At 52.4% G+C, this 126,978-nt stretch overlaps 7 protein-coding genes across 10 annotated transcripts; 6 read left to right on the top strand and 1 right to left on the bottom strand.

Annotated features, from left to right (window-relative positions):
* Nucleotides 1-4,614: 4,614 nt before the first annotated feature.
* On the top strand, nucleotides 4,615-27,778 carry CABP1 (calcium binding protein 1). 3 transcript variants are annotated; one of them, XM_054392690.1, is made up of 7 exons: nucleotides 15,644-15,688; nucleotides 19,792-19,968; nucleotides 23,485-23,515; nucleotides 24,178-24,321; nucleotides 25,510-25,619; nucleotides 25,994-26,141; nucleotides 27,753-27,778. In XM_054392690.1, exons 1-7 carry the CDS (start codon nucleotides 15,644-15,646, stop codon nucleotides 27,776-27,778), a joined length of 681 nt encoding a protein of 226 aa, XP_054248665.1. The 3 variants fall into 3 exon arrangements, with proteins under 3 accessions (XP_054248664.1, XP_054248665.1, XP_054248666.1); XM_054392689.1 differs by lacking the exons at nucleotides 15,644-15,688; nucleotides 19,792-19,968 and adding an exon at nucleotides 4,615-5,202; XM_054392691.1 differs by lacking the exon at nucleotides 19,792-19,968.
* Nucleotides 27,779-34,233: 6,455 nt separating this feature from the next.
* MLEC (malectin) lies at nucleotides 34,234-41,306 on the top strand. Its single transcript, XM_054392801.1, has 5 exons — nucleotides 34,234-34,438; nucleotides 38,215-38,393; nucleotides 39,722-39,898; nucleotides 40,016-40,073; nucleotides 41,045-41,306. Exons 1-5 carry the CDS (start codon nucleotides 34,234-34,236, stop codon nucleotides 41,272-41,274), a joined length of 849 nt encoding a protein of 282 aa, XP_054248776.1. The 3' UTR covers nucleotides 41,275-41,306.
* A 7,067-nt stretch (nucleotides 41,307-48,373) lies between these two features.
* Nucleotides 48,374-51,218, top strand: UNC119B (unc-119 lipid binding chaperone B). Its single transcript, XM_054392509.1, has 5 exons — nucleotides 48,374-48,569; nucleotides 49,125-49,238; nucleotides 49,710-49,821; nucleotides 50,073-50,245; nucleotides 51,106-51,218. Exons 1-5 carry the CDS (start codon nucleotides 48,374-48,376, stop codon nucleotides 51,216-51,218), a joined length of 708 nt encoding a protein of 235 aa, XP_054248484.1.
* Nucleotides 51,219-55,341: 4,123 nt separating this feature from the next.
* ACADS (acyl-CoA dehydrogenase short chain) lies at nucleotides 55,342-61,781 on the top strand. Its single transcript, XM_054392888.1, has 10 exons — nucleotides 55,342-55,384; nucleotides 55,745-55,908; nucleotides 57,242-57,391; nucleotides 57,554-57,665; nucleotides 58,044-58,195; nucleotides 58,443-58,613; nucleotides 59,278-59,415; nucleotides 59,647-59,742; nucleotides 60,050-60,106; nucleotides 60,562-61,781. The coding sequence occupies exons 1-10, from the start codon at nucleotides 55,342-55,344 to the stop codon at nucleotides 60,712-60,714; spliced, it is 1,236 nt and encodes a 411-aa protein (XP_054248863.1). The 3' UTR covers nucleotides 60,715-61,781.
* A 720-nt stretch (nucleotides 61,782-62,501) lies between these two features.
* ESS2 (ess-2 splicing factor homolog) lies at nucleotides 62,502-69,304 on the top strand. Its single transcript, XM_054392666.1, has 10 exons — nucleotides 62,502-62,651; nucleotides 62,990-63,158; nucleotides 63,369-63,464; nucleotides 63,987-64,153; nucleotides 65,381-65,498; nucleotides 65,853-65,986; nucleotides 66,121-66,223; nucleotides 67,011-67,120; nucleotides 68,027-68,142; nucleotides 68,675-69,304. Exons 1-10 carry the CDS (start codon nucleotides 62,502-62,504, stop codon nucleotides 68,958-68,960), a joined length of 1,449 nt encoding a protein of 482 aa, XP_054248641.1. The 3' UTR covers nucleotides 68,961-69,304.
* Nucleotides 69,305-69,829: 525 nt separating this feature from the next.
* Nucleotides 69,830-70,798, bottom strand: TSSK2 (testis specific serine kinase 2). The gene has a single exon (XM_054392890.1). The coding sequence runs from the start codon at nucleotides 70,796-70,798 to the stop codon at nucleotides 69,830-69,832; it is 969 nt and encodes a 322-aa protein (XP_054248865.1).
* A 4,115-nt stretch (nucleotides 70,799-74,913) lies between these two features.
* DGCR2 (DiGeorge syndrome critical region gene 2) lies at nucleotides 74,914-118,917 on the top strand. Of its 2 annotated transcripts, none has more exons than XM_054392545.1 (10): nucleotides 74,914-74,992; nucleotides 96,681-96,803; nucleotides 106,001-106,126; nucleotides 106,988-107,207; nucleotides 108,180-108,256; nucleotides 110,373-110,549; nucleotides 112,376-112,579; nucleotides 115,747-115,899; nucleotides 116,958-117,194; nucleotides 118,217-118,917. In XM_054392545.1, exons 1-10 carry the CDS (start codon nucleotides 74,914-74,916, stop codon nucleotides 118,456-118,458), a joined length of 1,638 nt encoding a protein of 545 aa, XP_054248520.1. In that variant the 3' UTR covers nucleotides 118,459-118,917. The 2 variants fall into 2 exon arrangements, with proteins under 2 accessions (XP_054248520.1, XP_054248521.1); XM_054392546.1 differs by having other exon boundaries at nucleotides 106,997-107,207.
* The last annotated feature ends 8,061 nt before the right edge of the window (nucleotides 118,918-126,978 follow it).

A 126,978-nucleotide genomic window follows, 5' to 3' on the forward strand; every position in this document is an offset into this window, starting at 1 on the left:
AAGTATTAAATGTTCCTAGTCAGGGGGGAGAAAAAAAGAAAAGCAGGCTTTTCACCTGATAATGGAGGATCCTCTTAAATGCAGCTGAAGAGTCCACCTGTTTGTGGAAGCAGCCATAATCCTGCAGTGCAGATCATGCTGCAGAAGGAGATCACTCCATCACGCGCTTTTCTGCGACTTCAGAACATCTGCATGGGCTGCTGAAGGGCTTTGCTCTTCTCCAGGAGAGCTCAGGTCATCTGAAAGGGGAAACTTATGAAGTGATTTGATTTTTTCCTTCCAATATTCATCGCTGCTCTCGATGCAAGGTGGAGGCAAGCCAACCAAATGAGCATCCCTTTGCTGTTTACTCTTTGGCACATTATCACTTTTATGCCTTGAGACTGTGTCAAGCAGAAAGAGGACCACTGCCACTGCTAGAACAACAGCAGCTTTGCTTCAGTGATTTTTCAGAGTCCTTTTTTCCTAGAACTCAGATCTCCACTTTAATGTGCTTCCTGCCTTGTGGTTCACCTCCAGCTGCACAGTGCCCTCTACACAGATGTGCCTGTGAAGTCGATTGTGGTTTGGCAACGGAGATGTCTGATACAGATGACATTTGCCAACCCTGGGCACTAAAACTGCAAAGCTGAGCCAGCCATATCAGCTTAATTAATTGCATCCCCCCTGTGTGAACTGGAGGGCTGGGACTCAAAAGGGGTGTGTGGGAGGGAGGACAGGTGAGGAGGCATTCCAGGAAAATGGCTTTTGTTACATGCCTGGAGTAGGGAAGGTTGAATCTCTTCTCAGGACTCTGGCTGAAGTCAGGCCATGCAGGCTAGCTCAGTTTGCTCAGCCATACCTGTCCCACTGAGGAGCAGTTTCCCTTGCAGCTTCTCTCATATTATTCGGTTTAATGAGCTAAGAATGCATTGGGGCATCATCCTATGCCAAGGGTGGTCTCCTGCTCTGACAGGCCTCTGACATGCCAACAACATGGAGAGTCAAGCTGAGATCCCTGTCCTCACAGAGCATCACTCTGAAAACATCTGTTGCTTCTCTTTGGGAACACTTTCCCTCTCCCACACCAATGCCTGCTCTTGCCTGTTTTTCCCACTGCCAGCTCCATGGACACAGTCTGGCCCTCAGGCAAGCCCTGCATGTTTACATTCTATTGTACAGGGAGCTTCACCTTTGTCCCTGAATATTTCTTCTGCCTCTTATCTCTCTGTCATCTTGCTTTTCTCCAGCTGCGTTTTCCCCACAGCTCATCTGTTTCTCTCATGGACTGTTGGCTTTGTTCCATTGCCCCTTATCCTCAGGTTTTCCCACTCCTGCAGGCCCATCACAGGCTGGTGCTGTGGCCTTTTCCCCAGCAGTGCTGTCTGACCATAGAAAGCAGTGGCTTTAATCCATCTCCCAGTCTCATCCTGACAAACACAAAGGGAAATTCTCCCTTTGCCATCAGGATGCAAGCACCCAGGGTGGATTTGAGCAGGGGGATTACAGCCAGAACAATAATGCCTTTATAATGCTGTTGGGATTATTCCTCTCCTGGGGAGTAAAACTTGAAGAGCAGTACCAAGTCTTCAAGCAAACAGAATCTTCAGCTGTCAGTGCTTTTGCTTCCTCTGCAGGCAGACAGGATACAATATGCCAGAAGACCGATTCTTGGCATCTTTATGACTTGTGTTCTTGCAAAGCAGGTGAGAGAAATAATAAAGACTAAGAAACTAGTACCAAGAGAAAGGTTGCAAATCATCATGGACACTTTGGGCTTTCCCATCAACAGCTTGCTGCAATGGATTTTATTTCATGGGCAGTGCTCGCCCATTTCACTCTCAAATTCCTTTTCTAGGCCATGGTCTTTAACTGAGACTGAAATACAGCCTTTAGAGTTCAGGCAAAGAAGCCCCTGTTTGAGCAGTATTCTCATTTTGGTGTTTTTTTTTTTTTCTATACAAGTGAAGCCACAAAGAATTACTGAACCCTTCCCCCCAAATGCTCATGCTTTTGGTAGCACTTTTAAGGAAAGACAGGATTTCACACTTGCAGGCAGTGCTGCATTTGTCACTGCATGCTGGAATTGGATCCACCTCCCCTGCTGGCCCCAGGCTCCTCACTTGTTCCAGAATCCCCCTGCTCTGGGGAGGGAAGTGCAGCTGCCCTCCGGCTTGGCCTCTGGCTGCAGCACATGGGTGCTGTTAGCTGCGCTCTGCCTCTGGAAGCAACAGGCATGCACATTACATAACGTAATCTTCATGTCTTGAGGATTCAGCCTGATCTTCTTTGTGCTGCTAGATGGAAGAGGAGCCATGCTCTCTCTGGAGAGATGTCACTGTGCATCTCACTGCTCAGCCCTGTGGAATTACCAAGAGCTGTGATGGCTCTCTCCAGAGCTGGGCACTGTGCTTCCTGGCACTTGGCTCCAGAATAGCTGCCTCTTTAGTATGCAGTGGATGCTGCAGAGCCACTGCCATCTAAGATTAATTTGTCTAGAAAAAGATACACATGAAGAACCTCCAGAATGATTTGTGAGGAGGATGTGCTCCAGATTCTGTGAGCAGCCGAGGTTTTTTCCCAGCTGAAACCCAAACAGGGGTGTTGCAGACAGTCAGGTTTCTGGTTTGTGCTCTTTCTCTGTCCCATTTCATAGTTTTCCAGCTGATGCTGCTGTTTTGTTGCTCAGTTCTGTAGCATGGCCCCTGTCTGCATTGTTACTGCCTCTGTTAGTCAAGCTGTTTCATGCCCTGATCCCTGAAGTGCTCTCCAAAGTGATGAATCGCACCTGCACTAGTGCATCCCTCCTCGCTAATGAGGCATCTGCTCCAAATTCTGCAACACTCGGTTGATGGTGGCAAGGAGCCACCTGTAAACAACAGTGTCACCACAGTCCTCAGGAACGGCTCAACAGGTGCAGCTCCATAAATGGAAGCTTCTCTAGAAGCAGTGTTCCATGCTGACAGAATGCACTTGCCAGCACACACAAAGACTCAGAAAGCGTCATTTCAGCCTCTGGCTGCCTCGGAGCTTCCGAGTGAGGGACCCTGTAAAAGCCATGGCTCCAGCAATGCAGCCCTATAAAGCCAGGGCTTGTGTTCATCCAGCACTGCTGATACCAGACAGGAGCAGCCTGTTCTGAAAACAGAAAACCAAGAGGTATCTTGAATGACACTGCAGGTATGAGTGGGAAATTTTTGCTCAACAAACATCCCCACCACAAACCCCTTCAACAGCCTGTTTGTCACCATGACAGCTGCTGCCAGGCATGCAAAGCAAGGGCAGGGGGACCAGCCTCTCCTTTCTGTCACCATGAGGAGGGACGAGGAGCACCTTGTGCAGGAGTTGCTCAGGGCTGCTGCACATCTGGTGCTGACAGCACAGCTGAGGGGACAGAGCACACCGAACGGGAGCTGCAGTCTAATTTTCTTTTCACCCACCTAGCGTGGGTCCAGTGGTGGGGGCAGAGCAGCACAGCATGCCAGGGGCCCCAGGCCACAGAGGAGCTGCACTGGGCTGCTGCAGAGGAGGCTATGTCATCACATAGTAACTGCTGTGCATGTGCCAGTGAGAGCAGAGCTAGCATGAGTAAGCTTATTATGCGATAATCACACCTTCATCTTCCTGGGTACATAAACTGCTGAGGTATCCAAGTCTGGCAGTGAGGCACAATCACTGTCTGAAGATGAGCAAGAAGGAGTCAGGTCCTTTCCTCACTGGGAACATATGTCTGATTTGACACCATTATCTTTTACTGTTTTGAAACAGATCATTATTGAACCACCTGTTGCCACTTAATTACCTGTACTTGATTACAAAGACGTAATCTGCTTTTGAGGTACAAACTCCTTCATTTTTATGTCCCTACATGATGTGCCCTACATGATGTGACCATTTCAGAGGCTGGATCAAAGCTTCCCCTGGGGGCTGCATCCGGCAGCGGCCGAGCACCCAGACACCTCTCCTGAACTTCGTGAAACCTGGTATTGGGATCGATCCTTTCGGTTCTAACGACCGGGCTGATCGGTGCTGACCTGCGGGGCTGGCATCCGCCGTGGTCCCGTTGCGGCAGGCTGCGCAGCCGGGCGCTCGGTGCTCTCCCGTGGGCCGCAGCCCCCGTGGCGTGCTGGCTGCCGCTGCCGGGACGGAAGGGACAGGCGCGGGTAGGGGGGTCGCCCCGCGGAACAAGGACCTCCCCGTCCCGCCTCTGCCCCCGGAGGCACTAAGCTCCTACCCTGGGAGATGCGGAAGCCTCGGGGGTCGCTCTTCCCCCCCGCCTCTCGCGCTGCCGGGGTCCGTGCTCCCGCGGCTGCCAGGCCCTGCCTGCCCGCCCGCGGCGCTGCGGGAGCGCCGCCCGCCGCCGCCCGCACCCCCTCGGCGGTGGCTCAGGCCGACCCCCGGCGGGAGGAGGCCACTGCTCACCTGGAGACGCGGGGGGGGCACCCCGGCGCGGAGCTGGTGCCTGTCAGCCTCCGCCGGAGCGCCCCTTCCGCGGCCTTTGTCTGCGCTGTCACATGGGCCGCGGTGCGGGATTTAAGCGGGTCTCCGCAGGACATGCCGTGAGCGGCGCGCCGCAGTCCTGCCCGCAGCGGCAGCGCTCCGCCCGGCCGGGGATGCGGCTCTAGCAGCCCCGCGATGAGCTGCCCTTCCATGGCGAAGAGCGAGTCCCGCACTTCGCTGCTGAAGGCGGCGGGGAGCCGGAGGGCGGCGGGCGCCCAGCCCCGCGGCAGCCGCGCCCGGGACGGCAAGGGGCAGGCGGGGAGGGACCAGAGCCAGGAACCGCTCCCCGGGGAGCCCAGTGCCCGCAGGCCGCTTTGCCACCCGGGTGCCCGGGAGGACGGAGCGAGGGGCGCGTGGAAGCTGTCACATGGACGAGCGGAGAGCCAGCCGGAGTCGGCGGAAGGAGGTCCAAGGAGAGGCAGCGGCAAGGAACCGGTGCGGACATCCAGGCACCACCACCACCTCCCACCGCACGCCAGCCACAGTCACCCCCAGGACCAGCATCAGCTCTCAGACAGGGATGGGGAGGAGGCAGAGGAGGACTTTTTCTTCAGTCACAGGCAGGGGTCCAGCAGAGAGTCCCTAAAGCTCTCGGAGGGCGCTTCACCTCTGTCCAAATCCAGCAGCAAGTACTCCACCAAATCCAGCGGCAGCGAGCGGTCGGTGGAAGCGGACCCCCTCCTCCAGCAGCTGCACCCCATGCTCAGCTCTGTCTTTGGACAGGTAAGGGGCCACGAACCCCTAGCCCTCTCCCTCCCCTCCGTCCCTGCCTAACCTCCGTTACCCCTCCTCCTGCCAGCTCACGGAGGCCGGGCTCCTCGATCCGGAGCCCCCTGGGGCAGCCCGCAGCTGTAAATGCACTGCTTCGTGCCCAAACTTCTCCCAGTGCCGCCGCACCCCCGGGGCGCTGCGGGTCGGCACCGAGGAGGGCCAGGCACCGCGGAGCGGGCGCGGGTCAGGGGTGGCTGCGGCCCCCGGCTGCCCGCCCGACCCGCCGGGCGCCGCGGAGGCGCTTTCGGAGGTGCTGACGTGGGAAGGGCCGGTGCTTTCCCTGCCGCCGGGGGAAGTTGTGCCTCTGTTCTGGGAGAGTCAGCGAAGCGGATTTTTAAAATCTATTTACTTATTAGATTCCATCTCTCTGGCTCCCCGCCTTGCTTTGCTATATTTGTTTACATCTCCTTATGGTACAGTTCTGTACAATCAGCATATGAATCATTTCTGATGGCGGAAGCTGTCGGGAGAAGGTAGTGGGGAGAACGACAAAAAAAATCCTGACCCAATTCCGAAGCCTTTCCAGTCACTATGTTAGGATGGAACAGATGCTTTTGGTGTTTGCAGGCTCTTTTGGTACAAAGCTGTTGCTTTTAGCTGCTTCTGGTATTGAAATTACCCAACAGGGCCACCGTCTAAAAATGAAAAGGCAGAGGGAGGCTGGTTTGGAATTTTCTTTTAGAGCCATTTAGGGATGTTACTGGGAGATGTAATCTCCTGGAAGATTAATGTAATTGCAGTCTCCCAGAAGCACAATTATAGGTGTGAGCCAGTAGCCTGGGTGGCTAAGTTCCAGCCCTGGAAGTGATCAATTAAACCAGAATTATCATTTGTAGGCTTTGTTGTCCTTGGCTCCTTTTCTGGTTTTGGTTTGGTTTGGTTTTTCTCTCTCTTTTTTTTTTTTTTTAAGGCAGGTTTGAGGGGCTTTGCAGGGTGACCATTCAAATCAAGATTATGAAGAGAAGGAAAGGAATTTTTGTAACTGGGTGGAAGGAGGTGATACCCCTGTAATCTGTTTAATTTGGTGTCAGGAGGTGTTGTCTACTTGTGTTCATCTCGACTTCTCCAGAGAACGCACAAAACGCTTCTGTTCTCCTTAGCAGTTTGCATGCTCGCTGACAGTTTGCTCTTTAAGAATGGTATGGTTGTGTTTAACTCAGACCAAGTATGGCCCCATGCCAATGGGGCACCAGAAGTTTAGGTTATAAGTCTGTACCAGCAATAAGGCAGGGCCTGCTGTGTGACTTGGTGCTCAACCAGATTACAAAAATCAATATTCCAGCACCAGGGTTTGAAATCCATGGGCTCAGCTCTGACTTGTGCTGTCCTTCTAGTTCTGATGAAGTGAAGAGGTATGTGCAAACAGATTTTAAATCTATGGAGCTGTATGTCCTCAAAGCATCAGAAATACCAACAAATCCATACCAGGGCTCCCACTCCCAGAGAGCTCTCTAGTTTTGAACTCCATCCTTACTTGAGCAGCAGCATTGTTATCTTACTGCTCCACTGCTTGCCTTCCAGCATTGCACAGCACTTCTGAAAGCTGTAAACTTAGCAAAAATCTGTTTGCAGTACTGAACGATGCCCCTTACAGAAAAGGGGCAGATACAACTCTAATTGCCATCTTTTGAGTGGGAGCACTGCACCAGTGCTTACAAACAAACACCAGCCTCTTACTTTCAGAGCATAAGATCATATATTCCCATTTCTCTCTATTCAGCTCTCACTTGCTTTACTGAGAGAACAACTGTGGTTGAGATTTTAGAACTGGCTCTTAGGAGTGGGCTATGTTAGGGCTGTTGAGGGGAGCTATAGTGTAGGTGACTGAAAGAGCTGGTTACAGGAAGAGGTACCTGAAGATATTTTGTAGTCATATCAAAATCCTGGGATGAAATAAAATACCAAGGATAAGAACTGCGGGAATTCTATCATGGAAAGGAATGATGAAAATTTTGTTTCTGTGAGTGAAGAAACAAATGCTAAGTCTTGTGTCATAATGTGAGTGGTGTTTTGAGACAGGTAAGGAGCCCCAGTTGAAGCCTGGGCTGAAGCAGGGTCATAGGTTTGCAGTGTAAGGCTGCAGGTGCTGTGACACCAGACTGCTCCACGTTGTAACTAGAAGAGAGCAGCAGCTCAGCAGACAATTTAATACCAGAACTTGTTTCCAGCCCACACAGCCCACTGTGAAACAGTTAAAACAGCAATTTTGCAGTACACAGAAGGAGAGGAGCACAGTGATGCAGAGCACCGTGGTCCAGCAGCACCAGTGCATCTTGTCCCAGCTCCACAGATGTGGAACATCGCCACGCTGATGTTCCACACTGGTGCAGTTACATGGTCACAGATGCAGACACTACAGTGCTGCAATCAGATAGGCAGAGAAGATGGCAGGGATGACTCCACAAAGGATGTCGTTATTGCAGTAACAGCAAAAAAGGAGCAGCCCAGAACTACAGGGTTGTGTCTGAGTGAGATGGATTTGTAGCTGTGCCGGAAAAAGAGTGAAAGCAGGAGTGCTGTGTTTATATAACCAGCACAGGGAGAGAGTGCACTGGGGGTGTGTACTCCGGGAGAATGCTAAGATCCTGCCAGGATACACGGTGCAGTGATAGGTCATTAATTAGCTTTATGCTGTGTTGGTGCAGTGACATTCTAGTGTACCAAAGCAGTAGTACTCTTCTAGGGCATGTGACTATTTTGTGCTGGAGTGGTCCAGGAGTTAAGAACTGTAGGGTAGTGTAAGGATGCATGAGCTGGGATGTCACCTCAGTCCTGTGACTTGTTTGCACACTGGGGTGGCGAGGCAGCTGCAGCACAACCTGCTGCTGTGCAGCCTAACAGGGTGAGCATGCAGTCCTGCACAACAGCCTGGAGAGCACTGCCAATGCGGCAGTGTGGTAAGGCAATCCTGTGGCAGAGACGTGATACTGGTGCCATGAAGTAGGAGTTTGGCAGTGCATGGGTGTGACAACTGTGTAGTGTTGTAGCCTGAGAGAAGAGTTTAGCAGTCTAATGATGTAGTAATACAATATTCCAGATGGGAGCTATTCTCTACAGCAGTGCTTATTTGTGGTGTGACATTAGCAAAAGGCTGTGCTCATCTGGCAGCCCCATCCTGTTGCAGCAGGAGGTACCACCACGCTGCAGCTTTGGAGACATGGCAGTGAGGCAGCACCAGGGCAATGCTGCAGGCTGACCTGATGACAGAGTGCAGTGTGAGTATGGACTGGTGACACCATGCATGTGACAGTGGGACAGCAGCCTTGCAAAGTGGCCCTGCAGTGATGGGAGCTCAGTGCAGTGCGGGAGCAGGGCAGTGACTCCTGGGTGTGTAATAATGCAGCAAAGGGCAAAAGGGATGAGAAAGGGGAGCACAGGAAGGATGTTTGGTGTAATTTTGGTGTGGCAGCAGGGTAGTGTTAGAGTGGCCAAGTGGTAAAGGAGCATCGTGGAGCAAAAAGGAGCACACTGCCATTGCTTTGAAAGGGAACAGTGATGGTCCTGCAGTGCCCAGAGTGTGGCCACAGGGCACAGTTCAGCAACAGTGTGGTATTGAGCAGTCACCCATCTGTAAGAGCAGAGGAACAGTGAGCCCTCCACAGCCAGGGTGCTGGCAGCCTGGCAGCAGGACAGTTTATTAATGTGACAACAGCAGCAGCACAGAGACTGGGGCAGCAGTGTGATGGCAGTGTGATTCTCAGGGCAGCAGCACTTTGGTGCAGTGTCAGCTGGTGGCCTAGAGCTGTGTGGGCTCTGTGGCATGTAACCCACCGGTTCTCATCGCTGTGCCACAGTGCTGGCCTAGCTGGCACCTTTAAGAAGAGATTTTTCCAGGCCTTTCCTATGCAATATTAATTTGCAAGTGATCCTGCTATGTGAGACCTGACCATTTGCAAAGCCGTTTAGCTTTCACACCCTGCTTGCCTGTTAAATTTTTCAGTGAAGTGATTCCCCAGCAGTTTCCTGTCAATTGCCGCTGGTAGCATGGGGATCAGAGGGCTCAAACAATGCTGTAGGGCATCATTAAATATTTAGAGGCTGCTGCTGTTAGCACTGTGGCCAAAGGGGCTTTTGTATTTCTATTTGTACAGGGAGTTAAAAGCCTCTCGAATTCCTGTTTTAATGTCAGCGTACACATTATCATTAAAATGTGGAAGGAATTCCTGCATTTCCTGCATCCTTTTCCTTTTCTTGTCCTGCTCCATCTTCCTTTGCTCATCTGCTTTAGTTCTTAACAAGTCTTAACGGACCTGACAACAAACCGAGGTGACAGAAGTGGCCCTGTTTCAGGGTAGGATGTGTCCTGGACTGCCTGTGTGGGAAGCAGGTGTCAAGAACATTCTCCTCTAAATCTGTTGGGAGTGGATAGAGAAAAAGTGCCTTGTCCAGTCTCTTGCTCTCTTGGTTTCTTCATCTGTAGGATGACCTTGTGCCCTCTGGTGGCCTCGTCTTTGGCCGACTGAGTCTTGCTGAAGAGCAGTCGTTGCTCAGGACCAGTCTTGGTGTGCTGCCCGCTGAGAGCCGTGTTGCCCCGGCCAGGCCAGCCGAGGGACAGCGGTTGGTTGATGGCTCAGTGAGGGAAGGTTTCGGCTGTCCCGTGCATTTTCGTGTGACGCTGTGGGATGGCAGAGGTGAAGGTGGAAGGTCTGGGTGTGCAGGTGCTGGCGTGCTGCTGTACGGCAGCTGAAGCAGCGACGTTTCAGGGCTCATGGCAAAGTGAGGGTAGCCGAGAACAGCTACTCCGTTACCGTGCTAATCGGCGCGGGAACTGGGGATGAGCAGCCTTGTTCTGAGCCAAGTGACCGACCGCCGTGGCGATGCCACGCCGGCGTGCAGCCTTAGCTCGCTGCTCTGCGGCAGCACAGTTTAGGAGGCAAATAATCCCCGAAGGAAGGCCGTGTCGTCCGTCGACTCTCCCTCCTCTTTTTATGGCACCTCTGAAGGCTTCTTTCGGCTCCAAAAAGAGCCCTCAAAGGGCGCGAAAAGGGAGGTGCGTCCCCGGGGCCGCAGGTGACACATCCTGTGGTGCGCCCCGACCTGCTGCCGGGCCCGGCCGAGTGTTCGATAAGCTGGGCCCGCCCGGGCTCCCGGGGCATGCCGCAGCCAGCGGCCGTTCATAGTTCTTGTTTCCGTCGTGAGGAACCTCCGGCGGGGCTCCCCGGGACAGTGGACAGTAGCAGCTCCGCCTCGTGCTTCGGTGGTCCCAGACCGTCCCGCCGCACTCAGCCGCGGTCCGGCGCTAGGCGGCCCCAGCGCGCCCCCTGCTGCGGGCGGCGCGGCGCGGCCCGGCCGGCGGCCCCGGTTCAGCGCAGACCCGGCGAGCAACTGGGTACCATGGGTCTGTCCGTGCCGCTGGGGCTTAGCCTCTGGCCGGCCTCGGAGCCGCCTGGTAAGCGTGTCACGGGCGGGGAGAGCCCTGAGGGTCCCATGATGTAGGCGAGAGCCGGTGCGGGCGTCCTGCTGATGGCCAAATGTGTGTTTACAGGGGCCCGGGTGACCGGCGTGGGGCTCGAGTGGCCTCCGTGCTTCCACCCCTACATGCGTGTCCGCAGCCCGTGTCAGTGCACATAACCCAGCATGAGGAGCCTCTGCGTGCGCGTTCTGCCGGCGTGCACGCAGCCGTGCGCTGCAGCCCCTGTCCGTCCCTCTGTGGCTGCCCAAACACTTCTGTAGTGCTGTGCTTAAAACGCCCGGCGTGTGCCTGCATCCCTGCCTGCCCACACCCGCCTCTCCTTTCAGGGTATGTCTTGTGTGGAAAAACGTTGTTCCACTTGGGCACTTCTACTCAGCTCCCCCCTCTCTCAGCTTGGGGGAAAATTTGTCACATTTATTGCTTGTAAAGAGTTTGAGGGATGGGAGCCCCACACACAGGGGCAATGGATAAGCTTCTTGCCTGCAGAGGGTCTGCCAGCAAACATTAAACAAATCTGTTTTAAAAGCATATGGAAAGACATCAAAATCAAGCTAAAAGAACATTCGTTAAATATTCTGCTCATGAAATATACAGCAGCAGGCTCTAATGCACAGAAATACAGAAACCCTCTGGTCTTTGGAGAGAAAGAAATATTTCCATAATAAGTTAATCATGGTTTAAATTAGACCACCGTGCATTCCATACCTATACCACCTTGAGTTTTGTTCCATGCGATGCTGGCTTTGAACAAAGTGTCAGGGGAGGGTTTAGCTATGGCGGCTGGGCTGCAGGTCTCTCAGCTGAATTAGCAGTGGTTCTTTGGGGCATGGCAGCTCCAGTAACTGTTTTTTCCTGACGAGTCCATGAATGGTATCGATTTCCAATAACAAGCAGCTCTATGGTGTGCATCCAGTAAAAGACTCCTAGCCAACTTTGGGCTCCCTTTCAATAATCCTCTGACATTCCTGTGACCTCAGAGAGTGACAGCAGTGCCCAGGAACTTCAGTAATCCTCCAATTTCAATCAGCTGCCTCACTTAGAAATAAAGACAAAGAGCCATTGTAGTTTCTAAGGTTGTATTTAGTTTTGTTAATAGCTCCTTGCAGCAGCAACAGACCATGAACTCAATATTATCTACAAATGAAGTAATTAGCAATATTCTAATATTTCTTCCACCTATTCCTACCCTAGAGTACTTTGCAACCAGCTTTGGAAAGAATATACAGCACCGCTTCATCCCACACAGATTAAATACATTCGCTGCTCCTGGAAGGGAACAGGCAAGGGTGCAGTGTTATGAGAGTGATTTGCAGTTCCCATATTCCTGAGCAGGGAGAGGACTGTGTAAGGGCTGCTTTAAACAGTCTTTGTACTGCCTATGATGGCAAATTGTCACAGCATTTTCTGAGCTGTCAGGCTTGTAGTTGTCTTTTTGTAGCTCCTTGATGATCTTGAAAACAGAGAATGTCCATAACACCTTGTGCTCTGGCCAACACATCTCCCACACACGGACTTGGAAATGGAGCTGGTGCTGGACCAGATCTAGATGAAGGTGTCAGGAGATGGCACATTCCCACCTCACTTCAGCTCATGCAGAACAAAGATAGCTAATTACAACCAAAGCTGTTCCAAACAGAAGTTGACAGTCCAGGCTTTGTTACCTTGAGAGGAATTGAAAATCTCCGTGGTGTTTTTAATAACCTTCCTGTGGTTTATGATTGAGTATGATCCAGTTGCTCTAATGGTAGAGAGTATTATGCACAGCATGAGTCAGCAACACTTTTGTCCTGGAACAGCTGACAGAAAATAAAGTTCCCAAAGTCTCTGCAGAAATATTCCCCTCTGGATCAGGGTCCAGACTGCATCCACCAGTACCTGGTGGTACCTCCTCTTGAGGTGAACCTATACTTGTTTGGAATACAGAACCATCCAAAATTGGGATGTCCCCATGCATGTGCAGCTCTCCCACAGGCATACTGACTCCCCCAGATATAGCCATGCCCACAGAGCAGCACCTACACACAAATGGTTTTGACACTTATTCTCAGCATCCTGTTCTCTTACAGCAGCCTCAGTTACAGCAGCCTCAATTGGAGGAAGGGAGAAAACATGTTCCCTCTAACCTAATCTTCTAATGACCTTTCTGCCAACTACATTTCCCTGCCTGTCTCTAAGCTGCCTGTGTTGGTGATGGGAACACGATCCCAATGTAGAGAGTGATCTTCCTCCTCAGAGGTCAGCAAGGTCTGTCTGATTGATGGTGATGTTCTGCCCAATTGCTCTTAAGAGATTCAGGGTAATAAGGAGACAAGAAAAAATTGCTTGTGATCATATTTCTTGGGCCTCTTGCAGCTCTGCTAGATTTTTTGCAGAGCTGAAAGACTGTGGCTGTGCTGCAAACCTGGTGCAACTGGGCTCCCATTGCCTCTTCCCTTCCTGGACCGGGTTCCCTGTCAAGCCTAGCAGCAGGTCTCAGCCCTCCCACTCTGCCCTGCGGGTTTCTAACAGCAGCCTGCAGCTGCAAGGAAGAAAAGCAGGCAAGCAGGCAAAGGCAGCAGTGCACCGTGGTGGCTGGCTCCAAATGCTCTTGCACAAGGTACTCTTTAGAAGGTGATCATCTCAACTTCAGCCTGTGGCAGTCTGTGGGCTGGGATGGATTCTCCTGGCAGGAGATGCCTTACCCCCTTGCTCTGCTCCCTCTCTGTTGGGGGTACATCAATTGTGGGAGGTTCCTGGCCCCCAGGCTTCCTGTCAGGGAGCCCTTATCGGCAGCAGGGGATGACTCGCTGCTCTCTGCTCCGGAATTGGAGTCCTTTGTCTCAGGAAGGAGCCCAGGCTCTTGCTCACTGTGTAGCTCCAGCTGTCAGGGGACATATTAATGACCAGCACTGTGGCTGAGGGTCGATCAGCCTCCCATTAGCTGCTTTAAGAGGGGAAAGAGAAGTAGAGCTAAAGATGGCAGCCTTGAGAAGAGCTAGGAGTTTCATCCTCCTCCTGCAGAGGAGTCCCCTGCTGCAAGGCTGGGGTCAACAGGAGATAGCCCACCTCAGGAGCAGTTTTGCTTCCCAGCCCACCATGGGTGGGGTCTGCTATGGAGGTCTTTCAGACCCATCCCCTCTGTCCCTCTCTGTCTGCCCTGGGTACAAGGGCTGTCTTCCAGCATCTACTACTGCAGCTTCTTGCTTTGGAGGGCCTGTGGACCTTTGTGCAGTTCCTTCCCAAGCCACGCAGTGAAGAAGGCATTGAGTGGATCCAAGAGGAGGCTGTTCCATTGCCTTTGCCTTTGGGAAGTAGTAAGTACAAGGAAGAGCAAGAAACACCATCCTGCATGGCCATGCACTTCTGGCTGCAACTGATTCCAGAGTAGCTGTTGACTCTTGTCATGGTTGGATTCTCACGCTCATCTTCTTAGGTGGAAGAGGTCTCTGAGCTCTAAAGCAACTGTTGGTCCACCTTGCACTCAGTTTGCCACAGCACCATAAGGGTGGAAGCAGAGAAATTCCTGTTTTGTTGTAGCATTGAGAGTTCATCTGTCTCTGTCCTGCAGCCCTGGAGCAGCTAGGAGAGTGAGTCCTTGGCTCCTGCACAAAAAAGCTTGTGGTGCAAGTACCCAGCCCATGGCTTGGGTCTTTGCAGGGCTTTTGGTTTGGAACCACTTTCACCATAAAGTTGTGAATACCTGAATGTCTATGCACCCGGCAGGGTGCAGGGTCAGTGTCTTCTTGGCCTTCACAGTTCTGAAGCTCATCATGCTGTGGCTCTCTATCATGGTGGAGCTGCAGCTGTCATGGCTTCATAGCTAAGGGTTCATTCACCATCCTCTTCAGATCCCACTGTCTGGCTGTGATAGTGCAATTTTTATGCTATTTAAATCTCTCTTCATTCTGAATGCTCTTGTGCACAGCCTGAGATCAGAGGAGGATGCACTGGGCATTCATGCCTCTTCTTTCAGGGATGATTCTGTTACCACAGCAGGCCTAAAGCCCAGAGTTCAGAGCTGGCTCTAGTTATAGAAGCCTCTTATTTATTGCAGGACTTGGGTGCTGAGAAATGGAATGGATGGAGCTGACATCCAGATTCTTTGCTTCATACTGTCTAGCCTAGGGCTGTTCAGATGAAGGATTAAGGTGTGAGCCCATCTTTGGCAGCCTTGTGCAGGTAAACCACCAGTTGAGTTGCCTCCTGGTCTCAGAAAGCTGCAGAAACTTTGCTGCAAGACTGGCTCAGGGACTCTGCCCTGTGGGTAACAATTACTGGCCTGTGACTGAGAGTGGTGTAGGGTCCCTGGGCTGATACCAACAGGCTTGCTTCTACTGCTGCAAGGAGAGAATGAGGGACTTCTAGGTCTGCTGCTGTTTATAAGCTGAAACAGGTCCCACCCAGATAAATGGTCCATTTCTGCTCCAAAACAAGCTCTGGAGTCTGCTCCAAGCCCCTAAGTGGATTGCCTTCTGCCAGCCCAGCTCTCTGCTGATTGAAAGGCTGAGAGGAGTTAGAAGGGGGGTGGGTAGGGAGGCGATGTTCATGGTCCCAAACTAGCTGGACTGAACTCATCACTGAAATCACTCCTTGCAGTGCCTCTCTGTTTTAATTCTCCCTGAATCAGCCCTCTCCCCTGAGTGAAACAATCTTGCCTGCAGATTGAGGGGGGTGGGAGGGATTTGAACATTAATCTGATGTAGATTATACATCCGCCTCCCTCTCTCTCCCCTTCTCACTCTCCCTCTCTTTCTGTCTGTTTCTCTCCCCTCCCTCTCCTTCCTGCTTCATCTCTTCAAGAAAGTGAACATAAAGTAAAAACACGGAGAGAGAGAGGCAGAGAGAAAAAGCTCCCTGAAGAGGGAAGCCCCAGCAGCCAGTAGCTGTTTGGATTTCCTGGTACTGCCTTTCTTGCTTTGCTCCCAAGGAATACCTTTAATGGGATCAATTGCTTCAGTTCCTTTATAACCAAGTGCACCGGAAGGGCAGACTCAGCATATTATGGGCAACTGTGTGAAGTCTCCACTGAGAAACCTCTCTAAAAAGGTATGTTTCCCGATCCAGAGTGCTGTGCCCTTCCAGCCCTGCCTCCTGGGATGGGGGACGTCATGGGCAGGTGGGAATGGGAGGTGGGAGAGAGACAGGGACAGTATGAAGGGTTCAGTGCTCTTCACCAGGCTCCTGTAAGAGCTGCTGGTGCAGCTGCAGCCATTGGAGCCTGGGATCCTGGGAGCTCTAAGGTGTGAATGGCTGCCAGCCTGTGCATGGCCCTGAGCAGGCTGTGCCTGCTCCCTGTCTGTGGCTGCCCTCCTGCTGGCCTTGTGCATGCTGCACTGGCACACACCCTCTGTGTGGGCACCTTGGCGTGTGCCAGTCTGTATGAGCTGCTGCCTGTGAGCATGTGCTTCTGCTGGGAGGTGCCTGCATGGGCCCAGCCTGCGGCCTTCCTGCAGGGACACAGTCCTGAGGCCTGCCAGCAGCCTGGGCACTCAACGTCTCTATGGACATGTCCCGAGGTGCAGGAGCAGGTCTGCGGTGTGTGCTGTAAGCATGGGGGTCTGTGCACGTCACACACCTGTGTGCCTGCCTGTGTGGAGCTGTGCATGCCCCTGCCAGTGCCTGTGCTCACAGCAGCCTGCGTGTCGTCCCGCAGCCGTCCTTGCCCGTGCACACATCAAGTTTTGTTGGGATGTGTCTGGGCACAGAAGCATTTTCTTTCTCTGTGATCTGTCTCTGTGAGTGGATGCAGTGGGCTCTGGCTGGGTGTTTGTGCCTCATGTGGCACATCAGTATGGCCTGTGTGTCTATGTGCTTGGGCCCAGCCGGACTCCATCTGCGGGCTGCCACCTGTACCTGTTCGGCTTCAACCTGCAGTCTGCTCTGTGCTGGGGTTTTACACTGATCCCAGGATTAATTAGACTGAGGAACAATTCCCGTGTTAGACTGACACGGGAATGATGTGCCCCAGAAACATTCCTTGTTTGACTTGAAGAAGGTCTTGCAGCACTGTGTACCTGTCAGCTGCACGGTTCTCCCTTAGCATTGCTGCAGATCTCATCACTTGCAGAAAGCTGACAAAGTTGTGCTAAGCATCTGAAGTGTTGCAGTGAGGAGGTAGCTCTGTGGAGACCTTGCCAACAGTGACATGCCACTGCCATCAGGATGCTGCACCCCAGAGTCCTTGCCACCTGGGAGGGCTCATCTAGGAGGGAGCTGTTAGGGCGAGGACCTCTGTAGCAAGGAGTCTCTTCTGTGTGGAGATTTGCTTCTGTGCACAGCTTGCTGCTTATCTTGGCTGCTGTGAACAAAGCCAGGAATGGCACAGTGCTGCTGCAGTGGAGCTGGGACACAGATGAGGGAATTCATCACCAAGCAGTTAGACAGTGCTGAGACCAGTCCCTAGGTCACCCTATGTAAGGGTGACCTTCAGGGTGAGACAGAAGTAGCTGAGGTTCATCTAAGTGTTGCACACATATAAATCCAACTGGGTTGCCTGTAGGTCACCTCCAACTTGCAATAAAAGGAGCTGGCTGCAGCTGCGCTCAACACGATCAAAGTGATTGTAATTAAACTCTGACATGTGGCCAGGCTGCTTGAAATCAAAATGGATTCAAGATCTTAGAAGCCACATGACATCAGTCTTTTAGGTAATTTATGCTTTCGTTCCTAAAAGCTGCTTCAAATGATGCGCTTTGTATCTAGTTAGGAGGCCTGGGATGGCAGGACTGAAGAGGGAAGGTTGCAAAGCTGAAGTAGAGAATTTCTCAGACCTTGTTCCAGCTAGCCATGAATTAAGGACCTCAGGCCCTCATCCTGACAGGTCCTGGGGCTCTGCCACTCACAACACACATGGTGCTAATGGAGACTCTGCAGATCAGTCTCAACTCTGTGTCTGCTCTGTGATCCTGGTCTTTTTCTCAGCTTTTACCCTGGGCAAGCTCCTTTTGCTGAAAAGGTAAAGAGGAGGGGCTGTAAGCAACAGATGTAGGAGGAGCCCTTGGGTGACAGACTGGGCTCATGATACAGAGTTTCACCCCCAATTTTGGGACTCGCTCCCAGGCACTGCTGTGCTTCTACTGTGCAGAAGCTTTGGCATGGAGGTCCCTCATTTTTTCAGCCTTCACCATCCCTGTGGCCATCTCTAAATCATTCTGGTCTTTTCCCTCTCCACAATCTGTTGGCCCAACACAGCCAAGGGCCAGACCGAAGCAGGGAGGGTAGTGGCCTGTTTGGGGAAGGGACAGGGAAAGCCTGAGCTCTCCAGTCCTGTCCTTGCATTTTCCTTGTGCACACCACTGTTTCCTCTGCAATGGGCAGTTGATGTTGCTTTGCCCATATCATAGCTCCCTTCCTGGCTCTGCTGGGATGTAGGAGAAAGATGGTGGAGGGAACTTATGGGCATACTTGCAGGAGAAAGCTGGGGGGCTGCTGTTAGATGGGGCCGGGAGTCCCTCTGTTGTCCTGGCACTGCAGTGGGTTGTCTGGTCAGGATCCTTGGAGGCTCCTGGCAGCTGGGTCATCGAACTGACAATCTCTGTCTGCACAGGAAGGTAGTGGGATGACTACTCTGTGGTGCTGCTCTGTGGCTTGGCAATTCACTCTGTTGACTAAAAGGGTCAGCAAATCAGGATTGGGGGCTGCGGGGCCTTTGATCTTTCTTCTGGCTTCACTGGAATTAAACACAGAAGTGAAGTGAGTTATTTTAAGTGATTCATATTATTTGGGGCATTAAACTGAAAAATGTGCCAGGAAATCAAGCTGATAGTTTTGAAAATACATTGTACTCACATCACGAAGCTGTGCAGCTCAGCACAGATGCCTCTGACATTTAGCTGAGCTAGGAATGTGCCATTTGCAGATGGATGCTCATCCTTCAGGTTTTTAAGGACAAGTGTCCTATGTATCAGATTTAGTCAGAGACAGATCTCTTCCTCATCCATGCCTGCCATGAAAATGCTTTTCTGCTTCGTGGTTTCCTTGGGGCTCGAGTTGTTTTTGTTTTGGTTCCTATTATTCACATGCCATTATCCCTGAGCAGGTTGATGTCACAGGCGCAGGAAAAGGCAAGCTGCAGCAGCACATGGGGCACATGGGCACATGGGGACAAGAGGCTCACACCAGTGTGGCACGAGTGTGCGGCTGGTCTCCTGGCCTGCAAAAGCAGCCCAGGCTTTAGGGAAAGGGTTAATGGAGACAGTGACAACGGACAGGGCTTCTCTGATCACCCCTGCTCACACCATCTGTAAAACAAGTGTTCCTCAAGAGGAATCTGATGTGTGATTAATGTTTGTTCTACAAAACCGAGGGTCTTGTGGGTTGCGGTTGCTTTTTATAGCTGCATGGGAATATCAGGGTAAGAGTTTTCTTGCAGAGCCAGGGCAGTGCATTTCTACAAAAGGAAAACAGTGCCTGCTAATAAAACCCAGCGCTGGGTGCTGCTCTGGAGCCCTGTCCCAGCAGGATGTGCGCACATAGGGAAAGGTGCAATGTAGACAGAGACCTGCACCTATGCCTGATCCCCACGGAGGGACTGTCAGTGATTAAATAGGCCCAAAGCAGTCACTGCCGGAGACCCTGAAGCTGCAACTAACTGAGAGGGGTGGGGGAGCGCCAGACTGCGGCCAGTAGAGCCACCTGACGCTGCAAACAGCCTTCTGGTAATGCTACAAAGCGTGCGGTGCTGTGCTGCTGAAAGGTAACGTGGAGGCTGGCACAGTGCCCTTGTGCGGGCTCTGCCCGGCCTCCTGGGGATGTAGCTGTGCCAGCAGCTTTGCCCTGGGCAGGCACACGTCCTGCCGCGTTGCGCTGGGCTGTCCTTTGCAGCTCGTTCAAAGGATGGCTAACGCTGGGGTAGGTGTGGGAGCCCCTTGCGCAGATGTGAGCAGCGCTGAGGGTTTGATGTCATTTCAAAGCAAAATTCCGCTGCTCGGTGTGCTTCTCTCAGCTTTTGAAAGTGAACTCCGGGGCTGGCTGCCTCTGTTCGAGTCCTGGCAGAGCCGCCGGGGGGACGCAGTGCGGAGCAGATGAAGGAAATGTAGCAACAGTGTCTGTGAGAGGTGGTTCGGCAGAGCTTCACAGCAAGGGCTGGGCGCGGCGGGGAGGTAACAGCCTGTGTTGTGTCGTTTGCTTGCTGCTGGCCGGCTGGGAAGATCCGGCATGAGGAGAAGACCAGCTATAAGGCTGTCCAGACGAGCGAGGAGGGGCCGTCGGCCTGCGAGTACCAGGGTCCGCTCATGGTGCTGGCCCAGAACTGCGCCGTCATGCACAACCTGCTGGGGCCGGCATGCATCTTCCTGAGGAAGGGCTTCGCAGAAAACAGGCAGCCTGTACGTAAGTTACACCCAGCCGGGCGAGACACACACACTGCCAGGACGTGAGCCAGGCACATGGAGCTGGATGCCTGCTCCATCCCTGGGGAGCACTGGCACCCCTGGCCCTGGGCCTCGAGTGCTTGAGCTCCAGCTCCCAGTGCAGGCACAACCACAGGCAAATGTGAGGATGAGACCTGGAGGATATGCAGGGATGTCCCTGCGCCTAAACGACAGGAAAGGAGGATTTAAAATAGGCAGCTGCGGAAGGTAGATCCAGGCCCATGCTCAAGTAGTCGTAAGAACACAGGAGAGGGACTTAGTACTTTAGGACTTAGAGAATCATGTGGAGTAGGGAGGAGTCCAGTGTTCAAAGCTGTTACTCCAGTAAGACATCCACTTCTCATTCCCAGAGGCTCAGATTAGCAACTAAGGCCTAAACAGACAGATGCAAACTGGGGCATCCGCCTGGGGAACAAGCTGCCCCACAGAGATGTCCGTATCTGCCACCAGCTCATGGGGAGCACACTGGTGCTAGCAGACATGAGCATGCATCTGCCCCCGAACAATCAGCCAGTTTCTTGCACACTGCCTAACCCAGCCTGGCACTGCAGCAGTGCCAGCCAGATAACCCAGAGCACAGCAGCCTGTCCTTGCCTTTCCAGAGTGCCAGACTCCCCCTGTGCTGTTCTCCACACACCACTGAGCAGAAGCTGAAGCACAGCCATCCACTCAGTCACACCTAGCTGTAAGTGCACTTTGAAGTGCATCTGATGTGTGCATTTATACACAGACACCACAGGGGTGTTTGTGAATTCAGATTGTGCACCTGGACAGGTTCAACATAGAGCAAGATACAGCCCAGCTTTGTGTCTGCAGGAAACAAAACTTGTGCACACAAACTCAATTCCTAGGGTAAGGTGAATTCAGAGACATACCCAAGGACATGATCAGCCCTCTGCTGGCTATGTGACAGTGACTATGGGCAGTCCTACATTCACCCAGTGCATTCCATAGCCTTGTGGTGAAACAAAGCTCACCCCAGTTACCTTAGGGTCAGCCTCCCTGGTGTACTGATGTGGTTATCTGCAGTACTAAGAAACACCAAGACTTTCATTTCTGAAACCTCTTTTTCAGCCAACAATCCCAACAAAGAGCAATTACTCATCAAAGGGCTTTTATTCTTCCTAACCTGCAGCCACTAAGTGATCAGAGGTTCCTTGTGCCAGTTCACTGCCCCAAACATGTTGTTCTCAGACAGGCACAGCTGCTGGCATGCACAGAGCTACCTGTCACAGGAGATGGGTCCAGCTCCCTAGTGGAAGGCTCACAGCCGGGCAGGTGTCCATCCTGCTTAGGATGTGGCAACTCACAGTAAGTACCCTAAAAAGTCTCTAAGATGGGATTAGTGATGTCTCCAGCTGCCCTCATGTAGAATAAGTGCATCTGATAAAGACTCTAACCCAACAGGATTTGTTGTGCATAGAACAGAAATAAGTGAGGGTAAGGCAGTTGGGTGTAATGGATTCTGCAGGTCACTCTCTGCACATCCAGGATCCAAACTCTCAGAATAGTTTTATTCTTCTTTCCATATGTTCTCCAAAAAGCTTTAGAGTTGTTCAGTCCATTTCTTCCCAAGCAATTCTCTTCCCTTATCATTTTAGGGGATCTTCTTTCAGATTTAAACCAGAAAACCTCTTCATGACATTAGTTACTGCTTGAGTCAGAGTTCTGGATGGACATGAGCCCCCCCTCCTCTGGCACTCTGTGGCTCCCTGGTGGTGCAGCCTGCACAGACATGCTCAGAGCCTGCAGAGGCAGCTGCCTGGGTGTGCCAGAGCAGGGCTGTGTGGAAGCCCCTGTGTCTGACATGCGCCAGTCATGTCGGGTGGGGTGAGCAAGGAGGAGGATGGTCTTGTGTCGACGGCGCTGGAGGAGGGCCTGGGTCCTACCCCAGCCACTCTCACAGGGGTGCTGTGGGTGAGTCACAGCAGCCTTTGCACTCTGTGGTAGTGGTAACCACAGCCCTGGTCCCGAGCTGATGTTGGCACATGGGGAAAACCGTTTGTGACCTCTGGAATGAGCTGCAAGAAGTGTGGTGCTGACCAGGAGTGGTTCTCTTCTGCTTCTTTATCTGTGGGGGGCCAATAATGCCTCCTGCCCCTGCTCTGAGGAGGGTGGATTGTTTTATTGCTGGGTGTTGATGAAAGCAGAACAAATGGGATGACATGTTTGCAAATACCAGGGCTGTGAGGGACGGAACAGCAGAGCCAGCATGCTCTGGCAGCCCCAGCCAGCGCAGAGATGCCTCTGGGAAGGTTACAAGTGGCAGGCTGGTGACTTCCCTGGCACAGCCCCCGGTGCACAGACGTAAACCAGGCTGTGTCCTACTTTGCCATGCACTCTGAGCAGCTGCCATTAGAGCTTACAGAGGAGCTTGTGGTTAAATAGCAAAGGATCATTCTCCTCACACTAATCAGGGGCACCATTTCCAGGGGTGTGTGGTGAGGCTGAAGGACACCTGGAAGGAACCTCCTCACAGTTCCGGGGAAAAGCCAAGAGGGAGACGACAAAAGAGAGCTCTTCTCTGTGCTCCCAAACTGCCAGCCAGCTTGAATTTGCCTGGGAGCCATGAGAGGAAGTAGGAAGGGCACTTGAAGCAGAAAGCAGTGCATTTCCATGCTCATCTTTTCTTCCTGGTGCAGTGGTGGAACTTTCCTTTACTCCTTTGTATCCTCCCTCTTCTTCTGAGAAATTCAGTTTGGATGTTTGCAGTTGCAGTGTTTCCTGAACATGGTGAATCCTTGTCCTCTTGTGTTTGTGGATGACCTTGGTGATGTCTGTGTTGTGTGTCTGCCTTCATGCCTGGTTTCAAAATGCTTATAAATGGAGTTGAGGCTGGGAGGAAGAGGGAAGTTCCTACCTTCTTGTGGGGATGGACTGCAGGAGATGGCACTGAGATGTTGGCTCTAAGAGAGCTCGTGGCTGTCACTGTCCTGCCAGAAGGACAGGGATCAAGCAGTGATCCAAGGAAATGATGGTATAGACCTGCTGGTTATGGAACTGCTTCCAGCTGTTTTGATCTGGCTGTATCAGCAGGAGCTGCCATGGGAGGCATGATCAGAGCCTGAGAGCAGATCAGAACTGCTGCAGGGACAGTCTCTGCTCCAGCACTTGCTTCTGGGAAATGATGTAGGAGTTTCAGGAGGGTACTTGTACCATCAGGTGAGGAGGCCACATGTATGGCTGTGCTGGCCTAGGTCTCTTCTATTTTGGAGGACCATCCATCATCCCCTGCCCAGCAGCTGAGAGGGAAAGGGGCTGCCACAGGAAAGTGTGCAGGCTAACACCCACCCACTGGGGAGGAGAGCTGGAAAGCCTTGCTAGGTCGATGGTATTAAACATGTCATCACCTTCTTGGTTCTTGTCTCACCTTCTGGCTTGGCCCAGAGCTGTTTGTACCAATAAGTGCTATTCTGAAGCTCTGCTTGTGGCAAGCAGAAGGCTTTAACATTGCATGTTCTGTTTTTGCAGGACAGAGAACTGCGGCCGGAAGAAATTGAAGGTAACCTTCATTGCTTCTCCTGTGCCACCTTTCTCGCTGCCCAGGGAAAACCTACTGGCTGGCCCTGCCAGGGTGGGCCCATGGGGTAAAACATTGCGGTACAAACCAAAGGAGATGATTACTAATTCCTGGGAAGTCCAGCAAAGAGAAATAATATATAAAAGTGCAAGAATGCTGACTGTGAAGGAGTTTGTGTCCATTCCAGGTTCTGCAGGGTAGGAGGACAAGTAAAGCAGTGGGATGTTTTCTGTCAGGGACCTGCTGTCCACCTCAGCTCCCACAGAGAGCACCATACAACAGGGTGACTCCAGGGAAGCTGCCTTGCCTACCAGTCACTGCAGTGAGAGCTACAGAATATAGTGCCAGGGGAAAAGTTGGAAAAACTTGACTAATTTCAGCTTCTTTTGGCAAGTGCAGGCTAGCAGTGATCAGTTTGTGACACCCGCAGTCTAGCTTTCCTATAAAGAATGGCTCAGCAGTGCTGCTGAGAGGAGAGCTAACATTGCTCCAGTCATTGCCTCTTTGCAGGGAGACCTGCTGGGAGAACATGGAATATCTTAAGGAGTCTGACCTCATAAAGTGCTCCTGATTCTGGGCTGGTTTCTTGCAAGAAGGCATTTCAAGCTGTCACTGACAATGTTCTTTTGGATCCACTCCCACAGAATTAAGAGAAGCCTTTAAGGAGTTTGATAAAGACAAGGATGGGTTTATTAACTGCAGGGACCTGGGCAACTGCATGCGAACCATGGGCTACATGCCCACTGAGATGGAGCTGATAGAGCTCTCCCAGCAGATCAACATGAACCGTGAGTACATCCACCTTGTGTGTAACATCCACCTTGTGTGTAACATGCACCTGGCTGTACCTCCCTGCTGCTGCTGTGCCCTGCCTCACTGCCTCAGGTGCTCTGAGTCTCCTGCCTCTTTCCCTTTGCATTTCCCCCACCCTATTTTTGGTTCTCATTTTCATTTCCTATCATCTCCTCTGGTTGTGGTCCTTAGAGGTTGATGCCTTTGTTTCTAGCTTATCAAAAGGACTGTTGGGCTGTGCTGTAAGGGAACAGTGAGTGCAAGGATTGTCCTTTGTGCCTGTACTGTTTGGTATAAACCTGCCCTTGCTGCAGGCAGTTAGCAGAGCACAGGCTGTGGCTGTTGCCATATTGAAGCTGTTTTCTGATGGTGTCAGACTGAAGGAGGAGCCTGGGAAGATGGAGATGCTTTGGTCTGGTGGGTGGTGGATGGCCTGACTCTGCTGTGGTTGGTTGTGGATCTGTCCTCAGCCTGGGGACAGCTGCGCCCAGCACACTGTAGCTGTGTTTGTGCCCCTTGTCTTGTACTATTGTTTTGTGTCACCTGTTGTCTGTGGCAGTGCATGGCATTACCCTCAGCCAGGTGGGAAGAAGAATATTCAGTGTGTGTTATTTCTGACACAAAATGATCTAGAAGGGACAAGTTACTTATCAGTGGAAGGAAAACAGTTGTGCCACAGAAAAGCAGCTGATAACCCTGGCACACAAATCCTTAGGAATCTGAGAGTGCTGCTGCCAGCTTTCAGAGAGGGGACAACGAAGAAAGAGGATGAATACAGTGAATAGTTGGGCATACGTTGGCCACTGCTAATGGAGCAAGACTCCACCTTTGCTGCAGGGCACTGCCCAGGCTGTGCACAGGCATCATGCTGTGCCCTTGCCATGCCCTGTGCACAGGCGCAGCAGGGGGTTGCTATAAGTACTAGAAAGATCCTGGTACATGATGCCGTGGGGGTGCCACAGTCCATGGCAGCCTCGGGTGGAACAGTTTGGGCTCATTTTGCCTTGCCCATCCACAAAATACAAGGAGGGTAAAACTACCTCTGCTTTTCCTTCCGCTGTCCTGTACCTGCTGTGCTTTGCTTGCTGGAGAGCAAGCCCTGTGTGGGCACACAGAAGTGCACAGTGGGTGCTGAGCTTGCCTGACCCATGCAGCTCTCACACACTCTTCCCTCTTGTCCCAAGTGGGTGGCCATGTGGATTTTGAAGATTTTGTGGAGCTGATGGGACCAAAGCTGCTAGCGGAAACTGCAGACATGATTGGTGTGAAAGAGCTCCGAGATGCCTTCAGAGAGGTGAGTGCTCCCTACACGACACCCCCAGAGAGGTGAGCAACAGGAGGTGGGGAAGAGAGAAGATCCACTGGGGAAGAGGAGAAGAGGAGGAAAGAGCAGCACAGTGGAAGACAGTGAGTCAAAGCAGGCATGAAACAAGGGAGGAACAGAGAAAGTCACTATCATAAGGAAACCCTTGAGGCAAGGAAGAAGAAAGCTGGTGCAGACACAGCACAAGGGGTTTCTGAGGAGAAAAGCCAGATAGGATCTAAAAGGGACCCAAACGAGGAAAAGGAGGGACACCGAAGGAATGCAGGGAACCCAGGGCAACACGTAATCCAGCCCAAAGCAGGAGCTATTGCCATTAACTGTGTTTCCCCTGCTGGTACCTGCAGTTTGACACCAATGGTGATGGGGAGATCAGCACCAGTGAGCTGCGAGAGGCCATGAAGAAGCTTCTGGGGCAGCAGGTAGGCCACAGGGACATTGAGGAGATCATCCGCGACGTGGATCTCAACGGCGACGGCCGCGTGGACTTTGAAGGTGAGAGGTCCTTTGTCCTTTGCTCTGCTCTCAGCCAGAGCTCAGCTCACAGCTGGAAGCAGAAGGGAACATTTGCATGCTCAGGGCCCAGGTATCTAAAGCATGGAAAGAAAATTCAACAAGATTTTTTTCCCTAGCCATCTGAGGGCAGTGGTACCTAGAGGCCTGCACAGGGCATTGCTCAGCTGGAGTGTCCATCTGTGTCATCTCTTGCTGCAGCTCACTGCCAGCTGGGTGTCTGTGCCTTTAGCCTGGGAAGAGATGTGCCCTGGAACGGAGCAGCAGCCTAGTACATACCTGCTGTGCCAGCCTTCTTTCTAGGAGGCATTTTCTTTTCTGTTAGCTCTGTTGGAGGAGCTAGCTGTGAGGAGGCTGGATTGCTCTGCAGAGAGCATTGCACCTTCCGTCTTCTCACCTCCTTGCCTGGGTTTACCAAGAGCTGCCTTCATGCCAGGAGATGGTCCCATGTCAGGTGTGCTCACTGGGACTGCAGATACCTGACCTAGAGGTGTGGTGTTAAATCGTAGAGACAATTCCTTTCTCCTCCGATTTTTCCTGCCAGAAGGACTTGGAAAGATGAGAGTTATGCTACTACCCTAGCCATGGGCCATGGCAGGAGCAGTATCGATAGAGCTAGGCATTTCTGTGAAAGGGAGCAGTGGATACCAGACAGCTGAGAGGATAAAAGAGCATGGCAGGCTGCTGCTTCTCCTGGTGCAAACCCAGATGGCCCTTTGCAGTACGGGTGAAGCACAGGAGTTGCTGAGTTAAAATAAAATGGAGGTAATCAGTTTTGGCTCACAGGGAGTCCTGGGTCTTCATCACAACAAGGAGTCTCAGTCCTCAGGATTACTGAAGCTTCTGAGGTCTTTGAAAATGCTCAGAAACTTCGAGTGTCTCCCTAGAAAGTGGTAGCTGTGGTTGTTGGGGGCACTGGCTGACTGCATGCCAGCAGCTCCCCTTGCTCCCCAGAGCTAAAGTACAATGAAACACTACCCCAGGAGCGTTTTCTCTGGGAGTCACTGCTTTAGCTGTCAAAGGACAGCTGGATCAGTGGAGAGGCAGGAGTCAAAGGGCTGATTTCTACTGCCCTCCTCTTGGAGGTCACCAGCTCCTGGGTGATTCAAGCACGGAACCAGAACCCATTTATACTTGGTGGCGTTCACACCCAGTCCCAACAGCTGCCAGTGTATCCTTACAGTTAGCCTCTGTCTGGAAATCAAGAAGGCCATCAGAGCACACCAGTGCTTTCTCACACTAGTGCCTGCAAGCTTGCTCAGCAGAGTGTCTTCCCAAGAGCATAACTTGCGGTTCCCTGAAGCTGCGGTAAAGGGAGGAAGCATTTGCTGTAGTGCCTCCCGAGGAGCTGCTTGTGCAAACAAGACTGTGCAGGGGCTGGGAAGGAGTCTGCAGCAGAGAACTGACCTGCCAGTGGGATCCCACCACCATAAAGCAAGGATGAAAGCCTGCTTTGTGTGAGCTCTCCAGGGCAAGCCGTGGAGTGGTTAAGAGCTGGGGCAATGGTTTCCCTCTGGCTGCATGCAGTCTCCAGAGAGTGAGAGCTGCCTGGCTGCTTTCTGCTTCAGGGCTGTCTTTTCCTGTTGGTTGCAGAGTTTGTTCGCATGATGTCCCGCTGAAGAGTAACCTCAGCTCAAGACAAATCAGCACCTTAGAGAGGGCAGAAGAGGACCAGATGGAGCATCTAGCCCTGGGTTATCAGCTGGCTGCAGCTGGGCTATTGCAAGATGACCTGCTGCTCCTCCCTCGTGGTGGTCCCCATGCCTCTCCACCCTTTCACACTGTGAAAGACTTGCAACTTCCTACAACTGGAACCATTCCTTGGAGATGATTGCAGGGACTGCAGAACCAGGACTTGCCATGATGCTTTCATGGGTTACTTGCAACTTTAGACTCCTCCTCCCTAGCTTTATTCTCCCACCAGCTGCTGCAAAGCAAAAGCAGGAGACATCCTCTTGGCTCGGTGGAGGAGAGCAAAGCCTTTGGGAGGACTGGTGGCAGCCTCAGGGTGTGCTCTGCACTTCTTGGCTTCCCTTGGTGCCCCGTGTCTGTGTTGTCTGTGTGTGTCTATATGTGGAGTTAGTTATGCTTCCCTGGCACATATTCGCATCTCGTGTGGTTATGTTTACCAAGAGTAAATTCAAATACCTGTCCTGTGGGGGGAAAGGTGATAAACCTGCACGCTGAAACGAGCTGCAGCCTCGATGTCACTGTCAGAGCTGGGGGCTGGGCTGGTGGGGAAAGGTTTCAGCAGATGCACACCCTGGCATCTGCACCAGGTCCAGAAGCAAGTCCTTGCCACAGGAAGGGAGTCACTGGTGGCCACTAAGCCTGCAGCAGGACTCTGTCTGCTCTTCCTCTTGCTGTCCCCATGGCCAAGCGCCCTGGAGGTGTCTCACTGTGAGGGTCTCCCCCACAGCATCCCCCCCACTTGCAAGTGGGAGGTGAAAGCCCATATGGCCTTGTAGCAAGGAGCAATGGGAGACAGAGCAGGGAGGGGAGCTGGGTGGGAGGGGGGATAGGCAGCAGCAGGCACCCTCCCCTTTTCAGATCACTGCAACCACAACTGTGAGCCTGCCATGGGACCTGAGCTGCAACACCTCTGGTGCTGGGGATTGGCCAGGAGCCTCCTTGTGTGGCACTGCCTTGCTCCAGCTCAAAAGTGCTGCATCTTTATGCAGCAGTGACCACAACAGCAGCTTCCAGGCTGTATCAGCTGCTTCCAGACACATCAGATGCTCTTCCTCCCATCCCCAAGATGCTCCCAACTTCCTGCCCCCTTCCCCTACTCTGCTGGATCAACTTTTGACTCCTTTCTCTATGCAGAGACTTATTCACAAGCTGCCAGGACTGATTCTGTTTGGCTTCAAAGGGCAGCATTCTTCTCGGTGTGACTGGGAGGTGTTTTCCTCTCAGCTGCCCTCCTTGCTCCACCTGGGATGTTAAGGACTCATATCCCATGTTTTGTTCACCTCAAACCTTTCACTTCCCAGGTTCCCTTTCCCATGTGCAGGGTCCCCAGGTCTGTATCCCAAAGGAGGATTTTCTCTTCTGCTTTCCTGTTGCTGTGCCAACCAGCCCAGCTGCAGTGATGGCTGATCCCCCAGCAATGGAGGCACTGCTTCTGCTTCCCCTCGTGTGTGTGCGTACTGTCTGCATGCTCGTGTGCACGCCACAGCAGGCGCCGTGGAGAGGCAGCGGGGAGTGCAGCAGCAGCAGAGTGTGTGCAGAGGACTGTTGTAAACTGTGGAGAGGATCCAGCCTTAGAGGTGTGGGTGTGAGCCAAGGGGTTGGAAGAGGGCTACCTGCAGATCCCTATAGTTATTACTGGTGCAGAAGCTGCTCTGTAATTAGCACAGGGGTGACAAGCAGAGCAGAGGCCACAGCCCTGCTAAGTTACCTCTGCACTTAGGATAATGCAGGCAGGGTGGTGAGCACTGCAGGGAGTGCTGCAACTGCTGAGGCGGGAGCCTGCAGCTGTGTGCAGAGCAGTGCCTGCATGCAGCAGAGTGGCTGTGCCTGCCCTGTGCTGCAGTCAGCATGCACAAGTCCTGTGACAGTTGGTGGCAACCAACGTGGTGGCTGCCCCTGCCTGCTGCCTCTCAGGCCCTGCTCCGAGCAGGCACAGGCAGCCAGCAGGGCACAAACTGTGAGCCATGGCCAGAGGTTCCCCTGGCCAGTGCCAGCAAACTACAGCCCCTCTCACTTGGGCACTCCCTGTGTTTGTGCCACAGCATAGGCGAGTTTGTCTTCCCCAGGAGCGCAGGGCCAGCAGTGCTAGGGCATGGCTGGCTGCAGGACACGTGTGTTGTTGCAGAGGCAGTCTGGAGCCACACCTACTTCTGAGGAAAGCTCAGATGGTCTCTATCTGCCAGGTCTCACTGGGACACCATGGGCAGGTTGGACAGGGCAGGTCTCCAGAGCATTCATTCCCACCCCCCAGCAGAAGGACTTGCTGCAAGCCTGGTTGTACTTGCACAACAAACCCCAAATAATCCCAGGGAGTTTTACTGTTTTCTTATGCAAACAGGGTCAGAGATTAAAGCTCCAGTCTAAATAATCTCATTCCAGAGATAATCTCTTTGCTGTCATCTCCAATCCAGTACCAGGGAGGCCAAACAGCTCTACCTGGCAGGGCAAAGCTGAGCCCCTCTGGGGCACCTAAGCCCCATAGCCCTGTGTGGGTTGCCAGCTGGCCTGGGCAGTGGGGCTGGCTCATGCTGACTCCTCAGACATCTTGGTAGCTGTGAGGTCTGCCTCTGACCCATGTCTCCATTGCGCTTTTTGGATATCCCAAACCCTGATCCCTCTTTCATGCAGGAAATGGCTAATGCTCAACAGACTTGCCCCACATTGCTTGTGAATGGGCAGGGCTGTGGGCAGGGCTGATTAAAGACTGAAAGTCGCTTTGGCACAGCTGCCAGGGGACAGGCAGAGATCAAGGGATCAAAAAGAAAACTTTGGGCCTTTCACTTGTAGGTTACTGGTTTAATCCAGCCTGTGTCAAGGGACGGATGGTTCAGTGGATTAGTAACAGAACAGAGCTTCTGATATCTGGGGCACAAGCTGGCATCAAATTGCTGGAGACCGCCAGTAACAGTATAGGGGCAGCAGTGTAGGGCATGGTGGGCACAGGCTACTGGGTCATGTCCACCATCCTCTGCCAGCAGCCATGGCCAGACCATGAGCCAAGGCAAGAGTTCCTCTTGCACCTGGATGGCACAGCCACCATCCATCCTCATGGGCTGCTGTTCAGTTCATCCCTCTTGCTTCACAGTGGGCTGCTGATTCTTGGGAAGTAATCATCCTGCTGGGTGCTAAAGATGCTCTGACTGGGGTGGCAGAGGAGATATTGCCATGCTCAGTGCCTTGTCCTCTAAAAAGTCTGAGTCCTCAGAGGCAAAATGGGAATCTCTCTCTGTTCAAGGAGAACTCTTTCTTTTCAAGGGAACTCTTCTCAAGGAAAAGTTGCAGACATTTTGCTGTGAGATGTGCAGGAACCCTGGTGACAGCCATGAAAGCCCCTGGTGACACTTCCAAGGCAGAGGGTGAATGGGGCTCCCAACTGTCCCTGTACACATGAGGGGCCAAAGAGGCCCCTTCAGCTGAGAGGCTTGTCTTGGCCACACCTAAATGTTAGCTCATAGGTCCCTTCACATCTGAATTCCAGCTCACAGGTACCTCTGGGCTGGGCTGGGCTGGGCTGAGCTGAGCTGAGCTGCTTGGTGCTGGGTTTGTCATGAAGCCCCAGTCCCCAGCTGCATGGCCTCTGTGTGTGATGATGTCCTGGTGAGCCTCCTGCTGCCCAGCTCACTGAGAGGCACAGCAGGTTTCAGCCAGGCTGTGCCCAGCCAACATGTGTGCCCCCGCTGCCACTTGGTGTGTGAGACCTGAGAGAGCCCTGCGGGTTAGGACCAGCTGCCTCAGCCCATCTGGGCACACAAGGGGCTGTGTGTGGCTCTTGGCAAGACCTTTGCTCCCCTAGTGGGTCTCAGGACAGGAAATACAAAGATTTGCACCCATGGACATTGCTGTTTGTAATCTCAGACCTGGCAATCTCCTTGGTTTGCTGATGGTTCATGCTGTCCCTCTTGTCACTTCACCTTTGCAGCTGGTGGCAGCGGTTTGGTGGCACACACACACAAGCTCTTTATGTGCTTTGAATTGTGCTCTTGATCTAAACACATTGAAGTTTAAGCTCAGAAGTCTGGAGCCATTAGGATTGATTGTAATCAGTACAAATGAGCTCTAAGGAGGCCTCTCTCAGCCTTGCCAACTGGACAGCATTGTTCTGGCCACAGCTGCTTGCACTCCTTTGCTAGCTGAACCTGGGGGACACCCGACAGGTCACAAGCAGAGCAGGGATACAGGAGATCAGTCTGAATTTGATCAAATGCTGAAGAACTGGGGTCTGTAATGCTGAGACAATTTGCCAGGGACTAGTGTGAGGTGGCTTCATCTGGAGAGGTGCCAAGTGTGGGTGTTTGCACTGCTGTTCTAGATGCAGAACCTTAAGCCACCCTGCAGCTTCAGGAACCCCAGCCTGGAGCAGTGCTGTGGAGAGCACAGCAGAGCCTCATCTGCCCTGTGCCACACCTTCCCAATGCAGTTATGTCACAAGTCTGAGAGCCAATGTGACAGCAGCAGGAACACACTCTGGGGCCCACTCTGATCTGGGTAGGGCAAGTTAGGGAGCAGGGGTGGGTGTTACCCCTCCAAACCCAGCTCCCTTCTCCTCATTAACAAGCCTCATGGATGCATTACAACAGAGCAAACCCCTTAAATTCTCAACCTGCAATGCCAAGTCTTTATTTCTAATGCTTGGTGGAAGACTCAGATGAATAGAACCTCACTGGGCCTTGGGAGCAGGCTGCTGCTAATGTAGGTGGTGACTGGATCACAGGCGTGAGCTGGGCTGGCGTCTGAAGCTCTGCAGAGCACCAAGATCAGACAGAAGGGCAAACGCTGAGGCAAACATTAAGTTATGTTCTCCCCCACTGCGTGGTGAGTGAGTTTTGTGCAATCTCCATCTGCGATATCTCACTGCAGCCTGCCCAAGACCTTGCCAAGGTCCTCCACTAAAAAAGCCCAGGATCGTCCATTGTGCAGTAAAACGCAGCACTGGGAGAGAGCTCGCTGGGCTGTCCCGGGCCGCTTTTATTGCCACATTTCCTTGTCGAGCAGATTGCCGTGGCCCACAGCAGCTGCACACCGCCCAGCTGCCTCACTCCTTACCCGGCAGGCAGGTAGCTGCCTTTGCCCACACTCCGTGGTAGGGACGAACAGGGGTACAGCGTATCCTGCTGAAACGCAGAATCGGTACTGGGAGTCGCTGCTCAGCCTCCAGCTGACAACCAAGTACCGGCATGTGATGAGGAGCCGCCTCTGGCTCCCCCCCGAGTCCACTCCCAGACACTTCCCCGAGAGCTGCGACCGTGCCCCAGTCGCCCCGCCCCTCGCCCACTCCCCGCGGGGCCCGGGCCTATCCCAGGGCCTCTCCTCTCCGTTCTGCCCCGCCGCGGCGCCGGCCGTTGCCGCGGTAAGCCCGCGGCCTGCGCGCTTCCCGCCGCCTCCCACAGTGCTTCGCGTCCCGGCCGCGCTGGAGCTCCCCCATTGGAGGGCGAAGCGGGCGGGGTGCGGGCGTGCGGCGCTGAGCGCAGCTCGAAAGTCATTCGGGCCGGCAGAGACCCTTGACATCGTCGGGGTCAGCCGGTAACCCGGCCCTACCGAGCGGCTAAGAGCCACACCTACACCGCCTTTAAATACATCCAGGGTTGGTGACTCGAACACCTCCCCGGGCTGCCTGTCCCAGTGCCTGACCACTCTTGCAGTGAAAAAATCATTCCTAATACTTAGGCTAAACCTGCCCTGCTGCAGTTTAAGGCCGTTCCCTCTTGTTCTATCACTAATGACCTGCGAGACCAGCATCGGCCGCTCTATGTTGTCCTTTCAGGTGGTTGTAAAGGGCGGTAAGGTATCCCCTCAGCCTTCTCTTCCTCAAACTAAAGTCCCAGCTCCCTCAGCTGCTTTCCGTAGGACTCATTCTCTAGGCCCTTCCACCAGCTTAGTTGTTCTTCTTTGCACCCGCTTCAGCGCCACGATGTCCCTCTTGCGCTAAGGTGCCCAAAACTGAACACAGCACTCGGGGGGTGGCCTCCCCAGTGCCGAGTACAGGACGACAATTACTATCTTGTCGGGCTGTGTCGCCCTTCCGGAGAAGCCGCTGTGAAACCCTCCCTGCCGCTCCTTCCTAGGAAAGCTGATTCTCCCCTCGCTCCCCATTCCTGAGCGCGACCGACCCCCGCTCCGCTCGCGTCGCACACGCCCCCTCCGCGGCGCGCTTCTGTGCCCTGGCCTCTCAACCGAGCCTGCTTCTCCGCTCCCGTTCCCCATTGGCCCGGCGCCTTATGAATATGCAAATATTGCAGCGCGGCCGCCTAATGGCAGGCAGGCGGAGAATTAATATTGGTGTTGTGACGCACGGATTGGCCTATGCGCGCTCCGCCCCGGCAAGGGGGGTAGGCTGCCCCCTGGCGGCCGCAGGAAGGGGCGGGCGCGGCGCCGGGAGCCCGAGATGGTGGAAGCCGGGGCGCGCGGGGCGCCGCGGCTGTCGCTCTTGCTGCTGCTGCTGCTGCTGCTGCTGCTGCTGCTGCTGCAGGGCGCGGCAGGCGGGCTCGCCGATAGCGTTGTCTGGGCCGTCAATGCGGGCGGCGATGCCCATGTGGACGTGAATGGCATCCACTTCCGCAAGGACCCCTTGGAGGGCCGCGTGGGCCGAGGTGAGGGTGGGGGGGACGCCGGTGCCGCGCGGGCGGCGCGCCGCGGGAGTGTCGGAGGGGCTGCCCTCGGGGCCTGCTCTGCTCCTCCGGAGACGGCGAGGCCCGCCCGTGTCGGCGGGGGTCCTGGAGTCGTGATCGCCTGGCGCCGTCCGGCGTTCTCTGGCCCCGCCGCGGAGGGTCGGTGGTCTTCCTGCAGGGCTGTGGGGCCCGGGCCCGGCGCCGCAGTGGGCACGGCCGCGGGACTGCGAAGGCCCGCGAGGAGCGCCGTCCCCGCATGGCGCTTGTCACCTGCCGGGACCGCCGCCACCCCTATCTTCCCGCCCGGCCTGTCTGGGGTCTGCAGTGCCCCCATCCCCGCGGCGGAGTGGGCCCTGGGCCCCGGTGGCGGCGGGATGAGCCCCGCGGGCTTTGGACGGGTTTTCCCGGCCTCGGGCTGCGGGGTTGTGTAATGACCGAGGGGAAGTCGCTCCCCGCGGGCTGGAGTGGAATTTCGGCTGCCAAGGTGGCGGATGCGGTCCGGCTGCCAAACTGGCCGCATGCTGCCTCCCGGCTCCTTTTTTCCCATTTTCCACTGAAAGACCTCAGCGTCCACAGCCCGAGGGCAGCGGCGCGGGCGGCTCGGTGGAGCCGCGGTGCTGGTGCCGGGCAGCCCGCGGGTGCTGGTCTGTTCCTCTGCTCCAGCCCGGGCAGGGTGGCCAGCAGCAGGGCAGGGACAGAAGTAGAGGTGGATGGGGAATGATCAGCAGCTCTAACTACTGAGTCAGTCAAATCTTCTATCTCCCGGTAAGAACATGATGGAGAACCAATATTGTACTTGGGTTACTTTTGTCTACTTGTGCTGAAACCGCTCTGGTTGCTTGAATTCTTTGCATTTCTGATAACTGCTGCACCAGACTTAGCTGATGCGCAAACATGTTGAAAAATTAGCTGTGCTGAGCTGCTGCTGCTGTCAGTTACAGCTGAGTGGTGGACTGCAGAGAAGATAAACTGTCATGACTTAGTCCTAATCTTCACAGGTTTTGTGTAGGACAGTGAGGATTGGTCTGTGCTGTACAGCTGCTGTCCTGAATGGAGAGCTCTTTGGGCACAGTGGATACAGGGAGGTCACAGTTAAAGACCAGTGCAGCTTGTTAGGATTTTTTCACCAGTGGAAGCTGATGCCCTGAGTGCTGCAGCCCAGAAAGCCAATCAGATCCTGGGCTGCATCAAGAGAAGTGTGGCCAGCAGGTCAAGGGAGGTGATTCTCCCCCTCTACTCAGCTCTGCTGAGACCCCACCTGGAGTACTGCATCCAGTTCTGGAGCCCCTATTACAGGAGGGATATGGACGTGCTGGAAGGTGTCCAGAGGAGGGCCATGAGGATGAGCAGAGGGCTGGAGCACCTCTCCTATGAGGAGAGACTGAAAGAGTTGGGGCTGTTCAGTCTGGAGAAGAGAAGGCTCTGAGGTGACCTTCTTGTGGCCTTCCAGTATCTGAAGGGGGCTACAAGAAAGCTGGGGAGGGACTTTTTAGGCTATCAGGTAGTGACAGGACTAGGGGAAATGGAACAAAGCTGGAAGTGGGGAGATTCAGGCTGGACGTGAGGAAGAAGTTCTTCCCCATGAGAGTGGTGAGAGCCTGGAATGGGTTGTCCAGGGAGGTGGTTGAGGCCCCATCCCTGGAGGTGTTTAAGGCCAGGCTGGATGAGGCTCTGGCCAGCCTGATCTAGTGTGAGGTGTCCCTGCCCATGGCAGGGGGGTTGGAACTGGATGATTCTTGTGGTCCTTTCCAACCCTGACTGATTCTATGATTCTATAGGTCACCATGCCTTCACAGACCTCTTGCATGAGTGACTTGCAGAATATCCTTCAGGATATGAAAATTTTTGAGCTGAGGAGAAAAAAAGAGTCTCTCTCAAGCATACTCTTCCTTTGGGAAAGGCTGTGGTATCTCTGAACAGCAGGCTGCTCCAGTAATCCTGCTTCAGCAGTGGTGCCAGGCACGGCAGAGGAGACTTTACCCCTTTGAGCTCTCAGCTGCTTTTCCCTCAATGGTTTTTTATTGCACTATTGTTCGCCTTGCTCTGGGCTCCTCTCTGTGTTGACAGCCATGTAATGGCTGCAGCAGGAGTAAGTGGCTGGCTGGGAGCAAACCTAGGGATAGTGTTTCTGGGCTGTTCTGCCTCTGGGCAAATTATTTTCTTACTTTTTGTCTCCCCAAGTCTCAGTGCAGATTCTGTGCCCTAAAGGACAAAATGTGCCGATGGTAATTAGAGAATAGCCAGGTGCTAAGCATAGCTGAGTTGCAGCTTAGTGGGTACAGGTTTGCTCTCGGTGAGCTGCAAAATCGAGCTCTCTTCCACAGCTATGTCAGCAGACCTCTGATGTGCAGGTGGGAGATCTTCCTCTGCAGTTACCTTCTTGTGTGCTGAAGGGCTTTCTTCCTGTGCAGGCTTTCCTCTAATAGGAGCTGACTTCTGTGGAGTCTTTGGGTTGCTATCACTGTAATCTGTAGCTGGCTGAAAATACTTGTGTGGGAGGACAGGTTAAACTTTTCACCCTCTTTATTTCTGGTGATTAAAATCTTCACCTTTTGTGCCTGGGTTAGGGCAGCGAAGAGAAGCAGGTGGCTTGAGTAGCTCTGTGTGAAACCAGAGACTGAGAAGTGGCCTTAATTTCCTCTCGTTTGTATCTTCCACAACGTGTGCTGGGTTAGTTCTGGCTTTGTCTTGGCTGCTGCAGCATCTGTTCCCATGGAAATGGGGGTGGAAGTAGCAAGTGTCATCAGAGAACTTCTGGGTCAACTTCTGCCTGAAGTGCCAGTGGGCAGCTGGTATGCAGAGTCTTCCCTCCTGCCCCTGCTTCAATGGTGAATTCCTTGATTTGCAGCTGGAGGCATGGATCTGTTTGCATCTGCATAGCAGTCCTGAAGTGAAGCGTCAAGATGGGTTAAAGTCTTTCGAGGGCTGCTCTCAGGGAGATGAAGTAGTGTCTGAAAGCAGATTTTACGATTTCCATTGTTTTCTCAGTTCTTGTCCCATTTGGGAATGGTGTTTGAGCCTTCCTGAGGGGGTTAGAATGCCCGCAGACAGTGCCCAGTTCAGCTGGGCAGTGGAGAGGACTGCAGGAGGTGGAGCTCTGGTGCTCTTGAAATTCTTCTCTCTTTCTTGCTTTTTCCTTGCCGTCCTCAAGCTGGCAGGGCTTGCATGGCTGTGGTAAGAAGAAAGGGACTTGTGAGGTGTCTGATGCTTTTAACCCTCCTGCCATTCCCCAGGTTGCCACTTGAGGAGCGTCAGCCTCTAAAAGCTGGTGCCATGGACTGCTGACTTCATAGCCACTGAAGGGACGAGCAAGTCGAGCCCGTTCTGCACAGCTGTGGCTTTGCTCTCACCTTCTGGAACTGGAAATTGTTCGAAAAGATTGTAGGTGGTTTTCCTCTGTGGTGGGTTTTAAAGGCATAGCCCTAAAACCATCACATCCTCTTTGAAGTAGGAGTCAATGGCCAAGCCCCTTGACTCCATGCCCTGTTTGTGGAACAGACTCTTTCTGAAGGGACAGGAGTGAAATTACTGTGTCTGACACTGCAGGAGGGCCAGCCCTGGGTTTCTACAGGACCTGGGTGCTGGGGCTTTGTCTCTCTGCTTTGGCTCCAGTAGTGCGGCCTCCTGGGCAGAGCAAGCAGAGAGACAGGTCTGATCGGGGGGGAAGTGCTAATGCCACTTGGGGGGTATATAAAGTGCCAGCCACTTCCAGGTGCCTCAGGAGTTAACCCTTTCTCTGTTCTGTGCTGGAAACCCAGCGTCTGACTACGGCATGAAGCTGCCGATCCTGCGCTCCAACGCAGAGGATCAGATTCTGTACCAGACTGAGCGCTACAACGAGGAGACCTTTGGCTATGAAGTTCCCATCAAAGAGGAAGGTGACTATGTGCTGGTGCTGAAGTTTGCAGAGGTCTATTTTGCACAGTCGCAACAGAAGGTAAGCAGCAGCTCTTTGCTCGGCTCTGGGATGTGAGCTCTTGGCTAGGGCTGTGTGTCCAGGCTGCCTGGGCTGCTTTGCATGCTGGAGAAGGAAGTGAAAGAAGGCACCAATGGTTCCCTTAGTGCCTAGAGCCTCTTGTGGGCTTTGAAAGTTTGAGCTCTCTTCCACATTCCAGATAAACAGTTTGCAGTTGGCCTGGCAAACTGTATTGCAAACAATTCAAAGAAAATGCAGCTGAACATACACAGGACTGGAGCTTCCCCAGCTGCTCAGGCCATGCTGCCTTTGAGCAGCAGTGGGTTTGCCGTCTCCCTGAATGCTGGTTCCTGATCTGACAGGCATGCTTTGCACAGACTGGAGCAGGGAGGTGATCTGAGTTAAATAATACACTCAAACCAGGTTTTATAAATGTGATACTACTTCAGACTGGTCCTGGAAGCACGGAGTTGAATTCAGCCATCTTTGGTGCTCTTTAGAGAATAATCCTTGTCCACTTCTGAAATCCCTCACACACACACACACACATGGAAGCAGGAGCAAAAAGAGCTCAGAGCTCTGTGATCAGCTGGGAGACGAGTGGTATGTGTTTTAGGCTGGCTTTCCTCCAACTCCATCACCTTCTTTAGAGCCCTGCTCCTCAAGCACTGTGCTGCCTTTCTGCCGGAGAAGTATTTCAGGGAACAGAACTGGTGGGGCTGGCTTACAGAGTGGATGCAAAGAGCAGCCTCAGATTGAAGTGAAGGGCTGAGGCATCCTTGATTTCTCTCTTCCTTCATGTGGTTCAGCTGGGATTCCCCCATTGAGTCATTACTGCCCTGAGGAGGACTCTGAATCCACAGATGTGGCTAGCAGTTCAGGGCTTTGCCTCCTACAAACCCAGTGTCCTTCACCAGCTCGTTTCCTCTGTTCTGTTGCAGATTGTTGGTTAGAAATGGCTTAGTTCCCTAGGGTGTGTCGTGCCACAGCCACCCCAGGTAGTAGGAGCAGGTCTTCAGCCAGTAGGTGGAAAGTAAGTTGTGAAAGTGTGACTAAACCAGAGCAAAGCTGTGCTGTCCTCAGTTCTGAACAGCAGGTGTAGGCATTGTTCTAAGAGGAGCAGATTTCAGGGTATTTGAAAGCAATGTTAATGCTTCACTGTCTTTCCTGGATTGCTTCTGTGCTCTGAATCCTTCCCAAGGGAATGGAGCTTTTGTGGTGGGACAGTGCATGCTGCAATGCTGTCTTTTGCTGGGTGCAGAACAAGCAGAGACCTTTCCTTTCTGTTCTCCTTTCAGTTGTCATGGGCCTGAATCCATTCTGACACTGTCATTTCTTCCACCCTGAAGGTGTTTGATGTTCGCTTGAATGGCCATGTGGTGGTGAAGGACTTGGACATTTTTGACAGAGTTGGACACAGCACAGCTCACGATGAGATCATTCCCATGAGTATCAAAAAGGGGAAGCTGAGCGTCCAGGGGGAGGTTTCCACGTTCACAGGGAAGCTCCACATTGAGTTTGTAAAGGTAAATAAGCTTTTCTGGGCAGAGCTCTGATCTTCCTTTTCACCTTCTTCCCCGGATGGGAAGAACATTTCTTGCCTCTTAAGCTGCAGCACTGACTCCCTCCTTTGCTTTTTCCAGGGCTACTATGACAATCCCAAAATCTGTGCCCTGTACATCCTGCAAGGAACAGTGGAAGGTAAGTACAGTTTCTGAGCCAGAAGGCTCTTCCTTCTTGGAGAGCAGCCTGTTGCTTCTCAGACCATGAGATCATAGATCTTACTGATCCACTTCTGCCAAAAGTGCTTCTCTCAGTTTCCCACAGCGTGCAGTTGCAGTGTGAAGTAGCTGCACAGTGCCCTGCTCTCCCAGGTACACAAAGCTGTGTCATTTGTGTAATGAGAAGATCCCCTTTGGTGTAGGGGAGAGGAGAGGGGAACACATCTGGTCACTCTTAGCTTATAGCCACAGATAAATTCTCTCTGGCCTTGGATGTCAGCAGCAGCCCCACACACAGCAGTCTGCAGAGCGCTGGTGTTACCTGGAGCTGTGCTCTGCACTCTCAGCTCGAGGAGGCAGCAGTGGCTTTTTGCAGGGGAGGTTTAGGGCCCCTCCCTGACCAAAGCATCAGTTTGCTTTGCTGATGAGGGACTACCAAGTGCTGCTGGAGATTTGCTGTGTGGGGAGCCTGCAGTTCAGGTTCTAGGCACAGATCACTGAGCTTGAGTGGGGTTGGGTGGTGCTGCTCTGACAGATCTGGGATTGTGGGGTGCGGTGGTATGAGGAAGGACCATTTGTGGTTCCCCTTCATGTTTGCACCTGTATCTGCTGGTTCCACAGGCAGCAAGTGCTTGTTCTTGACTAGATCTCACTCAGCAGCTGTGTTGCCTGACTGTATGTTCTCAGCATGCTTTTGAACTGTCACTTCTCCTGTGTGACATGTAGATGGGGTGGAGGGTTGCCATTTCCTTTGCAGACTCTTGTCTCACGGAGGCAGGAAGTAGTGGTGTGAGCCCGGAGGGAGGATACTTGGTGGCTGTGGTGTGGATGTGGTGTCTGATGCCCTGCTGCCCGTGCACAGGCTGGACTGGGGAGAAGAGGGAGGATGTGCCTGGAGTGATTTCCCGGGTTACCTCCTTCCTCCTTGTAACCTTTTGTCCTGTCCAACAGATGTTCCAAAGCTGCAGCCGCACCCGGGTCTGGAGAAAAAAGAGGAGGATGATGATGAAGATGAATATGATGATGGCTCCAGCATTAAAAAACAGGCAAATAAGAACCGGGTTCAGTCAGGCCCACGCACACCAAACCCCTATGCCTCAGACAACAGCAGCCTCATGTTTCCTATACTGGTGGCCTTTGGTGTCTTCATCCCTACCCTCTTCTGCCTCTGCCGATTGTGAGAGCGAGCCCCACAGAGCATCAGCCAAGGGGCTGGGAGGGAAGGAGTTGGACCAAACACAGTTGCTTTCAATTTCTCCATATTGTTCATAATTTAAGGGAAAACAAAACAAAACAAAAACACACAAAAAGAAAAAAAAAAGAGAAAAAAAAAGGTGATTGATTTGGAATGCAAAGCAGGTTCAGGTGAGAGGGAGCTTCCCTTCCCCTTGCCAGCAAGCAGCAAGGCCCTCGCCTTCCCCTCCGCACCTCTTCAGGGCATCCAAGAGCCCTGGCAGTCTGTGTGTGGAACTGTTGAAGGCTGATGCTGCCAGTCCTGGGCCATGTCCCACACCAAGAGGAAGCCATGTGCTGCAAGATCTCTGCCTGTGCTGGGTGCAAGATGGTTCCTTAAGGAGGGGAGCAGCTGGTAAAAGCAGGCCTGGGCACACATTCCGCCTGGGAGCGCTGTGGTGCCGTTGGGCGTCCAGCACCTTTGGAGCACAGAGCCTGGCTCAGCATCCCCCACACTGTGAGCAACCTGACACATGGTACTGGCCTGCAGAAAGAGACCAAGACTCCAGTGCAGCCCCTGTGGAGACGTTCTCCTCCCGAGACTGCAAGCTGTGGCAGGAGCAGAGGGGTTTGTCTGGCCTGATGTGCTGCACCAGTTGGGAGGGACTTTGCTAGGCTGGCAGTTGTTAGCCCCATTGCAGAGGGGGTCTGCTGTAGCCTGTGAGAGCCTGATGTTGGTAGCATCTGAGCAGATGCTCTTGCTTTCTGCATTGGTTTTGGCTTTTGTTTCCTTTCATAGCCTTTTCAAATGCTTCATTTTAAGCCCAGTTCCTTGTTTTCCCTTTCTAGCAAGTAACTTCTCCTCTGGAAGAAGCTGAGATTTAAATGACCTAGAGAGGAAGATCAGTTCTTGACCTTCCTAACAGTTAGCTCCGTGCCCCATGACTGAACAACCTGTGCTGTAGGACAGAGTGGAGCAACCTCCTGGATGCTCCCTGAGGGTGTTCCCTGCTGTAGGGACCAGGCCTGCCTGCAGTGGTGACAAGTGCAGTGGAGCTGGTCAGTGTCCAGTCAGATGGGCCTGTCGTGTGTCCAAGGCACTGCAGTGAAAGGGGCAGATGTCCAACATTCAGTGCTGTAGAGCAAGGTAGTTTGTTGCCCTCCAGAAATCTGAAAGTGAGCAAACGCTGGAGACAGGGTCAGCTGCTGTCCCAATGGATGTTTCTGTTGGCACATTCAGAGCCTGTGCCTGCCTGGCAGGGGCTGAGCACCACAAGAGCCCTGGCTGTGCCTGCTGATGCCTGCTGCCTTCCCCTGGGCTTGGCCTCTGACATGCTGAGCAGTCATGGCTGGCAGGACAGTGATCTGTGTGCTGGAGATCTGTCCCAGGCAGGCTTGGGTCCTTGTGGGTCAGCCTGGGTGCTGGTGAGCTCTGGGTTCACAGAACACTTCAGCTCATGCTGTCTCTTGTCCTCAGAAGTGCTCTCTCTTTACCTGGTGCAGTGTCACTGAGCAGTGTCCTCACTGCTGCTTCTCCCTGTGCCCTGAGGTGTCATGGATTTGACCCCCTGCAGTAGCTCAGCCTTCCCCTGAGTTTCTGCAGGAGCAGCCTTTCTGCTCTCCTGTGCCCAGGCAGCTGAAGCCTTCACTTCCTCCTAACCCTCCAGCTGTGACCTGAGCTGTCAGCTCCAGCTGTGGAGGGGAGCTGGGGAGGTGCCAGGCAGGGCTCTGCACAGCAGTGGCACTGAACCCTGCCTGTCTGCCTGCATGCAGCACTGCTGCAGGCCTGACCCTCATTCTGTGTCTGTGAGCTAAAAAGCAAGCAGGAGGACCTTAACTGCCTTCTCTCCAATTGCACAAGTGGTAATAGCCACTCTGGGAGAAGCAAGGCGGGGGGGTCTGTGCTGCAGTGGAAGGAGAAGGGAGGCTTTAGAGAGAACAGATCCTAACAGATGAAAACGTGGTGAGCTTGAAGATGTCTGCTTTGTCTTCTAGCTGCTGTGAAAATCTCAGTGCTTATAAAACTCCTAAAACACAAGCTCTGGTTTGTGTGGTGATGGTTCTTGCAGGGTGCTCCGGTGTTTTGGGACTGCTCTAACTGGAGCACAGAGACATTTAGATCTCTTATCAACTTTGGGAAGCATGAACTGTGCTGATTTGTTAAGCAAAGAACCTGGACTTCAAAAGCAAGCTTGCCTGTGAGGAGCTGCTCCCCTGGGGGCTTCTGGGCTGCGTTATATTTGAGCATCCTTAAAGCAAGGAATCACTCAGATTCTCCTGGCTCACGCAGTGATCTGCACCTTGCTTAGCAGGAGGAAGGGGGTGTGAAGAAGTCAGAGACTTCCAGGGTAGTTCATCCCTGCCTCCCCTGGCAGCCAGGGCACCCATTTGGTGCCATTAGCCACCTTTGGGCAATGCTGTGCAGGGTGAGCTGTTGTGTTCCAGTTGCTCAGTTGGGATGAGTTTGTCTTTTATGAATAAGAACAGGGAGGAGGAAGAGTTCATCCTTCATGACTCCAATTTAGTTGTTCTGGCTCTGGTTTTATTCATTTTTGTCACTACAGAGCTGGTGTCTGGTGGCTGCAGGGTTCCTGACCTGGATATGGTGCAGTCAGCCGTTTTCTTTGTTGGGCCATCCCTTCCTGACAGCTTTGCCTGGGAAGGAGCCTTCAAATAAGGGGTGTGGGAGCACAGGAGGGTAGTAGTCAGCACCTCAGACAAGCAGTCAGCACCTCACTGGGAATGGCACACTTGGGCTCACTCCTCTTGCCATCTCTGTGTGGCACCTGCAAGCCAGTCAGATGGGTGTAACGAGGTACCTGGTCCTGACCAGGGCAAGAGAAAATGTGGGTTGGCTGCAGCTTTCCAGAATGGATGTTTGAGGGAATGTCCAAGATGCTGTTGAGCTGAGATGGGTTAGAGACAAACCTTTTTGTGCTTTGCTGCCTCTCCCCAGCAGCAGGCAGGTGTAGCCTGTGTCCCTGTGCAGCAGTGTGGGTGCTGGGTCAGGCTAGGCCCTGCCTTGATGTGCAGAGCAGTTGTGTACAGAGGGACTCATAAGGCGGTTGAATAAAGCTTCCACTTGTTGGTCATGTTTTGGGCCCGGATTCTGGAGCCTGTTTTAATTACCCCCTCCTCAGCCCATCAGTACCTCTGAGCCAGGCCATTTTCCCCTTCTGTGTGTGACTGAAACAGCTCTGAGCCTTTTGAGTATGCAAGGTGGCAGTGAGCAGAAAGCCAAATGACTTCCCTTTTTTTGTGCCTTTGTCTCAGGCTTTGGATAGAAGTCTACCTGAAGAAGCTTTTTTTTTTTTTTTTTTCCCTTTTTAAGGGGTTCCTGAGATGTTTTTCCTTTTTCCCCAAGGGACAGCCCTTCCCTGCCCTTGTGATCAGATGGTGACTGTCTCAGTATTCCTGGATGCCTGTTCCAGATGTCACAGCTGAAACCGACAACTGTGAACAAGTAGCTTAGGTTCCAGCCCTTGATGTCACTGGAAAAAACACCTAGCAGGGGACAGAAGAACTGGAAGAGCTCCTTCAGGTCTGGTCTCCTGAAGGCAAGATGGAGAACTTCCAGGCAGTGTGGTGCCTGTGTGCCTGTGTCTGTGCAGTTCAGAGCTGAATGAGTCACAGCTGTGTGGTGCTCACAGCTTTTGGGTGTTGCAGTGTGGCTGGGAGGCTCCTGCCCCCCACACTCTCTTGCTGGGGGCTTGCCCCCAGTGTTTGACCAGGGAGCAGAGCCCTGCAGTTTGTCTCTTAGTGTTTACGTTGGAATGGGATTGCAGCAGGCAGGGAAATGTCTTGATGTGGAAGCTAGGCTGCAGCAGGCAGGGAAATGTCTTGATGTGGAAGCTGGGCTGGACAGGCCTGTTTGTGATGGAAAACAGCAGGAGGAGAAGAGGACCAGCAGAGCAGCTTCAGCCCTTGATGTGAGACAGATTCTGAGCAGCTGTGAAGGACCAAGTGTTTCAGGCTCTGTTCAGTGCTCCAGTGGGAGAAATGTGTCTGCTTCTTGCACTTATGTGACGGGGAAGTAAACAGCCTTGCTGAGAGGCCAAGGGGTCTGGGAGCTGGGCCAGCACTGAGCCAGCTTACCTGCTGGTGCTCCTGCATCTCCAAATGCCAAAGCTCGTACAATTCAGGAATGCTTTTTCTAACATCAACCTGGTTCCACCAGTCTGTCATCACTGCTGCTCCCAGCTCGGCTCAGGTGTTCTCAGTGGCACAAACACAGTGGCAGGCTGGAGCTGTGGGGGCTCAGGAATGTGATGACAGGATCTGGCCTCCTGTACTGCCCAGTGGGGCTGGGGCACCTGTGTTTCATCTTGGGTCCAGATGGATTTGTCCCAGGAGTGTGGTGGCAACTGCATTGCAACGGTGCTGGGCTGGATGGGAGGGGAGAACCAGGTCCATGTCTTCCAGGACTCTGGCTTGTTCAGAGTTTATTGTGTATATTAAATACTATTTTTGGAGATTGGGGGGAAGATGTGGGAGGGGGAGGGATGTGGCAGGGCTGTCCCCAGTCTGATCAGTGGGATGTTGCTGCAGGTTATTGATAGGCTTTGATTTGATTTGATTTTTTTTCAAGAAAGTGCTTATTAAAAAAAAAAAAAGGAAAAATACTGGACAAAGAGAAGTGCTTCCCTCCCTCTCAGGAGCAGTGCTGGTTGGTCAGAAGATGTCAATATCCGTTTGCAAACATGAGAGGTCTCTGCTGAAGGGTTTGTGTGATGGAGATTTCAAGGCATGGGGGAAGGTACAGCTTGAACCAGTTTAACTGGGGAGAGTGAAGCTAGGCAGCCTGGGATCTCTGCCCTGGAGATGCCTGTCAGCACAGTGGGGATGTGCCTGTGCCCCCCGGCTCTGTTACCCCCTAACACCTGTGGGTAAGGACACTGCATTGAAGCAGTGGCTGGAGAGCTGCTGGTGAGCACTGGCCCCAGTTTCTCCTGGCTTCTGTAGGGGCTTTGTTTGTACAGGGCAGTGCTCAGGAAGCAGCCAGCTTGGTAAAGCAGCCCTGGAGACCACAAGAGCAGAGGCAGGATTTGTGCTTCAAGTCTGGGGGCAGCAGCCAGGACTGTGAGGTGCTGTGCAGGTGACAGTGATGTTTAGGTCCCATCAGCATGGCAGCTTTCGGTGCTGGCAGGTGGTCCCACTGCTCTGTGGTGCCCAGCTGCATGGACTGGGACACGTGGAAGGGACTGCTGCTGTCGGCTCAGGTTTGCTTGAAGCTGCAGGTCCGACTTGTCTGTAAAGGCCAAAACAGAGTGGGGAGAGAGGAGGAGGCTTGATTTTGCTGTCCATTGCTTTGTGTTACAGCAACTGGCAGTGACTTGGCTTCAGTTTGTTTTGCAGCGAGCTTGGGCCCTGGGTGGAAAGCACAGGTGTCTATTTCTGACTACACTGGCTTTGCAGGGGCTAGGCTGGGGGAGAAGAGGGGCTGGGGGGGGTATTTTATTTTTGGTACACGGTAACGGTTTTATTTTTTCATTTCCCCAGGATGTTTGGTTGAGGGAATTGTTCTGAAATCTGATGTCTGGCAGTTTTAACCAGCAGTGTGCTTAAAGGAAAATAAAATTATATTGTCACTTGGCCGCGGTGGTGCCTTTTCTCTGGCGGTGGGGGCAGAGGAGCCCCTCTGGGGTAAGGCTGGGTGCGGAAGGCCGAAGTTGCCTGCGGGGCGGAGGGGACTGCGGGAAGTGCAGTTTAACATCGCACCGCTGCTGGCGCCCGGAGCTCTGCCTGCTCCGCTGCCTCTGATGTTCTCTGCCGGCTGTATTGGGTGGCTGGGTGCAAGCTGAACGGTGCAGCATCCTCACGCAAGAGCTGCTGTGGCCCGCTTTGCTTCCTGCTCCGGTCAGGAGCACCGAGCTGTAATCGGCCGCCTGGGGTTTTGCAAGCCGCTCCGACTGCAGCTGAAACCGCGTCAGGGGCGGTCGGAAGGGGCTGGAGCAGAAAGCAAGTAGCAGCTTCTTCCTCTCAGCGTCTGCTCTCAGGGGACAAAGGACCCTGGTCCTGCGCAGAGCAGCTGCTCTTCCAGACAGCCTGAATCTTTGCTCATCCCTTCCTGGGGCGCAGGATGGAGGGATCAAACCCGGTGCCGTGAGGAGGATGAGGGAGCACTGTCTGGCTTGTTGGAAACAGCAGGCAGTTGGCAGTAGCAGGCGCGTGTTGCTTCCAAGCGGTAGCCGACGTCACTGACCACAGCTCTAGATCTGTTTCCAGTCGTTTTGAGCGAGTTGAGCGTTGGCTGGAGTCCGAGAAGAGGACGTGTATGTTTCTTCTTCTTGCTCTGCTTCCCCGAAGGGCCGGAGGTGACTCTGAGCGGCTCTTAAGTGCCTGCTGCAGGCTGGTGGGCAGGCCCTGTTTTGGGAAGAAATCCCAGTCCTCTCCTCGCCGTGATGCTCCCGTGGGACCTCCCCAGTGCAGGACGTCAGGCTCAGGAGACTTGCCCAGCATCTGCCACTGTCCCTCCAACGTGTGCTTGTGGGGAACCTGAGGTGGGGGTGGCAGTGGCACAGTGGTGTGTGCCCGTGGGGTCCCCGGGCACTGCTCCAGCTCGCGGCTCCTTCCTGAGCGGTGCCACCGTTCCGTACACGGGCCAGGGCTCCGTGGGGGACAGCCGCTCCGTAATTACGGCCGTGCTTCGTGATTCAGGCCGTCGGCTAATTAACAGGAGACCCAGGTGCCCGCAGTGCCGGCACCGGGGGTTGTCCCGGGAGGGGTGCGGCAGGGATGGGCTGGGGCTCGCAGCGCTGCCGGCCCGGGGGGCAGCGAGAGGGCACTGCAAGGGTCGGGGCTGTTTTTGTTTGGGTTTCGTGGCCCTTTTCCTCGGGTACCCCCGGCCTGGCCCGCTGCCGTCCAGCGGCTGTGCGCAGCCCCGGGCCGACGATGCGTGCTCGGTGCCGGCGCTCTGCGGCGGGCGGGTCGTGACGCGCCTCCCGGGTGCCCCCTCCGGCCACGCCCGCGGCGGGCCCTGCTTAGCTTCGCGGGCCCCCTCTGGTTGCTAGGCAGCGCCCGGCCCGCACCCTCTGACCCGCCGCCGCCCCGCCCCGCGCTCCCATAGTTACCGAGGGAGGCGGCAGCCATCTTGGCGGCGCTGGGGCGATGAGCGGCTCGAAGGCGAGGGTGGCGGCGCCGGAGAAGAAGCCGCCGCCAGCGGCTGGGGGTCCGCTTAGCCGCCTGCGGGGGCGGCGCGGCTCGGCCGACGCGGCGCCGCGGCCACCGTGGACCGAGTCTGAGTTGCTGGCGCTGGACACGGTCCGGCCCGAGCACGTCTTGGGGCTGTGCCGGGTGACGGAGAGTGAGTGCGGGCCGGGGCCGGGGCCGGGTGGGAGCCGGCAGCGCTCGGCCGCGCGTACGCCGTGCTGCTCTGTTAACCGCCCCTTCGGCAGCGGCGGAGGAGGCTGCGCGGCCGGGGGCGCGGAGCCGACCTTGTCCGTGCCTCGGGGTGGAGATAGAGGGCGGCGGGAGGAACCCTGGGTTCCTCGGGTTCGTGCTGTTCGCCGGGGCGCTGGCGATGGAAGCGGCTAAGCAGTGTGCGCTGGCTGGAGCAGCCGGAGTGCTTCAGCCTTCAGCTTTGTTATAATTGCCGGAAAGTTCGGGGGTTGGGGGGTTTTGTTTTCCCTGTGGGCTGCTGATTTTTGCTTTGCTGTCCCACTCCTCTCCTGCTCTGTTACCTGGCACCTAGTGTGCCTTTGTTTACTCTAGCCTCAGTTTCCTCCTGTTTTCGTGAAGCTGCTGCAAAACAACTTGCTGCATGTATCTTAACAGGCTGGGGCTAACAGCAGAATAACATCCCTTGGTAACTGCTTGGGGAGTTTTTGAAATGCTACTAGGTGTCTTCTCTGTCTTCTAGATTATTTATGCAAACCCGAGGACAACATTTACAACATTGACTTCACCAGGTTTAAGATCCGGGACCTTGAAACTGGCACTGTGCTGTTTGAAATTGCAAAGCCATCTGCCCCAGGTATGTTGTGCTGCCGTTGCAGGGAGCCTAGAGAGACTCAAGAGCAGAGAAGTTGTGATGCAGGACCCATGCAAACCGAGCAGAAAGGTCCCTTGGTATGTCCTGGTGGTTAAGCTCCTCTCCTTCAAGCATAGAACTGAGTTTAGCTTTGCTTGCAAGCTTGTGAATGCAAAGTGAGTATCATGAGATGGGGGAGTGCTCTTCATTGCCAGCTTCCCTCCTTGGCTGGTTATGGTACAGAGCCTTGTGCTGTGGCCATTGCAATGGCAGAGCTCCTGCCCAGCTCCAGGGTGATTTCAGCTCCAGAGCCACCAAGGCTGCAGTGACTGTTGTGGCTCGTCTCTTACTACTTAGTGCCTGTACGAGCCTCAGACCAGTGCCTGAACACCTAAGTCACAGCCTGCTTGTCCTGGTGTCACCTGGCTGTGCCCTGCTGGCAGAGTGAGTGACACCCACTGCTGTGTTTTCCAGAGCAAGAGGAAGAGGGTGAGGATGACAGCCGTGAGCTGGACGCTAGTGCAGGCCGCTTTGTTCGCTACCAGTTCACCCCAGCTTTTCTCCGCCTGCGGACTGTGGGTGCAACGTGAGTACCAGGGGTGCAACGTGAGTACCAGTGCCTGGGAGGGAAAGAGAGGCCTGCACAGAGTGGCACTTGGTAGCTGGTGATGGGACTGAACCAGAGAGCAGGGAGCTTGGCTTGCACCACAGACACCTAGGCCCCTCTCTGGGGTGATCTATGTGGTTCTTGTTTAGGCTCAGGTGCCAGGTTCTGTCCTTCCCCTCAGCAGCACAGGTAGGTTGTCTCAGGTGGTGTCTGCTGTTCTTTGCACGCAGGGTGGAGTTCACAGTGGGAGAAAAACCAGTGTCAAACTTCCGAATGATCGAGAGGCATTACTTCCGAGATCGCTTGCTGAAGAACTTTGACTTTGACTTTGGCTTCTGCATCCCCAGCAGCAGGAACACCTGTGAGCACATTTACGAATTCCCTCAGCTCTCAGAAGACCTCAGTGAGTATCTCCTTTCCCACACTGAGCTTATGTGTGCTCATGTGCTCCTTTCCTCCCTCTCTCTGCTTGGGGAAGAAGCAGTAACTAGGATGGAGTGGGACACAAATAGGAAGGTGCAGGTTCCTGGTTTAAGTTGGGTGTAATCTTGACTGAATTACAGATTTGTGCTGGAAATTCTCCTTTGAAAATGAAAGCCTAACGCAACCTGTGTAGTCAAGTCCCAGGCTGCAGAAACTGATCAGAGTCACAGGGCTGATGTAGCTGATGCCTAACAGCATAGGCCAGAAGAGAGCAAACCCTGAAAGAAGATTCTCTTGGTAGCCACACACCTGTTTGCAGCACATGCTTGTGAGGCTTGAGCCTCCTGCTTTGAAATAGGACTGGTGCTTCTCAGAGAGGTGCTTTTGAGCCTAGCAAGACCTCTGTAGACAGCTGTTGTGCAGGGTGTCTTGACCTTGGGGTGGATGGAGCAGCAGCACGTGACCCATCTGTGGCTGCCCAGGGGCAGGAGGAGGCACAGAGTTTGTATCCACCCTACATGTGGGGAGTGCTGCTGCTGTTTGGTTTGTGAATGGCCGCCACTGCCTGCAGCCCTGATTGCTGCTCTGCTCCAGTGGTGCCTCTCACAGTTTCTAAGGCCTCATGTGAGGTTCCTCCATCCCTGCTTTGTTTGCTTTTGACAGCACTCCTGACAGTCCTGGGAGAGGGAACAGTGGGAAGGGACAGGCCTGAGCTTCTGAAGCTGCTCAGCAGAGCAGTTTGCTTCTCTTCCTTGGGCAGGGCAGGGCATCAGTCTGGTGAATGCAGCAGTGGCAGCAGGGCTGGGGTGCCCAGGTGTAACTGAGCCCTCTCCTCCGCAGTCCGCCTGATGGTCGCCAACCCCTACGAGACGCGCTCGGACAGCTTCTACTTCGTGGACAACAAGCTGATCATGCACAACAAGGCCGACTATGCTTACAACGGAGGGCAGTAACCATTCCACAGCCACGGGATGCTGTGGTGCCCTCAGCTGCTCTGCCTGTCAGGATGGACTGTGGATGCTGTCTCGTGCACCAAGGCCTCTTGCCCAAACCTTTTCTCCTTGCGTGAGGCTGAAAACACGAAGCAAAGACAACAGCTCATGAAAGGAAAGGAAACCTCCCTCCAACACTTCTCTGTCCTACCCTCGGCATATCTTGCCTCTCATTCTCTACTTCTGGTTGCTTTCTGGTACCTTAATTTGGTGATGGATCAAGAGGCATTGTTAGAACACTCTTGCTTTATAGTTAGGTTGCACCTTCAGCCCTTCTGGTGTTCCACCTGCTGGGTGCCTGCCCCTCCTCAAGAGGTCAGATTCTTTGAGTAAGCTGTTTCTTAGCAGGAAAATGTTATCCCTTCAAGCAGGCAGTGATGCCTGAACAGCAGATCTATTCTTCAGATGGGTAGCTCATCTCTTTAGTGCACTCTTTAGTGGTTTAGTTTGTAGCATGGTTGACATTACTTAGAGTGCATCCCAGTATTCCCCAGTGAGAAAGATCAGAGAATAATTCAGCTTCTAAGTGGCACAGCTGTCTTCCTTCTGCTCGAGGGGCTTCTGCTGTCCCTGAGAACAGTTTCATCTCTTGTTTTACCAGAGATAGGGGATTGGGGAAGAAAGGGTTTTATCCAGGTTGGTCATCAAGTCAGTCTGAAAGCATTTCTGTTTGAGGTCTTGTGGGCAAATTGTTGGATTTTGGAGCTCAGGGGTCAACTTTAGAGCTGAAGTTAATCTCACTGTGTTTACCATTTCTCTTGCTTCTCTTTATATGGGACTTTGGGCCCCTGCTACAGAATGTATTGCTCTTTAGATTGACAGCACATTGTCAGTCTAGCTTGGGTGGAGGGTGGATGGGGCCTTGAAGAAAAAGGGAGAATGTGGAAAATCACTTGGAAAAACATGGGAAGCAGAGCTTCCTAGGCTTCAGTCTCTCTGTACTTGTAAGCTTGGATATCTGTCAGAGGTTCTGGAGGGAGGGATGGTGCTGGGGCTGGCTCAGTGGCTGTGTTTCAGCTGAGGTGTTGGTAGCTGAAAGCATCCTGGGGCAGATGGCTCAGTGTTACGGAATGGGATTCTTGCCAAGGGAGAATTACCAGGATTCTCTTCTTGTTTGAGCTCCCATCACTCCTGTGCCTACTTAGATGCTTTTTATTTATGATTTAGGAAGTTCTCCTGCCAAGGTGTTCACCACCAGACCGGAGGGTGCATTCCACAGCTGCCATTGGATCTGGCAGTTACGATAGCATCGTGCAGTGGCAGGAGGAGACCTGTATCTTCCCAGCAGCCATACTGGGGTCCACCTCCCAGCTGTGCAAAATCTGAGCAAACTAATCCCTTTTCTGCCTATTTTGCTGCCTCTCAAGACTGGCATTTTTCCTGCTCCCTTGCCAGGCTGGTCAGTTCTGTTTCCTCTACGTGGAAGTTAGGTTGTGTCTAGCCTGGAGGCATTTGCTACTATTAGTTCCATTTGTTCCTTGGGACAGTTGAAACGTAACCCTTGTGGATACAGTTGATTACCTGTTTCCATAAGTAAGATTCTGTGTAGTCTGGATTTTCGCAGGATGGAGTGGGGTGGGTCCCACAGCCTGCTAATGTGTAGATGGAAGCTACTGCCTTGCAGATTAGTGGTATTAACTTTGGTGTAGAAGACCAACTGGCATCAAAGGAAGCAGTGAGAGTATGTGGGGTGGCAGCCATGGAAGAATCTCCAGCTCTTGGGAATATACTTAATTATGATTAGCCACATCAAATGACTTGGTATGGGTGGAGCCTTAGTCAAGAACAACCACAACAAATGTTTTGGGAATGTGGAGGGGCAAGGTCTTCTTGGTTGAAAGATGAACAATTCTGCCACCATCAATCCCCTCCAGCACTTCCAAAGGCACTTAGGCAATCCTCTTGAGTTATTTCATGATTAGGTAAAGCTGCTTATGAGGTGGAGCTTGAGATGTCTCCTACAGTGATTGTCTTTGGAGGGCCTCCTGCCATGCCAGTGAGGTGGGAAACGCTTGTTCTGCTGGAAGTTACTTGTGATGAGGCAGAACTGCCTGGAAGTGTTCAGAAATGCTCAGGATTGCGTCTGAAGATCCTCCTGGTGATCCCCTGAGAAACTTTAGCATTTTGAGCTGAATTTGTATGTAGTGTAAATCCAGGTTCCTTTAAATGTTGCTTTTATCACATCTTCTATATGAAGCGACCTCTTGCTTTTGTTGGGAGTGAGATGATTCCCATCTGCTTTCTGTGTGAAGGAAGCTGGAGTGCTGCCGGAGTGAGCAGCAGGAATTGCTGCACGGAGCGGTGCCAGCTGTCTGTGGGGCAGGCAGGGGCGCGGCTGCCACCTAGCGGCCGCCTGGCAGACCGCAGGGCAGAGAGGGTTCCTGCTTTTGGTCGTCGCCTCTGCCCTCAGGCATGAGGGACAAGCAAGGAAGCAGCTGTCTGCTGTGGGTGAACGTGTCAGCTGGTCAGCAGTAAGGGAAACTGCAGAGAAATCGGAACGCTTGCCGGCAGCAGTAGCACTGCTCAGTTGGTAGCCGAATTTGTTTGCTTTGCCAAATTACAAGTCCTTTGCACAAAATGCATGCTGCAGAAAAAAAGTCCCTACAAGACGGCAACCCAGCATGGAGAAAGCTGATTGTAATTGAAAAAGTTATGAATTTCCAAACTCCTGTCCCCATTTCAACTGCTTCCCAAAGGTTCCTTCACTTAGCTGCTTCCTTCTCTTTGTCACAGGGATGATATGTCTGGTAAACAATATTTAGCAGAGCATCTCCCTTCTGGGTTGTGTGCTCTGCTCCTTTGATGATGGCTCAAGGCTGCTCATTCCAGTGAGACTGGAAAAAATTCCAATGGTATCCCATCCTTTTTGGGAGGTTAGGTTGTCCTAGCCAGGTGCTGAAGTCCAGGGAGATGTTTTCAGTGTTGGCTGAAGTTTGTGCAAGGGCAAGGTATCTGTGCAGACAGCTTCTTTCAGGCTGTGTGCTGAGGTGGAAGAAGAGTTGGGCTCACACTGTGTCCTGCTCTAACAGAAAAAGGGACCAAACCCACAAACCTGTGCTGAATCTTTCCAGGCTTTGTCATCTTAGCACCAGGACTTCTTTTGGTATTTTTGAGGCAGGTGCTTTGGATTCATGAAAATGAACCTCCTGGGCAGCTATTTCCATTGACTGATGAATACATATTGCACCTTGTGAAGGAAGGTCATCTCTCGTGTGGACTGGGTAGTGCTGTCCTCGTCCTCTGTTTTTAATGGAACTGGCTTCCTTTGTGTGTTCTCCTTAGGATTTTCAGTGTCTTTTGCTGCAGAGAAACCTCAGCCTCCTTTCTGGTGCTTGAGGATGTTTATTCCACTAGTCCAAATTTCAGGAAGAATAAAACAAGTGTTTAGAAGTCAGAAATGAATGAGGAAGGTGGTGGTGAAGCAGTAAGGTCCAGGCATGGTAACTGTGCTTCTCAAGCTTTGTTTCATGACATCCTCTTCAGCTGTTTCCCAGTGTTAGTCTAATGCCCTGCTGTCATGTCACATGGAGCTACCAGTATCTGGTGTAACCGTTGGACTTGGACACTGCCATCTCTCTGTAGCTTCACGATGAGGACACAGCTCGGCTGGAGTTGTCGTCTCTTCCTCTGCAGCAAAGGACAAAACAGACACCAGCAAACGCCCTCCCTGTCTGCCTGGATCTTAGTGCTGTTACAAGACACCTATCTGTATCTCTCACAGCGTGGCCTTTGGGCACATCGACCTCCTCCGTGCTGTCCCCTTCGGGTGCTGCTTGCGTGGCCCTTCCTGGGAAGAAGCTGCGGTGTCGGTGCTCGGCAGCGTGCTGGCGGTGCCCCTCCAGTGCCGGGGTGCCCAGCTGCCTCTCTGGCTCCCTGCGGGGTGTCAGCGGCCCCTTTCCCTGCTCGGCGCGGTCGCGGGTGCCGATGTATTTGTGTGACCGTGCTTTGTCACCAGCAATAGTAATAAAACCCCTCCCGATTTCGCACCGGCGGGGCCTGTGCTTGCGGCCGGAGGGGCTGCGCCGCGCGGGGGCGCTGTAGGGGGCCGGCGCCTCCGCAGTTGGCTCTCTCTGAGGCGGCGGCCATGGCGGCAGTGGCGGCGTTCGTGGTCCGCGGCGGGCCCAGGGGTGAGGGCACCGGGCTTGGCGCCAGCCTTCCGCGGCTTGCGAGGAGGGGCTGCGGGCGAGGGGAACTGCGAGGAGGTGGGAAGGGGCTTTGGCCTGCGCGGGAGGCGGCGCCCCGGTGCCCTTCAGAGCCTGAGGCGAGTTCCCTGGGGTTAGTGGGGCAGTGCCGGCCTTCAGCCGAGCGCCGCTGGGTCCCGGCTGCCTTCACGCGGCCCCGGTACCGGGGGAAGAGTGACCCTCCGGGGAGGCTTCTGGGCGCACTGTCGGATCCTGCCGGGGGTTGGGCCTTTCTGGGTCGGTTTTGACCCCATCCCCCGAGCGTGAAGGGAGATAACGGTGCTTAGCCCCTGTCCTTCCCTTCAGCCCTGGCCTTGGGCTGTCCCCGCCGGCTGCACACTGTGTACCAGACCGCGGAGCTGCCGGAAACCCACCAGATGCTGCGGCAGACGTGTCGGGACTTCGCAGAAAAGGAGCTGATGCCTCTGGCGGCTCAGCTGGACAAGGAGCACCGCTTCCCGGCCGAGCAGGTGTGTGCTGTGCCCATCGGGAGTAGACACGGCAGAGGCCTTCGGAGCCCAGCTGCCCTCTGCTGCTGCCGCAGCGCTGCCAGGGCCCGAAGCTAAAACATACATTAAGCTCTGGCATAGTAGAAAATTGAAGTTTAGGCCAACTCGTGGGAGGGTTGTTCGAGTGCAGACAATGCATGGCATGTTGTGAGCTCTTTACTTGCATTGCTCTATGCCTGGCTTTAGTACCATTGAATTTTCAGTTCTTCCTGACTGTCCTGTCAGGTGTAATACAATTGACTTACAAAATTAATGAAATGCTTTTATACACTGCACATGACCATAAAAATGCTTTATAGTGAGGAAGCCTAGATGAGCTGAGTGCATTTCAGATGGTGAAGAGGTTGGGAGATGGGAGGTGCATGTTGTTCATCCTCTGGGGCTGCAAGGACACTGGGATTCCAGTGAAACTTGTGATTCCCTTTGCGTTAAGCAGTAACAACACAGCAGTGCCTCCTGTGCTCTGTTGGACAGACTGCCTGCCTGTTGCATTGCAATGGAATACTAAGGTCCAGAAAAATACACAACTCTTATATTAGTAAGAGGGTTCCAAGTAAGCACAGTTGGAGGCGTGGCAGGTGTGTCATATGCCCCTCTGTTTGTTAAGGAGTAAGGAAGATAGCTGGGGAAGTCCCACTCACTCTGAGGAAGAAAATGTTTTCCTCTTCACAGTTCTTACTTGAGAAGCCTAGAGTGAGATAGCCTTGCTCTGAAGACCTTATGGTTAAGAAGCCAGGGGTCCAGCTGAGGAACTTTGGGTGGAATAATTTGGAATGTAACGATCAGTTAAATTCCTTGGCAGCAAGACCTGGTTTTAATGGGAATGAAAAATCACTTGCAAACTGTGGGGCATTCTGTAAAGTTCTTTCCTTGTGCAGCCTTAGGCTGAAGCTCTGCAGACTCAGAGGTAAAGTTCTAATGACTTTCATCAGCTAGATTTTCCCTTGAGAGCTTCCAAGTGACAGGAGACATGCAAAAGGAAAAGCTCTGGTGAGAGGCTGAGGAAATGTTGGTGGGCTTGTACCTCACTATTTCACTTTGAAAAGGTTCTCTCCTTCCTGGTGCTGAAGAGAGCTCTTTAAATAAGCAAGAGTGTTCAGCTCTCGTTGAAGTCACTGGGACCAAGGGACACTTACCAGTTTGCACTGTCAGACTCCCATTTCACCAGGAGCTGTGCACACGTTTCCCTCTGTGTGTAGTCCTGCTGGGATCTGTCTTTATCTCCAGGTGTCTGGCTGTGCTTGCCAGACACCGGTGGTGCAGAGGAGTTTACTTCTGCCTTCCCTACGTGCAGGTGAAGAAGATGGGCAGCCTGGGGCTGCTGGCTATGGACATGCCAGAGAAGTACAAAGGAGCAGGCCTCGACTACCTGGCATATTCCATTGCTGTGGAGGAGATCAGCAGGGGCTGTGCGTCCAGCGGCGTCATCATCAGTGTCAACAATGTAAGGGTCCTGCCTGGGGGGGACAGGCCGGGACTCCTGGTCAGGGGTGTGCAGGAGAGACAGGAGCTATGCTAGGCTCCAGTGTGCTGGGGAGCACTTGGACATCAGGGAGGTGCTGGATTGGTACCTCCAGGAGACGCTGACTCAGCTCTGGATTCTCAGTCTCTGTATCTAGGACCCATACTCAAGTTTGGCTCCGAGGAGCAGAAGCAGAAGTGGATTGCTCCCTTCACCAGCGGGGAGAAGATTGGGTGCTTCGCCCTCAGTGAACCAGGTGATATGACAGCTCCTGGGGCAAAGAACCTAGGGCAGCTTCTTTCCCAAGGCAGGTTTACCATGGACTTCAGGGCTCTGAACTTGTAGCACTTTGTCGAAAGGTGGTTTAGAGCAGCTCTGTATAAACAAAGCCTCGGTGCCCAAGGCATTCACTGCTGTCCCCCTGGACTGCACTGAACGTTTCCATCCCCTCTGTGTGAGCAGAGCTCTGGAGAGGAGGATGTCTCAGACACAAGGAATTTCCCCCTCCTGTTTGGGCCCCGTGGGAGGGACAGTGGAGACACTACTGAAGCTGCCAGAGGGGTGCAGGTTGAGGTGGGTTTGTGCCCCAGGCTGCCACTTAGCGCCCGAGTGGTGTTTGCTGTGCCCGGCTCAGGAAACGGCAGCGACGCGGGCGCGGCTTCCACGGTGGCACGGCTGGAGGGGGAGGAGTGGGTGCTGAATGGCACCAAGGCCTGGATCACCAACGCCTGGGACGCCTCGGCCACCGTGGTGTTTGCTACCACCGACAAGGCACTGAAGCACAAGGTATGGCCCTGGGGGCAGGCAGGAGGAGAGGGCAGGAGCGGAGGGGTCATGCAGTAGAAGCACTCTGAAAGGCTCTGGGGACTCTGTTTAGAGCAGAGGAGTGGCTGATGTGTGCTGGGTTTGTTCTGCCTTGGCTCTCTCCTCCCTGCTCCTGGCTACCTAGGCAGGTGGCTTCTGTGAAAAACCTCTTGGCAGCCAGGTAGCTGAGAGGTTGGCACCATTCCTAAGGGGCCGGGTCTCACTGCAGGGAATTAGTGCGTTCCTGGTTCCCATGCCAACTGCTGGGCTGTCACTGGGAAAGAAAGAAGACAAGCTGGGCATCCGAGCCTCTTCCACTGCCAACCTGATCTTTGAGGACTGTCGCATTCCCAAGGCCAACCTGCTGGGGCAGCTGGGCATGGGCTTCAAGATTGCCATGGTAAGGGCTGGCTCGGGGTGCAGTTGCAGCTGTGCGAAGCTGCAGCTCCCAAGCTTGCTGTGCTAAGACCATTCTCAGACCCTTTGGGTGAGAGGTGCCAGCCTGAGCTGTTCTGTGACACCAGGCACCAGCTACTTTTTCAAGGCATTGAGCCCAGGCTTGAGCGGATGAAGCCTGTTCTCACTGTGCTGCAAATTCCCAGGGACGCAGTTACAGGCCACCCAAGTCATGTTCCTGACTCAATTTCCTGGTGCTGTTTTGGAAGAGGCTGGCTGCAGTGTGTGTGTGCCCATAAAGATGCCAAAGGGGCAACCTCACCAGGCTTCCTTTTTTTCCTATTTGTCAGTTAAGTCAAGCCAGCTGCCCAGTGAGCTGGGGTACTAGCAGGTGCTGCTCCTGCTGTTTCCCTTGCCTCCCATCCCATCTTTTTGCTCCCAGATAATAAGCATCACTTCTACTTTCTGGTTTCCTCCTCCCCGTGGCCTCTGCAGCGCCCAGCACGTTTCATAGCTCCCCATTCCTACATAAGCAGCAATATTCTCAGTCAAGGAGTCTTTGACCAGAGGAACTAAGCTATAGCAGCTTCCCAGCAAGATGAGAAAAGCAAGGGCAGTGTTTCTGATCTTCCAGCCTGAACATAACAGGTACCTTCTGTCTTGCTCAGCAAACTCTGGATGGAGGAAGGATTGGCATTGCCTCGCAAGCCCTTGGCATAGCACAGGCAGCTCTCGACTGTGCCGTGGACTATGCTGAAAAGAGAATGGCCTTTGGGTCTCCCATCACAAAGCTGCAGGCAGTGCAGGTATGAGCTAGAGGCAGGAGCACTGCTGGTGCTGGTGGAACCCTCAGGTGTGCCTCCAGGCACGTGGGGCACTTGGCACTGTCAGGGATAGACTGGGAGAGTATTTCTACCTCTAACACTGACTGCTGGGATGGAGGTGATCCTTTCCTAGCCATGCTAGCCTCGAGGGTGGGAGACCTGTGCTGTGTGTGCTCATGCCACCTGTGCCAAAGGCTCTGTTTGTCCTTGCAGTTCAAGCTGGCAGACATGGCTGTGGCGTTGGAGGGTGCACGCCTGCTGACCTGGAGAGCTGCAATGCTGAAGGACAATGGAAAGCCCTTCACAAAGGTATTTCCAGCATTGCATTTGTCAGAGAGCACAGGGCACAGGCTCAAGGCAAGGCAACTATCCTGTGTCCAGCATCACTGCTGATGTTTAATCCACCAGCAGAGACTGGACTCTGGCTGTCCTCAGGCAGTCTGCTGAGCCCAGTGCTGAATGTAGCCAGGGAGAGGGGGTGGCTGCTGTCAGCTGGCACCAGCCATCAGCCAGCTGGCACCAGCCGTCAGCCAGCTGGCCTGGGATGTCCCAGCTGCTAGGGTAGATGAGGTGCTCCTCTCTGTGGCACCCTCAGTGATATTTTCCTCCCCCACAGGAAGCAGCAATGGCCAAATTGGCTGCGTCAGAGGCAGCCACGGCCATCACTCACCAGGTAAGCAGTGCAGGGTCACATGGCCTGCCACAGAGATTGGTCTGCTCACAGCAGTGCTGGGGCAAGTGCTGGGGAACTCTTTACTGGGTTAAAGAGCCTCAAACCAACCAATCCACCCCTCCATATGATGGCACAGCCACCTTCCTGGGCTGGGCAGGCATTTCTGCTGGCCCCTGGCAGCTTTGTTATCAAAGTCCTCTTGTGCCTGCTGCTGTCTAGAGCAGGGTGGAGTGTGCTGGGTGGTGTGGGAAGGAGCATGGCTGCCACCAGTCGGGACTGCTGGGCAGTTTGCAGCATAGGAAGCAAACAGAGCAGGACCTCTGGTATTGATTTCGACCTGGTTGCAGGCATCCCCATGTGTCCCTCTCGGTTATGCTTGCAGAGGCTCAGTTCCTCTTTGAGGCAGCCGTGTTCCCTCACCCTGCTTTCTTCCTAAGCTGCTGCCCTTGTTCCAGGCCATCCAGATCTTGGGAGGGATGGGCTATGTGACAGAGATGCCAGCAGAACGGCACTACCGGGATGCTCGCATCACCGAAATCTATGAGGGGACCAGCGAGATCCAGCGGCTGGTGATAGCTGGGCAGCTGCTCAAGGCCTACCGAGGCTGAAGGTGCTGCTGCAGCATGACACTGCCCCAGAGTGCCTCACAACAGTGCTCAGCAGTGTCTGAGGCCTGGCCCTCCTGACTGAGGCTAATGGTGGAAGTTTCCTCACCAATGAGTAACTGACCCTCTTGTTAACATGTGCTGATTTTTCTTTGGACAAAGTTGTGTGTCTGGGAGGCTGCCTTAGGGCTGTGAGGGCAGGAGTGAACCTGTCCTTGTAGGGGAGCACAGGTCTTTTACTAAACTCGGAGCCTGGCTTTGGTAGTGATCTTTGCTGTTCAGTGAAGGCAGGAGCTCTCCTTGTGATCCCTGGACCCTGCTCTGGGCTGGAGTGATGCTGCCCCTGCTGCTCAGCCTTACATGAATTTCAGGTGTGGGACAGCTTGGGGCAAGCTCCTGCATAGATCCAGGCTGTGTCGAGGTAACCCTTGCAGCAGGAGAGGAGGCAGATGGGAGGACACAGGTAGTAGCTGTGCCCAGGGGAGCTCTTGCATGGCCTGTGGTTGTTTGCCTCTAAATACAAAGGTCAGAAATGTGGCCTTGCTCCTGCCCTGCAGAGCCCAGCAGCCTACTTACTCAGCCCCTAATGGTGCAAAGCAAAGGACAGAACAGCAGTAGCACTTGAGACTGTTGTGTGTTTTTAACACCAAAGCTGCTCCCAAAGCTGCTTTTAGTACACAAACGACTACCCTGCAGGAAAGAAGGTGCATGAAGTGGCAGCAACAGTCTTTAATCTCTGCATCTTGTAGGCAGCGAGGAGAAAAGGAGCAGATCACACAGCAAATCTTACCAGGAAGCCTTAGTGGTAGTGCATACTTTCAATCGGTGACCTTTGGCAAGAAACTAACTTTTAGAAGGTCCAACGGCCAAAAGAAAAGCTTTAAACTCTGGAAACGATTAAGACTGCAGCCTGTCTGGTCCCCTTGTCCAAGGAGGAATGCACTAAATGCTTATTTCCTGTGGTGCCTTTTATTTAGAGTTGTGTGGAGAGAAACACAGCAGGACTCTCTTCTATGAAAAGAGCGCAAACAAGCCAAATAAAACCTGATCCTAAAGGGGTTTTTTTGTAATGCAAACGTGAATCTATTGAGAACGTTTTCTTTCTCTCGGAGGAGGCAGAAGCAGAAAGCAGGGCTGGCAGGCCTCAGTACGCCCAGCAGTGCGAAGGCTTCCTCGCAGAGTGCTAGAGGGCAAGGGCTCCACGCCTTCAATTTCTCCTTGCTGTGCTCCCCGGCCTAAGGAGGTGCAAACAGGGCCAGGCCCTGCATTCGGCACGGGGACTGCTCCTGGGAAAGCAGCAAATGACGGCGTCGGGCCGTATGGAGGGTTTCTAGCAGAGGGAGGTTCTGCTCGCTTGTTTCCAGTCCGTGTCACCGCTTTGATGCTTGCTGAAGGCTCATTTCCACGACCCCAGGAGGCAGGGACTGTATTTTGTGCCCATTTCCCCTCGCAGCTACCCCTCCGGCGAAGGCGCTGCGGGGCCGCTCGCTGCAGCGCTCAGGACTCTCCCGCTGGCGCTGTGAACTGCGGGCCGGCCGGAGCCCGGCATTACTGAAGCTTAGGGCCGAGGTCGCACCGTTGTCCCGGCGCGGAACTGTACGGCCCGCCCTGGGCGGGGCTCTCCCGGCAGCAGGCGGCGCACTGACCCCCTGCGCGCGCCGCTCCGCGCGTCTCCCCTGGGCGGGCCTTACCGCATCACCGTGCACGGCAGTGTGACGTCACGAAGCGTCGCTCCGCGACGGTGGCTGAGGAGGGTCACGGATTCGCAGGCTACCGGGGGCCTTGACGCTATGGAAGCGGCGACGATGGTTCCAGCGGCCTCCTCCAGCGCCTTGGTGCCGGCCGCTACGGCGGGCACCGCCCTAGGGACAGTGAAGGAGGCGACTTCGCCGGCCGCTAAGCGCCCTAAGAAGATCCTGGATGAGGAGGCCTACATCGAGGTAGGCCGCGGACCTGGGCCTGATCTGGATTCGGGGAAGATGGGGACAGAGCTCGGCGGACCGCGCCAGGGAGCGGGACCCTGCTCTCCTGGCACTTGAGCCGAGCGGCTCCCGGCTCGAGTGCGCCCCGAGTCTGGGTCTGGGACAGAGGCAGCTCTGGGGCCGTTGCTTGGGCTCCCGCGGCGCCAGCTCTCAGTGCGCTGTGACCTGTCTAGCCTGGGCTCGAGGCGGCCTTGGGCTGCCTGTCCTTCCCGCGGGCTCTGTGCAGCTGGCCCCAGGCAGAGCCAGTGCTCAGAGATGTCCAGCACGGCCTTGCAGTTGTCTGTCTCTGTTTGTAGAGCTTAGAGAAGATAATTCAGCGAGACTTCTTTCCTGATGTGGAGAAGCTGCGAGCACAGAAGGAATATCTGGAGGCTGAGGAAAATGGTGACTTGGAGAAAATGAGACAAATTGCTATCAAGTTTGGCTCCTCCTTGGACAGGTCATCAAGGGACACACCTGCACCCTGTAAGAACTGGCTCACTGGGGCATAAGGAGGCCAAGGGGGGTATGCTGGGGGAGAAAGACCCAATGGGTGGGTGCGAAAGGCCTCACTCTGGGCTCCTAACTTTTAAATTAAATTGTTTGGCACATGACTCTTACTACAGTGGAAGATGTTATAGCAAATGTCCTGTTCTGTGCCCTAGTAACCACATGAATTTGTTTTTAATGTCACAGATGTTACTCCAGCCACATTTGAAACCCCAGAAGTACATCCAGGTGGTCTTCCTCTGGGGAATAAATCCAAAGCTGGAATTAAAGCTGCAGAGGAAGGTAGGAAAATGATGTTTCTCTAGCTTCTTTTAACTTTGGTAGGTGGAAACGATCACTGGGAAGTTGAAGTTGCTGTAAGGTTTTACATTCTGTGTGTGAATTCTCTGTTATGACTCTCTTCATGACTCTGTAAGGTTTTAAGTCATTGGATGTTTTCAAAAGCAGTACATTTTTTCCTGTGTCACCTGAAATGAATTCCTTAAGTAAGCGAAGGTTGTAGGATCAAAACTTATGTTTGTGGAGTATATTAAGATGTCTGCTAGCAGCTGGCCACTTGTGCAATCTCCTTAAACACAAATAGCTATAAATACCATAAAAGATTTGATGTGGAAGTTGGTTCTATGTCTTCCAAAACCCCCACCTTTGTTATTGTACCACTTTGTATATGTTTTTTTAATCAAGCTTCATGCTGAGTTTAATAGGTCTATGGAAGACTCGGTGAGAAGGGATTGAGAGTTATAGATGATGCTGTCAGACAGGGAGGTGTCAACTTTTCTCAGGCTTCTTTGCTCCTCTTGCTAGGAGAAGCAGAAAAAGAAGATAAGGATGCACTTCCCAGCCTGGACAGCTTCTTGGCAAAACACACTAGTGAAGATAATGCTTCCTTTGAGCAGATCATGGAAGTGGCCAAGGAGAAGGAGAAGGTCAAGCATGCCTGGCTGTACAGTGCAGAGGAGGAATACACCCAGGTAGGGAAATGGCTCAGCTCTCTCTCTGCTCTTACACAGTGACATGGCAGGGATACAACCATTTCACTGTGCTGTTGTGATTAACTCCAGTGTTCTCATACTCCTGGTTTGGAATTCTGATGTGATAGAATCTGTTGGTGCTGAGCATAGGGAGCCCCCTTCAGATACTGGAAGGCCACAAGAAGGTCTCCCTGGAGCCTTCTCCTCTCCAGACTGAACAACTCCAACTCTCTCGGTCTGTTCCCATAGGAGAGGAGCTCCAGCCCTCTGCTCATCCTTGTGGCCTTTCTCTGGACACTGTCAGCCAGCATTTTGCTCACACCTTGCCCAGCCTGTTGGTGCAGCAGGCAGCTTTGCTGTGCCTCCTGGAGCGCAGCGATGCTGCTGCTATTTCCCTGTGCATGGATGGCACAGATAAAGGACAGCAGCAACTGATGTCTGCAATGTGTAGCTGCTGGTAGTAGTTACGCAGTTTAATTAGCGTGGGAGTTTTTAGTGGCCACCTAGTCAGTGGCTGGCTGCATTCTGGGAGCAGCACACAGGTAGTTGTGTCAGTGGCAAATGGTTCCTTAGCTGTGCTGCCTGTGGGAAGGTTTGCAGACTCCCCAGGCACTGAGGCTGCTTGTCTCTGCACAAGGCTGGGGTGGTGCAAATGTTGCCCCAAAGTTACAAAACCTTGTGTTAGATACAAGTGCCACAGATTGCTCTTTCCTTGCAGATCCACAGATTGCATTGGGCTGGAAGGCAGCCTCCAGGAGCATCTTGTCCAAGTCCCTGCAGGCAGCAGGGACACCTCCAGCTAGAGCAGGCTGCACAGGGGCACAGCAAGGCTGAGCTTGGATGTCTGCAGGGATGGAGCCTCAACCACCTCCCTGGACAGCCTTATTTAGCAATGAAGGGTTCATTGAATTTTGATTAGGAAATAAAGAAAAAGCAGTAAAAATCTGAACCCTCTTGAGTGTTGTCACAACATGGAGTAGAGAATCATCAACGTAGTCTTCTTGAGAAATTAATTCTTCCCTTCGCACTTGATCTTAGACCAGCACTCATGTGGAGATGTTGTCTGCAAGCTCACCTGGGAACAGGATGGTTTTGCAGCTGTGCTCATGCCATGCCAGGTGCAGAGTGCTGGGGCAGGTAGCTGAGCTCATGAGGGAGCTCTCCAAGTTGTGTGTGCAGGAAGCTGTTTCAGACAGGGCTTACATTTTTTTGCCTTGTCCCTTTCAGCGACAAAATGAGAACCTGGCACTTCCTTCAGCAGAGCAGCAGGCTCTGGAGAGTGTGAAAGCTGGGCTGGACACCTGGCAATACACAGCTCGGAACACCCTCATGTACTACCCAACAGGTGAGCTGTGCAGGGCACTCAGACAGGCCTCTAGCCTGCCCTCCCCTGCCTTGCCCTCCCTTGCCTTGCCCTCCCCGCGTAGAATTGATGATTTCTACAGCTCAGTGTTGAGTATTTTCCTTACTGAACCCCCAGGAGCCAACCTGACCTTCAGGTGCAGATTTCAGGTGTTCAAAGCATGCATCTGGTGCAGACATTGTCTGGAGTTGCTAGGGATGCACCCTGCAGCTGCTGCTGGCTGCTGTGCTGGAACGTGTGCAAGTGTCCTGCTGGCTGGGAGCTGTGGGTCACCGTGCCTGGAGGCACAGAGCCTGCTGCTCCTGAGCCCTTGCTTAGGAGGTGCTGCTGTTGCAGGGGTGCCTGAGGAGGCTGAAGTGTTCAAGAAGCCCAGGGAGGTGGTGCACCGGAACACTCGCTTTGTGAGGGACCCATTCAGCCAGGCTCTGAGCAAGTCACAGCTCCAGCAGGCCGCAGCCCTCAACGCTCAGGTTGGACTATTGTGCTCCTGCTGACTGAAACCTGTTTGGGCTCTGACCTCTGGTGCTGTCCTTCAGCCAGGAGAGCTGTGTGTGTGATGGCCCACACCTTGCCCCACCTGAGTGGCTTTGTCTCTTTATTTCAGTACAAACAGGGCAAAGTTGGACCGGATGGGAAAGAGCTGATACCCCAAGAGTCCCCAAAAGTGAATGGATATGGATTTGTGGCTACCCCCTCTCCTGCCCCTGGTAAGAGAGCTTTCCTGTCTCTGTGATGTTTGTTCAGCACTGGGGTAGCATTGATGGCTCAGACAAGGAGAGAAGGCTCCTGGGTCTGCGTGGGGCATCAGCTGCAGGCTTTCTGGTGTGCCATGTCTGCCAGCTTGATGCAGAGCTTCAGTCCTACTGCAGTGCATGGCAAGAGAAGCCATGTGGCCCTGTTCACCTCTTATGCTTGCCTGTGAGTGGCAATGGGAGTTCACCTCCTTTCCCCGTGGTAAATGCCTCTCCAAAGCCTGGACAGCAACATTTTCTAGCCAGTGACTTCCTCAGGCTCTTGGAATCTGTTCTGCAGGTGCAGCTGTTAGCCAAGGTGCAGCAGTGTTTGGCAGGGGCTGGCCTCAAGATCAACTGAGGGTACATGTGGCTGTGGCATGCTCTGAAGTCCTCTGCCCACTGCCCTGCTTTTAAACAGATCCATAGATAGCAAAGGGGATGACTAGGACCACAGGAATGATTGGAAGTGTTGCTAAGAGAAGACTCCCCAAATGGGAAAATAAACAGAGGAAAAAGACAGTGCCTGGATGTAGTAACCCAGGGGATAGTAACACAGCCACAGCAATCCTGTGGCTTTGGGGCTGCACACTTGGAATGGGAACCACTTGCTCCAGCTCAGCACTGGCTGGGACTTCCCCTGCAGCAGAGAGGCTCCTTCCTCTGGTGAGGAGTCTGCTGCATCCCGCAGTGTGCCTTTCTGGGTAGGTTTGAGGAGTACAAGCAGTCACATGCTGAGCTGAGTGTCTGGATGTGCTCTCAGGTGTGAGTGAGTCTCCCTTCATGACGTGGGGTGAAATTGAGAGCACCCCTCTGCGGCTGGAAGGCTCAGAGACGCCCTACGTGGACAGGACACCAGGACCAGCCTTCAAGGTATCTCTGTGTGCACTCAGCACCCTGCTCTGTTTCGAGGGGAGGGAATAAGAAGGGACAGGCAAGCGAGCAACTAAGGAATGAATGTTGCTATGGGAGTGTGACACATCCCTGGGCTCTGCTCCCAGGCCTTGAGACTAACAATCTGAGTTCTGCTCGGAGGGTGGAGATGGACATGGCTCCAAATGACAGCTCTCCTGGGGCAGGTAGCTGAGGTGAAGCACACACTGATGGCAGGGAGCAGGACTCGGTGTTTGCTGATGGTTGCAGGCAGAGAGGCTTCCAGAGGAAGCTGAGGTGATGGCTCATTTTTCTGATTGTAATCTATGCATGAGTAGAAGTTGTAGGATTTCCTTCTGGCTGTCACAGCCTGAGGCACTGCCACTTGAGAGCAGGAAAGGTGCTCTGGCCCTGCTAATGGTGCCCGGCCCTGCATGCCACCTGCCTCCTGCTGGTGCCATTGAATGTGAGCTGCCTGAAACTCTTAGTTTAAGAGATGTGTGATTTGCTGTGAGTGCTCTGCTTTGTCAGACTCCAAAGGCCTTGCCTGGATCTCCTGCTGTTTAGCAGTGTCTGTGTTTGTCTGGGAGCTGGCTGGATACAGGCCAGGCCAGGCAGGACACAGGTGACATTGCTTGTCTAGGGCAGGCAGCAGGAAGGAAGTGCCAGAGGTAATGGCTGCTTCCTTGACTGAACTGGTTTTACCCTTGCTGCTGCTTGCTCGGGCAGGCTGAAGCTCTCTCTGTGTGCTCTCTGGCTTTGTGTAGCAGCAGAGAGCTGTGTGCTGAGCCTACTCTCCCTGGGTCAGCTCCCTGAGGGCTGCAATCCAGCGGTGAAGGTGCTTTGGCTCATTGGTGCACATTCATGGGAGTGCCTTGGCGAGTGACCTGTGTGCTGCATTTACAGATCCTGGAGCCTGGGCGCCGTGAGAGGCTGGGGCTCAAGATGGCCAATGAAGTGGCAGCTAAAAACAGAGCAAAGAAGCAGGAGGCTCTTCGGAAGGTGACAGAAAACTTGGCCAGGTTAGAACTGCCTTCTGGCAGCGGGGCTGGGGGTGGCCATGCTCTGGTGAGATGTAAATCAGCACAGGCAGACAGGGAGGACTGATAAAGAGCGCTGGAAGCAGGATGAGGTGCAGTCAGACTGCACGTTTTCAGAGATTAGCAAAATGAGCTGCTGAGAGAAGGTGGCTGCTGGCTGTCCCTGCTGCTCCCCCTGTCAGCATGGCTCCCCTGCTTCGCAGCCACTCAGCACAGCACCTGGGCTGTGCCTTGCTCGTGGCAGAGCAGACACCACATGGCTGGCTCATGGCAAGGGTGGGGCAGGCTTAGAGGAAGGGGCAGGTCTGGGAGGGATGCAGGAGGTTCCTCTGTTACCTGTCCCTCTGGAGAGAGAAGGCTGTGTTCTGCTGCAGGCAGGATGAGTTTTGGAGCACCTGGGTCTGCTCTGGGGAGGGTGGGCACAGCTTGCCTCTGGAAGGAGGCTCTGATGCCCTTCCTGGTAATGGGCAGATTTTTACTGTGAGATGTTTTAAACCTCTCTATTCCATTACAGCCTGACTCCCAAAGGACTCAGCCCAGCCATGTCCCCAGCTTTGCAGAGACTGGTGAACAGGACTGCAAGTAAATACACCGACAAGGCCCTGCGAGCCAGCTACACTCCTTCCCCTGCCCATTCAGCAACTCCTGGCTACAAGACCCCAGCAAATGGGCCCCACACCCCCACGGGCACCCCACACTCCAGGACAGTATCACAGACACCAGCAGCTCAGGACACCACATCAATCACAGACAATTTACTGCAGCTTCCGAAGAGAAGGAAGGTGTCGGAGTCCTTCTGAGCCAGCAGCAAGGCCTGAGCTGCCTGCAGGCTGTCTGCTGGGAGCCCTCTGCCAGGGGTGGTGTCTGGAGCCAGCAGTTACAGGACATGGGACCAGTACTACTCTGGACTATGTAGCTAAAATAGCCAGGGGAGTGCTCCTTGGTGAGCAGAGTGCCTCCTGCTGTGGTCTGACTTCCCTCTGAGCTGCATGGGTGGGGTGCACAGGACTGCTGCATCTTCCTGCAGTGGCAGAGGAGCTTCTGAGCTCTGGGGGAGCAGGGGTGGTTTTGTAAGGGTCAGCTTCTCTGTGTAAGGTGGCCATGCACTTCAGTAGGTTTCTGGACAGGTACAGCTATTTATCAAACGTGGTTAATCCTTCCTAAAATACTGAGCTGAGCTTTTTTCCTTCTTGCCAAACTCATTTGCTTTTGTGAGTTGCAGCAGAGGGGGCACAGCCCTGACATGACCAGGAGCCATAGAGGGCTGTAACTTGGGGCGAGGTGAAACTGATGCTCTTGGACCTGTCAGGAGAGTTGCTGTGTTAGGGAAACAGTGTGCACAGGTTTTCAGACAGCAGTTCACACTTCCTGCGCTCTGCCTTACTGAGTTGCAACCGTGGCTGGTGCAGGTGTGAGCTGGTGTAGGCAGGAGTCTGAGCAACGTGAGCCTAAGAGCTGTTACCTGCCAGTGGCACTGGAAGAAACTTCCCAGTGTGTCCTGACAGAAACTCCTCCTGCCTCCAAACCACACCAGAGACAGCTCCTGGAGTGCTCAGCAGAGGTGAGTGCCAACAGCAAGGGCTGCTGCTGAAAGGGTGCAGAGAAGCTGGAGCTGAGAGCCAGCAGTGTGCGTCTTAGACCAACTTTATGATGTTCACATTAGCCACCCTTAAGAGCCTTCCACTTCCTTCTCCTCTCCTCCTTCTGCTGAATGCAATTTGCTTTGCTGCAGGTGCTCAGACGTTCCTTCATGTGGGTTTTGGGAGCACTCACCGTCCTCTGCAGCTGGGAGAGGGGAAGGAATGGCAGATTTTGGAGTCTGCAGCCATGAGTGTTTCAAAACTTCATCTATGCACAGCCTCTGAGACACATTGGGTTCAAGCAGGCGGGAAATGAGGTCCTCAAACTCTGCAGTCTGGCTCTTCGATTCAGGGAAGGGAATCCTGTGCTGTTTCTGAAGGAAGATCATTTTTTTGACGTTGGAATCGTCAAAGGGCATCAAAGCATAGACCATGGTGTACAGGATGACACCCAGGCTCCAGATGTCAGAAGCCCTGGGGTCGTAAGGGATGCCTTCCAGCACCTCAGGAGCTGCATAGGCAGCAGACCCACAGAAGGTTTTGCTGAGAATGAGTTTTCCGTTGTCATCCCGAGACAAGGGTTTAGAAAAGCCAAAGTCTGCCAGCTTGATGCTGAGGTCCTCGCTGAGAAGGATGTTCTCACATTTCAGGTCCCTGTGGGCGAGCTCCAGGTCGTGGCAGTACTTGATGGCAGAAGCCAGCTGCTGGAACTTGACGCAGGCGATGTCCTCCTCCATAGCTCCTGTGGCCCGGATGTAGTTCAGGAGGTCTCCCTTCTCCCCCAGCTCCATCACGATGTACACTTTCCCAGATGTCACCTCAAAGATCTCATAGGTCTTGACGATGGAGGGGTGGCTCAGGTGCCTCAGAGCCTCGATCTCCCTGGGCAGGAACCTCTGCAGGAAGTCACAGGGGATGTGCTTCTTGTCGATGATCTTGATGGCCACGTTGCGCTGCAGCCGCTGGCAGTAGGCAGCCTTCACCTTGCCGTAAGAGCCTTCCCCGATGGTGCTGCTCAGGATGTAACCTTTCTTGCGGAGCACCGCAGCATCATCCATGGTGCTCGGGGGGAGCTGCCTGGCTTGGCTGGGCCCTGCATCATGTGCGGGGACAGGTGGTGTTCCCAGGCACCATGGTGGCTGCCAGGGGTGCTGGCCGAGTAGGCAGCCCAGCGCTGGCTGCTGTGTGATGTCACAGGCACAGCTTCTGCCTGCAGCACTTGGAAGGCCCTTGCAGGCCTTTTATGAAGCTGCTGAGTGACATCACCCAGGGCAAGACTTAACCTGTAGCTGCTGAGGGACACTGCCTGCCTGCTTCATAAACTGATCTTCAGATGCAGCTTTGCTCACAGGATGAAAGGTTTTCCTTTTCTTGCCTGAAATGGTTTGAAATGAGAGCAAAGCAGATTGAGATTGGATGTGAGGAACAAGTTCTGCACTGTGAGGGTGGTGGAATACTGCAACAGGTTGCCCAGGGAGGTGGCTGAGGCCCCATCCCTGGAGATATTAAAGATCAGGCTCAAAAGGGCTCTGAGCAGCCTGATCTAGTGGAGGACATCCCTGCTGAGTGCAGGGGGGTTGGACTGAATGAGCTTTGGAGGTCCCTTCCAATCCAACTCATTCCATAATTCTATGTCAGGTGAAATTTTATTGTCTCTCAAGCTCCACCTGGCCTTGCTTCTGGTGTCAGTGGCCTTGAGCCTTGCTGGGGAGCTTTCCTTGGCAGGGCTGGGATGCTGGTTTCCTTTCAGTCACCAGGGCTGTGCTCAAGAGCTGTTTTGGCTGGTCCCTCATGGGCTTGTTAGGGAAGGAGGTGGCTTCTCTGAAGTTCCTCTCCTTGTTCCTGTAGCTTTTGTATCTCTGATATCTGGCTGCTCTGGTGGGCTTTGCAGCTGGCCCTTTTTAAGCCCTTAACTCAGAGAAGGAGTCACATTTTGCCTTCTATCTTCTGGTGCTCTTGAGAAGGGCTCAGACCAACAGGTTGTTGAGAGGGGCTCTGAGGGTTGCTGGTTTGTGTGTTGGCTGCTTTGCTGTAAGCAGCACCTGGGGCCTTTGGCCCGGTGTTGGTTTCAGCTTGCTCAGGTTGGTTTCACAACTGCAGCCTGTGCAACTCCAGGGTCTTGGTGATGCTGATGACCACCACACAGGGGCCAGGGCCAGCCCTGCTTTGTCCCCCAGCAAGGAGGACAATGTCCTTGTGCAGAGCAGAAGTGGTGCTTCTGGCAGCCACTCCGGGGCTTTTGCTTGGTTTTTTCCCCCCCCCCCCTCCTATTTGAAACTTGTGGCTAATTTCTCTAATGAAGTGGGGAAGCAGTTTTAAACACCCCCCCAGCCTTCACTCGAGAGCTGTGGCTGCTGGGCTAGGAGCTGACCTTTGGGTGTGGGATGAGCATTTGTGTGGTGTGGCCCAGGCTGGGGAAGCACTGAGCACCTCTCAGCAGGGAGCAGGCATAGCTAGGTGTGTGCTCATCCTGCAGCCTGCCTGGGCACAGGGCAGCCTGTGTGAGAGGTTTGCTGTAATCAGGTGAGGTTTTGCTCAGGGAACATCCATGGAGAACCTTAGCTCCCTGAGCAGTGCGTGCAGCCTTCTGGAAGCTTTGGGAGTGGTCCGGTGCTGTGTTTGTCTTGGTGGAGAGCTTCTTCTGCACAGTTTTCACTGCCACTTCCCAAGCTCCTGGTCCCAGGGCACTGGGTGTTTGTAGTGCAGCTTGCAAAGCTCAGATGATCAGCATGGGATCACAGGATGATCCCAGGGGATGGGGGCTGCAAGGGACCCCTCCAGCAGGTTCTGCTTCCTCGTATTTGCACTTTCTTCCTCAATCTCAGGTTGCTGCTGCAAACCTCAGTTGGGAGTCAGGCCCGGGCAAGAATCGGGTTTGGCCACCCTCCCTGGAAACCCCTTCCCTCTGCTCTCCCAGGCACCACATCTGGGCACAGCTGGTCAGTACTTGCTGCCCAGAAGAATGCTTATTCCCAGTGGGGAACTGGGAGTGCCTGAGACCCCTGAGCGGAGGTGCTCGTTGTGTTTTCACTAACATACTCTGTCCTCATCCCTCCTGCCCAGGGCACTGGGATGCCCCCAGCATGAGCCTGGTGTCCCTGCCTGGGTTTGGGGACTGGTGCAGCCATGCAGGGCAGCTCTGCCAGGCAGCTGCCTGGGCACTGGCAATCCTGTGATGCCTGACAGGGCACAGCACAGGGGCAGGGTGCCTCTTGCCCTTCACCTTTGTGCTGCTGTGTGCTGGGGCCATTTATTGCCTGTTTGGTCAAGGGTTGTGGTGCTTGTCTGGCACACGTGTACTCCAGAGCTGGCTGTGGCACGGGGATGTGAGGTCTGCCTCTCCTTGGCACGAAAGCCAGGGGCAAGCAGCATGTGCCCTGTTCTCACAGTGAAGGCATCACCCAGGGCCTGGGTGTCAGAGGTGTGGATGAGGAATGTCCTGGGTCAGTCTGGGGTCACCAGGTGTGGCTGGGCTGCAGGAAGTCAGGCTGAGAGCAGCCTCTCCCCACAGCATCCCTTGGGAGGAGCAAAGCTGGGGAGTGTGATGCCTGTGCCCCTGTGCTGAAGGATGTTGTCATGCTTCAGGGTCCCCATGGACACTCTGAGCGTGGCAGCACTTGGCAGCCCATGGGAGCTGGCAAAATGGGGTTTGGCCTAAATCAGGCAGCCCCTGCTGCCTGTGACGCACTCCAGCAGGTCCCCAAGCAGGCTTCCCTGGCCACACAGGCCTGATGTGGCCCCACACGGGTCACAGCTCCAGGCCATGGAGCCACAGCTCTCTCTTGCTGCTCTCGCAGCTCTGGGGAGCAACCATGCCTGGCTCTGGGCCAACATCGGTTCCCACTGCCGGGTTAAACTGCCTCGGTGCAGCCCCAACACTCCTGCTTCCTTTCCAGTCAGCAGAGGAAATTTCATCTCACCTTGGGAAGTGGCTGTTGAAGGCCAGGCCAGTGGAGTGGTGGCTCTGGAGGAGGTCTCCCCTCTCCAGGCACCACCCTGCCCAGCTGGACGTGCAGCAACACCCAGGGTCAGATTCCTGACGGCAGCTGTCATCTCTAGGGCTGTTCACCATCACCTGAGCTGCACAATTAGTTCTCCTTCTGCCTTTCCTCTCTGGCTGCGCCTGGAAACTGGGACCAGTGTTCCCAGGAGGTATGGAGACACCATCAGGCTCTGTCTCTGCTGCCATGCAGGGCCCTTGGCTGCAGGGCTGTCCTGGCACCCAGTGGCACTTGCTGCTGTTCCCTCGGAGGAGATCGCAATGTGGACTGCCTCACCCCACGGTGGGCAGGTAAAGCAAGGAGGCAAATGATGGTCAAGCTCGGAGCCCGTTGGGGCTGGGAAGCCCCAGCGCTTGCTGCCTGCACAGCAGGGACAGGCAGGGTGAGTGGGCAGGGAAGGCCCCACCGCAGCAGCGACTGACCGGGCTGGGGAGGGAGGGCACCGGGAAAGGCTGTCCCGGGGCACAGACACGGCTGGCTGAGGCTGTTAAGGAGGGGGTAGGGAAAGGCCGTCTGGTGGTGATGGAGATGAGCAGGAAAGGCCACCCCGGCTGGGGACGGCGAAGGGCTGGGAGGCCAGAGGGGACCGGTGGAGTCTATCCCGTGCGGTCAGAAGGATGGGCAAGGCCGGCCTGGAAAGACAGAGGCACCGAGGTCGCCATCCTGGTGAGGGCCGAGCTGGGCAGGTAGAGGCCAGCCCAGCGGGCGGGAGGCCGCTGGGGCACGGCTCGGCACGGCACGGCACGTCCCCTGCTCAGCCACCGCCGCTCCTTCAGGAGCCGGCGCCCTCCAGGCGCGCGCGTGCCGCTCCGTGCGCGGGCCCTGCCCCGGCGCGCGGTGATTGGCGGAGCGGCGCGCGGCGGGGAGGAGGCGTGGCGGCGCGGGGCCAAGGCGGCTGGGAGTTGCGGCCGCCATCTTGTGCGTCGCCGGAGCCAGGCGAGTGGCCCGCAGCGTGGCGCCGCCCGATTCCGCGCTGCTCCCGCCGCAGCCGCCGCCGCAGCCAGGGCCGCTGGCTCCCGCCCGGGGGCGGCGGCGGACGCGGGAGGGGAAAAACTCTGTGCGGACGGGATCCCCCCGCTGCGGGCCCGGCGGCGGCCCCTCCTCCTGTCGCTCCCCGCGTCCCTCCCCGCGGGTTTGTGGCGCTGCGCCGGGGGAGGATGAACGGAGGATAAATGGTGCCCAAGGCGGACAGCGGCACCTTCCTTCTCATTTTTCTCCTGGTGCTAAGCATCACCGAGCCTCTGCGGCCAGGTAGGGGCGGTGGGGCCGGTCGGGGTGGATCGGGGGAGCCTGGGGTTCTAGTCTTCCCTTCTCAGTCTGCGGGCGAGTCCCGGGCCCGGAGCGTTGCGGGTGCGGGGGGCGCCGGGTTTCCCCCCGGGGCGGGAGAGCGAGCGGCGGGTCTGGGCGAGAGCCGCCGGCGGGCGCAGAGGCCGGCCAGGTTAGCCGCCGGGCAGCGGCGTACCCCAGAGGTCGGCGCCGGGCGGCCGTGGAGGGGCGCCGGTGCCGGTGTCGTCCCGCCGGGAATGGGACGCCTGGCGGAGGTGGGTCGGGGGTCGCTGTGGCCCAAAGCCGGTCCTGGGCTCGGAGCTTGGTTAGGCTGAGCTGGTGGCGGCTCTGCCGTTTCTGTGTACTTTTAAAAAAGGGATGGAACCCGGGTGAACCGTGGGGCGGAACATCGGTCCCCTGTGCCGGCTGGCCGGCGCTGGAGAGGACTCTGAGTTAGGGTGAAAAAAAAAAATCATTCTGAACTTTGAGAGCTTGGGTAGAAAGCTCCTTAGCCCTACAGGTAATTAGCAGTGGATATGTGGCAGCATGACTAAGTTTTCAGGTGCTTTTTACTTGCTTGCTTTTATGTGATGAACCTTGGGTGCCAAGAGAACGAGGCAAAACCAAAACCACTCCTTTTCAAAGTGCCGTTTAGTCCTGCAGAACGGAGAACCCCTCTTGCATCTCAGCTTCGTGTGGCATTTTCCTAGTTCTGTCCTTGCTTCTTTCAGGAAAATAAGTTAGTGACAGAGTTTGGTAGCTGCTGTGCACAGCGCTTTAAAACGTTGCGGTGCTTGGGGATGAAATGGTTGGTGTGTGCTGGTTGAAAACTGCGTCTTTTCTAGGTACCCTGCTTGGTTGGGGCTCCTTTCTGGGTGCTGAAGTCCCTGGGGAGCTTGGCACAGCCTACATGTACCTGGGGCTGCTCTTGCCAAAGAACATCAACAGCTGAAGCGTGAGGCTGCCTGGAGCATTTTTGCAGGTCTGGAAACCATTGCACCATGCCACTGCTCCTGGGGGATGCCCACTCCGTTCTGAACAGGAGGCTGAGGAGGATAATGTCCTTTTGAAATCCCCTTGTTCTTTCTCTTCAGAATAACTTTTCATGACGTAGACTCATAAAACCTAACAGTATCAGTGAGTTCCCAGTGCAGCCCAAGCACAACTGGGTCAGTGTCAGCAGCCTTACTGAAATGCCCAACTGGGATGTTGCAAGCACTCTGTGTGTGCCTTGCTTTGGTTTGGCTTGTTCCTTTGGCAGTGCAGCCTGTGTGCAGAGTTGAAGGGGAGGCTCCTAAGTGGCTGAACAAACTCCACGGAATTGCTCCCATGTGTTGGTACAGCTATTAGCTGCGACGTGGGAGAAGGCACTGTGTAAAACTGACTGCAGGCAACTGCCTCTCTAGCTGGCACTGAGTGCCATGGGCAGCTGAAGCTGCTGGCTGAAAAGGTTCAGCAGAGATTCAGAGCTGTCTGTGCCCTTTTACAGGTGGGTAGGTTTGAGCCTGAGCTTGGTTGTAGCTTCTTAGGAATTAGTAAATGGCATTTCCCATACTGTCAGAACATTAATCTCTGTGGTTTGATATCAAAGCTCTGCTAGCAGCTGCCATTGGATAGATGAATGAGGACAAGTTTTTCACTGAGTCGTGCTTCAAGTAAATTATTTTTGTGCGCTGGTGCTCTGATGTGTGTACTGTAGGGCTTTGTGGTGCTGTAGCCACGCTGGTGTGGGTCTCACTCTTGTGAGCAAACCCTGATTCTCATCTGCTCAGCTCGTATGCAGCTGGCTTTGAAACCTGTAGCATTTGGATTCCTCTGTGGCAACCCCACATACCCTGCTCATGCTTGGCTCAAACCATTGTCTTTTTGAAACTAGTGTGAAGTGACCCCGCTGGCTGCAGGGGGGCAGCTGGCACTCCTTGCTCTGCCAGGCATTTCAGAATCCCTTTTGGAAGGCACTCCTCCATCAGTTGTTTGGGAACTTCTGTCAGCTTTCACAGAAATCATCTTCCTGTTTGAGGCAGTTTGTAGTGGGGAAATGGAACTGATGAAGGATTCTGAAGCCGATATCCTCATTTGAAGCTTGAGGAGGGCAGATTGAGACTGGAAGAAATTCTTTCCAGTGAGGGTGGGGAGACACTGGAACAGGCTGCCCAGGGAGGCTGTGGATGCCCCCTCCCTGCAGGTGTTCAAGGCCAGGCTGGATGAGGCCTTGAGCAACCTGGGCTGGTGGGAGGTGTCCCTGCCCATGGCAGGGGGTTGGCACTGGATGAGCTTTAAGGTCCCTTCCATCCCAACCCATTCTGTGAATCTATGAATCCTGTTTACTGGGAGGCTTGGGGTAAGGGTGGTGCCTGAGCTGTCCATGGTGGTGCCTCTTCTCTATCCTCAGGGGAGAGCCCATCTCTTGAGGGTGGCCTCACATCTCTTTGCTTTCTAGTGTGCTTCATTTAATCATGTGCCTCTCCTGTCTCAAAGAGATCTCCTCTTTGGTGGATTGAATAGTCTGTGTGCTGACCCCGAAACAACAGGTGCAGAGAGGGCAAATATGGTTCCTGCAAGCAGGGAGGATGTACTCAGCCAAATCTAACATTGTAACTGATGCTAAAGAAGTCTCCTTTGTCTGCTTGGGGAGGTGCATGGATTTCCCCAGGAGAAGGGGAGGTTTTGCACTCAGTGGTATTGGTTTTTCATGACGCTTCTTTAAACCTGTGCATTGTAGCAGCTGTTAGTGGTTCAGAAAGGCTGCCTGGGGCTTGCTTCGTTGCAGTCTGTGCTTGGAGCCATCAGATGCGTGCTGCAGAGTACTGGGAGATTTGTTGTGCTCTCAGATGGATGTATAGTCCCTTCACAATTCAGCCCCAGTGAATCAGGCACCTCTTTGTACTTCCCTGTTAATCTGACACTAGCTTTGTGTCCATGTTCTTGCTGTGCTTTTCAGATAAATAAAACCTCCTTTCAAGCCTCCCCACTGTAGTATCTTTGCAGGTGATCTGAGAGGCAGTGATTTGACATGGACCTATTATTTCTGCATGGAGGATGAGATGAGTTTTGATCAATTAGGAGAGGAGTTTTCATTACAATTTCCTTTTTTCCCTGATTTTTCTCCCTTGATTCCCTGAATTTGGTTTCTGCTACTGCCATGTCTAATAGCAGCAGGTACCTCCAACACACCATGACATCAAGCCTGTGGAGGCCTCAGCTCCTGGAGGAACTGTGGGCAGTTGGTTTTTCTTGGAGCCTGTGGACTCCTGGGTAATTTTGTGCCTTTGAGATTCTCTGCTTGGGTCTTTTTGTCCCAGTGTTTCCCCTTTTCCCTTTCTGCTTTGACCATAAGTTGCTTGTTCTGCCTAGGTGCCTGCTTCTCTTTTGAAGCAGGGCATTTCTCCTTGAGTTGTCTCTCAAGGACTGACTTAATATTTCCATTGAACACTTCCTGAATTGATTATATCTGGTGCTCTGATTCTTGTTTGGGGGGACATTTACCACAGGAGGTTTGGCTGAATAATATCTTTTCCAGGGTGATTCAAAACATCTGCTTCAGGTTCTCTGACAAGCTGCCTGAGAGCTGTTGTCTTTATGTGAAGAAGTATTTCAGTGGAGTGTTGAGTCACAGAGAGCAGTACTGGTTCTGGCCTGGATTTACACTGAATTTCTGAACACCAGTGTGTTTCTGGTGCTTGTTGAAAGAGCATCATAGGTATAGATTGTTATAAATTCAGTTTTGCAGCATAGTTTGAGAAGCATACAGTGGGTTGGGTTGGAAGGGACCTCCAAAACTCACCCAGTCCAACCCCCCTGCACTCAGCAGGGATGTCCTCCACTAGAGCAGGTTGCTCACAGCCTTGTCCAGCCTCACCTTGAAGATCTCCGGGGCTGGGGCCTCAATCACATCCCTGGGCAACCTGTGCTAGTCTTCTACCACCCTTCTGGTGCAGAACTTGTTCCTCGCATCCAATCTCAATCTGCTCTGCTCTCATTTCAAACCCTTGTACCTCATCCTGTCACTGCAGGCCTTTTGGGAACAGTCCCTCTGCAGCCTTCTTGTAGCCCCTTCAGGTACTGGAAGGTTGCTCTGAGGTCTTCCTGGAGCCTTCTCTTCTTTAGGCTGAACACCCCCAGCTCCCTTAGCCTGTCCTCCTAGCAGAGGTCTTCCAGCCCCCTGATGATTTTCGTGGCCTTCTCTGGACCCTCTCCATCAGGCCCATGTCCTGTAATAAGTTCCAGTTTCTGTTAACATCCTGTCACAAGGCAAAACTTTTGGTATCTTTCTGTAACATTGGGAATGTGTGCAGTGTGAAGTGATCAGGATGAGGAGTTTCAGAACAGTGTTTAGAGGATTCACTGGGATCATCATTGCAAAGGCAATGGCCTGTTTTCATACTTCTCTAAGGAGATACTGCTGCTTGTTGGTGGAAAACACTCCAAGATTGTCAGGCTTGATGCTGACTTTTGTAAGAGTGGTTTGGTGCAGAGCCTGGTGGATGTAGGTCAGCAGGCTTTCCTCTTGGAGCCTGTGCTGGGCAGCTAAAAGCCAGCTGGGCTCTTGTTCTTGCAGCTTTCTTTGCAGCTCCACTTCAAAGCTAGGCAGAGGAAGTAATTTCATTACCCAAGTTCTGTTCTGAAACATTTTGCACAACTTCCTTCATCTGCAGCACTTCCAAAGCCTTTGCTCCAGTTGCAGCACCCCACAACTTCAGCCTGAAGGCTGAACTTCGGTGCTCGCTTGGACACAGCTGGTGATGGTGGTCTTCCTGGTGGGGTGCTGTTAACTTCCCACAGCACAACTGGCAAGTGTATCTCCCTTGCCAGCTCTTCTTTGTCACTTAGGTAGAAGTTGTAGGTCTCAAGTGGAAGGCAGAGGTCTTTGGAGTAGAAATCTAAACCAGCCTGCAGTCAACCTCATTTCACAGAATCACAGGATGGATTCTTCAGGGGATGGAAGGGACCTCCAGACAGCATCCAGTCCAGCCTCCTGCCAGAGCAGGATCACCTAGGGCAGATCACACAGGAACATATCCAGGCAGGTCTTGAATTCATCTCGAGAGAGGGAGACTCCACAAATGCCCCTGGGCAGCCTGCCCCAGGACTCCAGCACCCTCACAGTGAAAAATCGTTTCCTGATGTTTCCATGAAACTTCCTATGCCTCAGCTTCCACCACTACCCCTTGTGCTGGCATTGGGCATCACCCAGCAGAGCCTGGCTTCATCCTCTGGGCACTCACCTTGCACATCTTTATCAACATGAATGAGAGCACCCCTCAGGCTCTTCCTCTCCAAGCTACAGAGCCCTCAGCTCCCTCAGGCTCTCCTCGAAAGGAAGACGTTCTACTCCCTTCATCATTTCTGTGGCTCTGTGCTGGATTCTCTCAAGCAGTTCCCTGAGGTCCTTCTTGAACTGAGGGGCCCAGAACTGGACACAATATTCCAGATGTGGCCTCCGCTGGGCAGAGTAGAGGGGGAGGAGAACCTCTCTCGACCTCTTGACCACAGCCCTTGTAACCCACCCCAGGATGGCCTTCACAGTGTTCCACTGGTGTGCTGGGACTGAACGTGTCTGGTTTTGACCAGCTGAATTGTATCAGCTCAGGATTAACCTTTAATTCACATTCCCCACCCTGGGAAATCCTCTGGCATCTTGTGGTTTCCTGAGAAACTTTGTCAGCCTGCTTCATTCTGGGCTTGATGAACAGCATTTTAATGGTGTCTGCTGCATGGAGCTCCTAATGAAGTTATTAGCACTTTTGATGCCCACCATTTAGATTATTTGCAAACACAGTTTTAAGTTTAATGTAAATTGATAGTTGCCTCATTAGCTAGAGCCAAACAAAATAGCATTCAACTTCCTAGTTAATTGAAATTAAAACTGCTTGATCTCACCATTATATTCAGCTTCTGGCTTGTGTATTGATTGGTGCTTGACAATGGTCAGCCAGCTAGGTGGGCAGAGATGCAGAATTATCTCTTGGGGGCTGCTCTTGGGATGTTCCCTGCTCTCTTCTCCTTTAACTTGCCGATTTTCCTTTCTCATATTTTCATTGGTGTAACTTCCTCCCCTGCCCCCCCGTGTCTACCTTCTCTGCCATGCTTCTCCTACCTTTCCCACTGTGAAAACCAGTTACCTGGAATACCCAAAGGAATTATCTGGGAATGAAGCAGAAAAATGGAATTAAGAGCTTCTGCTGGTAAAATGATGCTGGGTGTTCTGGGCTGGCTGCAGATGCATTTTCCTGAGGGAGCTTTAGATGTCACTTGGCAATGCTGAAGCCTGTATGGGTCTGCGTGGCGGAGTGGGTAATACCACAGCAGCTGAGGTTTGAAGTGGGTGAGCACAGCCCTTAGATCTGTGCCCAGGGAGGTCAGCTCCAGCCTGGACTGTGGCTTGCCCAGCCCAACCCTGCCCTCGGAACTCTGTGGGAAGATAAGTGGGGTGAGGGAAGGGTAGGTGTCAGGTCTCACCTTTGTGTGAGCGAGGAGAGCTTTACGCAAGTCTGAGCTAGTGTTGTCCTTCAGTATCTGTGTGTTTTGTCTGCTGATATGTCTCTAGCAACTGAAATAGGAAGATTTCTTTTGACTTAAAAGTAACACAGCTGCTTTTATATACCTTGACAGGAAACAAATCCTCCTGCTTCAACACCTGCTTGCTTTGAGGTTGTGCCCGAGTAGCCTTCTGCCTTATGTATGCTAAACTTCCAAAAGATCCTACAACCTCTTTCAGTCTAGGGGTGCTCTAAACTCCTTTTGTGATTTGTCTCTGCTAAATTTGCAACGTTTGCTTTGGTGAAATTGCTCTTCACTGATTAAAATACACTTAACATCAATTTACTAATAAGGTCTTGGGAAAATCTTCATGAAAAGTAGATGATCTAGCAGGGCCAAGTGAGATCCAAGTACACAGACTTAATAATCAAAAGCATTGTTCCCTCTCAGTTCTGGTAGTAAGCAGGAGAGAAATGGTCCAAGGATGCTATTTGAGTGCTCATCTGTGTCTTTCTGAGCAATAATGGAGTTAGATGTTTCTATTGGTGTGACTGCTAGAGAATGGCAAAGATCAGGCCTCGTGGTATAGTACCTGAGGTAGGTGCAGGATAAAAGCTAGCTGGAGAGCACCAGCAGTACCTGAGCTGTTAGAAGATGTGGGGAATGAGAAAATCACTCTTTTTATTTGCTGACTCCTGATACAACTGTTCATCTTAGGGGTTTGCCTGACATTTCTGTTCAGGGATTGGTTTTACCATGGGAGAAAGCAGCCCAGGATCTCACAGAGTGTGGACAAACACAGCAGTGCCCAAGGTTGGCTAATTCCTGCTGTGCTCAGTTTCAGCTGAGTGGGGGAATGCCATGCAAAGCATGAGCTACTAGCTCCAGTACACAGCAGCCCCTGCACCAGCTGCTGCACAAAGGGGAAAATGGGACTTCTGTATTTGAGGTCAGGATATTTCTGTATATTGAACTTGTGCTTTTAAATATTTTGCTTGCTTACTCATCAACTCTTGTACAAGGCGTGAAGGCAAAAAAAAGGAGGACACAGGAGCAAAAGCTTTTTTTAGTGTTGTCTGCATTTGCATAGTGCTCATGTGCAGGTTTCCTGCCTCCCCAGGTTGTTAGATTCTTCTTTCAAAGAATGTTAGGGGTTGGAAGGGACCTGCAGAGATCAATTTAAGACCACATTTCTTGTTTACAGAATCACAGATCTGTCAGGGTTGGAAGGGACCTTAAAGCTCATCCAGTGCCAACCCCCTGCCATGGGCAGGGACACCTCCCACCAGCCCAGGATGCTCAAGGTCTCATCCAGCCTGGCCTTGAACACCTCCTGGGAGGAGGCAGCCACAGTCTCCCTGGGCAACCTGTTCCAGAGTCTCACCACTTGGCCTTCAGTTGTGTGTTTGCATTAGATATGTGTTTGGATTTTTCACATCCTGGCAGTTTAAGGATGTGCTTAAATATTACTGAATCCTGTACTGGGGATGGGGGAACAATCAGATGTTTGTTTTTGTTGTCCTGCAAAGGAGGAACATGTGTTGTCTTGTGGAAGGCAAATAGGTTTGCTGCCTAACACTGCTGAGATCTGGCAATTCCTACCTTCCATGTAATAGTGGCTACAAATTAGCCTCCATCACTCTGTGATTGCTCTGACAGCTCTTGAGTTGCTGTTATCATGTCTAATCTGAATACTCTTCTTGTTGAAACCTGATCTAAAGAAAATATTAATACAGTTCATAGAAAACTGGAGATTGATTTTTTTCTCTTGCCTCTGTGGAAAATCCTCTGATCTCCATAGAATATTTGTTGGGGGTTTTTAGCTTTGCTTTTGTTTTGTTTAGCTATAGTTTTCTTTGCTCCAGGGAAATACAGCTTCCTTCTCAGGCGATCCTTCTGAAGTGAAAACTGCTTTGCATAGGAACAAGTATTGGTCCAGACTTGACTTGATAGGATGTGGACTTTTCATCCTGAGAATACAGTTGGTTGGGAGAGGTGGTTCTGAATTGCTCTAGAGATTGGATCAGTGGAGGACCAGTGCAGATGCTCCCTGGGAGGAAAGAGGTGCAGGTAATGGTGAAACCTTGTGAAGACAGAGCTGAGAACCAGAGGTACTTGTGGTGTATTTTGGGTGAGACACTGGAACAGGCTGCCCAGGGAGGTTGTGGATGCCCTCTTCCTGCAGGTGTTCAGGGCCAGGCTGGATGAGGCCTTGAGCAGCTGAGTCTAGTTGAGAGGGGCTTTGGAGTAGATGATCTCTGAGGTTCCTTCCAGCCTGAGCCATTCCATGATGCTCAGCACCCACAAGCATGCTTCATAAGTACCTGGGGTTTAATGAAGCCTGCACTCCTGGGAACTTGTCTCCTCTGTCCTTGTGCTTCTGCCACTGTTGTGCCCTTGCCACACTCCACTGATTTCCTAAGGCTGCGTCTTCCCCACGTCCCTTTTGTCAGTCCACAAGATGCTGGCAAACATGAGGAAGCCCCTGGGTCTCTTGCAGAGGCTGGGTTACCCCAGGTGGCAGCTGTGAAGCCACCCCAGTGCAGGGGCAGTGGTGACAGTGATGTGCAGGTGTGCTGGCAGCTAACTGCTCAACCAACCTCCTGCGGCTTCCTTGCTGGCTGGAGTTCCAGGCAGGCATCATTGCCTTTCCCTGAACTGGCTCTTGGGTTCCCAGAGCTTGCACTGCACGCTGTGGTTTGCTGATTCTGCCTTCTTTCTCAGACCTCCCTGAGCCTGGGTAGTGAGCTCAGCTTGGAGCTGTGATCCGTGCTTTCCTTATCAGCTTGCTGAAAAGGGCTTTCCTTAGGCAAAGGCCAAAGGTGTGGTGATGCACAGCTTTAGGTCACTTCTCACTGCTATACTAGAGAAGTCCCACCTAATGCTCTACAACACTTCTGAAGTCACAGGAGAGGCTTTTAGAGGAGTTTGAGCATTGTTAATGGGTCCTGGAGTCCCCATGTCTTTGGCTGATTTGTGCTGAGTGCTGTGGGTGCCAGTGTTGTGTTTTGCTTTTCCCCACTACCATTTACTTACTGCCATAACATAATAGTTTCTGGAGGGGAGGGATGAAAGGCAACGCTGGTGCTAAGATGGCATCATCCTCACTGCTATGAAAATCAGCTGGGTTTTGGCCTGCAATGTTGCACTGCCTAATTCCCACTATCCTTACAGCTTAGTTCCAGTAGCAGGATTTGTTTTCTGTGTAGTTTTAGCTGTACTGAGGAACTGGGAAATCTATTTCTTTTTTTTTTTCTGTTTCAATTTTAGGATTAAATGTCCACACTTAAAAAGCACAAAGTCTGTATTTACTGAAGGCTTAAGATTTCCCAGCCAGGGTTCCCATTCAAGAAGCTCTGATGGTGCTTTGGCTGAATGCTGGGTCTCTTGCACTTGCTTAGCTATTTTTTTTTATTGGGGGAGGGCGTTTGTTTGGGGTTTTGGTTGGCTGGTTTTCATTTGTTTTGATTCTTTTTTTTTTTTTTTTTTTAAATCCTTCCTGGCATTGAGTGTGCCCTCAAGACAAAGAGCAGCCAATGAACTGCAGTGAATGACACTTGTGAGCAAAGACAAATTGGGTCAGTTCCAAGCTCTTGCAGAGTGTAGATATAGCTGATAAGAGGGGGTGAGGGGAAGGAGGCTGCTCCTCTCCTTGCATGTGCTGTAGAAGCCTTTGCTGAACCTTAAGGTGATCCATCATAACTTACTGTGACAGACCACTGAGTAATACAGAATGTTCATTAGAGTTATTCATTAAGGAGTCAGTTTTCAACTGGAGTGCTGTCACGGCTTTAATGACTTGATGAGATTGCATGCTGAGGTCATGCAGAAAAGGCCAGTGCATCTGACATGTATTTATTTATTTTTAGAACCCATATGTTCTACTAAATGGGATTATAACTTCAGAACCCTTCATCTCCAGGAATTACATCTGAGAATGTGTGTGGGTTATCTTTGGCTGTGTGCACTGCAGGAGGCTCTTTTTCCTTTCCTGGGCCCTGTGCTATGTGCCCTTGTGCTTTCCTACCCCCTGCACATCCTCAGGCCATGATGAACCAAAGCTGCATGACCTAAGGGTTGTGCTTGAGCACATTGTGGGCAGCACAGCTGAGCATTGTGGAACTGGCTGTGAAAACGGAGTGCTCTGTCCTATAGCTTTTTAATTCTTCTGCAGGTTTTAAATCTTAATGATTCTGTGGGTTTGTAATTTGAAGACCAGTAAATGGAACCAGTTTTATTGAGAAACTTCCTCTGTGGAATGGGTGAGTGATGGGGTCTTGGGAGCTGCACAAGGAGTTTTCTTCTCAGGAAACTAGGTGATGTTATCATAGTTTGGTTGGTCTTTGGTGTTCTTTGTTGTGAGGTGCTGTATGTACTCACTCTGCTACACTGAGTGAAGCAGTGCCTGGGGTAACAATCAATCTAAAAACCTAATGGGAGTGAGGTTCTCCAAGTGACATCAAGGAACCTGCTGGGAGATGAATGGGTAGTGAAAACCTCTCTGAGATCTGGCACTGAGGGGAAACACTGTTCAGGTGTGGCTTCACTTGCCTGAGAGCACAGGCTTTGTGTGGGATTGGTGATACCTCAGAGACAAAACCAAGAAAACCTGTTCAAAGACTCTGTCAGAACATCCTCAAGTTCCAAGGCAGCTTCTGGTGTCACTGGAAGCCATTCAGGGAGTGACTGCTGGCCACCCTGAGCAGCGGCCGGGCCCTGCTCTGTGCAGAAGCTGGGTGTGAGATGCCTTCCCTGCTCCAGGGAAGAAATTCTCCACCGTGAGGGTGGTGAGACACTGGAACAGGCTGCCCAGGGAGGTGGTAGAAGCCTCATCCTTGGAGGGTTTTTGGGCCAGGCTGGATGTGGCTCTTAGCAACATGATCTAGTGTGAGGTGTCCCTGCCCATGAAGGTCCCTTTCAACCCTGACAATTCTGTGATTCTGTGAACTTCACCTCTGGACTGGAGAGAAGTCCAGGTGATGAAAACTGCTCAAGTTCAGAGGGTTGGCTTCAGGACAGTATTTTTTCCCACGTATCTTCTGAGTATTGATTTAAGAAAGCCATTTTGCTACTGTGTTGGGAATATTAAGAGTGTCCTAAAGATTCTGTTGCTTCAATAGATAGTTTAGAGAAATAGTGGTTGTGTGCTTCCTCTTGAGCATAAATGTTAGATCTGGAGCTGTCTGTGACGGGCATGGTGCTCCTTTTGTTTTGTTTCTACTGCTTGTTTGCAGGCATGTGTTCAGTACTGGCGTTGAGCAATCTCTCCAGGAGCTAAGTACTTAGGGGTCAGGCTGCTTGCTGAAGATGCTAGGATCTGTTTGTGCTCCTAGAATTTAGCATAGGTCTCATTATTAAAAAAAAAAAATTAAGAAAAAACCCCTTTGGTTTTAGTAAACGTTCTTGTGTTAAAATACAGAGTGATAGAGCAACATGTAGCTACAGGTCTTAAGTGTTTTAGTACTGTGAAATGTAAGAAGGACCTGTTGGACAGGTTAAAATCTGAATAAGAAAAGTTACTGGCCTGGGCACAGGCAATTAGAGCTGTGCCTTGTTAATGCTTGAGCAGCTTTTGATGGCTGCAGTTGCCCTTTGAGGTCTGAACAGAGAAAAGAAGGCTCCTGGCAGACCTTAGAGCAGCCTTCCAGTACCTGATGGGGGCCTACAAGAAAGCTGGGGAGGGAGGTTTTCCAAGGGCTTGTAGTGATAGGATGAGAAGGAATGGATTGAGTGGAGGGCAGATTGAGACTGGAGATGAGGAAGAAATTCTTTGCAGTGAGGGTGGGGAGAATCTGCAACAGGTTGTCCAGGGAGGCTGTGCTCCCTGGAGGTGTTCAGGGCCAGGTTGGATGAGGCCTTGAGCAACCTGGGCTGGTGGGAGGGGGGTTGGAACTGGATCTTTAAGGCCCCTTCCAACCTGAACCATTCTATGAATCTTACAGGCTGGTTCCTCTGGTTTGGGACAATGAGTGGCTGACAGAAAGCAGGAAGTAATATTGTCTTGCCCTTCAGTCTGTAAACAAAAACGATGCCAGAAGCTCTCCCAGCCCCAGCCCTGAGGAGTGTGACAGAAGTGTGAGTGAGGTGCACGTGAGGTAGACACAAACCTGCCCTTGCTCCTTGAAAGCTGAGGTACAAACCCCAGCCATGTTCTGCAGCTGACCTTCTCCAGCACATGGAATTTTGGACTCACAGCTTGTAACTGGAGTTACAGGAAGTGCTGGGTTTGTAGGCTTAACCAGATCTCAATTTCCATCCCAGTGGAGCTCAGCAGACAAGACCAATTTGCTTAGCACATGAAAAGGGTTTCTGTGGATTCATAACTGAGACAAATTCAAATCCCTGCTTGCTATGTGAATGCTGAGCTCTGACATGAATCCATAGTCTCAGCTACCAAAAGAGCATCCTCATGTCTCAGAGGTTGCTGGCTGCTGAGTCAGGTGAAGTTAATCAAGGGAAACAAAGTCATTGCAACCAGAACCCACATTGTCATCTCCCATGATTGGAGCTCAGGCTCTGTATCAAAGCTCTCTCTTAAATTGGGATTTATGTTTGCCAGGCTTTAGTTTAGGGCTCTGGTTCTCCTTCCCTGAATCACAGAATCAATAAGGTTGGAAAAGACCTCAAGGATCATCAAAGTCCAACCTGCCACCCAAGACCTCATGACCACTAAACCCTGGACACATTTAAAACCTGTCTGTATGCATCCCTGTGTGGACTGTCCTGGGGATCCTGCTCTGGTAGAGGGGTTGGACTGGATGATTTCTGGAGGTCCCTTCCAACCTCTAATGTACTGTGATATTGTGATCTGCCCTTCTCAACTTGTGGCTTGCCAAGACCTCGGGGACTTTGTGCTGCTAGTGGTTTTATGTCAGAGTGAGGAACAGGTGGTTTGGAGGTAGGGGGAACCTCCTGCCTGCCAGGGATACATTTCTGCTTTAGTGTTCCTTTTGCCACTGGTTCCTGTAATGGTAAATTTAAGAACCTTGCAAAGATCAGATTGAGATTTAGATTTGGAAGGCTTTGATGTGTTTACCTAATACTTTACAGGAGATAGTTATTACATGTGCCTGAGACAGGGCTTCTGGCATTTTTATTTGAGGTAGCAATTCTTCAGGCTTGAAATCCTTTTCTGTTTCTGTCTTGAAGGAAGATAAATATCCTTGTGAAGACAATACCACAGCATTTCCATTTCCCCACCACCTTATCTCTGCCCAGGTTTTGATGAGTATATAGTGCTGTAGACTGGAAGGGGGCTTTGTAGAGGTCCACAAGCAGTTGGTTTCTGTCACTTGGCAGAACTGTTTATATTAGCCTGTCCTGAAGTCTTTCCTGTGGGTAATGCTTGTTGGAAAGGTCTCCTTTGGGTGTAAATGTCTGTTTTGAATACTTAGCAGAAAATCTGGGTATTGGGGTGCTGTAAAAGAAAGCTTAAATAGTTACCAAACCCGATGTTAAAATACACAGTGAGTGCTGGGTAGCATAGGGCGTTCAGTATGGCATTAGAAACATCTTTAGGACAAAAGTTTTCTGTAAGGATGTAAGCAACCAGCTTGAAAATTTAGTGTTGTGGGTTTGAGTTTGGGGTTTTTGATTTTTTTTTTTTTTTTTCTTTTTGCCTAGATAAAACCTGGATTTTTCCAGGAGGCAAAAATCTGGAATTAGGAGAATAACATTTGGCAACTGAAGGAGATGAAGACTCCTTGTGTTAGGGCACTGTTTTTAAGTTTCTTTATAATTGTGCCTGTTCATTCCAGTGTTTGGTTAATGTAAGTCTCCAACTGTTTTGTAAGCTTTCTCTTACATTTCAAATTACAGGTCTACAACTAGCTTTGGCAAGACTCCTTTCAGGTGAGTGACTGTGGGCAGGTTATATCATCTAATAATCATACAGTGGGTTGGGTTGGAAGTGACCTCCAAAGCTCACCCAGTCCAACCCCCTGCACTCAGAAGGGACGTCCTCCGCTAGAGCAGGTTGCTCAGAGCCTTGTCCAGCCTCATCTTGAATATCTCCAGGGCTGGGGCTTCAACCACCTCCCTGGACAACCTGTACCAGTGTTCTGTCACCCTCCTGGTGCAGAACTTGTTCCTCACATCCAATCTCAATCTGCTCTGCTCTCATTTCAATCCATTGCCCCTGGTCCTGTCACTGCAGGCCTTTGGGAACAGTCCCTCTGCAGCCTTCCTGTAGCCCCTTCAGGTTCTGGCAGGCTGCTTCTAAGGACTCCCTGGAGCCTTCTCTTCTCTAGGCTGAACAACTTCCACTCTCTTAGCCTGTCCTCCTAGCAGAGGAGTTCCAGCCTCCTGATCATTTTTGTGGCCCTCCTTTGTATCTGCTCCATCAGAATCACAGAATTGTCAGGGTCGGAAGGGACCTCAAGGCTCATCCAGTTCCAACCCCCCTGCCATGGGCAAGGACACCTCACACCAGATCAGGTTGCTCACAGCCACATCCAGCCTGGCCTTAAAAACCTCCATGGATGAGGCTTCTACCACCTCCCTGGGCAACCTGTGCCAGTCTCACCACCCTCATGGGGAACAACTTCATCCTTCAGGTCCATGTCCCTTCTGTGGTAAGGGATCCAGAGCTGGGTGCAGTTGGTACTGGTTTTTTTTGGCCTTGACCCAGCAGTTTTTTCTTGGGTTGTACATCAAACTTGTAGAGCTGATGCATGGTCTGATCCTGATTTCAGTTTTTTTTCCTCTTTTATTGATAAACTTAAGCTCCTTGTGGCCAATGTGTAGCTCTTAAACTGTTGCTGGAGAGAAGAGGTGAGGTGTTAGCAGAGAACAGGTTGCTGTTCATCCTTGATGTTTCTGAAAGACAAACCTGAGCTGAGGGAGGGCTGTGCTGGTCAGCCAGCAGGTTGCTTGGGTTTCAGGGTAGACACACAGCCTTGTTGGTGAGGTACAGGCAGGACAGCTGATTTCTCACAGGCTCATCTCAGCTGTAGCCTTTGGCAAACTGTGTGGCTTCTCTGCGTTTCGCTGTAACCACTGGCAGAAGGCAGCAGGGCTTGGCAGGGCTGTTGAGGGTTAACAGGGTGCAAGTGCTGTGAGATGAGCTGAAGAGGCTGCATGATGACATCTTGCTGCTGGAGATGTTTTCATGTTCTTACTCTGCTTGAATTTCAGGATGCTTTTTAAGTTTGTGTTACCTGTAGTGCAAAAACCACAACTGCTGCTGTTTCTAGTGGGTTTCATGCCTCTCATCCCCACATGAACTGAATTGCTCTCAAATGAGATTTCAGCCTATGGAATTTTGTGCTGTCACACAGCAAAGATTCTTAAACTCTGCATCTGATTCTTAAAGGAAGAAGAAGCCTTTTCTGTGAGAATTTCATGTGTGGATCATAACAGTGCTGATGTGACTCATCCATGCTGGAGGTGGCTGCATTTCCATCCTTTCACTTCCAGGCACTTGTTGATGCTGTTAGCTAATGTAGCAGTGCCTCTGCTCCAGCAGCTGCTTGCTTGGAGCTGAACTCCTGTCACTGCACATTTTCTGATTGCACTGCAAACACAAAATGTTCTGCTTTAACAGCTGCTGGAGAATGGGTGTGTTCAGTGCTGCTAGGAGCTGAGAGTTTAACATCCTTTCTTCCTCCTCTCTCCTTGCTGGGAGTTACTATCAATAGGTAGGAACAGTGTGGCTTGAGAGCAGCCCTGAAGAAAAGGCCTTGGGGATGCTGCTGGATGAGAAGCTCAACATGAGCCAGCAGTGAGCAGTTGCAGCCCAGAGAGCCAAGCAGAGCCTGGGCTGCAGCAAGAGAAGTGTGGCCAGCAGGGCCAGGGAGGGGATTCTCCCCCTCTGCTCCACTCTGCTGAGACCACACCTGGAGCTCTGTGTCCAATTCTGGAGTCTCTATTGCTGGAATGTGGAGGTGCTGGAAGGTGTCCACAGAAGGGCCATGAGGACAAGCAGGCCTTGAGCTGCTCTGCTGTGAGGACAGGCTGAGAGAGTTAGGGCTGTTCAGGAGAGGAGAAGGCTCCAGGGAGACCTTCTTGTGGCCTTCCAGGATCTGAAGGGAGCTACAAGAAAGCTGGGGAGGGACTTTTTAGGGTGTCAGGGAGTGATAGGACTGGGGGGGATGGAGCAAAACTAGAAATGGGGAGATTTGGATTGGATGTTAGGAAGAATTTGTTCCCCATGAGGGTGGTGAGACCCTGGCACAGGTTGCCCAGGGAGGTGGTGGAAGCCTGACCCCTGGAGGTTTTCAAGTCCAGGCTGGATGTGGCTGTGAGCAACCTGCTCTGGTGTGAGGTGTCCCTGTCCATGGCAGGGGGGTTGGAACTGGATGAGCCTTGAGGTCCCTTCCGACCCTAACAATTCTGTGACTCTGTGATGTCTGGTTTTGGGTTCAGAAGTGGTGGTTTTGAGACTGGGCTATTATTTTGAAGAACTGTAAATCTTGTTTGGGTGTAAAGGGAGGTTTTATTTAGCACATTCCTGAAAAGTACAAAGTCTGAGCGTGTGTTAAGTAATTGCTTTGCATTTCAGGAAAGATGGATGGTGGCTTTGTGTTGTACTCTGTTTGCTACTGCTCATATGGCTTCCTGCATGCTGCTCTGCTGCTGGCAGCAGGACTTGCCTTTTCTGCAGCAAAAGACAGGCTTCAAATGTTTTCATTTTTAGCTCTTTTGATTTAAAAGTAGGCCTGGTTGGGTAGTGGAGACTAGCACCTGGCCTGTGCATTCTCGTCGTTCCCAGATGGCTGTTCTTCAGCTGAGTGTCTCCCAGGCTCGCTGTGGGATTCTGCCTGGTTCTGTGTTGGTGTTTTACCCCTGAAGGCTGCCCTGTCTTGTCCAAGTGCCAGCCTGCTGCTCTGTGCCTGGTGGGGTCTCTGTGGATAGCCAGTCCCAAAAAAACCAATCTCAAGCAGTCCTCAAGGAGACCATTGGGTATGTCCAAACTCACCCTGAGCACAAGTGAGAGAGGCTTCTTGTTCTCTCTGTGCTGGACCACAATAGGCAGCACAGAGAAGACAGACAATTCAGATGAAACTCTTCACTGCTGCACAGTGATTCAGGTAACTCAGTGACTTGTGGGGATATGAGCTCTTGGTTAGAATGGCTCAGGAGATGTTCATAGAGTGGTTTGGGTTGGAAGGGACCTCAAAGATCATCTAATTCCAACTCCCCTGCCATGGGCAGGGATACCTCCCACCAGCCTGGGGTGCTCAAGGCCTCATCCAACCTAGCCTTGAACACCTCCAGGGAGGGGACAGCCACAGCCTCCCTGGGAAACCTGTTCCAGAGTCTCCTCACCCTCACTGCAAAGAATTTCTTCCTCATCTCCCGTCTAAATCTGCACTCCTCAAGCTTCCATCCATTCCCTCTCATCCTGTAACTCAAGCCCTTGGAAGAAGTCGTTGTGTTGGCAGTGTTGGCAGAACAGGGACATGGTCATTTTGCAGTGTTGTTAGTGTCACTCTCCCCTCTCTGCAGCAGAACTACACAGCAGTTCGTGTTCCTTGCCCTGAAATAATTGGTGCATTACATCCAGCATGGTTCCCATTGGGAACAACTCTTCAGCTGCTCTGAGTGGAGTTTTAATAGGAATGGTTTTTAGTCTCCTTCTCTGGAGGCTTTCCAGCCCTGACTGGATGTGTTCCTGTGTGACCTGCTCTAGATTCTGTGGTTATGTACCCCTGCTCTGGCAGGGGGCTGGACTCCATGACCTCTGGAGGTCCCTTCTGCCCCCTAACATCCTGTGATCCATGTATCCACATTCTTCAGAGAGGAGTGTCTGTGCTGCAGGAAGTAACGACATTACAGCATGGAATTGGCATGTTTTTAATGCCTCTAATGCTGGACTGGAGTCATCCTTTCATCTGCACTGCTCCTGTGTAATTGGGCATAGAGCACTAATGGCATGTGTGAAACCAGAGAGCCAGGAGTGTTCCCTGCAGCCTTCCCTTGCACACCTTGGCTCCTGGGGCTGCCTGGTGGCTGCTGCCTGCCAAGCCAGGCTCTATGCCTGACTCCCAGCAAAGCCAAGCAGGTTAAAAAAAAAAGTATTGTATTTTGAATTGAATTTTGCCCTAACTGCTATGGAAACCTGGAGCTGGGCTGAGGGTGGTCTTCCACAGATTCATTCATAGATGACAAGGGGCAGTGGTTTGAAATGAGAGCACAGCAGATTGAGATTGGATGTGAGGAACAAGTCCTGCACCAGGAGGGTGGTGGAACACTGCAGAAGGTTGCCCACGGAGGTGATTGAGGCCCCATCCCTGGAGATCTTCAAGGTGAGGCTGGACAAGGCTGTGAGCAGCCTGATCGAGTGGAGGATGTCCCTGCTGAGTGCAGGGGAGTTGACTGGGTGAGCTTTGGAGGTCCCTTCCAACCCAACCCATTCTCTGGTTCTATTCTGTGATTCATAGAATGGTTTGGGTTGGAAGGGACCTTAAAGCTCATCCAGTGCCAATCCCCTGCCATGGGCAGGGACACCTCCCACCAGCCCAAGTTGCTCAAGGCCTCATCCAGCCTGGCCCTGAACACCTCCAGGGAGGAGGCATTCCCAGCCTCCCTGGGCAACCTGTGCCAGTGTCTCCCCACCCTCACAGAAAGAATTTCTTCCTCATCTCCAGTCGCAATCTGCCCTCCTGATCATGGTAATTGGGTTCCAGTTGGAGTCAGCATTCATAAAGTCTTTTCCCACCTCAGTGGTTCTGTGATTCGTGTGTTACAGTGCCTGCCCCAGGGCCAGGTGTCGCTTCCATACCTGAAGCTGGGATAGAGCTTCCCTACAGCTGCTTGCTGGTGTTGCACAAAAGCAGCCAAAGAAGCTGCAGTGATTCACTGGAGAGTTGATGCTTTTCTGTCACCCTGACATTGGAGCAGTTTTAATTTCAGCTCGAGGTTTTGGTTGGTTGTTTTCTCTAATTTAAAATTATATTTCACTTTTTTTGCTGCGTTGGGCAAGTGAAGCTGAACCTTGTATTGCCCTTTTCTGCTTTGGGCTAAATAAATTACTTCAGTTTTGGTTCTGGGTAGTGAGAAGAAATCAATGTGACCTTTCTTTTTTTTTTTTTTTTTTTTTTTTACATTTCTCGTTCTCTTTTAGCTCTTTGGATGGAGTAAGGCTCCCAGTGGGTGAAAGCACCCTTGTAAGCCCTGTAAGGTCTGCTGCTGCCATCAGTAGTCTGGCAGGTCTGCCTGAGTACTTAGCCACTTTGTGACCTGAATGCTTGGTCTGAGTAGGTGGTTGCTAAGAGGATGTGCCTGCTTTTCTTTTTCTAGATGAGCAGGGCTGTGCTTTGCGGAGAGACCAGTACTGGAGCTGGATTTTAGTCTGACACTGACTTAGCAGCCTGTTATCAATATCCTATAGCAATTACTAGGTGCATGAGTATAGCTGCTGTTGTGAGTGCATGGTGACTGGGTTTATTATACCTGCTAATGTTGTCTGAACACTTAGGTGTGACCTCTCTCTTGCCTTAGTTTAGAATTATGTTTCAGGAAAGTAACAGCAGCAATTGCAGCTCTCTTCTGGGGTTATAAACAGTGAGTGAGAGAATACATAACCTCAGTTTGAAATTCTTTCAGAGATTTCTCCCTCCTGACTTCTTTAAAATCAAAGATGACTGTGGTTTACTTCACACTTTCTCTTTTTTAAAGGTGCTCATTCTCTAGACAGAGTTAACCTGGAGTTATTGCAGCTGAGAAGAAAACATCCTGAACTGATCAGAATTTCTCAACAGGAGCCAGCAATGGTCCCTGGCAGCCCAGAGCCAGCTGAGTGCTGAGCTGCATCCAGAGCAGGGAGAGCAGCAGCACAGGGAGGGGATTCTGCTCTGCTCTGCTCAGACCCCACCTGCAGCACTGCTTCCAGTTCTGGGGCCCCCGGCACAAGAAGAACCTGGAACTGCTGGAGTAGGTCCAAAGGAGACCACTAAGTGATCAGAAGGCTGGAGAACCTCTGCTATGGGGACAGGCTGGGGCTGCTCAGCCTGGAGAAGGAAGGCTCCCAGGAGACCTTAGAGCAGCCTTCCAGTACCTCAAGGGGCCTCAGGAGAGCTGGGGAGGGACTTTTGAGAAGGGCTTGGGAGTGCCAGGATGAGGGACAATGGCTTTGAGCTGGCAGAGGGAGACTGAGACTGGAGGTGAGGAAGAAATTCTTTCCAGTGAGGGTGGGGAGACACTGGCACAGGTTGCCCAGGGAGGCTCCTGCCTGGAGGTGTTCAGGGCCAGGCTGGATAAGAGCTTGAGCAACCTGGGTTGGTGGGAGGGGTCCCTGTCCATGGCAGGGTGGTTGGAACTAAATGATCTTTAAGGGCCCTTCCAACCTAAACCATCCTCTGAATTCTATGGGAATTATTGCAGGCAAACTTGGCAGCCACCCTCTGGGAGAGAGCTGGGTGGCAATGGTCTGGTGCAGACCAGCCTGGGGGTGCCAGTGGTGAGCTGCAGACCTACTGGCTTGCCAGGGAACAAGCTCACAACTCTTCACTTGTACAGACAGATTTGGATTTGGTTGGGGATTTTTTTTCCTTACAAAATGTTTTGAGGGACCGAAAGCGAAGCTGAATTCCTAGGCTCTGACATGTGATAGATGGAACTGATGTAAAGTGGTACTTTTTCTAATGCTAATTGGGTGTGACAGTAATGATGGCAGGTAGGCAGTGCTTGCAGAAGCAGGAGCTACATGTTTGCAGATCCTGGCAGTTTCTTGAAAAGGCTGTGTTCAGCTGGAGAGATCCTAGGGAAGAGCTGAAGCTGGGAAGTGAGAGCAGGTTCATGGATATAGAAATTGTGTTACAAATAGTTCTGTGGAGGGACTCCGAAGCAGACTGGGTACATGTGCAGGTCACCTTGAGACTGGGATAGGGATGGGATTCTGGATTTATGGTGTCATTTAGCACTTAACTACCTTAGCATAGTTCTGTTGAACTTTGGTTCTGGGGAAGGGGAACAAGTATCCCTCAGTGCCTCACGAGGGATGAAGGGTAAGGCTGTGGTGAGAGCTGCTTATGTTGAAGGTGTCTGAGAGAATTCTTTCCTAAAGTTCTGGAAAGCAGCTCCTGCCTCTGTTAAAACCACAACTGTGCAGTTTAAAACATGGAAGTGACCCGAATCAAAGCCATTTTTAACAAGTGGAGTTACCCAGAGGTGCTGTCCATTTCACTTCAGTGATGAGGGGACAGGAGTGGGGCACAGGCTGGCAAGGCTGAACAACTTTCTTCTCTTCTAGAGCTCCGCTGCACCCCAGGGCAGTTTGCCTGTCGGAGTGGTACCATCCAGTGCATCCCTTCCAACTGGCAGTGTGATGGGTGGCCCACCTGTGAGGATGAGAGTGATGAAGTTGACTGTCCAGGTAAGCTAAGAAGACTGCTCAGTCCACAGTCACAGGTTGCATTGGCTTGGAAGGGAGCCTCCAAGGGCATCTTGTCCAAGCGCCTGCAGGCAGCAGGGACACCTCCAGCCAGAGCAGGATGCCCAGGGACACAGCAAGGCTGAGCTTGGATGTCTGCAGGGATGGAGCCTCAAGCACCTCCCTGGGCAGCCTGTGCCAGTGTCTCCCCAGCCTCCCTGTGCAAAGCTTCCTCCTGCTGTCCAACCTAACTCTGCCCTGCTCCAGTTCCAAACCCTTGCTCCTCGTCCTGTCACTGCAAATCCTGTCACTAAACAATCCCTCCTCAGTCTTCCTGTAGCCTCTTTCAGGAAGGCTGCTCTTAGGTCTCCCTGGAGCCTTCTCTTTTCCAGGCTGCACAATCCCAGCTCGCTCAGCCTGTCCTAGTAGCAGAGGTTATCCAGCCCCCTGGCCGTTTTTGTGTCTGTCCTCTGTACCCCCTCCATCAGATCCATGTCCTTCCTGTGTTGAGGGCTCCAGAGCTGGACACAGTGCTCCAGGTGCAGTCTTACCAGAGCAGAGTAAGCAGAGGGCTGGAGTTATCAAGAAGGATTTGGTATCATCAGAACTGGCTTGATGGCCTCACCCAAAGAGTGGCTGTCAATGGCTCCATGTCCCAGTGCAGGCCAGTGACAAGTGGAGTCCCTCAGGGCTCAGTCCTGGGACCAGTCTTGTTCAACATCTTTGTTGGTGACATGGACAGAGGCATTGAGTGCACCCTCAGCAGGTTTGCTGATGGCACCAAGCTGTGTGGTGTGGCTGACAGGCTGGAGGGAAGGGATCCATCCAGAGGGACCTTGACAGGCTGGAGAGGTGAGCACAAGCCAACCTCATGAGGTTCAACAAGACCAAGTGCAAGGTCCTGCGTCTGGGTCGAGGCAATCCCAAGCACATATCCAGGCTGGGCAGGGACTGGCTGGAAAGCAGCCCTGAGGAGAGGGACTTGGGGGTGCTGGTGGAGGAGAAGCTCAACAGGAGCTGTCAATGTGCACTTGCAGCCCAGAAAGCAAACCAGAGCCTGGGCTGCATCAGGAGAAGTGTGGCCAGCAGGTCAAGGGAGGTGATTCTCCCCATCTGCTCAGCTCTGCTGAGACCACACCTGGAGCACTGTGTCCAGTTCTGGAGCCCCTATTACAAGAGGGCTATGAACATGCTGGAAGGTGTCCAGAGAAGGGCCATGAGGATGAGCAGAGGGCTGGAGCACCTCTCCTATGAGGAGAGACTGAATGAGTTGGGGCTGTTCAGTCTGGAGAAGAGAAGGCTCTGAGGTGACCTTCTTGTGGCCTTCCAGTATCTGAAGGGGGCTACAAGAAAGCTGGGGAGGGACTTTTTAGGCTATCAGGTAGTGATAGGACTGGGGGGAATGGAATAAAGCTGGAAGTGGGGAGATTCAGGCTGGACGTGAGGAAGTTCTTCCCCATGAGAGTGGTGAGAGCCTGGAAGGGGTTGTCCAGGGAGGTGGTTGGGGCTCCATCCCTGGAGGTGTTTAAGGCCAGGCTGGATGAGGCTCTGGCCAGCCTGATCTAGTGTGAGGTGTCCCTGCCCATGGCAGGGGGGTTGGAACTGGATGATCCTTGTGGTCCTTTCCAACTCTGACTGATTCTATGATTCTGTATGGGTAAGAGGAGGATTTTGTCACAGTAACATTTCTCAGTAGATAGCTCTGCTTTTAGTTTTGGGGAGGAGGTCTCACTGGGATGTCTGGCCTGACACAATTAGAAGAACTTTTAAGTCAGGAAATGAAGGGAGACCTGTGGCAGAGACTGGATTCAGGGCCATGTCTGTGTGCAGGAAGAGAACAGCATGGATGGAGGACAGGAGAGGGGATGGTGATGGACAGCACACCCTTGATGAGAAGGGTAATTGGCTAAGTAATTGGTGGGAAGGCTGTGCTCAGTACAGGAGCCAGCATGCTGGGTGTGGTGGTTAGGAAAGGTCTGAGATACTTGCACAGCAATGCAAGGAGTGTAGCCAGCAAACCAGAGGAACAAGAACTGCTGGTGCAGGGTGTAAAAACTCTATTATACCTGTAATAAAAAAATGGTGGCATAGCTTTGTCACCTGAAATGGGTGTTGAAGGGTTTGTGTTGTGGAGAGCTGTCAAGAATGAGGACAGGTTGATGTGTTAAGGTGCATGGGAGTGATGTGCTGCAGCCTAAAAAGGAATAGCAGGAATGAAAGTAAATCTGAGGCCGGGGTAAGTTCAGAAGAGCTTGGGTTCCTTCTGCTTTGTCCAAAGCAGTGGGGCCAGCAGGTTGAGAGAGAGGATTCTGCCACTCTGCTCTGCTGAGACCTCACCTGGAGCACTGCATACAGCTCTGGGGCCCTCAACACAGAAGGGACATGGACCTGATGGAGCAGTTTCAGAGGAGGGTGACAAAGATGATTAGGGGGCTGGAGCACCTCTTCTAGGAGAACAGGCTGAGGGAGGTGGGGGTGTTCAGCCTGAAGAAGAGAAGGCTCCAGGGAGACCTAAGAGCAGCCTGCCAGAACCTGAAGGGGCTACAAGAAGGCTGCAAAGGGACTGTTCCCAAAGGCCTGCAGGGACAGGACCAGGGGCAATGGTTTGAAATGAGAGCAGAGCAGATTGAGATTGGATATGAGGAACAAGTTCTGTACCAGGAGGCTGCTGGAACACTGCAGAAGGTTGCCCAGGGAGGTGGTTGAGGCTACATGCCTGGAGATATTCAAGGTGAGGCTGGACAAAGCTCTGAGCAACCTGCTGTAGTGGAGGATGTCCCTGCTGAGTGCAGGGGGGGTTGGACTGGGTGAGATTTGGAGGTCCCTTCCAACCCAACCCATTCTGTGATTCTCTGCTGGTGAAACCACCCCCATGGGAGAGACTAAGTCCTGAGATGTTGAATCTCAGGAGCTGATGCTACTAATAATAGTAGCAGAGAATATCAGTCAAGAGTGATGACTTCTTTGGTCACCGAGTTAACAAGAAATGATGCAGCTTTAAATTTAGCAAATACCTTTGGATTTAGATGAGCAATCATGAGATGATTCAGCTAAACTTAAATACATTTTAATTAAGGTTCTTAATTTCAGCAAAGGCAGACTGGTCGCTAAAAGCAATACTTAGTGAAGCCACCTGGGCTTGGGAAACTTAGAGAATTAAAATACCTTTAATTTAAAAGGTATGAAAAGAAAGCTTGCAAGCAGGGGCCTGATTCTGGTTGGGAAACCTTTTACTTTTCCGCCTTTGAGCACCTAATGGCACAGTGCAGTGTGGAGAAGCTCAGTGGCAGTGAGCTGGGGCTTTGTGGGGGTGGGAAATGTGTGTTTCAATGACTGCTTAGTCACCGTGGTGGTTCCAAAGGTGTAAGTCAAAGGCATTGTGAGTTATTTGGCACTGTGGCTTTAGTTCATCTTGTTGAGGCCTGATTTCATTCATGTTAGTAACAAAGCTCCTAATAAAAGTAGAGAATCATTAACTAAGAAATTAGTTTGATACTCTTATGTTGTCTGAAGTACAAGGAACACCCCAAACATTAGGACTCTTCTTAGAATGATTTCTTCTGACGTTTTCTGTCAGAACACAGATAAGACATTAACTCATTGACAACCTAAATGAGTGTAAGATTGATGAGCAGCTCCCCAGGAGCCAGCAGTGCCCTCCTGCAGCCCAGCAGGCAGCTGTGTGCTGGGCTGCAGCCAGAGGAATGTGGGCAGCAGGGCAGAGGGGATTCTGCCCCTTGGCTCTGCTCTGCTCAGACCTCAGCTCCAATCCTGCCTCCAGCTCTGGTGTCCCCAGCAGGAGAAGGACACAGAGCTGCTGGGGGGAGGCCAGAGGAGGCCACAAAGATGAGCCAAGGGCTGGAGCAGCTCTGCTGTGAGGCCAGGCTGAGGGAGCTGGGGACATGCAGCCTGGAGAGGAGAAGGCTCCAGGGGGACCTCAGAGTTGCCTGTCAGGACCTGAAGGGATCCTGTAGGAAGGCTGCAGAGAAACTTTTGCTGAGGGGGTCTAGAGCCAGGCCAAGGGGGAATGGTTTGAAGCTGAGGCAGAGCAGGGTTAGAGTGGAGCTGAGGAAGAAGTTGTTGAGTGTGAGGGTGGTGAGAGTCTGGCACAGGCTGCCCAGGGAGGCTGTGGCTGCCTCCTGCCTGGGGGTGTTCAAGGCCAGGCTGGATGGGGGCTTGAGCAACTCAAATCTAGCTGAGAGGTGTCCCTGCCCATGTCAAGGGACTGGAGCAGATGCTCTCTGAGGTCCCTTCCACCATGAGCCACTCTCTGATGGAGTGCCTGTTTTTACCAGTCAGGACAGGCACTCACCCTTGGTGCTGGGTTTCTTCTTCCTGTCTCTTTCCAGAATGACCATTTTCCTTTAAAACGTGGAATGCCTTTTGGCTTCATACTTGCAGAGTGTAAAGTGCTGTTCCCTCTGCCCTTCCCACTGGGCACAGCAGTGGCAGTGGCATCTGCAGCAGTGATTGCCTTCCAGTCCTCTCTCTAGTAGTCCGAAACTGTTGGCCGCTCGCTCTCGTGAGCGTGCTGGAGATTGCTGGGAGGGTTTTGTGTAGCATCTGCTTGCAGTTCTGCTGCTGCAGCAGTGGAGCCTCATGGAATTTGTGTACTGTTCCATATCAAGAGTAATTGGTCCTAAAAATAGTTTATCCTCGAGTGGTGTATTCTGTGAAAGGGTGGAAATAGGCCTTCAGATGGGACTTGTACAGCTGGGCAGTTGTTATTTCTGCTCCTCCTGTTTCTGTACAAGTAGGCAAAGTAGAACATTTCCTTCTGTCAGAGTTCTCTATTGAAACCCATAAGAATGAAGAGCTCTGCAGTTTGCCTTTTACTGCTCATTGCATTTCCAGCTTTCCTTCCACTAGAATATCAGATCAGCTTCTCCAGATACCTGACCTTCTTTGCGGGCCTTCTGGTCTTAATAAATCCATTTTCAGCAGCGGGAGTGGGGCAAGGCCTGATGTAACCCTGGCTGTTCACCTGTGTTTGGTTCCTTTGCTACAGGCTTGATATTTGTTTCTCTTACATGTGAACGGAATAAGGATGTCTTAAATTCCGGGGCCTTTAATGAAGCCACTTTGCCAGTTTGCAGCTACATATTCTGCTTCCCCTCTCCCTGGAATAAGTGACCAGATGGTGCCATTTGCAAATACAGAGCTCACCCTGCAGCACATGCCCTTGCTTAACACCATGCTCCTCATCATAAGGTGTTTCTGAGTCCTGTTTCCTAGACCTGCTTGGTCAGAAATAAGAACATTGGAAAGTTTCAATCAGCTGAATTCTTAGGGGTGTTTCCCCCAGGGGCCTGAGTCTGCAATGAGCACTGGGCAGTTTGCCATCCTGGCAGTCCTGCTGCCCCAGGCCTGCACAAGCAGTGGCTGGCAGTGCTCTGAGCTGCCCAGCAGTTCCATGGCAAGCTGTTTTAAGGTGATTTTATGTTGAGATGGGGAACCTAATGTCGTGGAGAAGCCATCTTGCTAGGAAGCTCACTGTAAGTGCTGATCCTATGCAATGTCATCGTGTGCTGCCCTGAAACACTTCCCCAGATACTGCATCAGGAAGAAATGTGCAGACTTGGAGGTGGCTTGCCCCAGCACATGCACCCTAAATCATCCTGGAGTCTGCAGGGGCTCCCTTGTGGAGTTTGCTGAAGGTGTAGCAACAGCTGCATCACTCTGGTTTGCAGTGCTGAGGAACAGCTTTGTATCTTGTTTAGCCAAGGCTGTTGTGTGTGGTTGAAGTGGCTGCTGACATTTGTGTGCTTTGTAGCACCTCTCCTCCTTCAGAGCGAGATAATGACGATAAAAACCTCTGATCCACACCTTTGCTGAGCTGAGCTCCTCCACCATGCATCCTTTTCCCCCTACTTGGTGGTGTTTAAATGCTAAGCTCTTCCCTGTGGATCTGTTACTTGGAGCAGTGCTCAGTACAGCAGGATACTGCTGGTAGTTGGAAGCTATTTCCTTGCGGGACACAATTGACAGTGCAGAGCCAGAAGCTGCTTTGGTGTGAGAAAAATCACTCCTCCTGGGATTTCTCAACTCTCTTTCCAAATCTTTAGGCACAAACCTGGATTTAATCCCAAAGTTCTCCCACCTCTCTAATTACAAAATGGAATTAAAAGTTTTTTCCCAAGCTTTTAGCAGTTAATGTGCTGGGTGGCAAATTTGAACCTGAGGGGATAAGGCAGCTTGTGGTGTAAAATGGAGAATCTTAGTATTTACACAGGAGCAACTCCAATCTTGGAACAAATAAGGTGTGGTAAGGCTCGATAGCTTCACCAACAGTTCAATTTTGACATCGTTTGACATAGTACCTCCACCCATGAGAGGGCTTTGGCTTGGCTGTCTTCTGTTAACAGCAGCTCTGAAAACTATTTCACAGCCCCAAAATTCAATATTCAGCTCTTGGAGTCATGACCCTAGCAGGACCTCTCTATGCTACAGTCAGTGTCTTCTGTCTGTCTGCCCAGCCTCTCCAATGACACCTTTGCCACCAGAATCTGTGACAGCTTTTTGTGGCAGTGAAGTGACTTGGAGGCTCTTTAGCATCTCTTATGTTCTTGCCCTTGCAAAACTTGGCATTGCTGCTTTTCTCAGGTCACACAGAAGTAACAGAGTACCAGAAGAGCACAAGTTTAACAAAGCAGCTGGCAGTGCTAGGCTTGAAAGAGAAGTGTCTCGAGGTGGCTGCTTTCTGCCTCTCCAGCCCTGCTGGTCCCAGCTGCCAGGCTCCTGACATGGGCAGGTGCTGAGGCAGGAGCGAGTGCCCTGCTCCCTGGGCGAGGGCTTCCTGAACTTGCTTGGTCTGGGAGCAGTGCAGCTATTTGTCAAAGCATCTGCCATAAATCCTTTCAGCTGAAGATTTTGCCCAAGTAACCCTGGCACTGGTGGTTTCTTCCTGGGGGAGGTGAATTGTTAAGACCTCGTGGGTGTTGTGTTGAGCTGCGAAGGGTCAGCCATATGGTGTTACACCTGCTCGCCCTTCTGAAAGGCAGCTCATTCTTTGTGCATTTGCTTCTCTCTGCTGCTTTGGGTTGAGCTGTACCCTTTAATGACATGAGAAAAGAGAGCTCCCCATGCTGGGCTCACGTCATCTTTGACAAAGCCTTCTCCATTAGTTATAAAGTCTTCATATAATCTGCGCTTTTTTCCTTTTTTTTTTCTTTTAGAGTCTCAGGATCACTCTAAAATCACAGAATAAATGCTGCTACTGAACCATGAGCAATAAGAACAACCAAATTCTAAACCTAAAGATAGATTGGCCTTTAATCACAACTGATCAGTGATCTTCAGTGCCAAATGATTGCACCAGTTTGTGCTGTCTGAAATGTCCTGACTGAGCTTCTTGCCAGTGAGTGGTAGTTTGAGCTCTGAGTTTAGGAGCTCAAATGATAATAGATTGAAATTCCTCCCCCTGTCCCTCTCCCTTTTCTCTCAGCAGGGTGGAGAGAGAGAAGAAAGGAGAAAAAAAAAAAAAGGTAGGGGAAAGAAAAAAAATAAATTAGTGAAAGAAATAGTCTGATGTCAGTTTGGAAGTAGGAGGAGGAAATTTTTTTTACAAAAGGGAAAGGAAAAAATAATTTTTTCTGTGTGTATATATATATATCAGTAACGGGGTGGGGGGGTTCACAGGGTTGAGGGATGAGGGTAAGTGGGAAAAATATACAAAACCAAGCCTGGATGGCCTCGTGTTCCCCTGGACGTCAGTGGATTCAGTTGGGAGAGAGAAAGGGCCCCAGCCGCGTGGTCCGGTGCAGGAGGCAGTGACAGCAACAGCAGCAGGAGATCTCGAGCAGATGAGGCAGGAAAGAGAGCAAGCAGCAAGATGTCTGCCCTTTTTATAGGCTTGCTGGACAGGAAAGGGGAGTGGAATAGACCACCTTTGAGTCAGGGGACCACCTTCTCCCAGCAGGGGAGGGGCCAAGCCCTCCCCCAGATTAAGTTTCTTTTGTCCACCTGGGGCTGGGTTCTTCTCAGACCCATCCAGGATGGGTGTGCCCCAGCACACAGTGGTAACAGCACATTCTAGTACTGGACAGCAGGGCTGCCACTGTATTCCTGCAAGGCCACGTGAGTGTGCCCTGCACAGCCATTTCTTTGTGGTGATCTCTGGGCATGTAATTCCTGGGATAACCTGGTGATGAAATGTCCCTTGCTTATCCCATTAACCCAGGGCAAACTCGGAGTGCTGCAGCTGGAGCAGTGCAAAGCTGCTGTGCTCTTCCTGGGCTCCAGCTAGAGAGTTTCTTGCTCTTCAGGGTTATCTTCTCTTTCAAAGAGTGTGTTGTTTGGTGGGCCTTCTCTGCAGGTCTTTCCTCCCAGATAATAGGATCATAGGGTGACAGAGCCCTGAAGCATGCTGCCCACAGAGGTTGTGGAGTCTCCTTCTCTGGAGATTTTCAAAACCCACCTGGCTGCTGCGTTCCTGTGTGCTCTGCCCTGGGTGACCCTGCTCTGACAGGGGCTTGGACTGGATGCTCTCTGGAGGTCCCTTCCAACCCCTAATGTTCTGTGATTACTTTAATAGATTGCAGACTCATTAAGGTTGGAAAAAAACTCCAAAATCAAGTCCAACCATCAGCCCAACACCACCATGGCCTCTAAACCATGCCCTGAAGTGTGATGTCTAACATGGTTTTTAAACACCTCCAGGGTTGGGAACTCCACCACTTCCCTGGAAGGCCTGTTCCAGACCTTCACAACCTTCAGATACTGGAAGGCAGCTCTAAGGTCTCCCTGCAGCTTTTTCTTCTCCAGGCTGAACAACCCCAGCTCCCTCAGCCTGTCCCCATAGCAGAGATGCTCCATGTCACTGATCATTTCCATGGTCCTCCTCTGGACCGTCTCCATCAGAAGTTGTCTTATCTCCTCAAACACACAACTATGAGATGGAGCAGCTGCAGAGTGGAAAGTTCTGCAAGCAGGAGTAGGTAAAAGTAGGTTCACAGAGCGGTTTAGATTGGAAGGCACTTTGAAGATCATCCAGTTCCACCCTCCCTGCCTTGGGCAGAGCCAGCTTCCAGTAGCCCAGGTTGCCCAAGGCCTCATCCAGCCTGGCCTTGGGCACCCTATTGGTGCAGTGCTCTAGCACCTTTGTTACTTATCACTGTATGCCTTGAATGAACACCCAGACAAAGCTTAACTCGATGAAATCTGTCTTTTGCCACTGCTTGACCCTTCCTTCTGGTGCCTAGGCTTGACAGGGGACCAACGAACTTACCATGGGAAGGAGAATGTGGACTCGAGGCACAACAGAGGGAGAGGAGGGGACACCACTCGCTTCCACACCGTCAACATGGCACAGCCTGTCCGCTTCAGCAGTAAGTTGCAGACTGGGAACTCTGGGCCATCTTTCTGCTAATTAATTGAGCCATTTAGGCTATTTAAAAAATATATTAATGATTGTAAATGAGAAACTAATAGGATTTTTGATGAGATTTTCTTCTCATGCAGTTGCTTTTGGAGGGTTTTGTGCACTTCTTTGACGTGCACCTCGTTAAATGGCGCAGTTTCAGTAGCAGGCCAATACATGCAGAGAGTTCTGCTGCCCTGGGAAGCCTGGATTTGGGAAGCTAGAGCTGCAGTTTGCTGTTGGAACTCACTGCAACTACAGAAAACCAAGCCTTTGGTTTAAGTGGTGGTTTGTTCCTTCAGCAGGGGGGATAGCTGAGCCTTTGTGTCTTGTTCCCCTGGAAAGTGAGCAGAAAGCACAGAGTCATAGAATGGGAGGGTTTGGAAGGGACCTAGAGGTCGAGTCCAACCCACCTGGCAGAGCAGGATCACCCAGGGAAGGTCACCCATGAACACATCCAGGTGGGTTTTGAAAGTCTCCAGAGAAGGAGACTCCACAACCTATCTGGGCAGCCTGCTCCAGGGCTCTGTCACCCTCACCATAAAGAAATGTCTCCTTGTGTTGAGGTGGAGCTTCCTGGCTTCCAGCTCATCCCTGTGGTTCCTTGTCCTGTCCCTGGGCACCACCAACCAGATCCTGGCACCTTCATCTAAGCCACCCCTCAGCTATTGATAGACATTGCTCAGGTCCCCACTCAGCCTTCTCCTCTCCAGACTCAACAGCACTTTGTGTGTACACATTCATGTGGTCATGCATTGCAGTGTCATCAGCTGCTTAGGATGCATTGAAGATCCTAATTTGGGGGGATGGTTTCCCTTCTGTTCTTCATGTTTCCTAGGAAAGTGCCCAACAGGCTGGCACCACTATGAGGGCACAGCCAGCTGCTACCGAGTGTACCTGACCGGGGAGAACTACTGGGACGCGGTGCAGACATGCCAGCGCGTGAACGGCTCCCTCGCCACCTTCACCGCAGACCAGGAGCTGAGGTTCATCCTGGCACAGGAGTGGGACCTGGAAGAAAAAGCTTTTGTCAGGAAGGACCAGCGCAGGTGGGTGGGATGGGGAGGACAGAGGTCTCCTGGTGCATTGAGTTCCTGGGTGATAGGTGCTGCTAGTTCAGTTTGCTTAGCAAGTCTAGGGATAAGGTGACCTTAAACTGGGTTAATAACCCAGCATGGGCAGGCTGCTCAACTGTGTGGCAGTGGCCACCTGGAATTCCTGGTTTAGTTAACTTTGACAGGCTACACTTCAGAGTCTTTTAATCTTCAAGCTGTCTCAGCACCATGCTAGCATTCTTGAACTGCAGCAGAGAAGGGTTACATAATGAATTACTGCAGCACTACCATGTCTGGAAAGAACTCCTTGAATTTTGCAACAGGAGTTCTGTTTCCATTGAGTCCCAGTTGCTCTAACAAAGACTCAAAGTTTGAGATAAGAATGAAGTGACAAAGCCATTCTGAGTTGCAAGGACTATGTCATTTTGGCTTTAGATAATTCATTCCGTTAAGGTCACAGCAAATATCTTTCTTCTGTTGTTTGGGGTTTTGTTTTGCTGCCATGAACAGACCACCGGGAATGGTTCAGTAATGGTCTGTCTGTCCCTGGGGACTTAAATGGTTTGATCGAGAACAGTCTGTCATAAGTTGTATGTGTTTATGAAATATTAGACTTCTGGATGCTTTTGTGTGGTTTTTGGGTTTCAGAAGTGCTGCTGTAACAACAGAGTCAGATCAGAGACGGAGGGAGTCAGATCAGGGAGGGAAGGAGAAGTCAAATCAGGGATACAAACCCCTAGGGAGTTACCACTTGTAAACACACAAAACTTCCAGGTGTTCTACTGTGTTCCTAAACTGAAGTGTCTATGATGCCAATGTGTGGGCATGAAATGCTAAGGAGAAAAAACAATCAGGATGGTTTGAAATGGAATTTAAAGACATTGGATGGTTCTGTGAAATATCTTTGAATTTGTTGTCATGTTTTTTGTTTCTGTCTCTGGAGTCTAAGTGGATTTCTTTGTGTAGGTTCTGGGTTGGATACCAGTATGTGATCACCAATCGAAATCACTCCCTGGAAGGTCACTGGGAAGTAGCTTACAAAGGTAGGCTTCTGAAGTTACTACTGAAATGGGCCATGGGAAGTGTCTTTAGAGTGTGAATGTGGTTTGCCAGCACAGTGTAACTTCTGCCAGTGATAATAGTGAGACAGTGAATCACTGAGTGGGAGTTAGAAGGGACCTCAAAAGATCACCCAGTCCAGTCCCAGAAATTTGGGTCTTGAAAAATACTTCCTTTGACACACAAGAAGCAGAAGAGCCCTGCAGAGCTTTCTAGTGACTGTACTGAATTACTCTGCTGCTCATGCACATAAATACTGATTTCTTTTTGTCATTTAAGTGAAAAGAGTTGACTGAACGTTCTGAGGAAATTACTCCTTCTCATGCAGACAGGAACAGGAATGTTTCCTTAGTTCCTTAATGTACCCAAAGGTGTCTGTGGGCAGCAGGGGCAAGGCAAGGAGGATTGAAAGTCCCAACTTTTATCATACCAGGGATTTCTGGTCTGGACAGAACTGTTGGTATGGGTAGGTTTCTCTTGTGAAGCCCCAGACAAAAGCTGGTTTAAAAGAACCTTTCTGTGCTCTTTGGCAAGTTGACTGTACTGCCATCTGCTGCCAGTGCTTGCAAACAGGGAGCCGTAAAATCCTTCTACCTGTCTATATCCTAATTTTATTTCATTTGATGCATTAGATGAATTGAAGCCTCCTCAGTACTGTCTGTTCATTTCTGTTTAACAAAAGGATACCTACATGAAATAAAGCACAGAGCAGCAGCATTCAGTAGCTTCTGGACAAACTTACCTTAGGCTTCATTGACTTTCAGTGAGGCAGATTCTGAACTCATAGAATCACAGAATGGGTTGGGTTGGAAGGGACCTCCAAAGCTCACCCAGTCCAACCCCTCTGCACTCAGCAGGGACGCCCTCCACTAGAGCAGGTTGCTCACAGCCTTGTCCAGCCTCACCTTGCAGATCTCCAGGGCTGGGGCCTCAGCCACCTCCCTGGGCAACCTTCTGCAGTGTTCCACCACCCTCCTGGTGCAGGACTTGCTCCTCACATCCAATCTCAATCTGCTCTGCTCTCATTTCAAACCACTGCCCCTGTCACTGCAGGCCTTTGGGAACAATCCCTTTGCAGCCTTCTTGTAGCCCCTTCAGGTTCTGGCAGGCTGCTCTTAGGTGTCCCTGGAGCCTTCTCTTCTCCAGTTCCTGGTATCTGCTTGAAAACTGCTTTAGGGTCCTGCAGCCTGGCAATTTTGATCCATTACTTGGAGATGGTAGCAGACCCTAGTTGTGTTTAAAAAATGCAAGAAACAAACCCATGCCTAACAGTGCCCGGAAGGTCTGTGTGAGCAGGCTGTGCAATGTGCCAGCTGCCATAGCTGTTACAGGCAGATGTTTAAGCACAGAGATTTGGGAAGCAGGCTTCTGAAAACATCCAAACCAGGCCAGTTCCCACAGCTGCTGTGTCCTGGTCTCCCATTAATGTCTGCATCTGTGTGTACCAGCAGAACTAGCAGTGGAGCAAGATGCTGCTCAGAAATGTTTTAGCAGTTGTAAAATGCCTTCACCACCTCCTGCAGTGTTTGGAAGCCATCACAGTGGCCTCTGAGCAGTTACCTGAGCTGGGGGACCAAAGGTTCCACCTCATGTGCCCCTGCAGCAGCAGGAGGGACCTTGCAGCCTCTTCTCAGCGCTGCTCTGCACTCTGTGTGGCAGGAGAGGTGGGGTGGCAGTGCTGTGCTGCACAGGACAGGACACATCTCTGGGAGCACTGAAAGGAGCTTGCAGTGCCAGGGGCGGGCTCAGCACCAGTGGTCTCCTTCCAGCAGCAGCCAGCATGGCCAAGGACAGTGGTGCTTGAGGGCTGCAGAGCCACTGGCAGGCACAGCCAGGGGGGTCTGGAAGGCAGCAGTTGTAGAGACAGGAGGGCACAACTCCTGCTGCTGCAGGGTGATGAAATCACCCAGTCCTTGGAGAGCAGCAGGCTTTTCCCTCCTCGCCATTTGCTTCCCCCAGCGGAGTGGTGCTAATGGAAGCTGAACCTGGAGGCCAGCAGCATCTTGGCAGAGTTGGTGTGCATGAACTGAGTGACAGTGCAGAGCCTTTCTGAAGCTGTGCATGCCCACAGGCTGTTTATACCACTGCATCTTGTTCTAGGCTCTTCAGAAGTATTTTTACCCCCTGACCCTATCTTTGGTACGGCCATGTCTGAAAATGAAAACGTTCTTTGTGCTCAGCTTCAGTGTTTCCATTTCCCTACTCTGCGGCACCACGGTTTACACAGCTGGTATGCTGAAAACTGCTATGAGAAGTCTTCATTCCTCTGCAAAAGGAGTAAGTTGGCTTTGGTGGGGTGGTCACTGTGGTGTGTGTTGAAATATCAGCGTGAAAAAGGTGGGGAAATTGGTTAATTATCCTTTCTGCCTGTGGCAGGGGGAAAAAACACGAAGGGAGGGGAAGTTAAATTTCTGCTTGGTTTATGTAAAGAGCATCGTGATGTGTGGTTGTCACCCACCACTGAAACATTACTGCTGAGCAGCTCTATCAGCCCCAAGGTAAATGGTAAAAGGGCGTTAAAAAGGGCCTCATGAGTAAAGTACCACTCTTATTTCATGGGAAGTTAATCAACTAACACTTCAAAATCAACCAGATTCTACTGAATTCTTCCCAGCCAATTATTAGAACCAGGATGATGGCTTTGTGCCATCAGGCATGGGCAGTGTTTGCAGGTGGTGTTTGAGACACCTGATGCAGAGGGTGCTGCTGTGCAAGAAGCAGAAGAGCTGTTGGCCTTGAAGCTTTTCTAGTTGCACTTTCTATAAAGCGGGGGGAAAGCTATACAGAATAGCAAGGGAAGAAAATTCAGCCCTCCTCTGCCTGGTTTTGCTCCTGAAATTGGGAAGGCATCGTACTGCCTCCATCTCTCTGACATAGAGGCAGAATGAGGATCATAACAGGACTTGGTTGCCATCTTTTCAGGATGGATGTTGTGAAGCAGGTGACAGCTTTGCCAGAATGTCAGGCAGAGGGTAGTGGCACCAGGAGTGTAAGCTGATGAGAGAGAGAGTCATGTGTCCAAGTTCACGTGGTGTGGTGCAAGAAAAATGATGACAGGACCTTGATAAGCTGAGACAAGATCAGTGGGGGCCAGTAAGTTTATGTGGGCTGAAGTGCCTGTGCTTTTATGTTGAGGGATTCCTGGAGAAGGGGGAAGGCTGCCAGGGGACCTGAGAGCAGTCTGCCAGCACTGACAAAGAGGTTAAGGAGCTGGAGGCAAGCTCCTTACAGTGGTGCATGGCAGGAATCAAGGGACATGGAACAGGAAGACTGCCAGGGAAAGCTGTTTAATCATGAGGGCAGTCAAGAGTGCAGCAGACTCCCAGGGAGGCTATGTGGCCTCTGTCCTTGGAGGCTTTTATGCCCAGATCAGGTAAAACCCTGAGCAGCCTGTTGGGACCTCACAGCTGACCCTGCTAGTTGCAGCAAGAGTTGAGCTGCAAACCTCCACAGCTCTCTCCCAGTCCAAACTTCCCTGTGGAGCTGTGCCTGGGGTGGAGGAGGCAGGGCCCCCCTCCCTGAGCAGCTGCTGCAAGTATCAGGTCCCAGTGCTGTCTGTGATCCCTCTCTCTGGTTCTGGTACCTGCCCTCGGCTCAGTGGGAGGAAAAGACAGTGAGCAGCAAACTCCTGAACTGCTTTTGCTGGGCAGGGATCACAATGCAGCTAGGGCAGTGGAATGGCTGTGGTTAGGCTTCCTTTTTAAGGCCTAACCTGCTGAGAGTGTTCTTCAGGTTTGAGCTAGGGAAGCCTGCTGCAGCTCCTGAGCTTTTCCTAAGCATCAGGAGGGAGGGAGGGAGCTGCAGCAGGCACTGCCAGTGAAGCTTAACCTTGTCTGCCCACTCGCCTCCCTGTGGTTCAGAGAGGACCCCTGGAAGGGTGTCAGTTCCATTAAGTACTTCAAACTCACTAGGTCAGTTCTAAGCCTCCAGACTTTCCATTATCTTCCCCCTACTTGGAGATTCCTTGTAAGAGTTGCTGTAAAGTGAAGGTGTGACTTGGAACTGGTGACCTGCTCACACTTACAGACCCCTTCGTGCAGCAGAATTAACTGGGCTGCTGCCTGGCAGGCTCCCTTGGATCCTGATGTGTGTTTCTGTTCCAGGCCAGACTTGTGTTGATATCAAAGACAACATCGTTGATGAAGGCTACTACTTCACTCCAAAGGGCAATGACCCCTGCCTGAGCTGCACCTGTCACAATGGGGAGCCTGAGATGTGTGTGGCTGCGCTGTGCGAGCGGCCCCAGGGCTGCCAGCAGTACCGCAAGGACCCGAAGGAGTGCTGCAAGTTCACCTGCTTGGACCCAGGTAGGAGCTGGCTGCTGGAGTATTGGCAAGTTGGGAGTAATGAATCATTTTCAGTGCCTCCACATTGCTGGAGGAAAGATCTGAAATAGTCAGAAATGAAACTCTGCGGACTGCTGGGATGAGTCCAGAGGAGGCCACAAAGATGAGCCAAGGGCTGGAGCAGCTCTGCTGTGAGGCCAGGCTGAGGGAGTTAGGGATGTGCAGCCTGGAGAGGAGAAGGCTCCAGGGGGACCTCAGAGCTGCCTGTCAGGACCTGAAGAAATCCTGCAGGAAGGCTGCAGAAAGACTTTTGCTGAGGGGGTCTAGAGCCAGGCCAAGGGGGAATGGTTTGAAGCTGAGGCAGAGCAGGGTTAGAGTGGAGCTGAGGAAGAAGTTCTTGAGTGTGAGGGTGATGAGATCGGCACAGGCTGCCCAGGGAGGCTGTGGCTGCCTCCTGCCCTGGGATTGTTCAAGGCCAGGCTGGATGAGGCCTTGAGCAGCTGACTGGACTCTGTCCTGGGCAACCTGATGTCGCTGATGCTCCTTGAGCAGGGGTTAGTTCTAGATCATGTCAGGACATCCCTTCAACGTGAGCCATTCTGTGATACTCTTATTTCCTGATACTTTAAAAGAACCTGCTCATAGCTCAGTCCACTAAGGAGCTGTTGTGGGCAGCACAGAAGCTCAACTCCTGCCTTCAGAGGTTGCTGCTTCAGCCTGTGACCAAAAAGGGGGGGGGGGGGTGTGTGCTTTTGTTGCCTTGCCGAATTTGCAGTCTCCTTTGTCTTAACTGCAGAAGGTAATCATCAAAGGCCACTGGCTCTTCCCTGCTGTCATTCACATTTGTTCTGAGGGTTAAGCTTAACAGATGTGTTGGTCAGTGAAGGAGCAGGGGAAAAGCAAGAGTCTACCTCCCCATCCTAGGACTTTGGCTTCCCTGTTTTTCTCTTGGGCAACAGTGTCAGCAAAGCATCATGCAGCAGCCAGGATGAGGTGCCCTGGGATAACCTCATGCCGTGTACTTTAATCCTTGCTTATTGCAGGATTTGCTATTTCATGAATACTGCTTTGAAGAGTGTCTTTTGCCACATCCTTTCTGATCCTTAAGCTTTTCTTTCTGTCCTGATGCTAAAGAAGACTTTCATTAGACACTTGCCTGGAGTGTTCTGGTGGTTTTTTTTAGTCACTTCATTTTTGAGAGCAGACTCATCCGGCACTTGTCAAACTTCCTTCAGAGTGAAGTTACTCAGCTAGTGATAAACACTGAGGTTTTTAAATGGAGCATTGCAGTTTTCCTTCTGGGGGTTCATAAATGACTATTCCAGATGACAAAATTAATGACCTGCTTTTTTTAATCAGTGTCTGTTTGTGCAGTTCTTACTTAGATCTTCCCTAACCTCTGGGGCAAAAAGAAAGAAACCAGTGTGCTAATCAACAGCAAGTCAATTAATCACCCCAGGAGAGACCAGGGGGCAATAAATGCTCCTGTTGGGCTGGCAGGTAATCAGCCCTGGCAGTGTGAGTGGGTGAGCAGTGATTACAAGTGGGTAGCCAATGTGACTGGAGGAGTTGGTGGGGGGGGATTTTTCTCAGTGGCAGGAGTAAGCTGAGCAATCACAGCTACACTTCCCTGAAATATGCTTCTCCTCCTTGAGCTGAAGATAAATAGCAGAGGAAAATCTTTCATGTGCTAATCCTGAGCCTGAGGTAGTCTGTCTACTGCCACTCCATGGATGGGGCAGAAAAGGATGTTTCTGTGTGGCTGTTGTTTGGGCAGCCCCACAACTCTTACCTGTGGAAGGGCAATAAAAGCAATAAAACGCTTGGAAAGAGCTGATGGGACAGAAGCTTTCTGATGTCTAAACTGGTGCAGCTGCAGGATGTTGCTGCTGCTGCTGTAAAACAGTCTTTCTGAAATAAACTGTGGGTTGGAAGTCTCTGTGATGACTTATTTTGGTCTGTGTGAGCTGAGTCTTCCTCTTTTTGTTTTTTCTTTTTTGTTTTTTTTTTTTCATCCAGGACTTTACTTGACAATAGTTCATGCAGTGATACCCAGTGATAGGGTGAGGAGCAATGGACATAATCACAGGATGCTATGGAGAAAGGCTGAGAGCCCTGGGGCTGTTGAGTCTGGAGAGGAGAAGGCTGAGAGGGGACCTGAGCAATGCCTATCAATAGCTGAGGGGTGGGGGTCAGGAGGAAGGTGCCAGGCTCTGGTGGGTGGTGCCCAGGGACAGGATAAGGAACCACAGGGATGAGCTGGGACCCAGGAGGTTCCTCCTGAGCATGAGGGGAAAGTTGTTTGGTGTGAGGGTGCTGGAGGTCTGGAGCAGGCTGCCCAGAGAGGTTGTGGAGTCTCCTGCTCTGGAGCCTTTCCAGTCCCCCTGGATGTGTTCCTGTGTGCCCTGTGCTAGATTCTATGGTCCTGCTCTGGCAGGGGGGGATGGACTGGAAGATCTCCAGAGGTCCTTTCTAGCCCCTAACATCCTGTGATCATCCTGTGATGCTTGTGTCCTGCAGCAGCAGGTGCCCAGGCCATGAAGCCACTTCCTCTGTTTCATGTTCTGCCACTTGGTTTCCAAGTCATTCTAAGCAAAGATTTCATTCCCCTTTGCCTTAATCTCTCCAGGTGAGACAGTGGGATTAACAGTGAGACGGAGATTAACATTGCAGTTCCTCCTCCGAAGGTATTTTTAGTTCCTGTCACCTAATGGTGCTAACCAATGACACAGGAAATTGAGATGCCCACATTTGGGTGATAATGACCATGTTTAGAAATATTGTTGTTAGAAATATGCAAATTAAGGTGTCCAGAAGCCTTTGAGAAATGACCTTTCCCAAAGCTTGCAGGCTTGCAGTCCTGCTTAGTGTAGGACCCTCGGCCATGGCAGGGAGATAAGGGATGTGCAGAATGCCATTAGCCTTTCTTTTTTCCCATTTTCAGAGTCCTAAACCTTCTATATTTTGTCCTTTTTCTTGCCTATTAAGACACTTCGAGAAACACTCAGATCTTGTTGCAGTCAATAGCTGATCAATCACCTGCTGCTTGCTGCTTTCCTTGCAGTGTGAAACCTGGAGCAGTGTTGTGGCAGGCAGCCTGCCCTCTGCTGCTGCGGGCAGAAGAGCAGCGCGGGCGGGACTCCCCAGCAGTAGTGACTCTGGCTTCTCTCTGCTGTTCTTTGTGACAGATGGCAGCAGCCTGTTCGACTCCATGGCTGGTGGGATGCGGCTCATCGTCAGCTGCATCTCCTCCTTCCTCATCCTCTCCCTGCTGCTGTTCATGGTGCACCGGCTGCGGCAGCGGCGCCGCGAGCGCATCGAGTCCCTCATCGGAGCCAACCGTGAGTGGCTGCCTCTGGAGGGGGCTGGAGCTGGGCAGGGGCTGTGCTTCCAGGCAGAGAGAGCAGCAGCAGCATGGCTCTGTGGCACTGCTGTAAGCACCCAGATGCAGCTTTGCCTTGATGATGGAACTGTTCAGGATTTCTACAAGTTTTGGTTCTCTGAACTACTCCACACTCAAAGAGAAATCTTCTGCACTCACAGGTTGTATGGGCTTGGAAGAGAGCCTCCAAGGGCATCTTGTCCAAGCGCCTGCAGGCAGCAGGGACACCTCCAGCCAGAGCAGGCTGCCCAGGGACACAGCAAGGCTGAGCTTGGATGTCTGCAGGGATGGAGCCTCAAGCACCTCCCTGGGCAGCCTGTGCCAGTGTCTCCCCAGCCTCCCTGTGCAGAGCTTCCTCCTGCTGTCCAACCTAACTCTGCCCTGCTCCAGTACCAAACCCTTGCCCCTGGGCCTATCCCCACAGCCCCTCCTGAACAGTCCCTGCCCAGCCTGCCTGGAGGTGCCCTGCAGATACTGCAGTGCAGCTCTAAGGAGTCCCTGGAGCCTTCTCTTCTCCAGGCTGAGCAGCCCCAACTCTCCCAGCCTGTCCCCATAGCAGAGGTTCTCCAGCCCTCTGATCCTGTTTGTGGCCTCTCCAACAGGTCCACATCAACACTTACCTTGTGCCTTGTGCTTATTATTGACAGATTGCTCTACATAAGGGTGAGAAATGTCATGGTCTTGCCTGGCTGTGCTGTCTGTGTGTGTGTGTCTTGATAGGTTCTTCAAAATTGAACTTTCTTAGCTGGTAATGGAAAAACCTCTTTGAAGTATGAATGATCTCTTTAGCCTGAAGAGGGTAGATCCAAATTTAGATGTGATGCAGGAGCAGGTGGGCCTGGGTATCATTGTGTAACTGCAGGAAGCTGACCTGTTCAGGTTAGGAAGTGTTTTTGAGGTCTTCAGGAGACCTGAGTTCTTTGGGTGTGAGAAGTGAGAAAAGGTGTTGAGATCTGCCCCAAACTGAAAAAGCAAGCATGAGATAACTGCACTGAACTGCTTTTTCTCTTCAACCAGTGCACCACTTCAACTTGGGCCGCAGGATGCCTGGCTTTGACTACGGTCCTGATGGGTTTGGAACTGGCCTTACCCCACTGCATCTCTCAGATGATGGGGAAGGTGGAGCATTTCACTTCCATGATCCACCTCCACCCTATACTGCTTACAAGTACCCAGACATTCAACACCCTGATGACCCACCCCCTCCTTACGAGGCTTCTGTCAATCCAGACAGCATCCTTTGTTCCACTCCAGGTAAGCAGCCAGTAACTTCTCTTTTCTTCCTCTTTTGGTTTGGCTAGAGAGTAGGTATTTAGTATTATTTTTCTACCTTTAATCGTGTGTTTTAGTGATTGTGAGGGGAAAATAGGAGATTTTAACATGAAATCTGTGATGAAAGAGGCTTTTGTTAAAAGCTATCATTAAGCTTGGGTCATCTCAAAGTCTTAAGTGCTGCAAGCAGGCTTGGACCTTACCTTGGGTGGGTTGCTTGGTTACCTCACTTCCACTACACTATGCTGGTACCTTTCATGGTCTTTTGAAGATGAATCCATAGAGATTGGTATTAAAAAGTAGAAAAAGAGATTTTTTTTTTTTTTTGAGTAAAATACATCCAGCATCTTCTCTATCCACCCACACCCCCCAAGATGGACCCAAAATAACACTTTCTAGTGATTCACTCAGTGCTCTTCAGCTCTGCAGCTGTGATGTTCACACCCTGCAGAAACCGTTGCCATTGGGGGTTTTGCAGCAGCAGATCTCACAAGATAAGTGAGCCTGAGTAGTGCAAGGGTCTTATTTATATATCAGAGTTTTATTTTTGCTACAGCATTTTCCTCTTTGTAGGCTCATCTCTCTGCAGTGCAAAAAAAAAAAAAAACCAGGAAAAACTCAGGGCTTCCAGAAATACAGAGAGTGAATCTACTGAGGAAGGTGAAATGCTGTACTTCATGTTTTGATGCCTCTTCTCCTTGGTGGCCAGCAACAGGCCCAGAGGAAATGGATCCAAGCTGCACCAGGGCAGGCTCAGGCTGGAGCTCAGGAAGTATTTCTGCACTGGAAGGGCTCTCAAAGCTTGAAAGAGGCTGCCCAGGGCAGTGCTGCCATCCCTGGAGGGGTTTAAGCAGTTGTGGAGCTGGTGCTGAGGGACCTGGTTTGGTGGTGACCCTGCAGTGCTAGGTGGAAGATTGGAGTGGATAAGCTTGGGAGGTCTGTTCCAACCAAAGCTTTTCTGTGATTCTGATGCTGCGATTCTGCTTGGGTTTTGTCCTTTGCAGATGGAGTTCTCTCTCAGACTGTGCAGAGCAGTCCTCCATCACTAGGAAACTGTGACGTGTCCCCACAGCTTACAGAGGGCTCCCTTCCTCCCTCGGTTGGTCCTTCTCCAGTGGAGCTGGAAGACTCTGCTGACAGCAGCACCTTGCTCGTTCCTCCTGACACACCGCTCGCCGAGACCACGCCGGCAGAAACCCTTCCGGGCAGCCACCACAGCCACTGCTCTCTCAACACCATTGTGTAAAGCAGTGAGCAGCCCCTGGCTGGACAGAGAGGTTTAGCAGCTGTTTGCACAGACACACACTGAGCCGTGGCTTGGACTGCAAGTGGAAGCTCCACTCTGGTTTTTCTGAGCACAGCTCTTTGGTTCTAGGTTAGCGTCGTGCCTCTGGTTCTTTGGCTGTCGTCATTCATTCACTAATGGCTTGGTCCTGTAAATAGATGGATTTGGAGAGCCGCTCTTTTCTCCCAGGGGCTGTGGAAAAGAGTGCAGAGAATTCCTTTGACTTCCAAGGAGGTGAAAAGTATGGGTAGTTTTATTTTTAATTGTTTTGGTTTGTTTTCTTAACCTGAGAGGAAACAAAAATCTACATCAGCAAAAAAGCTGCTTGGATTTGGCTGGACACAGCTGGAGCCAGGCTGTGGCACTCTCCTGCCAGCAGCTGCTTTCTCTCTTGCTTCAGTGCTTCACTTGGAAGAGAAGATGGAACTGCAGGGGGGGAAGGGGCTGGGGGCCTGCTCTGCAGAGTGGGAGCACTGAGGAGATAAGACACATGGCACCAAGTAGGAGTCAAGCTTGGATCTGCCTGGCAGCTGCGGAGCACTGCAGCGACTGCGAGCCGAAGTATCTGCACCATGGGTGACAAGTGGGTGAGGGAGAAGGAGGATTTGCCATCATTCGTTGTTGGTAGCTGCAGAATCTCTTACTGTTGGGTAAATTTCTGGCCTCTAAAGAAATCTGTGTCATGTCTGAGTCCCTTCAGTGGAATCGTCGTGTGTTAGGCCGTGCCTGAGAGAAGAGATGGGCTCCAGTTAACCTGGGATGCAGCCTGAGCTCGCTACGGACACCCCTGTGCGTGGCAGTCCCATGAGGCAGACCCAGGTGTTTCTCCCTGCAAGTTAACTCCTTTGCAGGGAAGAGTCACCCAAGCCTGGCCTGCAGAGCATTGCTCTGGCTCTTCTTGCTGTGTGCTAGATTTAGCATGTGAGTGTTCCCTGCCTCCGTTTCACTTCTGTACAGTTCCACAAGTGCCCCTTGAGAGCCTGATCACCATGCGCTGCACTGATGCTGAACTGCACACTCCTTCCTTATCCAAGCCTTCCAGTCCTAGGCATTTCCCCTCTGCCCCCCAAACCATTTATCCAGGGTCCCAGGAGGGTTTCTAACAAGGTAAGTGTAGTTCAGTCTATAAAGAAGTCATGTGGAATTTCCCCCTCAGACTGAACTCCTGCAGTTCATTTACACCCATGGCAGAGCGATGGAAAGCCAGGCACTGTTGGGTTGGATTATTGAGTGCAAAACAATCTTTAGGGGTGACTTGGAATTTAAGTTTGGATTTTGTGTGCAGACAATTGACCCTTTTCCCCCATCCTCCTCCTGTTTCTGCTGCTTCTTGACTTCCTGTAGTGGCCGGCAGATGAGAGGAATTCTAAGGACTTTGTACCCAATGCTCCTGTGAGTGTTCTTCTGTTACCTTATGAAGGGTGTGAGCCTAGAGGGACCTGAAGCACACACTGCATGGAGGGTGGCTGTGATCTATTTTTCTAGTGAAATCATACTGGTATGACAAATCCAAACCCACTCTTGTGGCTTCCCAATGCAGCTGACTCTTTCCCCATTGGATGTGCTGCTACTTTCTCTTCTGTGTCTTGCCTGTAGGCTTATACTGTATGTGGGGATTGGTCTTGACAATTCAGCTCTCTTTTGCACAGGAAATGTGGGGCTCATTCCTGAGCTCATAGCTGGACATTCAGGCACTTGCAAACAGCCTTGACTCCATCAGATAGCCTGAGCCACAGGTCTGGGGGGTGCTGCTGGCTCAGCAGTGGGAGGAAGTACTGTGTGGAAGCCTCTCCAGCTGGAGCCAGCCCTGCTGCCTGCCTTCTGCTCTCTGCTTTGGCTCCAACAGGATGAGAGGAGCAGTTCTCCACCCTGAGGCATCTCTTCACTGTCTCCTGTGCTAAGTTGAAGCCCTGGTGTAAGGCAGTGGATGGGGAGCAGCAGTCAGCAGCATGTGTGCAGGTGGTTGGGTGTCTGTGCAGTGTGAGCCTGCAGCAGGGTTTGTGCAGTTTTGAGCACACTCCTACCTTTTATACATTGTAGGGACTGAGCTTGCTTTGTTTTCTAGGTACGTGTGTGTGTGTGTGTGAGTGTGTGAGTGCTGAGATCTCTCTGTGTACATACTGTAGATGGTAACCTTTGTGCTGTGTCCAGCTAGGTGAAGCTAAGCATTGGGACATCAGCTAGGCTCTTAAGCTGGCTACGCTCTGTCATAGGACAGGCTGTGCAAAGTCTATGCTACTACAGTCTGGGCCTGAAAGACCTTCTGGTAGCTGTGCAAAACAGAAAGCTTCCAACTTCTTCTGAAGCCAGATGGAATCTTTGTAGTATCCTAGGGCAATAACTAAAGGCCTTTGGGCTGGGTGTAGCCTCTGAAGCTGTTTTGTGGCTGAGGTGAACCTTACCTCACACCTCCCCTAACGCTGCAGCAATCTGTTGGATACTTTTCTAGTTTACTTTTGGTTCTGTGGTGAACTGTCTTTGGAAATAAGCTCTATTACAACTGGCAACTTGATGGTGGCTCCTGGTTGTAGCTATTCCAAATAGAGGCCTCTTGGCAGAAGCCTCATTGTGATATGTTTTTCCCCTGTTACTTCTGAGCCTTTCCCACTTGAGTATTGTCCGAGAGGCTGTTAGTTGCTCTCCTTTTCCCTGTCCTTCTTCATCTTAACTGTAAGCAAGGGAAACTTTGCCTTGAACAGAGCAGCTCATGAAGTTCAGCTCCTTTACCTCTCGGTGAGCTTCTAATTTGGCAATAAAATTGTCCTTTCCCTCCCTTTTTTAATGTAGCTTTTTCACACCAAGTACTTTCCCTCAGAGTAAGAACCTTTGTAGCAGAAAACATCACAACTGCTCAGAGTCCTAGACCAGCTGGGGAGGAGCTGCTCTCCTGGCAGCAGCTGGCTCCTCAGCAAACCTGCCCTTGGCAAGGTAAGCAGTTCGTCCTGAGCACTGATTACAGAGACCTGATGCTTGCCTGAGGAAGACCTTTTCATTCTGATCTCCATTAGCTTGAGGTCTTTGGAGTTCATTTGTCTGTTGATTTTTTTTTTTTTTTTAATTATTATTTATTTTCCCCACCACCACCACTGTTCCCTTCTCTGGATGTTTTTCTTAACTACTGATGCATCCCGAGTGTCCCTCTGGGCCCAGCAGTGGTTGCTGGCATTACCACAGCACTCCCAGCAGCATGCTCAGCAGAGAGCTCTGCTCTTGGCTTGGCTTTGGCTGCAGTTTTGCAGCACTGGGTTTTGTGCAGGGCTTGCCATCTCCTGTTGTGGCCTCAGACAAAGCCTCTCCTCTGGTTTCCCATCCTTGCAGCATACCTGTGGTGCCATATGGAGGTCTCTGATCCTTCCAGAGTGGCCCTATGGTGTTGTAGCCCCAGAGGGTTTCATCCTGTGCTGATGATAGGACAGTCTTAAAACCATCACGAAGGTCCAAGATGTCATTTAGGTGCACAGAGCTGGTCTGCCTTCTGTCCCTGTCCTGTGTCGAGCCTCAGCCTGTTCCTTTACCCATCCAGGGCAGGATGCTGGTGCAGTAGGGGAGCGTTTGTTTTTCTGAAGGCTTGGCCTTGCAGTCAGCAGCTGCTCTGCCCCTGGAGCTGGTGGGAGGGGTGGCCTGTTCATGCATCTCCCAAGTTGGACTTGAGAAGAAAATGTCTTTGTGCCCAGTAATTATTCCTGTTCTTTTCCCATCTAATGTTGAACGACTTGGAAGCTGTTTTTGAAGCTGTTTTTATCCTCCAGGTGTGGCTGTTCAGTGGCAAAGCACTGCCATTGTGTTGTTACTCATGCAATCTCCTTTCAGTTGCTGAAACATCTTCTTCCCGCCCTGGCTAACACACAGAAATTCCTTTCAACTTGCCCTTGCAGACTGGGAGCTGGACCCTGAAATTACAGCCATCTGAGAGTAGAGGAGGTGGATCAGAGCTCACACCCCTGTCTCTGCCCTCCCCTAGCTCCAGAGGAAGCAGATTTTGGTTTGGAGTAGATGCCTCTGATGCTAGAGATGTGCTTCCCCTGCCCCCAGCCTGCATTTCCTGCCTGCTAGGTACGACATAGCTTTAATTCTCCAGGATCCTGCACCTTCACCGTGGGGTGGGCTGGAGCTGGTGCCCCCAGTGCCCAGGCTGGTGGAGGCCTGGGAAGCTGTGGGAGAGGATCAGACACTGCTTGGTACTTTCTCCTGCAGAACCCTCCTAGCCAGTCTTGCACTTGCAGGGCTTCTCCTGTGTAGTTGGTTTGTGACTGGACTCAACTGTGGCAGTGTATAAAAGATTTTGATATTCTGTGAAATACCATTGTAGAATTTAAATTTGATACTATGAGAAGAATAATTCAGTCCCTGTGACACTGAGGGGTTTTGGTTTAACTTCTTCCTTTTGGGGTTGGCACTAATATTTTTATTTTTCTTTTTTTTTTTTTCTCTCAAGATGCTGTGAGAAACATTTCATCCAAATGCCAAATAAATTGTGTTCTGTACGAGGAGTGGCCTCCTCCAGTGTCTCCTGATTTTTGCATCCCTGTGCTTCCTCATGTTTCTGAGCTGGCAGCTTGCAGAGTGCATCAGCAGCTGCATTTTAGCTTCGGGCGGGGAGGCTGCCAGGTCCCTTCCAGTGCACTTTACCTGTTAGTTAAGGAGGTCCTGGGTTTATATCCAAGAGGGTGAAGTGCAGCCTGCTCCTGCTGCCCTCCCCAGCCCTGCAGGCAGAAGCCAAGTCCCTGGGCAGGAGGTGTAGTTGGTGGTTGTTGTTGGATGGGAAAGGATGATCCAGACCCCCAGCTCCTGGTGTGGGGTGGCAGGGATCTAGGGGATCAGACTTGGAGTGGGAGTGGGACAGTGTTGCACGGAGCCAGGCTGCAGCCATGTGCCTGGGTGGCACTGAGGAGGCTGCTGGAGAAGCCTGGAGGCTGTCCTGACGCCTCTTCGGCTATTCCACACGGTGAGTTCCAACCTTTTAATCACATTCCCAAAGGAAAGTTTCGCTACCTGCATGCTTCTCGTGGTTGCTTTTTAGGCCTCCTGCGTGCTGGGTGCTTTGGGTGGGCTGGCAGGAGAAGAGGTGTCCCAGAGCCGTGTTTTGGGGTGAGCCTTCTTCTGGTAGGGACACTGCAGCAGGAGGCGACCCTTCTCCGAGCGGCCCCAGCTGCTCCGCGCCGCAGGCGGCTGTGGCAACCCTGGAGCTGGGGGGTGCGGTGGGAGAGGCAGCTCTGCCCCCAGCCTCTCGGCGAGCAGGGAGGTGATGCTGCCTCTCCTGACAGAGCCTGGAGCTCTTGGGGAGTGAACAAAGCTGGCAGAGGGAAATGATCCCCGGCAGAACTCGCTGCATAAACCACTAGGCTGGTGGGACGTGGGATGGGGGATGGGGCAGTGCTGCTCACTGCAGGGGGCTGGACGAGAAAGCTTCTAAAGATCGCTCCCAAGCCATGCTGTGGATATCAAGTGAGTCACAAAGTTCTGTCTGTCACTGCACGGGGCAGGGGCCTGGCGCCTGTCCTGTGGTACCTGCACATAGCAGCAGCCTCGGGGCTGGCAGGGTGCTGCGGGCAGGGTGCTGCAGACAGGGTGCTGCTCACAGGCTGGGACTGTCTAGGCATGGGGAGGTTGTGCTGCTCTTCTGGAGCAGCCTGGGCAGTGGCTGCAGTGCCGTGGGGCTGTGGAGCCCCTGTGTCCTCACCCCTGTCCTGGTGGTAGTTCCATGGGTGCCCTGTGGTGCAATGGCTGCACTCAGGATTCCCAGAGGTGTGCAGAGACAAATCCACTTTCTCTGGGGGAAGTAGTTAAAGGATTAAACATTGGCCTCCTGCTCCCAGCCTGCAATGAGAGCGAGGTGGGTTTGGGTGCAGGGGAAGAGCAACAGCTCCTTTCTGTGTGGTCCAGACCTGGCCCTGGTACCATCTGCTCATGTGCCAGGCTGGGAGCTCAGGTCCTAGAAACACTCCCTGGGTTTTTTTCCAATCTGCTGGGATTTGGAGGTGCTGGAAGGTGTCCAGAGAAGGGCCATGAGGACGAGCAAGGGGCTGGAGTTGCTCTGCTATGAGAACAGGCTGAGAGAGTTGGGGCTGTTCAGTCTGGAGAGAAGAGTCCAAGGAGACCTTCTTGTGGCCTTCCAGTATCTGAAGGGGGCTCCAAGAAAGCTGGGGAGGGACTTTTTAGGGTGTCAGGGAGTGATAGGACTGGGGGGAATGGAACAAAACTAGAAATGGGGAGATTCAGATTAGATGTTAGGAAGAACTTGTTCCCCATGAGGGTGGTGAGACACTGGCACAGGTTGCCCAGTGGAAACCTCACCCCTGGAAGTTTTTAAGGCCAGACTGGATGTGGCTGTGAGCAACCTGCTCTGGTGTGAGGTGTCCCTGCCCATGGCAAGGGGGTTGGAACTGGATGAGCCTTGAGGTCCCTCCCTGACAGTTCTGTGATTCCAAGTCCCTGCAGCACTGCTGGCTTGTGCCCATGCCCTGCTCATGGCTGCAGCATGCACTCACTGCTGAAAGCCATCCAGTGTGCAGTGCCATTGGCACCGCAGGTGCCAGGGAGGGCTCTGCTTTCCTTTCCTTGTGCCAGCAGAGGGCAGCTGCTATCCGCAGCCATCTCCATTGCTGCGGGACCTGAACCAGTGCAGCTCCCAGAACTTCCTCTGTGGTCTGGGCCACAAGCTGCTGGTTCAGCTGGGGGCAATGGAGCACAGCCCTTGCTTTGCTTTGCTTCTGCTCCTTGGGGGGACACAAAGGCCTCTATGGCACAAGCAGCTGGTGGGGGGCTTAGGCCAGCAAGGACCCCATGGGGTTCATGGATGCTGGAAGGCCCTGTGCAGACACAACCTGCCCACCCTTCCCTCTCATTGCCTGGGACAGGGACAGGGCTGCAGTTAGGGAGCAGCCAGGGATACCTGGAGCATGACCACCACTCACAGGGCTCACTGCCCCTCCCTGGGGACACACCCGGGAGGGGGCAGCTGCCAGCACTGACTCCCTGTGGCAGGGGCACTGCTGGACAGCCTCCTGCTGCAAGCCCTTGCTAGTTTAAGATGCATTTTCCTGGGAGGGCAATGGGCAGCCGTGCTCAGCGCCGTCTCTGGAGCACTCAGCCCCTGGGACCACACTGGGCACTTGAGGCCATGCCCTGGCAGTGACCCTGGGGAGTGCCAGGACACAGGAGGGTAGATGTCCCTGGAGCTGGTGGGAGCCCGGGATGAATGAAGAGGCTGTGCAGCTGCCTGTGCCCAGGGCACATCTGCAAGCCACAGTGTCTCCTTTGTGCCAGTGCCAACAGCAGACTTCTGCTGCGCTCCCTGCCCTGATCCCAGCTTCTGCTCTGGCTAGCAGCAGCTTATCAGAGAGACTGAAGATCTTCATGGAAAATCAGAGGCAGCTGCTGTATTTATTCCACTTAAACTTCACCTCTTCACTGCACTTGCTTCTCTGGGTGCCCACAACCCTTCACTGCCACCCACAACTCTTCACTGGCACCCATCCCTGGGTGATATGAGCCACAGCCTGCAGGCTCAAGTCTTGTCCTGTCAGCTCAGGCTTCCTGGTGGCAGCACAGTATTTACCTCCAGGAGCTCTTCTTGGCACTCTGCTGCATGCTGGTGCTGCACTTGCTGACAGTGCATGCTGTGGGGGTTCCCAGCAGGGTGGCACTGTGCCCACGGCTGATCGATGGCTGCAGCCTAAGCAACTATTTTTATTTTTCAGTGGCATTTTCCCCTTGTCATGGCTCTCGCCCTTGGTGCTGTGACTGCCTGCATCCGTGGGGACCTCAGCTGCTTCCTGGCTCCATGCTGGAAGGATGATGGATGTGGCTCTCTCCCTAAGGACAACACAGAGCTCCAGGACTAACTGTGAGTTCCCCACCAGCACTGTGGCAGCAGGAGACTGGCAAGCACAGAGCAGCTCTTCGAAGGTTTGATCTGGTTCCTATAGAAACTGGAGCTTGCTCCTGCCTGGTGCCACTGCCAGCAGCCTGTGGTGCTCCCTAAGGAGCAGGGCAGGAGCAGTATGGGCACAGCACCTCACTGCTGTCATTGCTTTTCCATGCGTCTCGGTGCTCTGTCTCCTCTTTTGCTCTGCTCCTACCTTTGGCAGAGCCTTGCTGAGCATTGCCAGGGCTCTGTGTTCCCCTCTAGTCATGCAGGGCTCTCCCCATGGGATCCCTAGCTGGGTCTGCCACTGCTTGGTCTGGCAGGGCCTGGTGTGAGACAACGGACTTGTTCCCGACATGAGCTGTCCCTACTCCTGCCCTCCTTGCCAAAAACCACCAGCTGTAGGCAGGAGATGGAGCCTGTGCCCCTTGGTGGGCATCTGCCTTCGAGGGGGGTCCTGGTCCACGCCGCATGCTGGAGCTGCCCCTCTCCTTCCCAGCAGCAGACGGCGGCAGGCTGCAGACCTGCTGAGACCTCCCCTCCCTTGCCCACCCGTTCCAACTCGCTCCGGAAGGATGATTGCAGCTCTCTGCAGACTACCTCATCCCTGGAGC

This window comes from Indicator indicator, chromosome 26 (assembly GCF_027791375.1).
Source record: "Indicator indicator isolate 239-I01 chromosome 26, UM_Iind_1.1, whole genome shotgun sequence".
In the NCBI taxonomy this organism is placed as follows: domain Eukaryota; kingdom Metazoa; phylum Chordata; class Aves; order Piciformes; family Indicatoridae; genus Indicator; species Indicator indicator.

Coding starts and splice junctions, on each gene's coding strand:
- MLEC (XM_054392801.1), top strand. CDS start 34,234: ATGGTGGAAGCCGGGGCGCGCGGGGCGCCGCGGCTGTCGCTCTTGCTG. Junction 38,394..39,721: donor TTGCACAGTCGCAACAGAAG/GTAAGCAGCAGC, acceptor TCCACCCTGAAG/GTGTTTGATGTTCGCTTGAA. Junction 40,074..41,044: donor CCTGCAAGGAACAGTGGAAG/GTAAGTACAGTT, acceptor CCTGTCCAACAG/ATGTTCCAAAGCTGCAGCCG.
- UNC119B (XM_054392509.1), top strand. CDS start 48,374: ATGAGCGGCTCGAAGGCGAGGGTGGCGGCGCCGGAGAAGAAGCCGCCG. Junction 49,822..50,072: donor CTGCGGACTGTGGGTGCAAC/GTGAGTACCAGG, acceptor CTTTGCACGCAG/GGTGGAGTTCACAGTGGGAG. Junction 50,246..51,105: donor TCAGCTCTCAGAAGACCTCA/GTGAGTATCTCC, acceptor TCTCCTCCGCAG/TCCGCCTGATGGTCGCCAAC.
- DGCR2 (XM_054392545.1), top strand. CDS start 74,914: ATGGTGCCCAAGGCGGACAGCGGCACCTTCCTTCTCATTTTTCTCCTG. Junction 106,127..106,987: donor ACAGCCTGTCCGCTTCAGCA/GTAAGTTGCAGA, acceptor TCTGTTCTTCAT/GTTTCCTAGGAAAGTGCCCA. Junction 112,580..115,746: donor GTTCACCTGCTTGGACCCAG/GTAGGAGCTGGC, acceptor TCTTTGTGACAG/ATGGCAGCAGCCTGTTCGAC.
- CABP1 (XM_054392689.1), top strand. CDS start 4,615: ATGAGCTGCCCTTCCATGGCGAAGAGCGAGTCCCGCACTTCGCTGCTG. Junction 23,516..24,177: donor GCGGCCGGAAGAAATTGAAG/GTAACCTTCATT, acceptor CCACTCCCACAG/AATTAAGAGAAGCCTTTAAG. Junction 24,322..25,509: donor CCAGCAGATCAACATGAACC/GTGAGTACATCC, acceptor TCTTGTCCCAAG/TGGGTGGCCATGTGGATTTT.
- ESS2 (XM_054392666.1), top strand. CDS start 62,502: ATGGAAGCGGCGACGATGGTTCCAGCGGCCTCCTCCAGCGCCTTGGTG. Junction 66,224..67,010: donor TACCCCCTCTCCTGCCCCTG/GTAAGAGAGCTT, acceptor ATGTGCTCTCAG/GTGTGAGTGAGTCTCCCTTC. Junction 68,143..68,674: donor GTGACAGAAAACTTGGCCAG/GTTAGAACTGCC, acceptor ATTCCATTACAG/CCTGACTCCCAAAGGACTCA.
- TSSK2 (XM_054392890.1), bottom strand. CDS start 70,798: ATGGATGATGCTGCGGTGCTCCGCAAGAAAGGTTACATCCTGAGCAGC.
- ACADS (XM_054392888.1), top strand. CDS start 55,342: ATGGCGGCAGTGGCGGCGTTCGTGGTCCGCGGCGGGCCCAGGG. Junction 55,385..55,744: donor GGTCCGCGGCGGGCCCAGGG/GTGAGGGCACCG, acceptor CCTTCCCTTCAG/CCCTGGCCTTGGGCTGTCCC. Junction 60,107..60,561: donor CCACGGCCATCACTCACCAG/GTAAGCAGTGCA, acceptor CCCTTGTTCCAG/GCCATCCAGATCTTGGGAGG.